We start from the raw sequence: 144,179 nt of genomic DNA, 5'->3' as shown, positions 1-144,179 counted from the left end.
GAAGTTACTTTCAGTAGCATTACGTTCTCTACTCATTGGAACTTTGGACTTTGCAGAATTAAACCAAGTCAATGGCTGTTCCACTGTAAATGGAACCAGGTAGGTTCCTGAATTCAACTTGCATTGGAGTATTCCATGCCACCTAGCACTCTACATGCAATATCTATACAGTTCCACATCAGTCTGAGTAGTTATGTACAGAAACTTATCACAAAATGCATTGAATGCAAAGTAATGCATTCAACTCAAAGGAGTCTACAGTTCAATTTTGCTGAGAACAACTATGTGCTAACATGATGTAAACATTGTTAGCACACTAACCATATGATTTAGAGTTGTCTGCAACCAATTTTATGAGTGTGCTACCTATGCTCCAGAAGTTACTTTCAGTAACGTTACCTTCTCTACACATTGGAACTTTAGTCTTTCTAGAATTAAACCAAGTCAATGGCTGTTCCACTGTAAATGGAACCAGGTAGGTTACGGAATTCAACTTGCATTGGAGTATTCCATGCAACCTAGCACTCTACATGCAATATCTATACAGTTCCACATCAGTCTGAGTAGTTATGTACAGAAACTTATCACAAAATGCATTGAATAGAAAGTAATGCATTCAACTCAAAGGAGTGTACAGTTCAATTTTGCTGAGAACTACTATGTGCTAACATGATGTAAACATTGTTAGCACACTAACCATATGATTTAGAGTTGTCTGCAACCAATTGTTTGAGTGTGCTACCTATGCTACTGAAGTTACTTTCAGCAGCATTACCTTATCTACTCATTGGAACTTTGGACTTTACAGAATTAAACCAAGTCAATGGCTGTTCCACTGTAAATGGTACCAGGTAGGTTACTGAATTAAGCTTGCATTGGAGTATTCCATGGCACCTAGCACTCCACATGCAATATCTATACAGTTCCACATCAGTCTGAGTAGTATGTACACAAACCTATCACAAAATGCGTTGAATAGAAAAGTAATGCATTCAACTCAAAGGAGTGTACAGTTCAATTTTGCTGAGAACAACTATGTGCTAACATGATGTAAACATTGCTAGCACACTAACCATATGATTTAGAGTTGTCTGCAACCAATTTTATGAGTGTGCTACCTATGCTCCAGAAGTTACTTCAGTAACGTTACCTTCTCTACAGATTGGAACTTTAGTCTTTCTAGAATTAAACCAAGTCAATGGATGTTCCACTGTAAATGGTACCTGGTAGGTTAGTGAATTCAACTTGCATTGGGGTATTCCATGCCACCTAGCACTCTACATGCAATATCTATACAGTTCCACATCAGTCTGAGTAGTTATGTACAGAAACTTATCACAAAATGCATTGAATAGAAAGTAATGCATTCAACTCAAAGGAGTCTACAGTTCAATTTTGCTGAGAACAACTATGTGCTAACATGATGTAAACATTGTTAGCACACTAACCATATGATTTAGAGTTGTCTGCAACCAATTTTATGAGTGTGCTACCTATGCTCCAGAAGTTACTTTCAGTAACGTTACCTTCTCTACACATTGGAACTTTAGTCTTTCTAGAATTAAACCAAGTCAATGGCTGTTCCACTGTAAATGGAACCAGGTAGGTTACGGAATTCAACTTGCATTGGAGTATTCCATGCAACCTAGCACTCTACATGCAATATCTATACAGTTCCACATCAGTCTGAGTAGTTATGTACAGAAACTTATCACAAAATGCATTGAATAGAAAGTAATGCATTCAACTCAAAGGAGTGTACAGTTCAATTTTGCTGAGAACTACTATGTGCTAACATGATGTAAACATTGTTAGCACACTAACCATATGATTTAGAGTTGTCTGCAACCAATTGTTTGAGTGTGCTACCTATGCTACTGAAGTTACTTTCAGCAGCATTACCTTATCTACTCATTGGAACTTTGGACTTTACAGAATTAAACCAAGTCAATGGCTGTTCCACTGTAAATGGTACCAGGTAGGTTACTGAATTCAACTTGCATTGGAGTATTCCATGCCACCTAGCACTCTACATGCAATATCTATACAGTTCCACATCAGTCTGAGTAGTTATGTACACAAACTTATCACAAAATTCATTGAATAGAAAGTAATGCATTGAACTCAAAGGAGTGTACAGTTCAATTTTGCTGATAAGTACTATGTGCTAACATGATGTAAACATTGTTAGCACACTAACCATATGATTTAGAGTTGTCTGCAACCATATTTATGAGTGTGCTACCTATGCTCCAGAAGTTACTTTCAGTAACGTTACCTTCTCTACACATTGGAACTTTAGTCTTTCTAGAATTAAACCAAGTCAATGGCTGTTCCACTGTAAATGGAACCAGGTAGGTTACGGAATTCAACTTGCATTGGAGTATTCCATGCAACCTAGCACTCTACATGCAATATCTATACAGTTCAACATCAGTCTTAGTTATGTACAGAAACTTATCACAAAATGCATTGAATAGAAAGTAATGCATTCAACTCAAAGGAGTGTACAGTTCAATTTTGCTGAGAACTACTATGTGCTAACATGATGTAAACATTGTTAGCACACTAACCATATGATATAGAGTTGTCTGCAACCAATTTTTTGAGTGTGCTACCTATGCTACTGAAGTTACTTTCAGTAGCATTACCTTCTCTACTCATTGGAATTTTAGACTTTACAGAATTAAACCAAGTCAATGGCTGTTCCACTGTAAATGGTACCAGGTATGTTACATAATTCAACTTGCATTGGAGTATTCCATGCCATCTAGCACTCTACATGCAATATCTATACAGTTCCACATCAGTCTGAGTAGTTATGTACAGAAACTTATCACAAAATGCATTGAATAGAAAGTAATGCATTCAACTCAAAGGAGTGTACAGTTCAATTTTCCTGAGAACTACTATGTGCTAACATGATGTAAACATTGTTAGCACACTAACCATATGATTTCGAGTTGTCTGCAACCAATTTTATGAGTGTGCTACCTATGCTCCAGAAGTTACTTCAGTAACGTTACCTTCTCTACACATTGGAACTTTAGTCTTTCTAGAATTAAACCAAGTCAATGGATGTTCCACTGTAAATGGTACCTGGTTGGTTAGTGAATTCAACTTGCATTGGGGTATTCCATGCCACCTAGCACTCTACATGCAATATCTATACAGTTCCACATCAGTCTGAGTAGTTATGTACAGAAACTTATCACAAAATGCATTGAATAGAAAGTAATGCATTCAACTCAAAGGAGTCTACAGTTCAATTTTGCTGAGAACAACTATGTGCTAACATGATGTAAACATTGTTAGCACACTAACCATATGATTTAGAGTTGTCTGCAACCAATTTTATGAGTGTGCTACCTATGCTCCAGAAGTTACTTTCAGTAACGTTACCTTCTCTACACATTGGAACTTTAGTCTTTCTAGAATTAAACCAAGTCAATGGCTGTTCCACTGTAAATGGAACCAGGTAGGTTACGGAATTCAACTTGCATTGGAGTATTCCATGCAACCTAGCACTCTACATGCAATATCTATACAGTTCCACATCAGTCTGAGTAGTTATGTACAGAAACTTATCACAAAATGCATTGAATAGAAAGTAATGCATTCAACTCAAAGGAGTGTACAGTTCAATTTTGCTGAGAACTACTATGTGCTAACATGATGTAAACATTGTTAGCACACTAACCATATGATTTAGAGTTGTCTGCAACCAATTGTTTGAGTGTGCTACCTATGCTACTGAAGTTACTTTCAGCAGCATTACCTTATCTACTCATTGGAACTTTGGACTTTACAGAATTAAACCAAGTCAATGGCTGTTCCACTGTAAATGGTACCAGGTAGGTTACTGAATTCAACTTGCATTGGAGTATTCCATGCCACCTAGCACTCTACATGCAATATCTATACAGTTCCACATCAGTCTGAGTAGTTATGTACACAAACTTATCACAAAATGCATTGAATAGAAAGTAATGCATTGAACTCAAAGGAGTGTACAGTTCAATTTTGCTGAGAACTACTATGTGCTAACATGATGTAAACATTGTTAGCACACTAACCATATGATTTAGAGTTGTCTGCAACCAATTTTATGAGTGTGCTACCTATGCTCCAGAAGTTACTTTCAGTAACGTTACCTTCTCTACACATTGGAACTTTAGTCTTTCTAGAATTAAACCAAGTCAATGGCTGTTCCTTTGTAAATGGTACCAGGTAGGTTACTGAATTCAACTTGCATTGGAGTATTCCATGCCACCTAGCACTCTACATGCAATATCTATACAGTTCAACATCAGTCTTAGTTATGTACAGAAACTTATCACAAAATGCATTGAATAGAAAGTAATGCATTCAACTCAAAGGAGTGTACAGTTCAATTTTGCTGAGAACTACTATGTGCTAACATGATGTAAACATTGTTAGCACACTAACCATATGATTTAGAGTTGTCTGCAACCAATTTTTTGAGTGTGCTACCTATGCTACTGAAGTTACTTTCAGTAGCATTACCTTCTCTACTCATTGGAATTTTAGACTTTACAGAATTAAACCAAGTCAATGGCTGTTCCACTGTAAATGGTACCAGGTATGTTACTGAATTCAACTTGCATTGGAGTATTCCATGCCATCTAGCACTCTACATGCAATATCTATACAGTTCCACATCAGTCTGAGTAGTTATGTACAGAAACTTATCACAAAATGCATTGATTACAAAGTAATGCATTCAACTCAAAGGAGTGTACAGTTCAATTTTGCTGAGAACTACTATGTGCTAACATGATGTAAACATTGTTAGCACACTAACCATATGATTTAGAGTTGTCTGCAACCAATTTTTTGAGTGTGCTACCTATGCTACTGAAGTTACTTTCAGTAGCATTACCTTCTCTACTCATTGGAATTTTAGAGTTTACAGAATTAAACCAAGTCAATGGCTGTTCCACTGTAAATGGTACGAGGTAGGATACTGAATTCAGCTTGCATTGGAGTATTCCATGGCACCTAGCACTCTACATGCAATATCTATACAGTTCCACATCAGTCTGAGTAGTTATGTACAGAAACTTATCACAAAATGCATTGAATAGAAAGTAATGCATTCAACTCAAAGGAGTGTACAGTTCAATTTTGCTGATAAGTACTATCTGCTAACATGATGTAAACATTGTTAGCACACTAAACATATGATTTAGAGTTGTCTGCAACCAATTTTATGAGTGTGCTACCTATGCTCCAGAAGTTACTTCAGTAACGTTACCTTCTCTACACATTGGAAATTTAGTCTTTCTAGAATTAAACCAAGTCAATGGCTGTTCCAAAGTAAAATGTACCAGGTAGGTTAGTGAATTCAACTTGCATTGGAGTATTCCATGCCACCTAGCACTCTACATGCAATATCTATACAGTTCCACATCAGTCTGAGTAGTTATGTACAGAAACTTATCACAAAATGCATTGAATAGAAAGTAATGCATTCAACTCAAAGGAGTGTACAGTTCAATTTTGCTGAGAACTACTATGTGCTAACATGATGTAAACATTGTTAGCACACTAACCATATGATTTAGAGTTGTCTGCAACCAATTTTATGAGTGTGCTACCTATGCTCCAGAAGTTACTTTCAGTAACGTTACCTTCTCTACACATTGGAACTTTAGTCTTTCTAGAATTAAACCAAGTCAATGGCTGTTCCTTTGTAAATGGTACCAGGTAGGTTACTGAATTCAACTTGCATTGGAGTATTCCATGCCACCTAGCACTCTACATGCAATATCTATACAGTTCAACATCAGTCTTAGTTATGTACAGAAACTTATCACAAAATGCATTGAATAGAAAGTAATGCATTCAACTCAAAGGAGTGTACAGTTCAATTTTGCTGAGAACTACTATGTGCTAACATGATGTAAACATTGTTAGCACACTAACCATATGATTTAGAGTTGTCTGCAACCAATTTTTTGAGTGTGCTACCTATGCTACTGAAGTTACTTTCAGTAGCATTACCTTCTCTACTCATTGGAATTTTAGACTTTACAGAATTAAACCAAGTCAATGGCTGTTCCACTGTAAATGGTACCAGGTATGTTACTGAATTCAACTTGCATTGGAGTATTCCATGCCATCTAGCACTCTACATGCAATATCTATACAGTTCCACATCAGTCTGAGTAGTTATGTACAGAAACTTATCACAAAATGCATTGAATAGAAAGTAATGCATTCAACTCAAAGGAGTGTACAGTTCAATTTTGCTGAGAACTACTATGTGCTAACATGATGTAAACATTGTTAGCACACTAACCATATGATTTAGAGTTGTCTGCAACCAATTTTTTGAGTGTGCTACCTATGCTACTGAAGTTACTTTCAGTAGCATTACCTTCTCTACTCATTGGAATTTTAGAGTTTACAGAATTAAACCAAGTCAATGGCTGTTCCACTGTAAATGGTACGAGGTAGGTTACTGAATTCAGCTTGCATTGGAGTATTCCATGGCACCTAGCACTCTACATGCAATATCTATACAGTTCCACATCAGTCTGAGTAGTTATGTACAGAAACTTATCACAAAATGCATTGAATAGAAAGTAATGCATTCAACTCAAAGGAGTGTACAGTTCAATTTTGCTGATAAGTACTATCTGCTAACATGATGTAAACATTGTTAGCACACTAAACATATGATTTAGAGTTGTCTGCAACCAATTTTATGAGTGTGCTACCTATGCTCCAGAAGTTACTTCAGTAACGTTACCTTCTCTACACATTGGAAATTTAGTCTTTCTAGAATTAAACCAAGTCAATGGCTGTTCCAAAGTAAAATGTACCAGGTAGGTTAGTGAATTCAACTTGCATTGGAGTATTCCATGCCACCTAGCACTCTACATGCAATATCTATACAGTTCCACATCAGTCTGAGCAGTTATGTACAGAAACTTATCACAAAATGCATTGAATAGAAAGTAATGCATTCAACTCAAAGGAGTGTACAGTTCAATTTTGCTGAGAACTACTATGTGCTAACATGATGTAAACATTGTTAGCACACTAACCATATGATTTAGAGTTGTCTGCAACCAATTTTTTGAGTGTGCTACCTATGCTACTGAAGTTACTTTCAGTAGCATTACGTTCTCTACTCATTGGAACTTTGGACTTTGCAGAATTAAACCAAGTCAATGGCTGTTCCACTGTAAATGGTACCAGGTATGTTACTGAATTCAACTTGCATTGGAGTATTCCATGCCATCTAGCACTCTACATGCAATATCTATACAGTTCCACATCAGTCTGAGTAGTTATGTACACAAACTTATCACAAAATGCATTGAAGAGAAAGTAATGCATTCAACTCAAAGGAGTCTACAGTTCAGTTTTGCTGAGAACAACTATGTGCTAACATGATGTAAACATTGTTAGCACACTAACCATATGATTTAGAGTTGTCTGCAACCAATTTTATGAGTGTGCTACCTATGCTCCAGAAGTTACTTTCAGTAACGTTACCTTCTCTACACATTGGAACTTTAGTCTTTCTAGAATTAAACCAAGTCAATGGCTGTTCCACTGTAAATGGAACCAGGTAGGTTCCTGAATTCAACTTGCATTGGAGTATTCCATGCCACCTAGCACTCTACATGCAATATCTATACAGTTCCACATCAGTCTGAGTAGTTATGTACAGAAACTTATCACAAAATGCATTGAATAGAAAGTAATGCATTCAACTCAAAGGAGTGTACAGTTCAATTTTGCTGATAAGTACTATGTGCTAACATGATGTAAACATTTTTAGCACACTAACCATATGATTTAGAGTTGTCTGCAAACAATTTTTTGAGTGTACTACCTATGCTACTGAAGTTACTTTCAGTAGCATTACCTTCTCTACTCATTGGAATTTTACACTTTACAGAATTAAACCAAGTCAATGGCTGTTCCACTGTAAATGGTACCAGGTAGGTTACTGAATTAAGCTTGCATTGGAGTATTCCATGGCACCTAGCACTCCACATGCAATATCTATACAGTTCCACATCAGTCTGAGTAGTTATGTACACAAACTTATCACAAAATGCGTTGAATAGAAAAGTAATGCATTCAACTCAAAGGAGTGTACAGTTCAATTTTGCTGAGAACAACTATGTGCTAACATGATGTAAACATTGTTAGCACACTAACCATATGATTTAGAGTTGTCTGCAACCAATTTTATGAGTGTGCTACCTATGCTCCAGAAGTTACTTCAGTAACATTACCTTCTCTACACATTGGAACTTTAGTCTTTCTAGAATTAAACCAAGTCAATGGATGTTCCACTGTAAATGGTACCTGGTAGGTTAGTGAATTCAACTTGCATTGGGGTATTCCATGCCACCTAGCACTCTACATGCAATATCTATACAGTTCCACATCAGTCTGAGTAGTTATGTACAGAAACTTATCACAAAATGCATTGAATACAAAGTAATGCATTCAACTCAAAGGAGTCTACAGTTCAATTTTGCTGAGAACAACTATGTGCTAACATGATGTAAACATTGTTAGCACACTAACCATATGATTTAGAGTTGTCTGCAACCAATTTTATGAGTGTGCTACCTATGCTCCAGAAGTTACTTTCAGTAACGTTACCTTCTCTACACATTGGAACTTTAGACTTTCTAGAATTAAACCAAGTCAATGGCTGTTCCACTGTAAATGGAACCAGGTAGGTTACGGAATTCAACTTGCATTGGAGTATTCCATGCAACCTAGCACTCTACATGCAATATCTATACAGTTCCACATCAGTCTGAGTAGTTATGTACAGAAACTTATCACAAAATGCATTGAATAGAAAGTAATGCATTCAACTCAAAGGAGTGTACTGTTCAATTTTGCTGAGAACTACTATGTGCTAACATGATGTAAACATTGTTAGCACACTAACCATATGATTTAGAGTTGTCTGCAACCAATTGTTTGAGTGTGCTACCTATGCTACTGAAGTTACTTTCAGCAGCATTACCTTATCTACTCATTGGAACTTTGGACTTTACAGAATTAAACCAAGTCAATGGCTGTTCCACTGTAAATGGTACCAGGTAGGTTCCTGAATTCAACTTGCATTGGAGTATTGCATGGCACCTAGCACTCTACATGCAATATCTATACAGTTCCACATCAGTCTGAGTAGTTATGTACAGAAACTTATCACAAAATGGATTGAATAGAAAGTAATGCATTCAACTCAAAGGAGTGTACAGTTCAATTTTGCTGATAAGTACTATGTGCTAACATGATGTAAACATTGTTAGCACACTAACCATATGATTTAGAGTTGACTGCAACCAATTTTATGAGTGTGCTACCTATGCTCCAGAAGTTACTTCAGTAACGTTACCTTCTCTACACATTGGAACTTTAGTCTTTCTAGAATTAAACCAAGTCAATGGCTGTTCCACTGTAAATGGTACCAGGTAGGTTCCTGAATTCAACTTGCATTGGAGTATTCCATGCCACCTAGCACTCTACATGCAAAATCTATACAGTTCCACATCAGTCTGAGTAGTTATGTACAGAAACTTATCACAAAATGCATTGAATAGAAAGTAATGCATTCAACTCAAAGGAGTGTACAGTTCAATTTTGCTGAGAACTACTATGTGCTAACATGATGTAAACGTTGTTAGCACACTAACCATATGATTTAGAGTTGTCTGCAACCAATTTTTCGAGTGTGCTACCTATGCTACTGAAGTTACTTTCAGTAGTATTACCTTCTCTACTCTTTGGAATTTTAGACTTTACAGAATTAAACCAAGTCAATGGCTGTTCCACTGTAAATGGTACCAGGTATGTTACTGAATTCAGCTTGCATTGGAGTATTCCATGGCACCTAGCACTCTACATGCAATATTTATACAGTTGCACATCAGTCTGAGTAGTTATGTACAGAAACTTATCACAAAATGCATTGAATAGAAAGTAATGCATTCAACTCAAAGGAGTCTACAGTTCAATTTTGCTGAGAACAACTATGTGCTAACATGATGTAAACATTGTTAGCACACTAACCATATGATTTAGAGTTGTCTGCAACCAATTTTTTGAGTGTGCTACCTATGCTACTGAAGTTACTTTCAGTAGCATTACCTTCTCTACTCATTGGAATTTTAGAATTTACAGAATTAAACCAAGTCAATGGCTGTTCCACTGTGAATGGTACCAGGTAGGTTACTGAATCAAGCTTGCATTGGAGTATTCCATGCCACCTAGCACTCTACATGCAATATCTATACAGTTCCACATCAGTCTGAGTAGTTATGTACAGAAACTTATCACAAAATGCATTGAATAGAAAGTAATGCATTCAACTCAAAGGAGTGTACAGTTCAATTTTGCTGATAAGTACTATCTGCTAACATGATGTAAACATTGTTAGCACACTAAACATATGATTTAGAGTTGTCTGCAACCAATTTTATGAGTGTGCTACCTATGCTCCAGAAGTTACTTCAGTAACGTTACCTTCTCTACACATTGGAAATTTAGTCTTTCTAGAATTAAACCAAGTCAATGGCTGTTCCAAAGTAAAATGTACCAGGTAGGTTAGTGAATTCAACTTGCATTGGAGTATTCCATGCCACCTAGCACTCTACATGCAATATCTATACAGTTCCACATCAGTCTGAGTAGTTATGTACAGAAACTTATCACAAAATGCATTGAATAGAAAGTAATGCATTCAACTCAAAGGAGTGTACAGTTCAATTTTGCTGAGAACTACTATGTGCTAACATGATGTAAACATTGTTAGCACACTAACCATATGATTTAGAGTTGTCTGCAACCAATTTTATGAGTGTGCTACCTATGCTCCAGAAGTTACTTTCAGTAACGTTACCTTCTCTACACATTGGAACTTTAGTCTTTCTAGAATTAAACCAAGTCAATGGCTGTTCCTTTGTAAATGGTACCAGGTAGGTTACTGAATTCAACTTGCATTGGAGTATTCCATGCCACCTAGCACTCTACATGCAATATCTATACAGTTCAACATCAGTCTTAGTTATGTACAGAAACTTATCACAAAATGCATTGAATAGAAAGTAATGCATTCAACTCAAAGGAGTGTACAGTTCAATTTTGCTGAGAACTACTATGTGCTAACATGATGTAAACATTGTTAGCACACTAACCATATGATTTAGAGTTGTCTGCAACCAATTTTTTGAGTGTGCTACCTATGCTACTGAAGTTACTTTCAGTAGCATTACCTTCTCTACTCATTGGAATTTTAGACTTTACAGAATTAAACCAAGTCAATGGCTGTTCCACTGTAAATGGTACCAGGTATGTTACTGAATTCAACTTGCATTGGAGTATTCCATGCCATCTAGCACTCTACATGCAATATCTATACAGTTCCACATCAGTCTGAGTAGTTATGTACAGAAACTTATCACAAAATGCATTGAATAGAAAGTAATGCATTCAACTCAAAGGAGTGTACAGTTCAATTTTGCTGAGAACTACTATGTGCTAACATGATGTAAACATTGTTAGCACACTAACCATATGATTTAGAGTTGTCTGCAACCAATTTTTTGAGTGTGCTACCTATGCTACTGAAGTTACTTTCAGTAGCATTACCTTCTCTACTCATTGGAATTTTAGAGTTTACAGAATTAAACCAAGTCAATGGCTGTTCCACTGTAAATGGTACGAGGTAGGTTACTGAATTCAGCTTGCATTGGAGTATTCCATGGCACCTAGCACTCTACATGCAATATCTATACAGTTCCACATCAGTCTGAGTAGTTATGTACAGAAACTTATCACAAAATGCATTGAATAGAAAGTAATGCATTCAACTCAAAGGAGTGTACAGTTCAATTTTGCTGATAAGTACTATCTGCTAACATGATGTAAACATTGTTAGCACACTAAACATATGATTTAGAGTTGTCTGCAACCAATTTTATGAGTGTGCTACCTATGCTCCAGAAGTTACTTCAGTAACGTTACCTTCTCTACACATTGGAAATTTAGTCTTTCTAGAATTAAACCAAGTCAATGGCTGTTCCAAAGTAAAATGTACCAGGTAGGTTAGTGAATTCAACTTGCATTGGAGTATTCCATGCCACCTAGCACTCTACATGCAATATCTATACAGTTCCACATCAGTCTGAGTAGTTATGTACAGAAACTTATCACAAAATGCATTGAATAGAAAGTAATGCATTCAACTCAAAGGAGTGTACAGTTCAATTTTGCTGAGAACTACTATGTGCTAACATGATGTAAACATTGTTAGCACACTAACCATATGATTTAGAGTTGTCTGCAACCAATTTTTTGAGTGTGCTACCTATGCTACTGAAGTTACTTTCAGTAGCATTACGTTCTCTACTCATTGGAACTTTGGACTTTGCAGAATTAAACCAAGTCAATGGCTGTTCCACTGTAAATGGTACCAGGTATGTTACTGAATTCAACTTGCATTGGAGTATTCCATGCCATCTAGCACTCTACATGCAATATCTATACAGTTCCACATCAGTCTGAGTAGTTATGTACACAAACTTATCACAAAATGCATTGAAGAGAAAGTAATGCATTCAACTCAAAGGAGTCTACAGTTCAGTTTTGCTGAGAACAACTATGTGCTAACATGATGTAAACATTGTTAGCACACTAACCATATGATTTAGAGTTGTCTGCAACCAATTTTATGAGTGTGCTACCTATGCTCCAGAAGTTACTTTCAGTAACGTTACCTTCTCTACACATTGGAACTTTAGTCTTTCTAGAATTAAACCAAGTCAATGGCTGTTCCACTGTAAATGGAACCAGGTAGGTTCCTGAATTCAACTTGCATTGGAGTATTCCATGCCACCTAGCACTCTACATGCAATATCTATACAGTTCCACATCAGTCTGAGTAGTTATGTACAGAAACTTATCACAAAATGCATTGAATAGAAAGTAATGCATTCAACTCAAAGGAGTGTACAGTTCAATTTTGCTGATAAGTACTATGTGCTAACATGATGTAAACATTTTTAGCACACTAACCATATGATTTAGAGTTGTCTGCAAACAATTTTTTGAGTGTACTACCTATGCTACTGAAGTTACTTTCAGTAGCATTACCTTCTCTACTCATTGGAATTTTACACTTTACAGAATTAAACCAAGTCAATGGCTGTTCCACTGTAAATGGTACCAGGTAGGTTACTGAATTAAGCTTGCATTGGAGTATTCCATGGCACCTAGCACTCCACATGCAATATCTATACAGTTCCACATCAGTCTGAGTAGTTATGTACACAAACTTATCACAAAATGCGTTGAATAGAAAAGTAATGCATTCAACTCAAAGGAGTGTACAGTTCAATTTTGCTGAGAACAACTATGTGCTAACATGATGTAAACATTGTTAGCACACTAACCATATGATTTAGAGTTGTCTGCAACCAATTTTATGAGTGTGCTACCTATGCTCCAGAAGTTACTTCAGTAACGTTACCTTCTCTACACATTGGAACTTTAGTCTTTCTAGAATTAAACCAAGTCAATGGATGTTCCACTGTAAATGGTACCTGGTAGGTTAGTGAATTCAACTTGCATTGGGGTATTCCATGCCACCTAGCACTCTACATGCAATATCTATACAGTTCCACATCAGTCTGAGTAGTTATGTACAGAAACTTATCACAAAATGCATTGAATACAAAGTAATGCATTCAACTCAAAGGAGTCTACAGTTCAATTTTGCTGAGAACAACTATGTGCTAACATGATGTAAACATTGTTAGCACACTAACCATATGATTTAGAGTTGTCTGCAACCAATTTTATGAGTGTGCTACCTATGCTCCAGAAGTTACTTTCAGTAACGTTACCTTCTCTACACATTGGAACTTTAGACTTTCTAGAATTAAACCAAGTCAATGGCTGTTCCACTGTAAATGGAACCAGGTAGGTTACGGAATTCAACTTGCATTGGAGTATTCCATGCAACCTAGCACTCTACATGCAATATCTATACAGTTCCACATCAGTCTGAGTAGTTATGTACAGAAACTTATCACAAAATGCATTGAATAGAAAGTAATGCATTCAACTCAAAGGAGTGTACTGTTCAATTTTGCTGAGAACTACTATGTGCTAACATGATGTAAACATTGTTAGCACACTAACCATATGATTTAGAGTTGTCTGCAACCAATTGTTTGAGTGTGCTACCTATGCTACTGAAGTTACTTTCAGCAGCATTACCTTATCTACTCATTGGAACTTTGGACTTTACAGAATTAAACCAAGTCAATGGCTGTTCCACTGTAAATGGTACCAGGTAGGTTCCTGAATTCAACTTGCATTGGAGTATTGCATGGCACCTAGCACTCTACATGCAATATCTATACAGTTCCACATCAGTCTGAGTAGTTATGTACAGAAACTTATCACAAAATGGATTGAATAGAAAGTAATGCATTCAACTCAAAGGAGTGTACAGTTCAATTTTGCTGATAAGTACTATGTGCTAACATGATGTAAACATTGTTAGCACACTAACCATATGATTTAGAGTTGACTGCAACCAATTTTATGAGTGTGCTACCTATGCTCCAGAAGTTACTTCAGTAACGTTACCTTCTCTACACATTGGAACTTTAGTCTTTCTAGAATTAAACCAAGTCAATGGCTGTTCCACTGTAAATGGTACCAGGTAGGTTCCTGAATTCAACTTGCATTGGAGTATTCCATGCCACCTAGCACTCTACATGCAAAATCTATACAGTTCCACATCAGTCTGAGTAGTTATGTACAGAAACTTATCACAAAATGCATTGAATAGAAAGTAATGCATTCAACTCAAAGGAGTGTACAGTTCAATTTTGCTGAGAACTACTATGTGCTAACATGATGTAAACGTTGTTAGCACACTAACCATATGATTTAGAGTTGTCTGCAACCAATTTTTCGAGTGTGCTACCTATGCTACTGAAGTTACTTTCAGTAGTATTACCTTCTCTACTCTTTGGAATTTTAGACTTTACAGAATTAAACCAAGTCAATGGCTGTTCCACTGTAAATGGTACCAGGTATGTTACTGAATTCAGCTTGCATTGGAGTATTCCATGGCACCTAGCACTCTACATGCAATATTTATACAGTTGCACATCAGTCTGAGTAGTTATGTACAGAAACTTATCACAAAATGCATTGAATAGAAAGTAATGCATTCAACTCAAAGGAGTCTACAGTTCAATTTTGCTGAGAACAACTATGTGCTAACATGATGTAAACATTGTTAGCACACTAACCATATGATTTAGAGTTGTCTGCAACCAATTTTATGAGTGTGCTACCTATGCTCCAGAAGTTACTTTCAGTAACGTTACCTTCTCTACACATTGGAACTTTAGTCTTTCTAGAATTAAACCAAGTCAATGGCTGTTCCACTGTAAATGGTACCAGGTAGGTTCCTGAATTCAACTTGCATTGGAGTATTCCATGCCACCTAGCACTCTACATGCAATATCTATACAGTTCCACATCAGTCTGAGTAGTTATGTACAGAAACTTTTCACAAAATGCATTGAATAGAAAGTAATGCATTCAACTCAAAGGAGTGTACAGTTCAATTTTGCTGATAAGTTCTATGTGCTAACATGATGTAAACATTGATAGCACACTAACCATATGATTTAGAGTTGTCTGCAACCAATTTTATGAGTGTGCTACCTATGCTCCAGAAGTTACTTCAGTAACGTTACCTTCTCTACACATTGGAAATTTAGTCTTTCTAGAATTAAACCAAGTCAATGGCTGTTCCACTGTAAAATGTACCAGGTAGGTTAGTGAATTCAACTTGCATTGGAGTATTCCATGCCACCTAGCACTCTACATGCAATATCTATACAGTTCCACATCAGTCTGAGTAGTTATGTACAGAAACTTATCACAAAATGCATTGAATAGAAAGTAATGCATTCAACTCAGTGTACAGTTCAATTTTGCTGATACGTGCTATGTGCTAACATGATGTAAACATTGTTAGCACACTAACCATATGATTTAGAGTTGTCTGCAACCAATTTTTTGAGTGTGCTACCTATGCTACTGAAGTTACTTTCAGTAGCATTACCTTCTCTACTCATTGGAATTTTAGACTTTACAGAATTAAACCAAGTCAATGGCTGTTCCACTGTAAATGGTACCAGGTATGTTACTGAATTCAACTTGCATTGGAGTATTCCATGCCATCTAGCACTCTACATGCAATATCTATACAGTTCCACATCAGTCTGAGTAGTTATGTACAGAAACTTATCACAAAATGCATTGAATAGAAAGTAATGCATTCAACTCAAAGGAGTGTACAGTTCAATTTTGCTGAGAACTACTATGTGCTAACATGATGTAAACATTGTTAGCACACTAACCATATGATTTAGAGTTGTCTGCAACCAATTTTTTGAGTGTGCTACCTATGCTCCAGAAGTTACTTTCAGTAACGTTACCTTCTCTACACATTGGAACTTTAGTCTTTCTAGAATTAAACCAAGTCAATGGCTGTTCCACTGTAAATGGTACCAGGTAGGTTACTGAATCAAGCTTGCATTGGAGTATTCCATGGCACCTAGCACTCTACATGCAATATCTATACAGTTCCACATCAGTCTGAGTAGTTATGTACAGAAACTTATCACAAAATGCATTGAATAGAAAGTAATGCATTCAACTCAAAGGAGTGTACAGTTCAATTTTGCTGATACGTGCTATGTGCTAACATGATGTAAACATTGTTAGCACACTAACCATATGATTTAGAGTTGTCTGCAACCAATTTTTTGAGTGTGCTACCTATGCTACTGAAGTTACTTTCAGTAGCATTACCTTCTCTACTCATTGGAATTTTAGACTTTACAGAATTAAACCAAGTCAATGGCTGTTCCACTGTAAATGGTACCAGGTATGTTACTGAATTCAACTTGCATTGGAGTATTCCATGCCATCTAGCACTCTACATGCAATATCTATACAGTTCCACATCAGTCTGAGTAGTTATGTACAGAAACTTATCACAAAATGCATTGAATAGAAAGTAATGCATTCAACTCAAAGGAGTGTACAGTTCAATTTTGCTGAGAACTACTATGTGCTAACATGATGTAAACATTGTTAGCACACTAACCATATGATTTAGAGTTGTCTGCAACCAATTTTTTGAGTGTGCTACCTATGCTCCAGAAGTTACTTTCAGTAACGTTACCTTCTCTACACATTGGAACTTTAGTCTTTCTAGAATTAAACCAAGTCAATGGCTGTTCCACTGTAAATGGTACCAGGTAGGTTACAGTATTCAGCTTGCATTGGAGTATTCCATGCCACCTAGCACTCTACATGCAATATCTATACAGTTCCACATCAGTCTGAGTAGTTATGTACAGAAACTTATCACAAAATGCATTGAATAGAAAGTAATGCATTCAACTCAAAGGAGTGTACAGTTCAATTTTGCTGAGAACTACTATGTGCTAACATGATGTAAACATTGTTAGCACACTAACCATATGATTTAGAGTTGTCTGCAACCAATTTTATGAGTGTGCTACCTATGCTCCAGAAGTTACTTTCAGTAACGTTACCTTCTCTACACATTGGAACTTTAGTCTTTCTAGAATTAAACCAAGTCAATGGCTGTTCCACTGTAAATGGAACCAGGTAGGTTCCTGAATTCAACTTGCATTGGAGTATTCCATGCCACCTAGCACTCTACATGCAATATCTATACAGTTCCACATCAGTCTGAGTAGTTATGTACAGAAACTTATCACAAAATGCATTGAATAGAAAGTAATGCATTCAACTCAAAGGAGTGTACAGTTCAATTTTGCTGATAAGTACTATGTGCTAACATGATGTAAACATTTTTAGCACACTAACCATATGATTTAGAGTTGTCTGCAAACAATTTTTTGAGTGTACTACCTATGCTTCTGAAGTTACTTTCAGTAGCATTACCTTCTCTACTCATTGGAATTTTACACTTTACAGAATTAAACCATGTCAATGGCTGTTCCACTGTAAATGGTACCAGGTAGGTTACTGAATTAAGCTTGCATTGGAGTATTCCATGGCACCTAGCACTCTACATGCAATATCTATACAGTTCCACATCAGTCTGAGTAGTTATGTACACAAACTTATCACAAAATGCGTTGAATAGAAAAGTAATGCATTCAACTCAAAGGAGTGTACAGTTCAATTTTGCTGAGCACAACTATGTGCTAACATGATGTAAACATTGTTAGCACACTAACCATATGATTTAGAGTTGTCTGCAACCAATTTTATGAGTGTGCTACCTATGCTCCAGAAGTTACTTCAGTAACGTTACCTTCTCTACACATTGGAACTTTAGTCTTTCTAGAATTAAACCAAGTCAATGGCTGTTCCACTGTAAATGGTACCTGGTAGGTTAGTGAATTCAACTTGCATTGGGGTATTCCATGCCACCTAGCACTCTACATGCAATATCTATACAGTTCCACATCAGTCTGAGTAGTTATGTACAGAAACTTATCACAAAATGCATTGAATAGAAAGTAATGCATTCAACTCAAAGGAGTGTACAGTTCAATTTTGCTGAGAACTACTATGTGCTAACATGATGTAAACATTGTTAGCGCACTAACCATATGATTTAGAGTTGTCTGCAACCAATTTTTTGAGTGTGCTACCTATGCTACTGAAGTTACTTTCAGTAGCATTACCTTCTCTACTCATTGGAACTTTGGACTTTACAGAATTAAACCAAGTCAATGGCTGTTCCACTGTAAATGGTACCAGGTATGTTACTGAATTCAACTTGCATTGGAGTATTCCATGCCATCTAGCACTCTACATGCAATATCTATACAGTTCCACATCAGTCTGAGTAGTTATGTACAGAAACTTATCACAAAATGCATTGAATAGAAAGTAATGCATTCAACTCAAAGGAGTCTACAGTTCAATTTTGCTGAGAACAACTATGTGCTAACATGATGTAAACATTGTTAGCACACTAACCATATGATTTAGAGTTGTCTGCAACCAATTTTATGAGTGTGCTACCTATGCTCCAGAAGTTACTTTCAGTAACGTTACCTTCTCTACACATTGGAACTTTAGTCTTTCTAGAATTAAACCAAGTCAATTGCTGTTCCACTGTAAATGGAACCAGGTAGGTTCCTGAATTCAACTTGCATTGGAGTATTCCATGCAACCTAGCACTCTACATGCAATATCTATACAGTTCCACATCAGTCTGAGTAGTTATGTACAGAAACTTATCACAAAATGCATTGAATAGAAAGTAATGCATTCAAATCAAAGGAGTATACAGTTCAATTTTGCTGATAAGTACTATGTGCTAACATGATGTAAACATTGTTAGCACACTAACCATATGATTTAGAGTTGTCTGCAACCATATTTATGAGTGTGCTACCTATGCTCCAGAAGTTACTTCAGTAACGTTACCTTCTCTACACATTGGAACTTTAGTCTTTCTAGAATTAAACCAAGTCAATGGCTGTTCCTTTGTAAATGGTACCAGGTAGGTTACTGAATTCAACTTGCATTGGAGTATTCCATGCCACCTAGCACTCTACATGCAATATCTATACAGTTCAACATCAGTCTTAGTTATGTACAGAAACTTATCACAAAATGCATTGAATAGAAAGTAATGCATTCAACTCAAAGGAGTGTACAGTTCAATTTTGCTGAGAACTACTATGTGCTAACATGATGTAAACATTGTTAGCACACTAACCATATGATTTAGAGTTGTCTGCAACCAATTGTTTGAGTGTGCTACCTATGCTACTGAAGTTACTTTCAGCAGCATTACCTTATCTACTCATTGGAACTTTGGACTTTACAGAATTAAACCAAGTCAATGGCTGTTCCACTGTAAATGGTACCAGGTAGGTTACTGAATTCAACTTGCATTGGAGTATTCCATGCCACCTAGCACTCTACATGCAATATCTATACAGTTCCACATCAGTCTGAGTAGTTATGTACACAAACGTATCACAAAATGCATTGAATAGAAAGTAATGCATTGAACTCAAAGGAGTGTACAGTTCAATTTTGCTGATAAGTACTATCTGTTAACATGATGTAAACATTGTTAGCACACTAACCATATGATTTAGAGTTGTCTGCAACCAATTTTATGAGTGTGCTACCTATGCTCCAGAAGTTACTTTCAGTAACGTTACCTTCTCTACACATTGGAACTTTAGTCTTTCTAGAATTAAACCAAGTCAATGGCTGTTCCACTGTAAATGGTACCAGGTTGGTTCCTGAATTCAACTTGCATTGGAGTATTGCATGCCACCTAGCACTCTACATGCAATATCTATACAGTTCCACATCAGTCTGAGTAGTTATGTACAGAAACTTATCACAAAATGGATTGAATAGAAAGTAATGCATTCAACTCAAAGGAGTGTACAGTTCAATTTTACTGATAAGTACTATGTGCTAACATGATGTAAACATTGTTAGCACACTAACCATATGATTTAGAGTTGACTGCAACCAATTTTATGAGTGTGCTACCTATGTTCCAGAAGTTACTTTCAATAACGTTACCTTCTCTACACATTGGAACTTTAGTCTTTCTAGATATAACCAAGTCAATGGCTGTTCCACTGTAAATGGTACCAGGTAGGTTACTGAATTCAACTTGCATTGGAGTATTCCATGCCACCTAGCACTCTACATGCAAAATCTATACAGTTCCACATCAGTCTGAGTAGTTATGTACAGAAAATTATCACAAAATGCATTGAATAGAAAGTAATGCATTCAACTCAAAGGAGTGTACAGTTCAATTTTGCTGATAAGTACTATGTGCTAACATGATGTAAACATTGTTAGCACACTAACCATATGATTTAGAGTTGACTGCAACCAATTTTATGAGTGTGCTACCTATGCTCCAGAAGTTACTTCAGTAACGTTACCTTCTCTACACATTGGAACTTTTGTCTTTCTAGAATTAAACCAAGTCAATGGCTGTTCCACTGTAAATGGTACCAGGTAGGTTACTGAATTCAACTTGCATTGGAGTATTCCATGCCACCTAGCACTCTACATGCAAAATCTATACAGTTCCACATCAGTCTGAGTAGTTATGTACAGAAACTTATCACAAAATGCATTGAATAGAAAGTAATGCATTCAACTCAAAGGAGTGTACAGTTCAATTTTGCTGAGAACTACTATGTGCTAACATGATGTAAACATTGTTAGTGCACTAACCATATGATTTAGAGTTGTCTGCAACCAATTTTTTGAGTGTGCTACCTATGCTACTGAAGTTACTTTCAGTAGCATTACCTTCTCTACTCATTGGAACTTTGGACTTTACAGAATTAAACCAAGTCAATGGCTGTTCCACTGTAAATGGTACCAGGTAGGTTACTGAATTCAACTTGCATTGGAGTATTCCATGCCACCTAGCACTCTACATGCAATATCTATACAGTTCCACATCAGTCTGAGTAGTTATGTACACAAACGTATCACAAAATGCATTGAATAGAAAGTAATGCATTGAACTCAAAGGAGTGTACAGTTCAATTTTGCTGATAAGTACTATGTGTTAACATGATGTAAACATTGTTAGCACACTAACCATATGATTTAGAGTTGTCTGCAACCAATTTTATGAGTGTGCTACCTATGCTCCAGAAGTTACTTTCAGTAACGTTACCTTCTCTACACATTGGAACTTTAGTCTTTCTAGAATTAAACCAAGTCAATGGCTGTTCCACTGTAAATGGTACCAGGTTGGTTCCTGAATTCAACTTGCATTGGAGTATTGCATGGCACCTAGCACTCTACATGCAATATCTATACAGTTCCACATCAGTCTGAGTAGTTATGTACAGAAACTTATCACAAAATGGATTGAATAGAAAGTAATGCATTCAACTCAAAGGAGTGTACAGTTCAATTTTACTGATAAGTACTATGTGCTAACATGATGTAAACATTGTTAGCACACTAACCATATGATTTAGAGTTGACTGCAACCAATTTTATGAGTGTGCTACCTATGTTCCAGAAGTTACTTTCAATAACGTTACCTTCTCTACACATTGGAACTTTAGTCTTTCTAGATATAACCAAGTCAATGGCTGTTCCACTGTAAATGGTACCAGGTAGGTTCCTGAATTCAACTTGCATTGGAGTATTCCATGCCACCTAGCACTCTATATGCAATATTTTTACAGTTCCACATCAGTCTGAGTAGTTATGTACACAAACTTATCACAAAATGCATTGAATAGAAAGTAATGCATTGAACTCAAAGGAGTGTACAGTTCAATTTTGCTGAGAACTACTATGTGCTAACATGATGTAAACATTGTTAGCACACTAACCATATGACTTAGAGTTGTCTGCAACCAATTGTTTGAGTGTGCTACCTATGCTACTGAAGTTACTTTCAGCAGCATTACCTTATCTACTCATTGGAACTTTGGACTTTACAGAATTAAACCAAGTCAATGGCTGTTCCACTGTAAATGGAACCAGGTAGGTTCCTGAATTCAACTTGCATTGGAGTATTCCATGCCACCTAGCACTCTACATGCAATATCTATACAGTTCCACATCAGTCTGAGTAGTTATGTACAGAAAATTATCACAAAATGCATTGAATAGAAAGTAATGCATTCAACTCAAAGGAGTGTACAGTTCAATTTTGCTGATAAGTACTATGTGCTAACATGATGTAAACATTGTTAGCACACTAACCATATGATTTAGAGTTGACTGCAACCAATTTTATGAGTGTGCTACCTATGCTCCAGAAGTTACTTCAGTAACGTTACCTTCTCTACACATTGGAACTTTAGTCTTTCTAGAATTAAACCAAGTCAATGGCTGTTCCACTGTAAATGGTACCAGGTAGGTTACTGAATTCAACTTGCATTGGAGTATTCGATGCCACCTAGCACTCTACATGCAAAATCTATACAGTTCCACATCAGTCTGAGTAGTTATGTACAGAAACTTATCACAAAATGCATTGAATACAAAGTAATGCATTCAACTCAAAGGAGTCTACAGTTCAATTTTGCTGAGAACAACTATGTGCTAACATGATGTAAACATTGTTAGCACACTAACCATATGATTTAGATTTGTCTGCAACCAATTTTATGAGTGTGCTACCTATGCTCCAGAAGTTACTTTCAGTAACGTTACCTTCTCTACACATTGGAACTTTAGTCTTTCTAGAATTAAACCAAGTCAATGGCTGTTCCACTGTAAATGGAACCAGGTAGGTTCCTGAATTCAACTTGCATTGGAGTATTCCATGCAACCTAGCACTCTACATGCAATATCTATACAGTTCCACATCAGTCTGAGTAGTTATGTACAGAAACTTATCACAAAATGCATTGAATAGAAAGTAATGCATTCAAATCAAAGGAGTATACAGTTCAATTTTGCTGATAAGTACTATGTGCTAACATGATGTAAACATTGTTAGCACACTAACCATATGATTTAGAGTTGTCTGCAACCATATTTATGAGTGTGCTACCTATGCTCCAGAAGTTACTTCAGTAACGTTACCTTCTCTACACATTGGAACTTTAGTCTTTCCAGAATTAAACCAAGTCAATGGCTGTTCCTTTGTAGATGGTACCAGGTAGGTTACTGAATTCAACTTGCATTGGAGTATTCCATGCCACCTAGCACTCTACATGCAATATCTATACAGTTCAACATCAGTCTTAGTTATGTACAGAAACTTATCACAAAATGCATTGAATAGAAAGTAATGCATTCAACTCAAAGGAGTGTACAGTTCAATTTTGCTGAGAACTACTATGTGCTAACATGATGTAAACATTGTTAGCACACTAACCATATGATTTAGAGTTGTCTGCAACCAATTGTTTGAGTGTGCTACCTATGCTACTGAAGTTACTTTCAGCAGCATTACCTTATCTACTCATTGGAACTTTGGACTTTACAGAATTAAACCAAGTCAATGGCTGTTCCACTGTAAATGGTACCAGGTAGGTTACTGAATTCAACTTGCATTGGAGTATTCCATGCCACCTAGCACTCTACATGCAATATCTATACAGTTCCACATCAGTCTGAGTAGTTATGTACACAAACTTATCACAAAATGCATTGAATAGAAAGTAATGCATTGAACTCAAAGGAGTGTACAGTTCAATTTTGCTGATAAGTACTATGTGCTAACATGATGTAAACATTGTTAGCACACTAACCATATGATTTAGAGTTGTCTGCAACCAATTTTATGAGTGTGCTACCTATGCTCCAGAAGTTACTTTCAGTAACGTTACCTTCTCTACACATTGGAACTTTAGTCTTTCTAGAATTAAACCAAGTCAATGGCTGTTCCACTGTAAATGGTACCAGGTAGGTTCCTGAATTCAACTTGCATTGGAGTATTGCATGGCACCTAGCACTCTACATGCAATATCTATACAGTTCCACATCAGTCTGAGTAGTTATGTACAGAAACTTATCACAAAATGGATTGAATAGAAAGTAATGCATTCAACTCAAAGGAGTGTACAGTTCAATTTTGCTGATAAGTACTATGTGCTAACATGATGTAAACATTGTTAGCACACTAACCATATGATTTAGAGTTGACTGCAACCAATTTTATGAGTGTGCTACCTATGCTCCAGAAGTTACTTCAGTAACGTTACCTTCTCTACACATTGGAACTTTAGTCTTTCTAGAATTAAACCAAGTCAATGGCTGTTCCACTGTAAATGGTACCAGGTAGGTTACTGAATTCAACTTGCATTGGAGTATTCCATGCCACCTAGCACTCTACATGCAAAATCTATACAGTTCCACATCAGTCTGAGTAGTTATGTACAGAAACTTATCACAAAATGCATTGAATAGAAAGTAATGCATTCAACTCAAAGGAGTGTACAGTTCAATTTTGCTGAGAACTACTATGTGCTAACATGATGTAAACATTGTAAGCACACTAACCATATGATTTAGAGTTGTCTGCAACCAATTTTTTGAGTGTGCTACCTATGCTACTGAAGTTACTTTCATTAGCATTACCTTCTCTACTCATTGGAACTTTGGACTTTACAGAATTAAACCAAGTCAATGGCTGTTCCACTGTAAATGGTACCAGGTATGTTACTGAATTCAACTTGCATTGGAGTATTCCATGCCATCTAGCACTCTACATGCAATATCTATACAGTTCCACATCAGTCTGAGTAGTTATGTACAGAAACTTATCACAAAATGCATTGAATAGAAAGTAATGCATTCAACTCAAAGGAGTGTACAGTTCAATTTTGCTGAGAACAACTATGTGCTAACATGATGTAAACATTGTTAGCACACTAACCATATGATTTAGAGTTGTCTGCAACCAACTTTATGAGTGTGCTACCTATGTTCCAGAAGTTACTTTCAATAACGTTACCTTCTCTACACATTGGAACTTTAGTCTTTCTAGATATAACCAAGTCAATGGCTGTTCCACTGTAAATGGTACCAGGTAGGTTCCTGAATTCAACTTGCATTGGAGTATTCCATGCCACCTAGCACTCTATATGCAATATCTATACAGATCCACATCAGTCTGAGTAGTTATGTACACAAACTTATCACAAAATGCATTGAATAGAAAGTAATGCATTGAACTCAAAGGAGTGTACAGTTCAATTTTGCTGAGAACTACTATGTGCTAACATGATGTAAACATTGTTAGCACACTAACCATATGACATAGAGTTGTCTGCAACCAATTGTTTGAGTGTGCTACCTATGCTACTGAAGTTACTTTCAGCAGCATTACCTTATCTACTCATTGGAACTTTGGACTTTACAGAATTATACCAAGTCAATGGCTGTTCCACTGTAAATGGAACCAGGTTGGTTCCTGAATTCAACTTGCATTGGAGTATTCCATGGCACCTAGCACTCTACATGCAATATCTATACAGTTCCACATCAGTCTGAGTAGTTATGTACAGAAACTTATCACAAAATGCATTGAATAGAAAGTAATGCATTCAACTCAAAGGAGTGTACAGTTCAATTTTCCTGATACGTGCTATGTGCTAACATGATGTAAACATTGTTAGCACACTAACCATATGATTTAGAGTTGTCTGCAACCAATTTTTTGAGTGTGCTACCTATGCTACTGAAGTTACTTTCAGTAGCATTACCTTCTCTACTCATTGGAATTTTAGACTTTACAGAATTAAACCAAGTCAATGGCTGTTCCACTGTAAATGGTACCAGGTATGTTACTGAATTCAACTTGCATTGGAGTATTGCATGGCACCTAGCACTCTACATGCAATATCTATACAGTTCCACATCAGTCTGAGTAGTTATGTACAGAAACTTATCACAAAATGGATTGAATAGAAAGTAATGCATTCAACTCAAAGGAGTGTACAGTTCAATTTTGCTGATAAGTACTATGTGCTAACATGATGTAAACATTGTTAGCACACTAACCATATGATTTAGAGTTGACTGCAACCAATTTTATGAGTGTGCTACCTATGCTCCAGAAGTTACTTCAGTAACGTTACCTTCTCTACACATTGGAACTTTAGTCTTTCTAGAATTAAACCAAGTCAATGGCTGTTCCACTGTAAATGGTACCAGGTAGGTTACTGAATTCAACTTGCATTGGAGTATTCCATGCCACCTAGCACTCTACATGCAAAATCTATACAGTTCCACATCAGTCTGAGTAGTTATGTACAGAAACTTATCACAAAATGCATTGAATAGAAAGTAATGCATTCAACTCAAAGGAGTGTACAGTTCAATTTTGCTGAGAACTACTATGTGCTAACATGATGTAAACATTGTAAGCACACTAACCATATGATTTAGAGTTGTCTGCAACCAATTTTTTGAGTGTGCTACCTATGCTACTGAAGTTACTTTCATTAGCATTACCTTCTCTACTCATTGGAACTTTGGACTTTACAGAATTAAACCAAGTCAATGGCTGTTCCACTGTAAATGGTACCAGGTATGTTACTGAATTCAACTTGCATTGGAGTATTCCATGCCATCTAGCACTCTACATGCAATATCTATACAGTTCCACATCAGTCTGAGTAGTTATGTACAGAAACTTATCACAAAATGCATTGAATAGAAAGTAATGCATTCAACTCAAAGGAGTGTACAGTTCAATTTTGCTGAGAACAACTATGTGCTAACATGATGTAAACATTGTTAGCACACTAACCATATGATTTAGAGTTGTCTGCAACCAACTTTATGAGTGTGCTACCTATGTTCCAGAAGTTACTTTCAATAACGTTACCTTCTCTACACATTGGAACTTTAGTCTTTCTAGATATAACCAAGTCAATGGCTGTTCCACTGTAAATGGTACCAGGTAGGTTCCTGAATTCAACTTGCATTGGAGTATTGCATGGCACCTAGCACTCTACATGCAATATCTATACAGTTCCACATCAGTCTGAGTAGTTATGTACAGAAACTTATCACAAAATGGATTGAATAGAAAGTAATGCATTCAACTCAAAGGAGTGTACAGTTCAATTTTGCTGATAAGTACTATGTGCTAACATGATGTAAACATTGTTAGCACACTAACCATATGATTTAGAGTTGACTGCAACCAATTTTATGAGTGTGCTACCTATGCTCCAGAAGTTACTTCAGTAACGTTACCTTCTCTACACATTGGAACTTTAGTCTTTCTAGAATTAAACCAAGTCAATGGCTGTTCCACTGTAAATGGTACCAGGTAGGTTACTGAATTCAACTTGCATTGGAGTATTCCATGCCACCTAGCACTCTACATGCAAAATCTATACAGTTCCACATCAGTCTGAGTAGTTATGTACAGAAACTTATCACAAAATGCATTGAATAGAAAGTAATGCATTCAACTCAAAGGAGTGTACAGTTCAATTTTGCTGAGAACTACTATGTGCTAACATGATGTAAACATTGTAAGCACACTAACCATATGATTTAGAGTTGTCTGCAACCAATTTTTTGAGTGTGCTACCTATGCTACTGAAGTTACTTTCATTAGCATTACCTTCTCTACTCATTGGAACTTTGGACTTTACAGAATTAAACCAAGTCAATGGCTGTTCCACTGTAAATGGTACCAGGTATGTTACTGAATTCAACTTGCATTGGAGTATTCCATGCCATCTAGCACTCTACATGCAATATCTATACAGTTCCACATCAGTCTGAGTAGTTATGTACAGAAACTTATCACAAAATGCATTGAATAGAAAGTAATGCATTCAACTCAAAGGAGTGTACAGTTCAATTTTGCTGAGAACAACTATGTGCTAACATGATGTAAACATTGTTAGCACACTAACCATATGATTTAGAGTTGTCTGCAACCAACTTTATGAGTGTGCTACCTATGTTCCAGAAGTTACTTTCAATAACGTTACCTTCTCTACACATTGGAACTTTAGTCTTTCTAGATATAACCAAGTCAATGGCTGTTCCACTGTAAATGGTACCAGGTAGGTTCCTGAATTCAACTTGCATTGGAGTATTCCATGCCACCTAGCACTCTATATGCAATATCTATACAGATCCACATCAGTCTGAGTAGTTATGTACACAAACTTATCACAAAATGCATTGAATAGAAAGTAATGCATTGAACTCAAAGGAGTGTACAGTTCAATTTTGCTGAGAACTACTATGTGCTAACATGATGTAAACATTGTTAGCACACTAACCATATGACATAGAGTTGTCTGCAACCAATTGTTTGAGTGTGCTACCTATGCTACTGAAGTTACTTTCAGCAGCATTACCTTATCTACTCATTGGAACTTTGGACTTTACAGAATTATACCAAGTCAATGGCTGTTCCACTGTAAATGGAACCAGGTTGGTTCCTGAATTCAACTTGCATTGGAGTATTCCATGGCACCTAGCACTCTACATGCAATATCTATACAGTTCCACATCAGTCTGAGTAGTTATGTACAGAAACTTATCACAAAATGCATTGAATAGAAAGTAATGCATTCAACTCAAAGGAGTGTACAGTTCAATTTTCCTGATACGTGCTATGTGCTAACATGATGTAAACATTGTTAGCACACTAACCATATGATTTAGAGTTGTCTGCAACCAATTTTTTGAGTGTGCTACCTATGCTACTGAAGTTACTTTCAGTAGCATTACCTTCTCTACTCATTGGAATTTTAGACTTTACAGAATTAAACCAAGTCAATGGCTGTTCCACTGTAAATGGTACCAGGTATGTTACTGAATTCAACTTGCATTGGAGTATTCCATGCCATCTAGCACTCTACATGCAATATCTATACAGTTCCACATCAGTCTGAGTAGTTATGTACAGAAACTTATCACAAAATGCATTGAATAGAAAGTAATGCATTCAACTCAAAGGAGTGTACAGTTCAATTTTGCTGAGAACTACTATGTGCTAACATGATGTAAACATTGTTAGCACACTAACCATATGATTTAGAGTTGTCTGCAACCAATTTTTTGAGTGTGCTACCTATGCTCCAGAAGTTACTTTCAGTAACGTTACCTTCTCTACACATTGGAACTTTAGTCTTTCTAGAATTAAACCAAGTCAATGGCTGTTCCACTGTAAATGGTACCAGGTAGGTTACAGTATTCAGCTTGCATTGGAGTATTCCATGCCACCTAGCACTCTACATGCAATATCTATACAGTTCCACATCAGTCTGAGTAGTTATGTACAGAAACTTATCACAAAATGCATTGAATAGAAAGTAATGCATTCAACTCAAAGGAGTGTACAGTTCAATTTTGCTGATAAGTACTATGTGCTAACATGATGTAAACATTGTTAGCACACTAAACATATGATTTAGAGTTGTCTGCAACCAATTTTATGAGTGTGCTACCTATGCTCCAGAAGTTACTTCAGTAACGTTACCTTCTCTACACATTGGAAATTTAGTCTTTCTAGAATTAAACCAAGTCAATGGCTGTTCCACTGTAAAATGTACCAGGTAGGTTAGTGAATTCAACTTGCATTGGAGTATTCCATGCCACCTAGCACTCTACATGCAATATCTATACAGTTCCACATCAGTCTGAGTAGTTATGTACAGAAACTTATCACAAAATGCATTGAATAGAAAGTAATGCATTCAACTCAAAGGAGTGTACAGTTCAATTTTGCTGAGAACTACTATGTGCTAACATGATGTAAACATTGTTAGCACACTAACCATATGATTTAGAGTTGTCTGCAACCAATTTTATGAGTGTGCTACCTATGCTCCAGAAGTTACTTTCAGTAACGTTACCTTCTCTACACATTGGAACTTTAGTCTTTCTAGAATTAAACCAAGTCAATGGCTGTTCCACTGTAAATGGAACCAGGTAGGTTCCTGAATTCAACTTGCATTGGAGTATTCCATGCCACCTAGCACTCTACATGCAATATCTATACAGTTCCACATCAGTCTGAGTAGTTATGTACAGAAACCTATCACAAAATGCATTGAATAGAAAGTAATGCATTCAACTCAAAGGAGTGTACAGTTCAATTTTGCTGATAAGTACTATGTGCTAACATGATGTAAACATTTTTAGCACACTAACCATATGATTTAGAGTTGTCTGCAAACAATTTTTTGAGTGTACTACCTATGCTTCTGAAGTTACTTTCAGTAGCATTACCTTCTCTACTCATTGGAATTTTACACTTTACAGAATTAAACCATGTCAATGGCTGTTCCACTGTAAATGGTACCAGGTAGGTTACTGAATTAAGCTTGCATTGGAGTATTCCATGGCACCTAGCACTCTACATGCAATATCTATACAGTTCCACATCAGTCTGAGTAGTTATGTACACAAACTTATCACAAAATGCGTTGAATAGAAAAGTAATGCATTCAACTCAAAGGAGTGTACAGTTCAATTTTGCTGAGCACAACTATGTGCTAACATGATGTAAACATTGTTAGCACACTAACCATATGATTTAGAGTTGTCTGCAACCAATTTTATGAGTGTGCTACCTATGCTCCAGAAGTTACTTCAGTAACGTTACCTTCTCTACACATTGGAACTTTAGTCTTTCTAGAATTAAACCAAGTCAATGGCTGTTCCACTGTAAATGGTACCTGGTAGGTTAGTGAATTCAACTTGCATTGGGGTATTCCATGCCACCTAGCACTCTACATGCAATATCTATACAGTTCCACATCAGTCTGAGTAGTTATGTACAGAAACTTATCACAAAATGCATTGAATAGAAAGTAATGCATTCAACTCAAAGGAGTGTACAGTTCAATTTTGCTGAGAACTACTATGTGCTAACATGATGTAAACATTGTTAGCGCACTAACCATATGATTTAGAGTTGTCTGCAACCAACTTTTTGAGTGTGCTACCTATGCTACTGAAGTTACTTTCAGTAGCATTACCTTCTCTACTCATTGGAACTTTGGACTTTACAGAATTAAACCAAGTCAATGGCTGTTCCACTGTAAATGGTACCAGGTATGTTACTGAATTCAACTTGCATTGGAGTATTCCATGCCATCTAGCACTCTACAAGCAATATCTATACAGTTCCACATCAGTCTGAGTAGTTATGTACAGAAACTTATCACAAAATGCATTGAATAGAAAGTAATGCATTCAACTCAAAGGAGTCTACAGTTCAATTTTGCTGAGAACAACTATGTGCTAACATGATGTAAACATTGTTAGCACACTAACCATATGATTTAGAGTTGTCTGCAACCAATTTTATGAGTGTGCTACCTATGCTCCAGAAGTTACTTTCAGTAACGTTACCTTCTCTACACATTGGAACTTTAGTCTTTCTAGAATTAAACCAAGTCAATTGCTGTTCCACTGTAAATGGAACCAGGGAGGTTCCTGAATTCAACTTGCATTGGAGTATTCCATGCAACCTAGCACTCTACATGCAATATCTATACAGTTCCACATCAGTCTGAGTAGTTATGTACAGAAACTTATCACAAAATGCATTGAATAGAAAGTAATGCATTCAAATCAAAGGAGTATACAGTTCAATTTTGCTGATAAGTACTATGTGCTAACATGATGTAAACATTGTTAGCACACTAACCATATGATTTAGAGTTGTCTGCAACCATATTTATGAGTGTGCTACCTATGCTCCAGAAGTTACTTCAGTAACGTTACCTTCTCTACACATTGGAACTTTAGTCTTTCTAGAATTAAACCAAGTCAATGGCTGTTCCTTTGTAAATGGTACCAGGTAGGTTACTGAATTCAACTTGCATTGGAGTATTCCATGCCACCTAGCACTCTACATGCAATATCTATACAGTTCAACATCAGTCTTAGTTATGTACAGAAACTTTTCACAAAATGCATTGAATAGAAAGTAATGCATTCAACTCAAAGGAGTGTACAGTTCAATTTTGCTGAGAACTACTATGTGCTAACATGATGTAAACATTGTTAGCACACTAACCATATGATTTAGAGTTGTCTGCAACCAATTGTTTGAGTGTGCTACCTATGCTACTGAAGTTACTTTCAGCAGCATTACCTTATCTACTCATTGGAACTTTGGACTTTACAGAATTAAACCAAGTCAATGGCTGTTCCACTGTAAATGGTACCAGGTAGGTTACTGAATTCAACTTGCATTGGAGTATTCCATGCCACCTAGCACTCTACATGCAATATCTATACAGTTCCACATCAGTCTGAGTAGTTATGTACACAAACGTATCACAAAATGCATTGAATAGAAAGTAATGCATTGAACTCAAAGGAGTGTACAGTTCAATTTTGCTGATAAGTACTATGTGTTAACATGATGTAAACATTGTTAGCACACTAACCATATGATTTAGAGTTGTCTGCAACCAATTTTATGAGTGTGCTACCTATGCTCCAGAAGTTACTTTCAGTAACGTTACCTTCTCTACACATTGGAACTTTAGTCTTTCTAGAATTAAACCAAGTCAATGGCTGTTCCACTGTAAATGGTACCAGGTTGGTTCCTGAATTCAACTTGCATTGGAGTATTGCATGGCACCTAGCACTCTACATGCAATATCTATACAGTTCCACATCAGTCTGAGTAGTTATGTACAGAAACTTATCACAAAATGGATTGAATAGAAAGTAATGCATTCAACTCAAAGGAGTGTACAGTTCAATTTTACTGATAAGTACTATGTGCTAACATGATGTAAACATTGTTAGCACACTAACCATATGATTTAGAGTTGACTGCAACCAATTTTATGAGTGTGCTACCTATGTTCCAGAAGTTACTTTCAATAACGTTACCTTCTCTACACATTGGAACTTTAGTCTTTCTAGATATAACCAAGTCAATGGCTGTTCCACTGTAAATGGTACCAGGTAGGTTCCTGAATTCAACTTGCATTGGAGTATTCCATGCCACCTAGCACTCTATATGCAATATCTATACAGTTCCACATCAGTCTGAGTAGTTATGTACACAAACTTATCACAAAATGCATTGAATAGAAAGTAATGCATTGAACTCAAAGGAGTGTACAGTTCAATTTTGCTGAGAACTACTATGTGCTAACATGATGTAAACATTGTTAGCACACTAACCATATGACTTAGAGTTGTCTGCAACCAATTGTTTGAGTGTGCTACCTATGCTACTGAAGTTACTTTCAGCAGCATTACCTTATCTACTCATTGGAACTTTGGACTTTACAGAATTAAACCAAGTCAATGGCTGTTCCACTGTAAATGGAACCAGGTAGGTTCCTGAATTCAACTTGCATTGGAGTATTCCATGCCACCTAGCACTCTACATGCAATATCTATACAGTTCCACATCAGTCTGAGTAGTTATGTACAGAAAATTATCACAAAATGCATTGAATAGAAAGTAATGCATTCAACTCAAAGGAGTGTACAGTTCAATTTTGCTGATAAGTACTATGTGCTAACATGATGTAAACATTGTTAGCACACTAACCATATGATTTAGAGTTGACTGCAACCAATTTTATGAGTGTGCTACCTATGCTCCAGAAGTTACTTCAGTAACGTTACCTTCTCTACACATTGGAACTTTAGTCTTTCTAGAATTAAACCAAGTCAATGGCTGTTCCACTGTAAATGGTACCAGGTAGGTTACTGAATTCAACTTGCATTGGAGTATTCGATGCCACCTAGCACTCTACATGCAAAATCTATACAGTTCCACATCAGTCTGAGTAGTTATGTACAGAAACTTATCACAAAATGCATTGAATAGAAAGTAATGCATTCAACTCAAAGGAGTGTACAGTTCAATTTTGCTGAGAACTACTATGTGCTAACATGATGTAAACATTGTTAGCGCACTAACCATATGATTTAGAGTTGTCTGCAACCAATTTTTTGAGTGTGCTACCTATGCTACTGAAGTTACTTTCAGTAGCATTACCTTCTCTACTCATTGGAACTTTGGACTTTACAGAATTAAACCAAGTCAATGGCTGTTCCACTGTAAATGGTATCAGGTATGTTACTGAATTCAACTTGCATTGGAGTATTCCATGCCATCTAGCACTCTACATGCAATATCTATACAGTTCCACATCAGTCTGAGTAGTTATGTACAGAAACTTATCACAAAATGCATTGAATACAAAGTAATGCATTCAACTCAAAGGAGTCTACAGTTCAATTTTGCTGAGAACAACTATGTGCTAACATGATGTAAACATTGTTAGCACACTAACCATATGATTTAGATTTGTCTGCAACCAATTTTATGAGTGTGCTACCTATGCTCCAGAAGTTACTTTCAGTAACGTTACCTTCTCTACACATTGGAACTTTAGTCTTTCTAGAATTAAACCAAGTCAATGGCTGTTCCACTGTAAATGGAACCAGGTAGGTTCCTGAATTCAACTTGCATTGGAGTATTCCATGCAACCTAGCACTCTACATGCAATATCTATACAGTTCCACATCAGTCTGAGTAGTTATGTACAGAAACTTATCACAAAATGCATTGAATAGAAAGTAATGCATTCAAATCAAAGGAGTATACAGTTCAATTTTGCTGATAAGTACTATGTGCTAACATGATGTAAACATTGTTAGCACACTAACCATATGATTTAGAGTTGTCTGCAACCATATTTATGAGTGTGCTACCTATGCTCCAGAAGTTACTTCAGTAACGTTACCTTCTCTACACATTGGAACTTTAGTCTTTCCAGAATTAAACCAAGTCAATGGCTGTTCCTTTGTAAATGGTACCAGGTAGGTTACTGAATTCAACTTGCATTGGAGTATTCCATGCCACCTAGCACTCTACATGCAATATCTATACAGTTCAACATCAGTCTTAGTTATGTACAGAAACTTATCACAAAATGCATTGAATAGAAAGTAATGCATTCAACTCAAAGGAGTGTACAGTTCAATTTTGCTGAGAACTACTATGTGCTAACATGATGTAAACATTGTTAGCACACTAACCATATGATTTAGAGTTGTCTGCAACCAATTGTTTGAGTGTGCTACCTATGCTACTGAAGTTACTTTCAGCAGCATTACCTTATCTACTCATTGGAACTTTGGACTTTACAGAATTAAACCAAGTCAATGGCTGTTCCACTGTAAATGGTACCAGGTAGGTTACTGAATTCAACTTGCATTGGAGTATTCCATGCCACCTAGCACTCTACATGCAATATCTATACAGTTCCACATCAGTCTGAGTAGTTATGTACACAAACTTATCACAAAATGCATTGAATAGAAAGTAATGCATTGAACTCAAAGGAGTGTACAGTTCAATTTTGCTGATAAGTACTATGTGCTAACATGATGTAAACATTGTTAGCACACTAACCATATGATTTAGAGTTGTCTGCAACCAATTTTATGAGTGTGCTACCTATGCTCCAGAAGTTACTTTCAGTAACGTTACCTTCTCTACACATTGGAACTTTAGTCTTTCTAGAATTAAACCAAGTCAATGGCTGTTCCACTGTAAATGGTACCAGGTAGGTTCCTGAATTCAACTTGCATTGGAGTATTGCATGGCACCTAGCACTCTACATGCAATATCTATACAGTTCCACATCAGTCTGAGTAGTTATGTACAGAAACTTATCACAAAATGGATTGAATAGAAAGTAATGCATTCAACTCAAAGGAGTGTACAGTTCAATTTTGCTGATAAGTACTATGTGCTAACATGATGTAAACATTGTTAGCACACTAACCATATGATTTAGAGTTGACTGCAACCAATTTTATGAGTGTGCTACCTATGCTCCAGAAGTTACTTCAGTAACGTTACCTTCTCTACACATTGGAACTTTAGTCTTTCTAGAATTAAACCAAGTCAATGGCTGTTCCACTGTAAATGGTACCAGGTAGGTTACTGAATTCAACTTGCATTGGAGTATTCCATGCCACCTAGCACTCTACATGCAAAATCTATACAGTTCCACATCAGTCTGAGTAGTTATGTACAGAAACTTATCACAAAATGCATTGAATAGAAAGTAATGCATTCAACTCAAAGGAGTGTACAGTTCAATTTTGCTGAGAACAACTATGTGCTAACATGATGTAAACATTGTAAGCACACTAACCATATGATTTAGAGTTGTCTGCAACCAATTTTTTGAGTGTGCTACCTATGCTACTGAAGTTACTTTCATTAGCATTACCTTCTCTACTCATTGGAACTTTGGACTTTACAGAATTAAACCAAGTCAATGGCTGTTCCACTGTAAATGGTACCAGGTATGTTACTGAATTCAACTTGCATTGGAGTATTCCATGCCATCTAGCACTCTACATGCAATATCTATACAGTTCCACATCAGTCTGAGTAGTTATGTACAGAAACTTATCACAAAATGCATTGAATAGAAAGTAATGCATTCAACTCAAAGGAGTGTACAGTTCAATTTTGCTGAGAACAACTATGTGCTAACATGATGTAAACATTGTTAGCACACTAACCATATGATTTAGAGTTGACTGCAACCAACTTTATGAGTGTGCTACCTATGTTCCAGAAGTTACTTTCAATAACGTTACCTTCTCTACACATTGGAACTTTAGTCTTTCTAGATATAACCAAGTCAATGGATGTTCCACTGTAAATGGTACCAGGTAGGTTCCTGAATTCAACTTGCATTGGAGTATTCCATGCCACCTAGCACTCTATATGCAATATCTATACAGATCCACATCAGTCTGAGTAGTTATGTACACAAACTTATCACAAAATGCATTGAATAGAAAGTAATGCATTGAACTCAAAGGAGTGTACAGTTCAATTTTGCTGAGAACTACTATGTGCTAACATGATGTAAACATTGTTAGCACACTAACCATATGACTTAGAGTTGTCTGCAACCAATTGTTTGAGTGTGCTACCTATGCTACTGAAGTTACTTTCAGCAGCATTACCTTATCTACTCATTGGAACTTTGGACTTTACAGAATTAAACCAAGTCAATGGCTGTTCCACTGTAAATGGAACCAGGTTGGTTCCTGAATTCAACTTGCATTGGAGTATTCCATGCCACCTAGCACTCTACATGCAATATCTATACAGTTCCACATCAGTCTGAGTAGTTATGTACAGAAACTTATCACAAAATGCATTGAATAGAAAGTAATGCATTGAACTCAAAGGAGTGTACAGTTCAATTTTGCTGATAAGTACTATGTGCTAACATGATGTAAACATTGTTAGCACACTAACCATATGATTTAGAGTTGTCTGCAACCAATTTTATGAGTGTGCTACCTATGCTCCAGAAGTTACTTTCAGTAACGTTACCTTCTCTACACATTGGAACTTTAGTCTTTCTAGAATTAAACCAAGTCAATGGCTGTTCCACTGTAAATGGTACCAGGTAGGTTCCTGAATTCAACTTGCATTGGAGTATTGCATGGCACCTAGCACTCTACATGCAATATCTATACAGTTCCACATCAGTCTGAGTAGTTATGTACAGAAACTTATCACAAAATGGATTGAATAGAAAGTAATGCATTCAACTCAAAGGAGTGTACAGTTCAATTTTGCTGATAAGTACTATGTGCTAACATGATGTAAACATTGTTAGCACACTAACCATATGATTTAGAGTTGACTGCAACCAATTTTATGAGTGTGCTACCTATGCTCCAGGAGTTACTTCAGTAACGTTACCTTCTCTACACATTGGAACTTTAGTCTTTCTAGAATTAAACCAAGTCAATGGCTGTTCCACTGTAAATGGTACCAGGTAGGTTACTGAATTCAACTTGCATTGGAGTATTCCATGCCACCTAGCACTCTACATGCAAAATCAATACAGTTCCACATCAGTCTGAGTAGTTATGTACAGAAACTTATCACAAAATGCATTGAATAGAAAGTAATGCATTCAACTCAAAGGAGTGTACAGTTCAATTTTGCTGAGAACTACTATGTGCTAACATGATGTAAACATTGTTAGCACAGTAACCATATGATTTAGAGTTGTCTGCAACCAATTTTTTGAGTGTGCTACCTATGCTACTGAAGTTACTTTCATTAGCATTACCTTCTCTACTGATTGGAACTTTGGACTTTACAGAATTAAACCAAGTCAATGGCTGTTCCACTGTAAATGGTACCAGGTATGTTACTGAATTCAACTTGCATTGGAGTATTCCATGCCATCTAGCACTCTACATGCAATATCTATACAGTTCCACATCAGTCTGAGTAGTTATGTACAGAAACTTATCACAAAATGCATTGAATAGAAAGTAATGCATTCAACTCAAAGGAGTGTACAGTTCAATTTTGCTGAGAACAACTATGTGCTAACATGATGTAAACATTGTTAGCACACTAACCATATGATTTAGAGTTGTCTGCAACCAACTTTATGAGTGTGCTACCTATCTTCCAGAAGTTACTTTCAATAACGTTACCTTCTCTACACATTGGAACTTTAGTCTTTATAGAATTAAACCAAGTCAATGGCTGTTCCACTGTAAATGGTACCAGGTAGGTTCCTGAATTCAACTTGCATTGGAGTATTCCATGGCACCTAGCACTCTACATGGAATATCTATACAGTTCCACATCAGTCTGAGTAGTTATGTACAGAAACTTATCACAAAATGAATTGAATAGAAAGTAATGCATTCAACTCAAAGGAGTGTACAGTTCAATTTTGCTGAGAACTACTATGTGCTAACATGATGTAAACATTGTTAGAACACTAACCATATGATTTAGAGTTGTCTGCAACCAATTTTTTGAGTGTGCTACCTATGCTACTGAAGTTACTTTCAGTAGCATTACCTTCTCTACTGATTGGAACTTTGGACTTTACAGAATTAAACCAAGTCAATGGCTGTTCCACTGTAAATGGTACCAGGTATGTTACTGAATTCAACTTGCATTGGAGTATTCCATGCCATCTAGCACTCTACATGCAATATCTATACAGTTCCACATCAGTCTGAGTAGTTATGTACAGAAACTTATCACAAAATGCATTGAATAGAAAGTACATTCAACTCAAAGGAGTGTACAGTTCAATTTTGCTGATAAGTACTATGTGCTAACATGATGTAAACATTGTTAGCACACTAACCATATGATTTAGAGTTGTCTGCAACCAATTTTTTGAGTGTGCTACCTATGCTACTGAAGTTACTTTCAGTAGCATTACCTTCTCTACTCATTGGAATTTTAGACTTTACAGAATTAAGCCAAGTCAATGGCTGTTCCACTGTAAATGGTACCAGGTAGGTTACTGAATTCAGCTTGCATTGGAGTATTCCATGGCACCTAGCACTCTACATGCAATATCTATACAGTTCCACATCAGTCTGAGTAGTTATGTACACAAACTTATCACAAAATGCATTGAACAGAAAGTAATGCATTCAACTCAAAGGAGTCTACAGTTCAATTTTGCTGAGAACAACTATGTGCTAACATGATGTAAACATTGTTAGCACACTATCCATATGATTTAGAGTTGTCTGCAACCAATTTTATGAGTGTGCTACCTATGCTCCAGAAGTTACTTTCAGTAACGTTACCTTCTCTACACATTGGAACTTTAGTCTTTCTAGATATAACCAAGTCAATGGCTGTTCCACTGTAAATGGTACCAGGTAGGTTCCTGAATTCAACTTGCATTGGAGTATTCCATGCCACCTAGCACTCTATATGCAATATCTATACAGTTCCACATCAGTCTGAGTAGTTATGTACACAAACTTATCACAAAATGCATTGAATAGAAAGTAATGCATTGAACTCAAAGGAGTGTACAGTTCAATTTTGCTGATAAGTACTATGTGCTAACATGATGTAAACATTTTTAGCACACTAACCATATGATTTAGAGTTGTCTGCAAACAATTTTTTGAGTGTACTACCTATGCTTCTGAAGTTACTTTCAGTAGCATTACCTTCTCTACTCATTGGAATTTTACACTTTACAGAATTAAACCATGTCAATGGCTGTTCCACTGTAAATGGTACCAGGTAGGTTACTGAATTAAGCTTGCATTGGAGTATTCCATGGCACCTAGCACTCTACATGCAATATCTATACAGTTCCACATCAGTCTGAGTAGTTATGTACACAAACTTATCACAAAATGCGTTGAATAGAAAAGTAATGCATTCAACTCAAAGGAGTGTACAGTTCAATTTTGCTGAGCACAACTATGTGCTAACATGATGTAAACATTGTTAGCACACTAACCATATGATTTAGAGTTGTCTGCAACCAATTTTATGAGTGTGCTACCTATGCTCCAGAAGTTACTTCAGTAACGTTACCTTCTCTACACATTGGAACTTTAGTCTTTCTAGAATTAAACCAAGTCAATGGCTGTTCCACTGTAAATGGTACCTGGTAGGTTAGTGAATTCAACTTGCATTGGGGTATTCCATGCCACCTAGCACTCTACATGCAATATCTATACAGTTCCACATCAGTCTGAGTAGTTATGTACAGAAACTTATCACAAAATGCATTGAATAGAAAGTAATGCATTCAACTCAAAGGAGTGTACAGTTCAATTTTGCTGAGAACTACTATGTGCTAACATGATGTAAACATTGTTAGCGCACTAACCATATGATTTAGAGTTGTCTGCAACCAATTTTTTGAGTGTGCTACCTATGCTACTGAAGTTACTTTCAGTAGCATTACCTTCTCTACTCATTGGAACTTTGGACTTTACAGAATTAAACCAAGTCAATGGCTGTTCCACTGTAAATGGTACCAGGTATGTTACTGAATTCAACTTGCATTGGAGTATTCCATGCCATCTAGCACTCTACAAGCAATATCTATACAGTTCCACATCAGTCTGAGTAGTTATGTACAGAAACTTATCACAAAATGCATTGAATAGAAAGTAATGCATTCAACTCAAAGGAGTCTACAGTTCAATTTTGCTGAGAACAACTATGTGCTAACATGATGTAAACATTGTTAGCACACTAACCATATGATTTAGAGTTGTCTGCAACCAATTTTATGAGTGTGCTACCTATGCTCCAGAAGTTACTTTCAGTAACGTTACCTTCTCTACACATTGGAACTTTAGTCTTTCTAGAATTAAACCAAGTCAATTGCTGTTCCACTGTAAATGGAACCAGGGAGGTTCCTGAATTCAACTTGCATTGGAGTATTCCATGCAACCTAGCACTCTACATGCAATATCTATACAGTTCCACATCAGTCTGAGTAGTTATGTACAGAAACTTATCACAAAATGCATTGAATAGAAAGTAATGCATTCAAATCAAAGGAGTATACATTTCAATTTTGCTGATAAGTACTATGTGCTAACATGATGTAAACATTGTTAGCACACTAACCATATGATTTAGAGTTGTCTGCAACCATATTTATGAGTGTGCTACCTATGCTCCAGAAGTTACTTCAGTAACGTTACCTTCTCTACACATTGGAACTTTAGTCTTTCTAGAATTAAACCAAGTCAATGGCTGTTCCTTTGTAAATGGTACCAGGTAGGTTACTGAATTCAACTTGCATTGGAGTATTCCATGCCACCTAGCACTCTACATGCAATATCTATACAGTTCAACATCAGTCTTAGTTATGTACAGAAACTTATCACAAAATGCATTGAATAGAAAGTAATGCATTCAACTCAAAGGAGTGTACAGTTCAATTTTGCTGAGAACTACTATGTGCTAACATGATGTAAACATTGTTAGCACACTAACCATATGATTTAGAGTTGTCTGCAACCAATTGTTTGAGTGTGCTACCTATGCTACTGAAGTTACTTTCAGCAGCATTACCTTATCTACTCATTGGAACTTTGGACTTTACAGAATTAAACCAAGTCAATGGCTGTTCCACTGTAAATGGTACCAGGTAGGTTACTGAATTCAACTTGCATTGGAGTATTCCATGCCACCTAGCACTCTACATGCAATGTCTATACAGTTCCACATCAGTCTGAGTAGTTATGTACACAAACGTATCACAAAATGCATTGAATAGAAAGTAATGCATTGAACTCAAAGGAGTGTACAGTTCAATTTTGCTGATAAGTACTATGTGTTAACATGATGTAAACATTGTTAGCACACTAACCATATGATTTAGAGTTGTCTGCAACCAATTTTATGAGTGTGCTACCTATGCTCCAGAAGTTACTTTCAGTAACGTTACCTTCTCTACACATTGGAACTTTAGTCTTTCTAGAATTAAACCAAGTCAATGGCTGTTCCACTGTAAATGGTACCAGGTTGGTTCCTGAATTCAACTTGCATTGGAGTATTGCATGGCACCTAGCACTCTACATGCAATATCTATACAGTTCCACATCAGTCTGAGTAGTTATGTACAGAAACTTATCACAAAATGGATTGAATAGAAAGTAATGCATTCAACTCAAAGGAGTGTACAGTTCAATTTTACTGATAAGTACTATGTGCTAACATGATGTAAACATTGTTAGCACACTAACCATATGATTTAGAGTTGACTGCAACCAATTTTATGAGTGTGCTACCTATGTTCCAGAAGTTACTTTCAATAACGTTACCTTCTCTACACATTGGAACTTTAGTCTTTCTAGATATAACCAAGTCAATGGCTGTTCCACTGTAAATGGTACCAGGTAGGTTCCTGAATTCAACTTGCATTGGAGTATTCCATGCCACCTAGCACTCTATATGCAATATCTATACAGTTCCACATCAGTCTGAGTAGTTATGTACACAAACTTATCACAAAATGCATTGAATAGAAAGTAATGCATTGAACTCAAAGGAGTGTACAGTTCAATTTTGCTGAGAACTACTATGTGCTAACATGATGTAAACATTGTTAGCACACTAACCATATGACTTAGAGTTGTCTGCAACCAATTGTTTGAGTGTGCTACCTATGCTACTGAAGTTACTTTCAGCAGCATTACCTTATCTACTCATTGGAACTTTGGACTTTACAGAATTAAACCAAGTCAATGGCTGTTCCACTGTAAATGGAACCAGGTAGGTTCCTGAATTCAACTTGCATTGGAGTATTCCATGCCACCTAGCACTCTACATGCAATATCTATACAGTTCCACATCAGTCTGAGTAGTTATGTACAGAAAATTATCACAAAATGCATTGAATAGAAAGTAATGCATTCAACTCAAAGGAGTGTACAGTTCAATTTTGCTGATAAGTACTATGTGCTAACATGATGTAAACATTGTTAGCACACTAACCATATGATTTAGAGTTGACTGCAACCAATTTTATGAGTGTGCTACCTATGCTCCAGAAGTTACTTCAGTAACGTTACCTTCTCTACACATTGGAACTTTAGTCTTTCTAGAATTAAACCAAGTCAATGGCTGTTCCACTGTAAATGGTACCAGGTAGGTTACTGAATTCAACTTGCATTGGAGTATTCCATGCCACCTAGCACTCTACATGCAAAATCTATACAGTTCCACATCAGTCTGAGTAGTTATGTACAGAAACTTATCACAAAATGCATTGAATAGAAAGTAATGCATTCAACTCAAAGGAGTGTACAGTTCAATTTTGCTGAGAACTACTATGTGCTAACATGATGTAAACATTGTTAGCGCACTAACCATATGATTTAGAGTTGTCTGCAACCAATTTTTTGAGTGTGCTACCTATGCTACTGAAGTTACTTTCAGTAGCATTACCTTCTCTACTCATTGGAACTTTGGACTTTACAGAATTAAACCAAGTCAATGGCTGTTCCACTGTAAATGGTATCAGGTATGTTACTGAATTCAACTTGCATTGGAGTATTCCATGCCATCTAGCACTCTACATGCAATATCTATACAGTTCCACATCAGTCTGAGTAGTTATGTACAGAAACTTATCACAAAATGCATTGAATACAAAGTAATGCATTCAACTCAAAGGAGTCTACAGTTCAATTTTGCTGAGAACAACTATGTGCTAACATGATGTAAACATTGTTAGCACACTAACCATATGATTTAGATTTGTCTGCAACCAATTTTATGAGTGTGCTACCTATGCTCCAGAAGTTACTTTCAGTAACGTTACCTTCTCTACACATTGGAACTTTAGTCTTTCTAGAATTAAACCAAGTCAATGGCTGTTCCACTGTAAATGGAACCAGGTAGGTTCCTGAATTCAACTTGCATTGGAGTATTCCATGCAACCTAGCACTCTACATGCAATATCTATACAGTTCCACATCAGTCTGAGTAGTTATGTACAGAAACTTATCACAAAATGCATTGAATAGAAAGTAATGCATTCAAATCAAAGGAGTATACAGTTCAATTTTGCTGATAAGTACTATGTGCTAACATGATGTAAACATTGTTAGCACACTAACCATATGATTTAGAGTTGTCTGCAACCATATTTATGAGTGTGCTACCTATGCTCCAGAAGTTACTTCAGTAACGTTACCTTCTCTACACATTGGAACTTTAGTCTTTCCAGAATTAAACCAAGTCAATGGCTGTTCCTTTGTAAATGGTACCAGGTAGGTTACTGAATTCAACTTGCATTGGAGTATTCCATGCCACCTAGCACTCTACATGCAATATCTATACAGTTCAACATCAGTCTTAGTTATGTACAGAAACTTATCACAAAATGCATTGAATAGAAAGTAATGCATTCAACTCAAAGGAGTGTACAGTTCAATTTTGCTGAGAACTACTATGTGCTAACATGATGTAAACATTGTTAGCACACTAACCATATGATTTAGAGTTGTCTGCAACCAATTGTTTGAGTGTGCTACCTATGCTACTGAAGTTACTTTCAGCAGCATTACCTTATCTACTCATTGGAACTTTGGACTTTACAGAATTAAACCAAGTCAATGGCTGTTCCACTGTAAATGGTACCAGGTAGGTTACTGAATTCAACTTGCATTGGAGTATTCCATGCCACCTAGCACTCTACATGCAATATCTATACAGTTCCACATCAGTCTGAGTAGTTATGTACACAAACTTATCACAAAATGCATTGAATAGAAAGTAATGCATTGAACTCAAAGGAGTGTACAGTTCAATTTTGCTGATAAGTACTATGTGCTAACATGATGTAAACATTGTTAGCACACTAACCATATGATTTAGAGTTGTCTGCAACCAATTTTATGAGTGTGCTACCTATGCTCCAGAAGTTACTTTCAGTAACGTTACCTTCTCTACACATTGGAACTTTAGTCTTTCTAGAATTAAACCAAGTCAATGGCTGTTCCACTGTAAATGGTACCAGGTAGGTTCCTGAATTCAACTTGCATTGGAGTATTGCATGGCACCTAGCACTCTACATGCAATATCTATACAGTTCCACATCAGTCTGAGTAGTTATGTACAGAAACTTATCACAAAATGGATTGAATAGAAAGTAATGCATTCAACTCAAAGGAGTGTACAGTTCAATTTTGCTGATAAGTACTATGTGCTAACATGATGTAAACATTGTTAGCACACTAACCATATGATTTAGAGTTGACTGCAACCAATTTTATGAGTGTGCTACCTATGCTCCAGAAGTTACTTCAGTAACGTTACCTTCACTACACATTGGAACTTTAGTCTTTCTAGAATTAAACCAAGTCAATGGCTGTTCCACTGTAAATGGTACCAGGTAGGTTACTGAATTCAACTTGCATTGGAGTATTCCATGCCACCTAGCACTCTACATGCAAAATCTATACAGTTCCACATCAGTCTGAGTAGTTATGTACAGAAACTTATCACAAAATGCATTGAATAGAAAGTAATGCATTCAACTCAAAGGAGTGTACAGTTCAATTTTGCTGAGAACAACTATGTGCTAACATGATGTAAACATTGTAAGCACACTAACCATATGATTTAGAGTTGTCTGCAACCAATTTTTTGAGTGTGCTACCTATGCTACTGAAGTTACTTTCATTAGCATTACCTTCTCTACTCATTGGAACTTTGGACTTTACAGAATTAAACCAAGTCAATGGCTGTTCCACTGTAAATGGTACCAGGTATGTTACTGAATTCAACTTGCATTGGAGTATTCCATGCCACCTAGCACTCTATATGCAATATCTATACAGATCCACATCAGTCTGAGTAGTTATGTACACAAACTTATCACAAAATGCATTGAATAGAAAGTAATGCATTGAACTCAAAGGAGTGTACAGTTCAATTTTGCTGAGAACTACTATGTGCTAACATGATGTAAACATTGTTAGCACACTAACCATATGACTTAGAGTTGTCTGCAACCAATTGTTTGAGTGTGCTACCTATGCTACTGAAGTTACTTTCAGCAGCATTACCTTATCTACTCATTGGAACTTTGGACTTTACAGAATTAAACCAAGTCAATGGCTGTTCCACTGTAAATGGAACCAGGTTGGTTCCTGAATTCAACTTGCATTGGAGTATTCCATGCCACCTAGCACTCTACATGCAATATCTATACAGTTCCACATCAGTCTGAGTAGTTATGTACAGAAACTTATCACAAAATGCATTGAATAGAAAGTAATGCATTGAACTCAAAGGAGTGTACAGTTCAATTTTGCTGATAAGTACTATGTGCTAACATGATGTAAACATTGTTAGCACACTAACCATATGATTTAGAGTTGTCTGCAACCAATTTTATGAGTGTGCTACCTATGCTCCAGAAGTTACTTTCAGTAACGTTACCTTCTCTACACATTGGAACTTTAGTCTTTCTAGAATTAAACCAAGTCAATGGCTGTTCCACTGTAAATGGTACCAGGTAGGTTCCTGAATTCAACTTGCATTGGAGTATTGCATGGCACCTAGCACTCTACATGCAATACCTATACAGTTCCACATCAGTCTGAGTAGTTATGTACAGAAACTTATCACAAAATGGATTGAATAGAAAGTAATGCATTCAACTCAAAGGAGTGTACAGTTCAATTTTGCTGATAAGTACTATGTGCTAACATGATGTAAACATTGTTAGCACACTAACCATATGATTTAGAGTTGACTGCAACCAATTTTATGAGTGTGCTACCTATGCTCCAGGAGTTACTTCAGTAACGTTACCTTCTCTACACATTGGAACTTTAGTCTTTCTAGAATTAAACCAAGTCAATGGCTGTTCCACTGTAAATGGTACCAGGTAGGTTACTGAATTCAACTTGCATTGGAGTATTCCATGCCACCTAGCACTCTACATGCAAAATCAATACAGTTCCACATCAGTCTGAGTAGTTATGTACAGAAACTTATCACAAAATGCATTGAATAGAAAGTAATGCATTCAACTCAAAGGAGTGTACAGTTCAATTTTGCTGAGAACTACTATGTGCTAACATGATGTAAACATTGTTAGCACAGTAACCATATGATTTAGAGTTGTCTGCAACCAATTTTTTGAGTGTGCTACCTATGCTACTGAAGTTACTTTCATTAGCATTACCTTCTCTACTGATTGGAACTTTGGACTTTACAGAATTAAACCAAGTCAATGGCTGTTCCACTGTAAATGGTACCAGGTATGTTACTGAATTCAACTTGCATTGGAGTATTCCATGCCATCTAGCACTCTACATGCAATATCTATACAGTTCCACATCAGTCTGAGTAGTTATGTACAGAAACTTATCACAAAATGCATTGAATATAAAGTAATGCATTCAACTCAAAGGAGTCTACAGTTCAATTTTGCTGAGAACAACTATGTGCTAACATGATGTAAACATTGTTAGCACACTAACCATATGATTTAGAGTTGTCTGCAACCAACTTTATGAGTGTGCTACCTATGTTCCAGAAGTTACTTTCAATAACGTTACCTTCTCTACACATTGGAACTTTAGTCTTTCTAGATATAACCAAGTCAATGGCTGTTCCACTGTAAATGGTACCAGGTAGGTTCCTGAATTCAACATGCATTGGAGTATTCCATGCCACCTAGCACTCTATATGCAATATCTATACAGTTCCACATCAGTCTGAGTAGTTATGTACACAAACTTATCACAAAATGCATTGAATAGAAAGTAATGCATTGAACTCAAAGGAGTGTACAGTTCAATTTTGCTGAGAACTACTATGTGCTAACATGATGTAAACATTGTTAGCACACTAACCATATGACTTAGAGTTGTCTGCAACCAATTGTTTGAGTGTGCTACCTATGCTACTGAAGTTACTTTCAGCAGCATTACCTTATCTACTCATTGGAACTTTGGACTTTACAGTATTAAACCAAGTCAATGGCTGTTCCACTGTAAATGGTACCAGGTAGGTTACTGAATTCAACTTGCATTGGAGTATTCCATGCCACCTAGCACTCTACATGCAATATCTATACAGTTCCACATCAGTCTGAGTAGTTATGTACACAAACTTATCACAAAATTCATTGAATAGAAAGTAATGCATTGAACTCAAAGGAGTGTACAGTTCAATTTTGCTGATAAGTACTATGTGCTAACATGATGTAAACATTGTTAGCACACTAACCATATGATTTAGAGTTGTCTGCAACCAATTTTATGAGTGTGCTACCTATGCTCCAGAAGTTACTTTCAGTAACGTTACCTTCTCTACACATTGGAACTTTAGTCTTTCTAGAATTAAACCAAGTCAATGGCTGTTCCACTGTAAATGGTACCAGGTAGGTTACTGAATTCAGCTTGCATTGGAGTATTCCATGGCACCTAGCACTCTACATGCAATATCTATACAGTTCCACATCAGTCTGAGTAGTTATGTACACAAACTTATCACAAAATGCATTGAACAGAAAGTAATGCATTCAACTCAAAGGAGTCTACAGTTCAATTTTGCTGAGAACAACTATGTGCTAACATGATGTAAACATTGTTAGCACACTATCCATATGATTTAGAGTTGTCTGCAACCAATTTTATGAGTGTGCTACCTATGCTCCAGAAGTTACTTTCAGTAACGTTACCTTCTCTACACATTGGAACTTTAGTCTTTCTAGATATAACCAAGTCAATGGCTGTTCCACTGTAAATGGTACCAGGTAGGTTCCTGAATTCAACTTGCATTGGAGTATTCAATGCCACCTAGCACTCTATATGCAATATCTATACAGTTCCACATCAGTCTGAGTAGTTATGTACACAAACTTATCACAAAATGCATTGAATAGAAAGTAATGCATTGAACTCAAAGGAGTGTACAGTTCAATTTTGCTGAGAACTACTATGTGCTAACATGATGTAAACATTGTTAGCACACTAACCATATGACTTAGAGTTGTCTGCAACCAATTGTTTGAGTGTGCTACCTATGCTACTGAAGTTACTTTCAGCAGCATTACCTTATCTACTCATTGGAACTTTGGACTTTACAGAATTAAACCAAGTCAATGGCTGTTCCACTGTAAATGGTACCAGGTATGTTACTGAATTCAACTTGCATTGGAGTATTCCATGCCATCTAGCACTCTACATGCAATATCTATACAGTTCCACATCAGTCTGAGTAGTTATGTACAGAAACTTATCACAAAATGCATTGAATAGAAAGTAATGCATTCAACTCAAAGGAGTGTACAGTTCAATTTTGCTGAGAACAACTATGTGCTAACATGATGTAAACATTGTTAGCACACTAACCATATGATTTAGAGTTGTCTGCAACCAACTTTATGAGTGTGCTACCTATGTTCCAGAAGTTACTTTCAATAACGTTACCTTCTCTACACATTGGAACTTTAGTCTTTCTAGATATAACCAAGTCAATGGCTGTTCCACTGTAAATGGTACCAGGTAGGTTCCTGAATTCAACTTGCATTGGAGTATTCCATGCCACCTAGCACTCTATATGCAATATCTATACAGTTCCACATCAGTCTGAGTAGTTATGTACACAAACTTATCACAAAATGCATTGAATAGAAAGTAATGCATTGAACTCAAAGGAGTGTACAGTTCAATTTTGCTGAGAACTACTATGTGCTAACATGATGTAAACATTGTTAGCACACTAACCATATGACTTAGAGTTGTCTGCAACCAATTGTTTGAGTGTGCTACCTATGCTACTGAAGTTACTTTCAGCAGCATTACCTTATCTACTCATTGGAACTTTGGACTTTACAGAATTAAACCAAGTCAATGGCTGTTCCACTGTAAATGGTACCAGGTAGGTTACTGAATTCAACTTGCATTGGAGTATTCCATGCCACCTAGCACTCTACATGCAATATCTATACAGTTCCACATCAGTCTGAGTAGTTATGTACACAAACTTATCACAAAATTCATTGAATAGAAAGTAATGCATTGAACTCAAAGGAGTGTACAGTTCAATTTTGCTGATAAGTACTATGTGCTAACATGATGTAAACATTGTTAGCACACTAACCATATGATTTAGAGTTGACTGCAACCAATTTTATGAGTGTGCTACCTATGCTCCAGAAGTTACTTCAGTAACGTTACCTTCTCTACACATTGGAACTTTAGTCTTTCTAGAATTAATCCAAGTCAATGGCTGTTCCACTGTAAATGGTACCAGGTAGGTTACTGAATTCAACTTGCATTGGAGTATTCCATGCCACCTAGCACTCTACATGCAAAATCTATACAGTTCCACATCAGTCTGAGTAGTTATGTACAGAAACTTATCACAAAATGCATTGAATAGAAAGTAATGCATTCAACTCAAAGGAGTGTACAGTTCAATTTTGCTGAGAACTACTATGTGCTAACATGATGTAAACATTGTTAGCACACTAACCATATGATTTAGAGTTGTCTGCAACCAATTTTTTGAGTGTGCTACCTATGCTACTGAAGTTACTTTCATTAGCATTACCTTCTCTACTGATTGGAACTTTGGACTTTACAGAATTAAACCAAGTCAATGGCTGTTCCACTGTAAATGGTACCAGGTATGTTACTGAATTCAACTTGCATTGGAGTATTCCATGCCATCTAGCACTCTACATGCAATATCTATACAGTTCCACATCAGTCTGAGTAGTTATGTACAGAAACTTATCACAAAATGCATTGAATAGAAAGTAATGCATTCAACTCAAAGGAGTGTACAGTTCAATTTTGCTGAGAACAACTATGTGCTAACATGATGTAAACATTGTTAGCACACTAACCATATGATTTAGAGTTGTCTGCAACCAACTTTATGAGTGTGCTACCTATGTTCCAGAAGTTACTTTCAATAACGTTACCTTCTCTACACATTGGAACTTTAGTCTTTCTAGATATAACCAAGTCAATGGCTGTTCCACTGTAAATGGTACCAGGTAGGTTCCTGAATTCAACTTGCATTGGAGTATTCCATGCCACCTAGCACTCTATATGCAATATCTATACAGTTCCACATCAGTCTGAGTAGTTATGTACAGAAACTTATCACAAAATGCATTGAATAGAAAGTACGTTCAACTCAAAGGAGTGTACAGTTCAATTTTGCTGATAAGTACTATGTGCTAACATGATGTAAACATTGTTAGCACACTAACCATATGATTTAGAGTTGTCTGCAACCAATTTTTTGAGTGTGCTACCTATGCTACTGAAGTTACTTTCAGTAGCATTACCTTCTCTACTCATTGGAATTTTAGACTTTACAGAATTAAGCCAAGTCAATGGCTGTTCCACTGTAAATGGTACCAGGTAGGTTACTGAATTCAGCTTGCATTGGAGTATTCCATGGCACCTAGCACTCTACATGCAATATCTATACAGTTCCACATCAGTCTGAGTAGTTATGTACAGAAACTTATCACAAAATGCATTGAATAGAAAGTAATGCATTCAACTCAAAGGAGTGTACAGTTCAATTTTGCTGAGAACAACTATGTGCTAACATGATGTAAACATTGTTAGCACACTAACCATATGATTTAGAGTTGTCTGCAACCAACTTTATGAGTGTGCTACCTATGTTCCAGAAGTTACTTTCAATAACGTTACCTTCTCTACACATTGGAACTTTAGTCTTTCTAGATATAACCAAGTCAATGGCTGTTCCACTGTAAATGGTACCAGGTAGGTTCCTGAATTCAACTTGCATTGGAGTATTCCATGCCACCTAGCACTCTATATGCAATATCTATACAGTTCCACATCAGTCTGAGTAGTTATGTACACAAACTTATCACAAAATGCATTGAATAGAAAGTAATGCATTGAACTCAAAGGAGTGTACAGTTCAATTTTGCTGAGAACTACTATGTGCTAACATGATGTAAACATTGTTAGCACACTAACCATATGACTTAGAGTTGTCTGCAACCAATTGTTTGAGTGTGCTACCTATGCTACTGAAGTTACTTTCAGCAGCATTACCTTATCTACTCATTGGAACTTTGGACTTTACAGAATTAAACCAAGTCAATGGCTGTTCCACTGTAAATGGTACCAGGTAGGTTACTGAATTCAACTTGCATTGGAGTATTCCATGCCACCTAGCACTCTACGTGCAATATCTATACAGTTCCACATCAGTCTGAGTAGTTATGTACACAAACTTATCACAAAATTCATTGAATAGAAAGTAATGCATTGAACTCAAAGGAGTGTACAGTTCAATTTTGCTGATAAGTACTATGTGCTAACATGATGTAAACATTGTTAGCACACTAACCATATGATTTAGAGTTGTCTGCAACCAATTTTATGAGTGTGCTACCTATGCTCCAGAAGTTACTTTCAGTAACGTTACCTTCTCTACACATTGGAACTTTAGTCTTTCTAGAATTAAACCAAGTCAATGGCTGTTCCACTGTAAATGGTACCAGGTAGCTTCCTGAATTCAACTTGCATTGGAGTATTCCATGGCACCTAGCAGTCTACATGGAATATCTATACAGTTCCACATCAGTCTGAGTAGTTATGTACAGAAACTTATCACAAAATGGATTGAATAGAAAGTAATGCATTCAACTCAAAGGAGTGTACAGTTCAATTTTGCTGATAAGTACTATGTGCTAACATGATGTAAACATTGTTAGCACACTAACCATATGATTTAGAGTTGACTGCAACCAATTTTATGAGTGTGCTACCTATGCTCCAGAAGTTACTTCAGTAACGTTACCTTCTCTACACATTGGAACTTTAGTCTTTCTAGAATTAATCCAAGTCAATGGCTGTTCCACTGTAAATGGTACCAGGTAGGTTACTGAATTCAACTTGCATTGGAGTATTCCATGCCACCTAGCACTCTACATGCAAAATCTATACAGTTCCACATCAGTCTGAGTAGTTATGTACAGAAACTTATCACAAAATGCATTGAATAGAAAGTAATGCATTCAACTCAAAGGAGTGTACAGTTCAATTTTGCTGAGAACTACTATGTGCTAACATGATGTAAACATTGTTAGCACACTAACCATATGATTTAGAGTTGTCTGCAACCAATTTTTTGAGTGTGCTACCTATGCTACTGAAGTTACTTTCATTAGCATTACCTTCTCTACTGATTGGAACTTTGGACTTTACAGAATTAAACCAAGTCAATGGCTGTTCCACTGTAAATGGTACCAGGTAGGTTCCTGAATTCAACTTGCATTGGAGTATTCCATGCCACCTAGCACTCTATATGCAATATCTATACAGTTCCACATCAGTCTGAGTAGTTATGTACAGAAACTTATCACAAAATGCATTGAATAGAAAGTACGTTCAACTCAAAGGAGTGTACAGTTCAATTTTGCTGATAAGTACTATGTGCTAACATGATGTAAACATTGTTAGCACACTAACCATATGATTTAGAGTTGTCTGCAACCAATTTTTTGAGTGTGCTACCTATGCTACTGAAGTTACTTTCAGTAGCATTACCTTCTCTACTCATTGGAATTTTAGACTTTACAGAATTAAGCCAAGTCAATGGCTGTTCCACTGTAAATGGTACCAGGTAGGTTACTGAATTCAGCTTGCATTGGAGTATTCCATGGCACCTAGCACTCTACATGCAATATCTATACAGTTCCACATCAGTCTGAGTAGTTATGTACAGAAACTTATCACAAAATGCATTGAATAGAAAGTAATGCATTCAACTCAAAGGAGTGTACAGTTCAATTTTGCTGAGAACAACTATGTGCTAACATGATGTAAACATTGTTAGCACACTAACCATATGATTTAGAGTTGTCTGCAACCAACTTTATGAGTGTGCTACCTATGTTCCAGAAGTTACTTTCAATAACGTTACCTTCTCTACACATTGGAACTTTAGTCTTTCTAGATATAACCAAGTCAATGGCTGTTCCACTGTAAATGGTACCAGGTAGGTTCCTGAATTCAACTTGCATTGGAGTATTCCATGCCACCTAGCACTCTATATGCAATATCTATACAGTTCCACATCAGTCTGAGTAGTTATGTACACAAACTTATCACAAAATGCATTGAATAGAAAGTAATGCATTGAACTCAAAGGAGTGTACAGTTCAATTTTGCTGAGAACTACTATGTGCTAACATGATGTAAACATTGTTAGCACACTAACCATATGACTTAGAGTTGTCTGCAACCAATTGTTTGAGTGTGCTACCTATGCTACTGAAGTTACTTTCAGCAGCATTACCTTATCTACTCATTGGAACTTTGGACTTTACAGAATTAAACCAAGTCAATGGCTGTTCCACTGTAAATGGTACCAGGTAGGTTACTGAATTCAACTTGCATTGGAGTATTCCATGCCACCTAGCACTCTACATGCAATATCTATACAGTTCCACATCAGTCTGAGTAGTTATGTACACAAACTTATCACAAAATTCATTGAATAGAAAGTAATGCATTGAACTCAAAGGAGTGTACAGTTCAATTTTGCTGATAAGTACTATGTGCTAACATGATGTAAACATTGTTAGCACACTAACCATATGATTTAGAGTTGTCTGCAACCAATTTTATGAGTGTGCTACCTATGCTCCAGAAGTTACTTTCAGTAACGTTACCTTCTCTACACATTGGAACTTTAGTCTTTCTAGAATTAAACCAAGTCAATGGCTGTTCCACTGTAAATGGTACCAGGTAGCTTCCTGAATTCAACTTGCATTGGAGTATTCCATGGCACCTAGCAGTCTACATGGAATATCTATACAGTTCCACATCAGTCTGAGTAGTTATGTACAGAAACTTATCACAAAATGGATTGAATAGAAAGTAATGCATTCAACTCAAAGGAGTGTACAGTTCAATTTTGCTGATAAGTACTATGTGCTAACATGATGTAAACATTGTTAGCACACTAACCATATGATTTAGAGTTGACTGCAACCAATTTTATGAGTGTGCTACCTATGCTCCAGAAGTTACTTCAGTAACGTTACCTTCTCTACACATTGGAACTTTAGTCTTTCTAGAATTAATCCAAGTCAATGGCTGTTCCACTGTAAATGGTACCAGGTAGGTTACTGAATTCAACTTGCATTGGAGTATTCCATGCCACCTAGCACTCTACATGCAAAATCTATACAGTTCCACATCAGTCTGAGTAGTTATGTACAGAAACTTATCACAAAATGCATTGAATAGAAAGTAATGCATTCAACTCAAAGGAGTGTACAGTTCAATTTTGCTGAGAACTACTATGTGCTAACATGATGTAAACATTGTTAGCACACTAACCATATGATTTAGAGTTGTCTGCAACCAATTTTTTGAGTGTGCTACCTATGCTACTGAAGTTACTTTCAGTAGCATTACCTTCTCTACTCATTGGAATTTTAGACTTTACAGAATTAAGCCAAGTCAATGGCTGTTCCACTGTAAATGGTACCAGGTAGGTTACTGAATTCAGCTTGCATTGGAGTATTCCATGGCACCTAGCACTCTACATGCAATATCTATACAGTTCCACATCAGTCTGAGTAGTTATGTACAGAAACTTATCACAAAATGCATTGAATAGAAAGTAATGCATTCAACTCAAAGGAGTGTACAGTTCAATTTTGCTGAGAACAACTATGTGCTAACATGATGTAAACATTGTTAGCACACTAACCATATGATTTAGAGTTGTCTGCAACCAACTTTATGAGTGTGCTACCTATGTTCCAGAAGTTACTTTCAATAACGTTACCTTCTCTACACATTGGAACTTTAGTCTTTCTAGATATAACCAAGTCAATGGCTGTTCCACTGTAAATGGTACCAGGTAGGTACCTGAATTCAACTTGCATTGGAGTATTCCATGCCACCTAGCACTCTATATGCAATATCTATACAGTTCCACATCAGTCTGAGTAGTTATGTACACAAACTTATCACAAAATGCATTGAATAGAAAGTAATGCATTGAACTCAAAGGAGTGTACAGTTCAATTTTGCTGAGAACTACTATGTGCTAACATGATGTAAACATTGTTAGCACACTAACCATATGACTTAGAGTTGTCTGCAACCAATTGTTTGAGTGTGCTACCTATGCTACTGAAGTTACTTTCAGCAGCATTACCTTATCTACTCATTGGAACTTTGGACTTTACAGAATTAAACCAAGTCAATGGCTGTTCCACTGTAAATGGTACCAGGTAGGTTACTGAATTCAACTTGCATTGGAGTATTCCATGCCACCTAGCACTCTACATGCAATATCTATACAGTTCCACATCAGTCTGAGTAGTTATGTACACAAACTTATCACAAAATTCATTGAATAGAAAGTAATGCATTGAACTCAAAGGAGTGTACAGTTCAATTTTGCTGATAAGTACTATGTGCTAACATGATGTAAACATTGTTAGCACACTAACCATATGATTTAGAGTTGACTGCAACCAATTTTATGAGTGTGCTACCTATGCTCCAGAAGTTACTTCAGTAACGTTACCTTCTCTACACATTGGAACTTTAGTCTTTCTAGAATTAATCCAAGTCAATGGCTGTTCCACTGTAAATGGTACCAGGTAGGTTACTGAATTCAACTTGCATTGGAGTATTCCATGCCACCTAGCACTCTACATGCAAAATCTATACAGTTCCACATCAGTCTGAGTAGTTATGTACAGAAACTTATCACAAAATGCATTGAATAGAAAGTAATGCATTCAACTCAAAGGAGTGTACAGTTCAATTTTGCTGAGAACTACTATGTGCTAACATGATGTAAACATTGTTAGCACACTAACCATATGATTTAGAGTTGTCTGCAACCAATTTTTTGAGTGTGCTACCTATGCTACTGAAGTTACTTTCATTAGCATTACCTTCTCTACTGATTGGAACTTTGGACTTTACAGAATTAAACCAAGTCAATGGCTGTTCCACTGTAAATGGTACCAGGTATGTTACTGAATTCAACTTGCATTGGAGTATTCCATGCCATCTAGCACTCTACATGCAATATCTATACAGTTCCACATCAGTCTGAGTAGTTATGTACAGAAACTTATCACAAAATGCATTGAATAGAAAGTAATGCATTCAACTCAAAGGAGTGTACAGTTCAATTTTGCTGAGAACAACTATGTGCTAACATGATGTAAACATTGTTAGCACACTAACCATATGATTTAGAGTTGTCTGCAACCAACTTTATGAGTGTGCTACCTATGTTCCAGAAGTTACTTTCAATAACGTTACCTTCTCTACACATTGGAACTTTAGTCTTTCTAGATATAACCAAGTCAATGGCTGTTCCACTGTAAATGGTACCAGGTAGGTTCCTGAATTCAACTTGCATTGGAGTATTCCATGCCACCTAGCACTCTATATGCAATATCTATACAGTTCCACATCAGTCTGAGTAGTTATGTACAGAAACTTATCACAAAATGCATTGAATAGAAAGTACGTTCAACTCAAAGGAGTGTACAGTTCAATTTTGCTGATAAGTACTATGTGCTAACATGATGTAAACATTGTTAGCACACTAACCATATGATTTAGAGTTGTCTGCAACCAATTTTTTGAGTGTGCTACCTATGCTACTGAAGTTACTTTCAGTAGCATTACCTTCTCTACTCATTGGAATTTTAGACTTTACAGAATTAAGCCAAGTCAATGGCTGTTCCACTGTAAATGGTACCAGGTAGGTTACTGAATTCAGCTTGCATTGGAGTATTCCATGGCACCTAGCACTCTACATGCAATATCTATACAGTTCCACATCAGTCTGAGTAGTTATGTACACAAACTTATCACAAAATGCATTGAATAGAAAGTAATGCATTCAACTCAAAGGAGTGTACAGTTCAATTTTGCTGAGAACAACTATGTGCTAACATGATGTAAACATTGTTAGCACACTAACCATATGATTTAGAGTTGTCTGCAACCAACTTTATGAGTGTGCTACCTATGTTCCAGAAGTTACTTTCAATAACGTTACCTTCTCTACACATTGGAACTTTAGTCTTTCTAGATATAACCAAGTCAATGGCTGTTCCACTGTAAATGGTACCAGGTAGGTTCCTGAATTCAACTTGCATTGGAGTATTCCATGCCACCTAGCACTCTATATGCAATATCTATACAGTTCCACATCAGTCTGAGTAGTTATGTACACAAACTTATCACAAAATGCATTGAATAGAAAGTAATGCATTGAACTCAAAGGAGTGTACAGTTCAATTTTGCTGAGAACTACTATGTGCTAACATGATGTAAACATTGTTAGCACACTAACCATATGACTTAGAGTTGTCTGCAACCAATTGTTTGAGTGTGCTACCTATGCTACTGAAGTTACTTTCAGCAGCATTACCTTATCTACTCATTGGAACTTTGGACTTTACAGAATTAAACCAAGTCAATGGCTGTTCCACTGTAAATGGTACCAGGTAGGTTACTGAATTCAACTTGCATTGGAGTATTCCATGCCACCTAGCACTCTACATGCAATATCTATACAGTTCCACATCAGTCTGAGTAGTTATGTACACAAACTTATCACAAAATTCATTGAATAGAAAGTAATGCATTGAACTCAAAGGAGTGTACAGTTCAATTTTGCTGATAAGTACTATGTGCTAACATGATGTAAACATTGTTAGCACACTAACCATATGATTTAGAGTTGTCTGCAACCAATTTTATGAGTGTGCTACCTATGCTCCAGAAGTTACTTTCAGTAACGTTACCTTCTCTACACATTGGAACTTTAGTCTTTCTAGAATTAAACCAAGTCAATGGCTGTTCCACTGTAAATGGTACCAGGTAGCTTCCTGAATTCAACTTGCATTGGAGTATTCCATGGCACCTAGCAGTCTACATGGAATATCTATACAGTTCCACATCAGTCTGAGTAGTTATGTACAGAAACTTATCACAAAATGGATTGAATAGAAAGTAATGCATTCAACTCAAAGGAGTGTACAGTTCAATTTTGCTGATAAGTACTATGTGCTAACATGATGTAAACATTGTTAGCACACTAACCATATGATTTAGAGTTGACTGCAACCAATTTTATGAGTGTGCTACCTATGCTCCAGAAGTTACTTCAGTAACGTTACCTTCTCTACACATTGGAACTTTAGTCTTTCTAGAATTAATCCAAGTCAATGGCTGTTCTACTGTAAATGGTACCAGGTAGGTTACTGAATTCAACTTGCATTGGAGTATTCCATGCCACCTAGCACTCTACATGCAAAATCTATACAGTTCCACATCAGTCTGAGTAGTTATGTACAGAAACTTATCACAAAATGCATTGAATAGAAAGTAATGCATTCAACTCAAAGGAGTGTACAGTTCAATTTTGCTGAGAACTACTATGTGCTAACATGATGTAAACATTGTTAGCACACTAACCATATGATTTAGAGTTGTCTGCAACCAATTGTTTGAGTGTGCTACCTATGCTACTGAAGTTACTTTCAGCAGCATTACCTTATCTACTCATTGGAACTTTGGACTTTACAGAATTAAACCAAGTCAATGGCTGTTCCACTGTAAATGGTACCAGGTAGGTTACTGAATTCAACTTGCATTGGAGTATTCCATGCCACCTAGCACTCTACATGCAATATCTATACAGTTCCACATCAGTCTGAGTAGTTATGTACACAAACTTATCACAAAATTCATTGAATAGAAAGTAATGCATTGAACTCAAAGGAGTGTACAGTTCAATTTTGCTGATAAGTACTATGTGCTAACATGATGTAAACATTGTTAGCACACTAACCATATGATTTAGAGTTGTCTGCAACCAATTTTATGAGTGTGCTACCTATGCTCCAGAAGTTACTTTCAGTAACGTTACCTTCTCTACACATTGGAACTTTAGTCTTTCTAGAATTAAACCAAGTCAATGGCTGTTCCACTGTAAATGGTACCAGGTAGCTTCCTGAATTCAACTTGCATTGGAGTATTCCATGGCACCTAGCAGTCTACATGGAATATCTATACAGTTCCACATCAGTCTGAGTAGTTATGTACAGAAACTTATCACAAAATGGATTGAATAGAAAGTAATGCATTCAACTCAAAGGAGTGTACAGTTCAATTTTGCTGATAAGTACTATGTGCTAACATGATGTAAACATTGTTAGCACACTAACCATATGATTTAGAGTTGACTGCAACCAATTTTATGAGTGTGCTACCTATGCTCCAGAAGTTACTTCAGTAACGTTACCTTCTCTACACATTGGAACTTTAGTCTTTCTAGAATTAATCCAAGTCAATGGCTGTTCCACTGTAAATGGTACCAGGTAGGTTACTGAATTCAACTTGCATTGGAGTATTCCATGCCACCTAGCACTCTACATGCAAAATCTATACAGTTCCACATCAGTCTGAGTAGTTATGTACAGAAACTTATCACAAAATGCATTGAATAGAAAGTAATGCATTCAACTCAAAGGAGTGTACAGTTCAATTTTGCTGAGAACTACTATGTGCTAACATGATGTAAACATTGTTAGCACACTAACCATATGATTTAGAGTTGTCTGCAACCAATTTTTTGAGTGTGCTACCTATGCTACTGAAGTTACTTTCAGTAGCATTACCTTCTCTACTCATTGGAATTTTAGACTTTACAGAATTAAGCCAAGTCAATGGCTGTTCCACTGTAAATGGTACCAGGTAGGTTACTGAATTCAGCTTGCATTGGAGTATTCCATGGCACCTAGCACTCTACATGCAATATCTATACAGTTCCACATCAGTCTGAGTAGTTATGTACAGAAACTTATCACAAAATGCATTGAATAGAAAGTAATGCATTCAACTCAAAGGAGTGTACAGTTCAATTTTGCTGAGAACAACTATGTGCTAACATGATGTAAACATTGTTAGCACACTAACCATATGATTTAGAGTTGTCTGCAACCAACTTTATGAGTGTGCTACCTATGTTCCAGAAGTTACTTTCAATAACGTTACCTTCTCTACACATTGGAACTTTAGTCTTTCTAGATATAACCAAGTCAATGGCTGTTCCACTGTAAATGGTACCAGGTAGGTACCTGAATTCAACTTGCATTGGAGTATTCCATGCCACCTAGCACTCTATATGCAATATCTATACAGTTCCACATCAGTCTGAGTAGTTATGTACACAAACTTATCACAAAATGCATTGAATAGAAAGTAATGCATTGAACTCAAAGGAGTGTACAGTTCAATTTTGCTGAGAACTACTATGTGCTAACATGATGTAAACATTGTTAGCACACTAACCATATGACTTAGAGTTGTCTGCAACCAATTGTTTGAGTGTGCTACCTATGCTACTGAAGTTACTTTCAGCAGCATTACCTTATCTACTCATTGGAACTTTGGACTTTACAGAATTAAACCAAGTCAATGGCTGTTCCACTGTAAATGGTACCAGGTAGGTTACTGAATTCAACTTGCATTGGAGTATTCCATGCCACCTAGCACTCTACATGCAATATCTATACAGTTCCACATCAGTCTGAGTAGTTATGTACACAAACTTATCACAAAATTCATTGAATAGAAAGTAATGCATTGAACTCAAAGGAGTGTACAGTTCAATTTTGCTGATAAGTACTATGTGCTAACATGATGTAAACATTGTTAGCACACTAACCATATGATTTAGAGTTGACTGCAACCAATTTTATGAGTGTGCTACCTATGCTCCAGAAGTTACTTCAGTAACGTTACCTTCTCTACACATTGGAACTTTAGTCTTTCTAGAATTAATCCAAGTCAATGGCTGTTCCACTGTAAATGGTACCAGGTAGGTTACTGAATTCAACTTGCATTGGAGTATTCCATGCCACCTAGCACTCTACATGCAAAATCTATACAGTTCCACATCAGTCTGAGTAGTTATGTACAGAAACTTATCACAAAATGCATTGAATAGAAAGTAATGCATTCAACTCAAAGGAGTGTACAGTTCAATTTTGCTGAGAACTACTATGTGCTAACATGATGTAAACATTGTTAGCACACTAACCATATGATTTAGAGTTGTCTGCAACCAATTTTTTGAGTGTGCTACCTATGCTACTGAAGTTACTTTCATTAGCATTACCTTCTCTACTGATTGGAACTTTGGACTTTACAGAATTAAACCAAGTCAATGGCTGTTCCACTGTAAATGGTACCAGGTATGTTACTGAATTCAACTTGCATTGGAGTATTCCATGCCATCTAGCACTCTACATGCAATATCTATACAGTTCCACATCAGTCTGAGTAGTTATGTACAGAAACTTATCACAAAATGCATTGAATAGAAAGTAATGCATTCAACTCAAAGGAGTGTACAGTTCAATTTTGCTGAGAACAACTATGTGCTAACATGATGTAAACATTGTTAGCACACTAACCATATGATTTAGAGTTGTCTGCAACCAACTTTATGAGTGTGCTACCTATGTTCCAGAAGTTACTTTCAATAACGTTACCTTCTCTACACATTGGAACTTTAGTCTTTCTAGATATAACCAAGTCAATGGCTGTTCCACTGTAAATGGTACCAGGTAGGTTCCTGAATTCAACTTGCATTGGAGTATTCCATGCCACCTAGCACTCTATATGCAATATCTATACAGTTCCACATCAGTCTGAGTAGTTATGTACAGAAACTTATCACAAAATGCATTGAATAGAAAGTACGTTCAACTCAAAGGAGTGTACAGTTCAATTTTGCTGATAAGTACTATGTGCTAACATGATGTAAACATTGTTAGCACACTAACCATATGATTTAGAGTTGTCTGCAACCAATTTTTTGAGTGTGCTACCTATGCTACTGAAGTTACTTTCAGTAGCATTACCTTCTCTACTCATTGGAATTTTAGACTTTACAGAATTAAGCCAAGTCAATGGCTGTTCCACTGTAAATGGTACCAGGTAGGTTACTGAATTCAGCTTGCATTGGAGTATTCCATGGCACCTAGCACTCTACATGCAATATCTATACAGTTCCACATCAGTCTGAGTAGTTATGTACACAAACTTATCACAAAATGCATTGAATAGAAAGTAATGCATTCAACTCAAAGGAGTGTACAGTTCAATTTTGCTGAGAACAACTATGTGCTAACATGATGTAAACATTGTTAGCACACTAACCATATGATTTAGAGTTGTCTGCAACCAACTTTATGAGTGTGCTACCTATGTTCCAGAAGTTACTTTCAATAACGTTACCTTCTCTACACATTGGAACTTTAGTCTTTCTAGATATAACCAAGTCAATGGCTGTTCCACTGTAAATGGTACCAGGTAGGTTCCTGAATTCAACTTGCATTGGAGTATTCCATGCCACCTAGCACTCTATATGCAATATCTATACAGTTCCACATCAGTCTGAGTAGTTATGTACACAAACTTATCACAAAATGCATTGAATAGAAAGTAATGCATTGAACTCAAAGGAGTGTACAGTTCAATTTTGCTGAGAACTACTATGTGCTAACATGATGTAAACATTGTTAGCACACTAACCATATGACTTAGAGTTGTCTGCAACCAATTGTTTGAGTGTGCTACCTATGCTACTGAAGTTACTTTCAGCAGCATTACCTTATCTACTCATTGGAACTTTGGACTTTACAGAATTAAACCAAGTCAATGGCTGTTCCACTGTAAATGGTACCAGGTAGCTTCCTGAATTCAACTTGCATTGGAGTATTCCATGGCACCTAGCAGTCTACATGGAATATCTATACAGTTCCACATCAGTCTGAGTAGTTATGTACAGAAACTTATCACAAAATGGATTGAATAGAAAGTAATGCATTCAACTCAAAGGAGTGTACAGTTCAATTTTGCTGATAAGTACTATGTGCTAACATGATGTAAACATTGTTAGCACACTAACCATATGATTTAGAGTTGACTGCAACCAATTTTATGAGTGTGCTACCTATGCTCCAGAAGTTACTTCAGTAACGTTACCTTCTCTACACATTGGAACTTTAGTCTTTCTAGAATTAATCCAAGTCAATGGCTGTTCTACTGTAAATGGTACCAGGTAGGTTACTGAATTCAACTTGCATTGGAGTATTCCATGCCACCTAGCACTCTACATGCAAAATCTATACAGTTCCACATCAGTCTGAGTAGTTATGTACAGAAACTTATCACAAAATGCATTGAATAGAAAGTAATGCATTCAACTCAAAGGAGTGTACAGTTCAATTTTGCTGAGAACTACTATGTGCTAACATGATGTAAACATTGTTAGCACACTAACCATATGATTTAGAGTTGTCTGCAACCAATTTTTTGAGTGTGCTACCTATGCTACTGAAGTTACTTTCATTAGCATTACCTTCTCTACTGATTGGAACTTTGGACTTTACAGAATTAAACCAAGTCAATGGCTGTTCCACTGTAAATGGTACCAGGTATGTTACTGAATTCAACTTGCATTGGAGTATTCCATGCCATCTAGCACTCTACATGCAATATCTATACAGTTCCACATCAGTCTGAGTAGTTATGTACAGAAACTTATCACAAAATGCATTGAATAGAAAGTAATGCATTCAACTCAAAGGAGTGTACAGTTCAATTTTGCTGAGAACAACTATGTGCTAACATGATGTAAACATTGTTAGCACACTAACCATATGATTTAGAGTTGTCTGCAACCAACTTTATGAGTGTGCTACCTATGTTCCAGAAGTTACTTTCAATAACGTTACCTTCTCTACACATTGGAACTTTAGTCTTTCTAGATATAACCAAGTCAATGGCTGTTCCACTGTAAATGGTACCAGGTAGGTTCCTGAATTCAACTTGCATTGGAGTATTCCATGCCACCTAGCACTCTATATGCAATATCTATACAGTTCCACATCAGTCTGAGTAGTTATGTACAGAAACTTATCACAAAATGCATTGAATAGAAAGTACGTTCAACTCAAAGGAGTGTACAGTTCAATTTTGCTGATAAGTACTATGTGCTAACATGATGTAAACATTGTTAGCACACTAACCATATGATTTAGAGTTGTCTGCAACCAATTTTTTGAGTGTGCTACCTATGCTACTGAAGTTACTTTCAGTAGCATTACCTTCTCTACTCATTGGAATTTTAGACTTTACAGAATTAAGCCAAGTCAATGGCTGTTCCACTGTAAATGGTACCAGGTAGGTTACTGAATTCAGCTTGCATTGGAGTATTCCATGGCACCTAGCACTCTACATGCAATATCTATACAGTTCCACATCAGTCTGAGTAGTTATGTACAGAAACTTATCACAAAATGGATTGAATAGAAAGTAATGCATTCAACTCAAAGGAGTGTACAGTTCAATTTTGCTGATAAGTACTATGTGCTAACATGATGTAAACATTGTTAGCACACTAACCATATGATTTAGAGTTGACTGCAACCAATTTTATGAGTGTGCTACCTATGCTCCAGAAGTTACTTCAGTAACGTTACCTTCTCTACACATTGGAACTTTAGTCTTTCTAGAATTAATCCAAGTCAATGGCTGTTCCACTGTAAATGGTACCAGGTAGGTTACTGAATTCAACTTGCATTGGAGTATTCCATGCCACCTAGCACTCTACATGCAATATCTATACAGTTCCACATCAGTCTGAGTAGTTATGTACACAAACTTATCACAAAATGCATTGAATAGAAAGTAATGCATTCAACTCAAAGGAGTCTACAGTTCAATTTTGCTGAGAACAACTATGTGCTAACATGATGTAAACATTGTTAGCACACTATCCATATGATTTAGAGTTGTCTGCAACCAATTTTATGAGTGTGCTACCTATGCTCCAGAAGTTACTTTCAGTAACGTTACCTTCTCTACACATTGGAACTTTAGTCTTTCTAGAATTAAACCAAGTCAATGGCTGTTCCACTGTAAATGGTACCAGGTAGGTTCCTGAATTCAACTTGCATTGGAGTATTCCATGCCACCTAGCACTCTACATGCAATATCTATACAGTTCCACATCAGTCTGAGTAGTCATGTACAGAAACTTATCACAAAATGCATTGAATAGAAAGTAATGCATTCAACTCAAAGGAGTGTACAGTTCAATTTTGCTGATAAGTACTATGTGCTAACATGATGTAAACATTGTTAGCACACTAACCATATGATTTAGAGTTGTCTGCAACCAATTTTATGAGTGTGCTACCTATGCTCCAGAAGTTACTTCAGTAACGTTACCTTCTCTGCACATTGGAACTTTAGTCTTTCTAGAATTAAACCAAGTCAATGGCTGTTCCACTGTAAATGGTACCAGGTAGGTTACTGAATTCAACTTGCATTGGAGTATTCCATGCCACCTAGCACTCTACATGCAATATCTATACAGTTCCACATCAGTCTGAGTAGTCATGTACAGAAACTTATCACAAATTCATTGAATAGAAAGTAATGCATTCAACTCAAAGGAGTGTACAGTTGAATTTTGCTGATAAGTACTATGTGCTAACATGATGTAAACATTGTTAGCACACTAACCATATGATTTAGAGTTGTCTGCAACCAATTTTATGAGTGTGCTACCTATGCTCCAGAAGTTACTTCAGTAACGTTACCTTCTCTACACATTGGAACTTTAGTCTTTCTAGAATTAAACCAAGTCAATGGCTGTTCCACTGTAAATGGTACCAGGTAGGTTACTGAATTCAACTTGCATTGGAGTATTCCATGCCACCTAGCACTCTACATGCAATATCTATACAGTTCCACATCAGTCTGAGTAGTTATGTACAGAAACTTATCACAAATTCATTGAATAGAAAGTAATGCATTCAACTCAAAGGAGTGTACAGTTCAGTTTTGCTGAGAACTACTATGTGCTAACATGATGTAAACGTTGTTAGCACACTAACCATATGATTTAGAGTTGTCTGCAACCAATTTTTTGAGTGTGCTACCTATGCTACTGAAGTTACTTTCATTAGCATTACCTTCTCTACTGATTGGAACTTTGGACTTTACAGAATTAAACCAAGTCAATGGCTGTTCCACTGTAAATGGTACCAGGTATGTTACTGAATTCAACTTGCATTGGAGTATTCCATGCCATCTAGCACTCTACATGCAATATCTATACAGTTCCACATCAGTCTGAGTAGTTATGTACAGAAACTTATCACAAAATGCATTGAATAGAAAGTAATGCATTCAACTCAAAGGAGTGTACAGTTCAATTTTGCTGGGAACAACTATGTGCTAACATGATGTAAACATTGTTAGCACACTAACCATATGATTTAGAGTTGTCTGCAACCAACTTTATGAGTGTGCTACCTATGTTCCAGAAGTTACTTTCAATAACGTTACCTTCTCTACACATTGGAACTTTAGTCTTTCTAGATATAACCAAGTCAATGGCTGTTCCACTGTAAATGGTACCAGGTAGGTTTCTGAATTCAACTTGCATTGGAGTATTCCATGCCACCTAGCACTCTATATGCAATATCTATACAGTTCCACATCAGTCTGAGTAGTTATGTACAGAAACTTATCACAAAATGCATTGAATAGAAAGTACATTCAACTCAAAGGAGTGTACCGTTCAATTTTGCTAATAAGTACTATGTGCTAACATGATGTAAACATTGTTAGCAAACTAACCATATGATTTAGAGTTGTCTGCAACCAATTTTTTGAGTGTGCTACCTATGCTACTGAAGTTACTTTCAGTAGCATTACCTTCTCTACTCATTGGAATTTTAGACTTTACAGAATTAAACCAAGTCAATGGCTGTTCCACTGTAAATGGTACCAGGTAGGTTACTGAATTCATCTTGCATTGGAGTATTCCATGGCACCTAGCACTCTACATGCAATATCTATACAGTTCCACATCAGTCTGAGTAGTTATGTACACAAACTTATCACAAAATGCATTGAATAGAAAGTAATGCATTCAACTCAAAGGAGTCTACAGTTCAATTTTGCTGAGAACAACTATGTGCTAACATGATGTAAACATTGTTAGCACACTAACCATATGATTTAGAGTTGTCTGCAACCAACTTTATGAGTGTGCTACCTATGCTCCAGAAGTTACTTTCAATAACGTTACCTTCTCTACACATTGGAACTTTAGTCTTTCTAGATATAACCAAGTCAATGGCTGTTCCACTGTAAATGGTACCAGGTAGGTTCCTGAATTCAACTTGCATTGGAGTATTTCATGCCACCTAGCACTCTACATGCAATATCTATACAGTTCCACATCAGTCTGAGTAGTTATGTACACAAACTTATCACAAAATGCATTGAATAGAAAGTAATGCATTCAACTCAAAGGAGTCTACAGTTCAATTTTGCTGAGAACAACTATGTGCTAACATGATGTAAACATTGTTAGCACACTATCCATATGATTTAGAGTTGTCTGCAACCAATTTTATGAGTGTGCTACCTATGCTCCAGAAGTTACTTTCAGTAACGTTACCTTCTCTACACATTGGAACTTTAGTCTTTCTAGATTTAAACCAAGTCAATGGCTGTTCCACTGTAAATGGTACCAGGTAGGTTCCTGAATTCAACTTGCATTGGAGTATTCCATGCCACCTAGCACTCTACATGCAATATCTATACAGTTCCACATCAGTCTGAGTAGTCATGTACAGAAACTTATCACAAAATGCATTGAATAGAAAGTAGCGCATTCAACTCAAAGGAGTGTACAGTTCAATTTTGCTGATAAGCACTATGTGCTAACATGATGTAAACATTGTTAGCACACTAACCATATGATTTAGAGTTGTCTGCAACCAATTTTTTGAGTGTGCTACCTATGCTACTGAAGTTACTTTCAGTAGCATTACCTTCTCTACTCATTGGAATTTTAGTCTTTCTAGAATTAAACCAAGTCAATGGCTGTTCCACTGTAAATGGTACCAGGTAGGTTCCTGAATTCAACTTGCATTGGAGTATTCCATGCCACCTAGCACTCTAGATGCAATATCTATACAGTTCCACATCAGTCTGAGTAGTTATGTACAGAAACTTATCACAAAATGCATTGAATAGAAAGTAATGCATTCAACTCAAAGGAGTGTACAGTTCAATTTTGCTGATAAGTACTATGTGCTAACATGAAGTAAACATTGTTAGCACACTAACCACATGATTTAGAGTTGTCTGCAACCAATTTTTTGAGTGTGCTACCTATGCTACTGAAGTTACTTTCAGTAGCATTACCTTCTCTACTCATTGGAACTTTAGACTTTACAGAATTAAACCAAGTCAATGGCTGTTCCACTGTAAATGGCACCAGGTAGGTTACTGAATTCAGCTTCCATTGGAGTATTCCATGGCACCTAGCACTCTACATGCAATATCTATACAGTTCCACATCAGTCTGAGTAGTTGTGTACAGAAACTTATCACAAAATGCATTGAATAGAAAGTAATGCATTCAACTCAAAGGACTCTACAGTTCAATTTTGCTGAGAACAACTATGTGCTAACATGATGTAAACATTGTTAGCACAATAACCATATGATTTAGAGTTGTCTGCAACCAACTTTATGAGTGTGCTACCTATGCTCCAGAAGTTACTTTCAATAACGTTACCTTCTCTACACATTGGAACTTTAGTCTTTCTAGAATTAAACCAAGTCAATGGCTGTTCCACTGTAAATGGTACCAGGTAGGTTACTGAATTCAACTTGCATTGGAGTATTCCATGCCACCTAGCACTCTACATGCAATATCTATACAGTTCCACATCAGTCTGAGTAGTTATGTACAGAAACTTATCACAAATTCATTGAATAGAAAGTAATGCATTCAACTCAAAGGAGTGTACAGTTCAGTTTTGCTGAGAACTACTATGTGCTAACATGATGTAAACGTTGTTAGCACACTAACCATATGATTTAGAGTTGTCTGCAACCAATTTTTTGAGTGTGCTACCTATGCTACTGAAGTTACTTTCATTAGCATTACCTTCTCTACTGATTGGAACTTTGGACTTTACAGAATTAAACCAAGTCAATGGCTGTTCCACTGTAAATGGTACCAGGTATGTTACTGAATTCAACTTGCATTGGAGTATTCCATGCCATCTAGCACTCTACATGCAATATCTATACAGTTCCACATCAGTCTGAGTAGTTATGTACAGAAACTTATCACAAAATGCATTGAATAGAAAGTAATGCATTCAACTCAAAGGAGTGTACAGTTCAATTTTGCTGGGAACAACTATGTGCTAACATGATGTAAACATTGTTAGCACACTAACCATATGATTTAGAGTTGTCTGCAACCAACTTTATGAGTGTGCTACCTATGTTCCAGAAGTTACTTTCAATAACGTTACCTTCTCTACACATTGGAACTTTAGTCTTTCTAGATATAACCAAGTCAATGGCTGTTCCACTGTAAATGGTACCAGGTAGGTTTCTGAATTCAACTTGCATTGGAGTATTCCATGCCACCTAGCACTCTATATGCAATATCTATACAGTTCCACATCAGTCTGAGTAGTTATGTACAGAAACTTATCACAAAATGCATTGAATAGAAAGTACATTCAACTCAAAGGAGTGTACCGTTCAATTTTGCTAATAAGTACTATGTGCTAACATGATGTAAACATTGTTAGCACACTAACCATATGATTTAGAGTTGTCTGCAACCAATTTTTTGAGTGTGCTACCTATGCTACTGAAGTTACTTTCAGTAGCATTACCTTCTCTACTCATTGGAATTTTAGACTTTACAGAATTAAACCAAGTCAATGGCTGTTCCACTGTAAATGGTACCAGGTAGGTTACTGAATTCATCTTGCATTGGAGTATTCCATGGCACCTAGCACTCTACATGCAATATCTATACAGTTCCACATCAGTCTGAGTAGTTATGTACACAAACTTATCACAAAATGCATTGAATAGAAAGTAATGCATTCAACTCAAAGGAGTCTACAGTTCAATTTTGCTGAGAACAACTATGTGCTAACATGATGTAAACATTGTTAGCACACTAACCATATGATTTAGAGTTGTCTGCAACCAACTTTATGAGTGTGCTACCTATGCTCCAGAAGTTACTTTCAATAACGTTACCTTCTCTACACATTGGAACTTTAGTCTTTCTAGATATAACCAAGTCAATGGCTGTTCCACTGTAAATGGTACCAGGTAGGTTCCTGAATTCAACTTGCATTGGAGTATTTCATGCCACCTAGCACTCTACATGCAATATCTATACAGTTCCACATCAGTCTGAGTAGTTATGTACACAAACTTATCACAAAATGCATTGAATAGAAAGTAATGCATTCAACTCAAAGGAGTCTACAGTTCAATTTTGCTGAGAACAACTATGTGCTAACATGATGTAAACATTGTTAGCACACTATCCATATGATTTAGAGTTGTCTGCAACCAATTTTTTGAGTGTGCTACCTATGCTACTGAAGTTACTTTCAGTAGCATTACCTTCTCTACTCATTGGAATTTTAGTCTTTCTAGAATTAAACCAAGTCAATGGCTGTTCCACTGTAAATGGTACCAGGTAGGTTCCTGAATTCAACTTGCATTGGAGTATTCCATGCCACCTAGCACTCTAGATGCAATATCTATACAGTTCCACATCAGTCTGAGTAGTTATGTACAGAAACTTATCACAAAATGCATTGAATAGAAAGTAATGCATTCAACTCAAAGGAGTGTACAGTTCAATTTTGCTGATAAGTACTATGTGCTAACATGAAGTAAACATTGTTAGCACACTAACCACATGATTTAGAGTTGTCTGCAACCAATTTTTTGAGTGTGCTACCTATGCTACTGAAGTTACTTTCAGTAGCATTACCTTCTCTACTCATTGGAACTTTAGACTTTACAGAATTAAACCAAGTCAATGGCTGTTCCACTGTAAATGGCACCAGGTAGGTTACTGAATTCAGCTTCCATTGGAGTATTCCATGGCACCTAGCACTCTACATGCAATATCTATACAGTTCCACATCAGTCTGAGTAGTTGTGTACAGAAACTTATCACAAAATGCATTGAATAGAAAGTAATGCATTCAACTCAAAGGACTCTACAGTTCAATTTTGCTGAGAACAACTATGTGCTAACATGATGTAAACATTGTTAGCACAATAACCATATGATTTAGAGTTGTCTGCAACCAACTTTATGAGTGTGCTACCTATGCTCCAGAAGTTACTTTCAATAACGTTACCTTCTCTACACATTGGAACTTTAGTCTTTCTAGATATAACCAAGTCAATGGCTGTTCCACTGTAAATGGTACCAGGTAGGTTCCTGAATTCAACTTGTATTGGAGTATTTCATGCCACCTAGCACTCTACATGCAATATCTATACAGTTCCACATCAGTCTGAGTAGTTATGTACAGAAACTTATCACAAAATGCATTGAATAGAAAGTAATGCATTCAACTCAAAGGAGTCTACAGTTCAATTTTGCTGAGAACAACTATGTGCTAATATAATGTAAACATTGTTAGCACACTATCCATATGATTTAGAGTTGTCTGCAACCAATTTTATGAGTGTGCTACCTATGCTCCAGAAGTTACTTTCAGTAACGTTACCTTCTCTACACATTGGAACTTTAGTCTTTCTAGAATTAAACCAAGTCAATGGCTGTTCCACTGTAAATGGTACCAGGTAGGTTCCTGAATTCAACTTGCATTGGAGTATTCCATGCCACCTAGCACTCTACATGCAATATCTATACAGTTCCACATCAGTCTGAGTAGTCATGTACAGAAACTTATCACAAAATGCATTGAATAGAAAGTAGCGCATTCAACTCAAAGGAGTGTACAGTTCAATTTTGCTGATAAGCACTATGTGCTAACATGATGTAAACATTGTTAGCACACTAACCATATGATTTACAGTTGTTTGCAACCAATTTTTTGAGTGTGCTACCTATGCTACTGAAGTTACTTTCAGTAGCATTACCTTTTCTACTCATTGGAATTTTAGTCTTTCTAGAATTAAACCAAGTCAATGGCTGTTCCACTGTAAATGGTACCAGGTAGGTTCCTGAATTCAACTTGCATTGGAGTATTCCATGCCACCTAGCTCTCTACATGCAATATCTATACAGTTCCACATCAGTCTGAGTAGTCATGTACAGAAACTTATCACAAATTGCATTGAATAGAAAGTAATGCATTCAACTCAAAGGAGTGTACAGTTCAATTTTGCTGATAAGTACTATGTGCTAACATGATGTAAACATTGTTAGCACACTAACCATATGATTTAGAGTTGTCTGCAACCAATTTTATGAGTGTGCTACCTATGCTCCAGAAGTTACTTCAGTAACGTTACCTTCTCTACACATTGGAACTTTAGTCTTTCTAGAATTAAACCAAGTCAATGGCTGTTCCACTGTAAATGGTACCAGGTAGGTTACTGAATTCAACTTGCATTGGAGTATTCCATGCCACCTAGCACTCTACATGCAATATCTATACAGTTCCACATCAGTCTGAGTAGTTATGTACAGAAACTTATCACAAATTCATTGAATAGAAAGTAATGCATTCAACTCAAAGGAGTGTACAGCTCAGGTTTGCTGAGAACTACTATGTGCTAACATGATGTAAACGTTGTTAGCACACTAACCATATGATTTAGAGTTGTCTGCAACCAATTTTTTGAGTGTGCTACCTATGCTACTGAAGTTACTTTCATTAGCATTACCTTCTCTACTCATTGGAACTTTGGACTTTACAGAATTAAACCAAGTCAATGGCTGTTCCACTGTAAATGGTACCAGGTATGTTACTGAATTCAACTTGCATTGGAGTATTCCATGCCATCTAGCACTCTACATGCAATATCTATACAGTTCCACATCAGTCTGAGTAGTTATGTACAGAAACTTATCACAAAATGCATTGAATAGAAAGTAATGCATTCAACTCAAAGGAGTGTACAGTTCAATTTTGCTGAGAACAACTATGTGCTAACATGATGTAAACATTGTTAGCACACTAACCATATGATTTAGAGTTGTCTGCAACCAACTTTATGAGTGTGCTACCTATGTTCCAGAAGTTACTTTCAATAACGTTACCTTCTCTACACATTGGAACTTTAGTCTTTCTAGATATAACCATGTCAATGGCTGTTCCACTGTAAATGGTACCAGGTAGGTTCCTGAATTCAACTTGCATTGGAGTATTCCATGCCACCTAGCACTCTATATGCAATATCTATACAGTTCCACATCAGTCTGAGTAGTTATGTACAGAAACTTATCACAAAATGCATTGAAAAGAAAGTACATTCAACTCAAAGGAGTGTACCGTTCAATTTTGCTAATAAGTACTATGTGCTAACATGATGTAAACATTGTTAGCACACTAACCATATGATTTAGAGTTGTCTGCAACCAATTTTCTGAGTGTGCTACCTATGCTACTGAAGTTACTTTCAGTAGCATTACCTTCTCTACTCATTGGAATTTTAGACTTTACAGAATTAAACCAAGTCAATGGCTGTTCCACTGTAAATGGTACCAGGTAGGTTACTGAATTCAGCTTGCATTGGAGTATTCCATGGCACCTAGCACTCTACATGCAATATCTATACAGTTCCACATCAGTCTGAGTAGTTATGTACACAAACTTATCACAAAATGCATTGAATAGAAAGTAATGCATTCAACTCAAAGGAGTCTACAGTTCAATTTTGCTGAGAACAACTATGTGCTAACATGATGTAAACATTGTTAGCACACTATCCATATGATTTAGAGTTGTCTGCAACCAATTTTATGAGTGTGCTACCTATGCTCCAGAAGTTACTTTCAGTAACGTTACCTTCTCTACACATTGGAACTTTAGTCTTTCTAGAATTAAACCAAGTCAATGGCTGTTCCACTGTAAATGGTACCAGGTAGGTTCCCGAATTCAACTTGCATTGGAGTATTCCATGCCACCTAGCACTCTACATGCAATATCTATACAGTTCCACATCAGTCTGAGTAGTTATGTACAGAAACTTATCACAAAATGCATTGAATAGAAAGTAATGCATTCAACTCAAAGGAGTGTACAGTTCAATTTTGCTGATAAGTACTATGTGCTAACATGAAGTAAACATTGTTAGCACACTAACCATATGATTTAGAGTTGTCTGCAACCAATTTTTTGAGTGTGCTACCTATGCTACTGAAGTTACTTTCAGTAGCATTACCTTCTCTACTCATTGGAACTTTAGACTTTACAGAATTAAACCAAGTCAATGGCTGTTCCACTGTAAATGGCACCAGGTAGGTTACTGAATTCAGCTTCCATTGGAGTATTCCATGGCACCTAGCACTCTACATGCAATATCTATACAGTTCCACATCAGTCTGAGTAGTTGTGTACAGAAACTTATCACAAAATGCATTGAATAGAAAGTAATGCATTCAACTCAAAGGAGTCTACAGTTCAATTTTGCTGAGAACAACTATGTGCTAACATGATGTAAACATTGTTAGCACACTAACCATATGATTTAGAGTTGTCTGCAACCAACTTTATGAGTGTGCTACCTATGCTCCAGAAGTTACTTTCAATAACGTTACCTTCTCTACACATTGGAACTTTAGTCTTTCTAGATATAACCAAGTCAATGGCTGTTCCACTGTAAATGGTACCAGGTAGGTTCCTGAATTCAACTTGCATTGGAGTATTCCATGCCACCTAGCACTCTACATGCAATATCTATACAGTTCCACATCAGTCTGAGTAGTTATGTACAGAAACTTATCACAAAATGCATTGAATAGAAAGTAATGCATTCAACTCAAAGGAGTGTACAGTTCAATGTTGCTGAGAACTACTATGTGCTAACATGATGTAAACATTGTTAGCACACTAACCATATGATTTAGAGTTGTCTGCAACCAACTTTATGAGTGTGCTACCTATGCTCCAGAAGTTACTTTCAATAACGTTACCTTCTCTACACATTGGAACTTTAGTCTTTCCTGATATAACCAAGTCAATGGCTGTTCCACTGTAAATGGTACCAGGTAGGTTCCTGAATTCAACTTGCATTGGAGTATTCCATGCCACCTAGCACTCTACATGCAATATCTATACAGTTCCACATCAGTCTGAGTAGTTATGTACAGGAACGTATCACAAAATGCATTGAATAGAAAGTAATGCATTCAACTCAAAGGAGTGTACAGTTCAATTTTGCTGATAAGTACTATGTGCTAACATGAAGTAAACATTGTTAGCACACTAACCATATGATTTAGAGTTGTCTGCAACCAATTTTTTGAGTGTGCTACCTATGCTACTGAAGTTACTTTCAGTAGCATTACCTTCTCTACTCATTGGAACTTTAGACTTTACAGAATTAAACCAAGTCAATGGCTGTTCCACTGTAAATGGCACCAGGTAGGTTGCTGAATTCAGCTTCCATTGGAGAATTCCATGGCACCTAGCACTCTACATGCAATATCTATACAGTTCCACATCAGTCTGAGTAGTTGTGTACAGAAACTTATCACAAAATGCATTCAATAGAAAGTAATGCATTCAACTCAAAGGAGTCTACAGTTCAATTTTGCTGAGAACAACTATGTGCTAACATGATGTAAACATTGTTAGCACACTAACCATATGATTTAGAGTTGTCTGCAACCAACTTTATGAGTGTGCTACCTATGCTCCAGAAGTTACTTTCAATAACGTTACCTTCTCTACACATTGGAACTTTAGTCTTTCTAGATATAACCAAGTCAATGGCTGTTCCACTGTAAATGGTACCAGGTAGGTTCCTGAATTCAACTTGCATTGGAGTATTCCATGCCACCTAGCACTCTACATGCAATATCTATACAGTTCCACATCAGTCTGAGTAGTTATGTACAGGAACGTATCACAAAATGCATTGAATAGAAAGTAATGCATTCAACTCAAAGGAGTGTACAGTTCAATTTTGCTGATAAGTACTATGTGCTAACATGAAGTAAACATTGTTAGCACACTAACCATATGATTTAGAGTTGTCTGCAACCAATTTTTTGAGTGTGCTACCTATGCTACTGAAGTTACTTTCAGTAGCATTACCTTCTCTACTCATTGGAACTTTAGACTTTACAGAATTAAACCAAGTCAATGGCTGTTCCACTGTAAATGGCACCAGGTAGGTTGCTGAATTCAGCTTCCATTGGAGAATTCCATGGCACCTAGCACTCTACATGCAATATCTATACAGTTCCACATCAGTCTGAGTAGTTGTGTACAGAAACTTATCACAAAATGCATTGAATAGAAAGTAATGCATTCAACTCAAAGGAGTCTACAGTTCAATTTTGCTGAGAACAACTATGTGCTAACATGATGTAAACATTGTTAGCACACTAACCATATGATTTAGAGTTGTCTGCAACCAACTTTATGAGTGTGCTACCTATGCTCCAGAAGTTACTTTCAATAACGTTACCTTCTCTACACATTGGAACTTTAGTCTTTCTAGATATAACCAAGTCAATGGCTGTTCCACTGTAAATGGTACCAGGTAGGTTCCTGAATTCAACTTGCATTGGAGTATTCCATGCCACCTAGCACTCTACATGCAATATCTATACAGTTCCACATCAGTCTGAGTAGTTATGTACAGAAACTTATCACAAAATGCATTGAATAGAAAGTAATGCATTCAACTCAAAGGAGTGTACAGTTCAATTTTGCTGAGAACTACTATGTGCTAACATGATGTAAACATTGTTAGCACACTAACCATATGATTTAGAGTTGTCTGCAACCAATTTTTTGAGTGTGCTACCTATGCTACTGAAGTTACTTTCAGTAGCATTACCTTCTCTACTCATTGGAAATTTAGACTTTACAGAATTAAACCAAGTCAATGGCTGTTCCACTGTAAATGGCACCAGGTAGGTTACTGAATTCAGATTGCATTGGAGTATTCCATGGCACCTAGTACTCTACATGCAATATCTATACAGTTCCACATCAGTCTGAGTAGTTATGTACAGAAACTTATCACAAAATGCATTGAATAGAAAGTAATGCATTCAACTCAAAGGAGTCTACAGTTCAATTTTGCTGAGAACAACTATGTGCTAACATGATGTAAACATTGTTAGCACACTAACCATATGATTTAGAGTTGTCTGCAACCAACTTTATGAGTGTGCTACCTATGCTCCAGAAGTTACTTTCAATAACGTTACCTTCTCTACACATTGGAACTTTAGTCTTTCTAGATATAACCAAGTCAATGGCTGTTCCACTGTAAATGGTACCAGGTAGGTTCCTGAATTCAACTTGCATTGGAGTATTCCATGCCACCTAGCACTCTACATGCAATATCTATACAGTTCCACATCAGTCTGAGTAGTCATGTACAGAAACTTATCACAAAATGCATTGAATAGAAAGTAGTGCATTCAACTCAAAGGAGTGTACAGTTCAATTTTGCTGATAAGCACTATGTGCTAACATGATGTAAACATTGTTAGCACACTAACCATATGATTTACAGTTGTCTGCAACCAATTTTTTGAGTGTGCTACCTATGCTACTGAAGTTACTTTCAGTAGCGTTACCTTCTCTACTCATTGGAATTTTAGTCTTTCTAGAATTAAACCAAGTCAATGGCTGTTCCACTGTAAATGGTACCAGGTAGGTTCCTGAATTCAACTTGCATTGGAGTATTCCATGCCACCTAGCACTCTACATGCAATATCCATACAGTTTCACATCAGTCTGAGTAGTCATGTACAGAAACTTATCACAAAATGCATTGAATAGAAAGTAGTGCATTCAACTCAACGGAGTGTACAGTTCAATTTTGCTGATAGGTACTATGTGCTAACATGATGTAAACATTGTTAGCACACGAACCATATCATTTAGAGTTGTCTGCAACCAATTTTTTGAGTGTGCTACCTATGCTACTGAAGTTACTTTCAGTAGCATTACCTTCTCTACTCATTGGAACTTTAGACTTTACAGAATTAAACCAAGTCAAAGGCTGTTCCACTGTAAATGGTACCAGGTACGTTTCTGAATTCAGCTTGCATTGGAGTATTCCATGGCACCTAGCACTCTACATGCAATATCTATACAGTTCCACATCAGTCTGAGTAGTTATGTACAGAAACTTATCACAAAATGCATTGAATACAAAGTAATGCATTCAACTCAAAGGAGTGTACAGTTCAATTTTGCTGATAGGTACTATGTGCTAACATGATGTAAACATTGTTAGCACACGAACCATATGATTTAGAGTTGTCTGCAACCAATTTTTTGAGTGTGCTACCTATGCTACTGAAGTTACTTTCAGTAACGTTACCTTCTCTACACATTGGAACTTTAGTATTTCTAGAATTAAACCAAGTCAATGGCTGTTCCACTGTAAATGGTACCAGGTATGTTACTGAATTCAACTTGCATTGGAGTATTCCATGCCATCTAGCACTCTACATGCAATATCTATACAGTTCCACATCAGTCTGAGTAGTTATGTACAGAAACGTATCACAAAATGCATTGAATGGAAAGTAATGCATTCAACTCAAAGGAGTGTACAGTTCAATTTTGCTGAGAACTACTATGTGCTAACATGATGTAAACATTGTTAGCACACTAACCATATGATTTAGAGTTGTCTGCAACCAATTGTTTGAGTGTGCTACCGATGCTACTGAAGTTACTTTCAGTAGCATTACCTTCTCTACTCATTGGAACTTTGGACTTTACAGAATTAAACCAAGTCAATGGCTGTTCCATTGTAAATGGTACCAGGTAGGTTACTGAATTCAACTTGCATTGGAGTATTCCATGCCACCTAGCACTCTACATGCAATATCTATACAGTTCCACATCAGTCTGAGTAGTTATGTACAGAAACTTATCACAAAATGCATTGAATAGAAAGTAATGCATTCAACTCAAAGGAGTCTACAGTTCAATTTTGCTGAGAACAACTATGTGCTAACATGATGTAAACATTGTTAGCACACTAACCATATGATTTAGAGTTGTCTGCAACCAACTTTATGAGTGTGCTACCTATTCTCCAGAAGTTACTTTCAATAACGTTACCTTCTCTACACATTGGAACTTTAGTCTTTCTAGATATAACCAAGTCAATGGCTGTTCCACTGTAAATGGTACCAGGTAGGTTCCTGAATTCAACTTGCATTGGAGTATTCCATGCCACCTAGCACTCTACATGCAATATCTATACAGTTCCACATCAGTCTGAGTAGTTATGTACAGAAACTTATCACAAAATGCATTGAATACAAAGTAATGCATTCAACTCAAAGGAGTCTACAGTTCAATTTTGCTGAGAACAACTATGTGCTAACATGATGTAAACATTGTTAGCACACTAACCATATGATTTAGAGTTGTCTGCAACCAACTTTATGAGTGTGCTACCTATGCTCCAGAAGTTACTTTCAATAACGTTACCTTCTCTACACATTGGAACTTTAGTCTTTCTAGATATAACCAAGTCAATGGCTGTTCCACTGTAAATGGTACCAGGTAGGTTCCTGAATTCAACTTGCATTGGAGTATTCCATGCCACCTAGCACTCTACATGCAATATCTATACAGTTCCACATCAGTCTGAGTAGTTATGTACAGAAACGTATCACAAAATGCATTGAATAGAAAGTAATGCATTCAACTCAAAGGAGTGTACAGTTCAATTTTGCTGAGAACTACTATGTGCTAACATGATGTAAACATTGTTAGCACACTAACGATATGATTTAGAGTTGTCTGCAACCAATTTTTTGAGTGTGCTACCTATGCTACTGAAGTTACTTTCAGTAGCATTACCTTCTCTACTCATTGGAACTTTAGACTTTACAGAATTAAACCAAGTCAATGGCTGTTCCACTGTAAATGGCACCAGGTAGGTTACTGAATTCAGATTGCATTGGAGTATTCCATGGCACCTAGCACTCTACATGCAATATCTATACAGTTCCACATCAGTCTGAGTAGTTATGTACAGAAACTTATCACAAAATGCATTGAATAGAAAGTAATGCATTCAACTCAAAGGAGTCTACAGTTCAATTTTGCTGAGAACAACTATGTGCTAACATGATGTAAACATTGTTAGCACACTAACCATATGATTTAGAGTTGTCTGCAACCAACTTTATGAGTGTGCTACCTATGCTCCAGAAGTTACTTTCAATAACGTTACCTTCTCTACACATTGGAACTTTAGTCTTTCTAGATATAACCAAGTCAATGGCTGTTCCACTGTAAATGGTACCAGGTAGGTTCCTGAATTCAACTTGCATTGGAGTATTCCATGCCACCTAGCCCTCTACATGCAATATCTATACAGTTCCACATCTGTCTGAGTAGTCATGTACAGAAACTTATCACAAAATGCATTGAATAGAAAGTAGTGCATTCAACTCAAAGGAGTGTACAGTTCAATTTTGCTGATAAGCACTATGTGCTAACATGATGTAAACATTGTTAGCACACTAACCATATGATTTACAGTTGTCTGCAACCAATTTTTTGCGTGTGCTACCTATGCTACTGAAGTTACTTTCAGTAGCATTACCTTCTCTACTCATTGGAATTTTAGTCTTTCTAGAATTAAACCAAGTCAATGGCTGTTCCACTGTAAATGGTACCAGGTAGGTTCCTGAATTCAACTTGCATTGGAGTATTCCATGCCACCTAGCACTCTACATGCAATATCTATACAGTTCCACATCAGTCTGAGTAGTTATGTACAGAAACGTATCACAAAATGCATTGAATGGAAAGTAATGCATTCAACTCAAAGGAGTGTACAGTTCAATTTTGCTGAGAACTACTATGTGCTAACATGATGTAAACATTGTTAGCACACTAACCATATGATTTAGAGTTGTCTGCAACCAATTGTTTGAGTGTGCTACCGATGCTACTGAAGTTACTTTCAGTAGCATTACCTTCTCTACTCATTGGAACTTTGGACTTTACAGAATTAAACCAAGTCAATGGCTGTTCCATTGTAAATGGTACCAGGTAGGTTACTGAATTCAACTTGCATTGGAGTATTCCATGCCACCTAGCACTCTACATGCAATATCTATACAGTTCCACATCAGTCTGAGTAGTTATGTACAGAAACTTATCACAAAATGCATTGAATAGAAAGTAATGCATTCAACTCAAAAGAGTCTACAGTTCAATTTTGCTGAGAACAACTATGTGCTAACATGATGTAAACATTGTTAGCACACTAACCATATGATTTAGAGTTGTCTGCAACCAACTTTATGAGTGTGCTACCTATGCTCCAGAAGTTACTTTCAATAACGTTACCTTCTCTACACATTGGAACTTTAGTCTTTCTAGATATAACCAAGTCAATGGCTGTTCCACTGTAAATGGTACCAGGTAGGTTCCTGAATTCAACTTGCATTGGAGTATTCCATGCCACCTAGCACTCTACATGCAATATCTATACAGTTCCACATCAGTCTGAGTAGTCATGTACAGAAACTTATCACAAAATGCATTGAATAGAAAGTAGTGCATTCAACTCAAAGGAGTGTCCAGTTCAATTTTGCTGATAAGCACTATGTGCTAACATGATGTAAACATTGTTAGCATACTAACCATATGATTTACAGTTGTCTGCAACCAATTTTTTGAGTGTGCTGCCTATGCTACTGAAGTTAATTTCAGTAGCATTACCTTCTCTACTCATTGGAATTTTAGTCTTTCTAGAATTAAACCAAGTCAATGGCTGTTCCACTGTAAATGGTACCAGGTAGGTTCCTGAATTCAACTTGCATTGGAGTATTCCATGCCACCTAGCACTCTACATGCAATATCTATACAGTTCCACATCAGTCTGAGTAGTCATGTACAGAAACTTATCACAAAATGCATTGAATAGAAAGTAGTGCATTCAACTCAAAGGAGTGTACAGTTCAATTTTGCTGATAGGTACTATGTGCTAACATGATGTAAACATTGTTAGCACACGAACCATATGATTTAGAGTTGTCTGCAACCAATTTTTTGAGTGTGCTACCTATGCTACTGAAGTTACTTTCAGTAGCATTACCTTCTCTACTCATTGGAACTTTAGACTTTACAGAATTAAACCAAGTCAATGGCTGTTCCACTGTAAATGGTACGAGGTAGGTTTCTGAATTCAGCTTGCTTTGGAGTATTCCATGGCACCTAGCACTCTACATGCAATATCTATACAGTTCCACATCAGTCTGAGTAGTTATGTACAGAAACGTATCACAAAATGCATTGAATGGAAAGTAATGCATTCAACTCAAAGGAGTGTACAGTTCAATTTTGCTGAGAACTACTATGTGCTAACATGATGTAAACATTGTTAGCACACTAACCATATGATTTAGAGTTGTCTGCAACCAATTGTTTGAGTGTGCTACCGATGCTACTGAGGTTACTTTCAGTAGCATTTCCTTCTCTACTCATTGGAACTTTGGACTTTACAGAATTAAACCAAGTCAATGGCTGTTCCATTGTAAATGGTACCAGGTAGGTTACTGAATTCAACTTGCATTGGAGTATTCCATGCCACCTAGCACTCTACATGCAATATCTATACAGTTCCAAATCACACAGAGTAGTTATGTACACAACCTTACCACAAAATGCATTGAATAGAAAGTAATGCATTCAACTCAAAGGAGTCTACAGTTCAATTTTGCTGAGAACAACTGTGCTAACATGATGTAAACATTGTTAGCACACTAACCATATGATTTAGAGTTGTCTGCAACCAACTTTATGAGTGTGCTTCCTATGCTCCAGAAGTTACTTTCAATAACGTTACCTTCTCTACACATTGGAACTTTAGTCTTTCTAGATATAACCAAGTCAATGGCTGTTCCACTGTAAATGGTACCAGGTAGGTTCCTGAATTCAACTTGCATTGGAGTATTCCATGCCACCTAGCACTCTACATGCAATATCTATACAGTTCCACATCAGTCTGAGCAGTCATGTACAGAAACTTATCACAAAATGCATTGAATAGAAAGTAGTGCATTCAACTCAAAGGAGTGTACAGTTCAATTTTGCTGATAAGCACTATGTGCTAACATGATGTAAACATTGTTAGCACACTAACCATATGATTTACAGTTGTCTGCAACCAATTTTTTGAGTGTGCTACCTATGCTACTGAAGTTACTTTCAGTAGCATTACCTTCTCTACTCATTGGAATTTTAGTCTTTCTAGAATTAAACCAAGTCAATGGCTGTTCCACTGTAAATGGAGCCAGGTAGGTTCCTGAATTCAACTTGCATTGGAGTATTCCATGCCACCTAGCACTCTACATGCAATATCCATACAGTTCCACATCAGTCTGAGTAGTCATGTACAGAAACTTATCACAAAATGCATTGAATAGAAAGTAGTGCATTCAACTCAACGGAGTGTACAGTTCAATTTTGCTGATAGGTACTATGTGCTAACATGATGTAAACATTGTTAGCACACGAACCATATCATTTAGAGTTGTCTGCAACCAATTTTTTGAGTGTGCTACCTATGCTACTGAAGTTACTTTCAGTAGCATTACCTTCTCTACTCATTGGAACTTTAGACTTTACAGAATTAAACCAAGTCAATGGCTGTTCCACTGTAAATGGTACCAGGTAGGTTCCTGAATTCAACTTGCATTGGAGTATTCCATGCCACCTAGCACTCTACATGCAATATCTATACAGTTCCACATCAGTCTGAGTAGTTATGTACAGAAACTTATCACAAAATGCATTGAATACAAAGTAATGCATTCAACTCAAAGGAGTCTACAGTTCAATTTTGCTGAGAACAACTATGTGCTAACATGATGTAAACATTGTTAGCACACTAACCATATGATTTAGAGTTGTCTGCAACCAACTTTATGAGTGTGCTACCTATGCTCCAGAAGTTACTTTCAATAACGTTACCTTCTCTACACATTGGAACTTTAGTCTTTCTAGATATAACCAAGTCAATGGCTGTTCCACTGTAAATGGTACCAGGTAGGTTCCTGAATTCAACTTGCATTGGAGTATTCCATGGCACCTAGCCCTCTACATGCAATATCTATACAGTTCCACATCAGTCTGAGTAGTCATGTACAGAAACTTATCACAAAATGCATTGAATAGAAAGTAGTGCATTCAACTCAAAGGAGTGTACAGTTCAATTTTGCTGATAAGCACTATGTGCTAACATGATGTAAACATTGTTAGCACACTAACCATATGATTTACAGTTGTCTGCAACCAATTTTTTGAGTGTGCTACCTATGCTACTGAAGTTACTTTCAGTAGCATTACCTTCTCTACTCATTGGAATTTTAGTCTTTCTAGAATTAAACCAAGTCAATGGCTGTTCCACTGTAAATGGTACCAGGTAGGTTCCTGAATTCAACTTGCATTGGAGTATTCCATGCCACCTAGCACTCTACATGCAATATCTATACAGTTCCACATCAGTCTGAGTAGTCATGTACAGAAACTTATCACAAAATGCATTGAATAGAAAGTAGTGCATTCAACTCAAAGGTGTGTACAGTTCAATTTTGCTGATAGGTACTATGTGCTAACATGATGTAAACATTGTTAGCACACGAACCATATCATTTAGAGTTGTCTGCAACCAATGTTTTGAGTGTGCTACCTATGCTACTGAAGTTACTTTCAGTAGCATTACCTTCTCTACTCATTGGAACTTTAGACATTACAGAATTAAACCAAGTCAATGGCTGTTCCACTGTAAATGGCACCAGGTAGGTTACTGAATTCAGATTGCATTGGAGTATTCCATAGCACCTAGCACTCTACATGCAATATCTATACAGTTCCACATCAGTCTGAGTAGTTATGTACAGAAACTTATCACAAAATGCATTGAATAGAAAGTAATGCATTCAACTCAAAGGTGTCTACAGTTCAATTTTGCTGAGAACAACTATGTGCTAACATGATGTAAACATTGTTAGCACACTAACCATATGATTTAGAGTTGTCTGCAACCAACTTTATGAGTGTGCTACCTATGCTCCAGAAGTTACTTTCAATAACGTTACCTTCTCTACACATTGGAACTTTAGTCTTTCTAGATATAACCAAGTCAATGGCTGTTCCACTGTAAATGGTACCAGGTAGGTTCCTGAATTCAACTTGCATTGGAGTATTCCATGCCACCTAGCACTCTACATGCAATATCTATACAGTTCCACATCAGTCTGAGTAGTCATGTACAGAAACTTATCACAAAATGCATTGAATAGAAAGTAGTGCATTCAACTCAAAGGAGTGTACAGTTCAATTTTGCTGATAGGTACTATGTGCTAACATGATGTAAACATTGTTAGCACACGAACCATATCATTTAGAGTTGTCTGCAACCAATTTTTTGAGTGTGCTACCTATGCTACTGAAGTTACTTTCAGTAGCATTACCTTCTCTACTCATTGGAACTTTAGACTTTACGGAATTAAACCAAGTGAATGGCTGTTCCACTGTAAATGGTACCAGGTACGTTTCTGAATTCAGCTTGCATTGGAGTATTCCATGGCACCTAGCACTCTACATGCAATATCTATACAGTTCCACATCAGTCTGAGTAGTTATGTACACAAACTTATCACAAAATGCATTGAATACAAAGTAATGCATTCAACTCAAAGGAGTGTACAGTTCAATTTTGCTGATAGGTACTATGTGCTAACATGATGTAAACATTGTTAGCACACGAACCATATGATTTAGAGTTGTCTGCAACCAATTTTTTGAGTGTGCTACCTATGCTACTGAAGTTACTTTCAGTAGCATTACCTTCTCTACTCATTGGAACTTTAGACTTTACAGAATTAAACCAAGTCAATGGCAGTTCCACTGTAAATGGTACGAGGTAGGTTTCTGAATTCAGCTTGCTTTGGAGTATTCCATGGCACCTAGCACTCTACATGCAATATCTATACAGTTCCACATCAGTCTGAGTAGTTATGTACAGAAACGTATCACAAAATGCATTGAATGGAAAGTAATGCATTCAACTCAAAGGAGTGTACAGTTCAATTTTGCTGAGAACTACTATGTGCTAACATGATGTAAACATTGTTAGCACACTAACCATATGATTTAGAGTTGTCTGCAACCAATTGTTTGAGTGTGCTACCGATGCTACTGAAGTTACTTTCAGTAGCATTACCTTCTCTACTCATTGGAACTTTGGACTTTACAGAATTAAACCAAGTCAATGGCTGTTCCATTGTAAATGGTACCAGGTAGGTTCCTGAATTCAACTTGCATTGGAGTATTCCATGCCACCTAGCACTCTACATGCAATATCTATACAGTTCCACATCAGTCTGAGTAGTCAAGTACAGAAACTTATCACAAAATGCATTGAATAGAAAGTAGTGCATTCAACTCAAAGGAGTGTACAGTTCAATTTTGCTGATAGGTACTATGTGCTAACATGATGTAAACATTGTTAGCACACGAACCATATCATTTAGAGTTGTCTGCAACCAATTTTTTGAGTGTGCTACCTATGCTACTGAAGTTACTTTCAGTAGCATTACCTTCTCTACTCATTGGAACTTTAGACTTTACGGAATTAAACCAAGTGAATGGCTGTTCCACTGTAAATGGTACCAGGTACGTTTCTGAATTCAGCTTGCATTGGAGTATTCCATGGCACCTAGCACTCTACATGCAATATCTATACAGTTCCACATCAGTCTGAGTAGTTATGTACACAAACTTATCACAAAATGCATTGAATACAAAGTAATGCATTCAACTCAAAGGAGTGTACAGTTCAATTTTGCTGATAGGTACTATGTGCTAACATGATGTAAACATTGTTAGCACACGAACCATATGATTTAGAGTTGTCTGCAACCAATTTTTTGAGTGTGCTACCTATGCTACTGAAGTTACTTTCAGTAGCATTACCTTCTCTACTCATTGGAACTTTAGACTTTACAGAATTAAACCAAGTCAATGGCTGTTCCACTGTAAATGGTACGAGGTAGGTTTCTGAATTCAGCTTGCTTTGGAGTATTCCATGGCACCTAGCACTCTACATGCAATATCTATACAGTTCCACATCAGTCTGAGTAGTTATGTACAGAAACGTATCACAAAATGCATTGAATGGAAAGTAATGCATTCAACTCAAAGGAGTGTACAGTTCAATTTTGCTCAGAACTACTATGTGCTAACATGATGTAAACATTGTTAGCACACGAACCATATGATTTAGAGTTGTCTGCAACCAATTTTTTGAGTGTGCTACCTATGCTACTGAAGTTACTTTCAGTAGCATTACCTTCTCTACTCATTGGAATTTTAGTCTTTCTAGAATTAAACCAAGTCAATGGCTGTTCCACTGTAAATGGTACCAGGTAGGTTCCTGAATTCAACTTGCATTGGAGTATTCCATGCCACCTAGCACTCTACATGCAATATCTATACAGTTCCACATCAGTCTGAGTAGTCATGTACAGAAACTTATCACAAAATGCATTGAATAGAAAGTAGTGCATTCAACTCAAAGGTGTGTACAGTTCAATTTTGCTGATAGGTACTATGTGCTAACATGATGTAAACATTGTTAGCACACGAACCATATCATTTAGAGTTGTCTGCAACCAATGTTTTGAGTGTGCTACCTATGCTACTGAAGTTACTTTCAGTAGCATTACCTTCTCTACTCATTGGAACTTTAGACATTACAGAATTAAACCAAGTCAATGGCTGTTCCACTGTAAATGGCACCAGGTAGGTTACTGAATTCAGATTGCATTGGAGTATTCCATAGCACCTAGCACTCTACATGCAATATCTATACAGTTCCACATCAGTCTGAGTAGTTATGTACAGAAACTTATCACAAAATGCATTGAATAGAAAGTAATGCATTCAACTCAAAGGTGTCTACAGTTCAATTTTGCTGAGAACAACTATGTGCTAACATGATGTAAACATTGTTAGCACACTAACCATATGATTTAGAGTTGTCTGCAACCAACTTTATGAGTGTGCTACCTATGCTCCAGAAGTTACTTTCAATAACGTTACCTTCTCTACACATTGGAACTTTAGTCTTTCTAGATATAACCAAGTCAATGGCTGTTCCACTGTAAATGGTACCAGGTAGGTTCCTGAATTCAACTTGCATTGGAGTATTCCATGCCACCTAGCACTCTACATGCAATATCTATACAGTTCCACATCAGTCTGAGTAGTCATGTACAGAAACTTATCACAAAATGCATTGAATAGAAAGTAGTGCATTCAACTCAAAGGAGTGTACAGTTCAATTTTGCTGATAGGTACTATGTGCTAACATGATGTAAACATTGTTAGCACACGAACCATATCATTTAGAGTTGTCTGCAACCAATTTTTTGAGTGTGCTACCTATGCTACTGAAGTTACTTTCAGTAGCATTACCTTCTCTACTCATTGGAACTTTAGACTTTACGGAATTAAACCAAGTGAATGGCTGTTCCACTGTAAATGGTACCAGGTACGTTTCTGAATTCAGCTTGCATTGGAGTATTCCATGGCACCTAGCACTCTACATGCAATATCTATACAGTTCCACATCAGTCTGAGTAGTTATGTACACAAACTTATCACAAAATGCATTGAATACAAAGTAATGCATTCAACTCAAAGGAGTGTACAGTTCAATTTTGCTGATAGGTACTATGTGCTAACATGATGTAAACATTGTTAGCACACGAACCATATGATTTAGAGTTGTCTGCAACCAATTTTTTGAGTGTGCTACCTATGCTACTGAAGTTACTTTCAGTAGCATTACCTTCTCTACTCATTGGAACTTTAGACTTTACAGAATTAAACCAAGTCAATGGCAGTTCCACTGTAAATGGTACGAGGTAGGTTTCTGAATTCAGCTTGCTTTGGAGTATTCCATGGCACCTAGCACTCTACATGCAATATCTATACAGTTCCACATCAGTCTGAGTAGTTATGTACAGAAACGTATCACAAAATGCATTGAATGGAAAGTAATGCATTCAACTCAAAGGAGTGTACAGTTCAATTTTGCTGAGAACTACTATGTGCTAACATGATGTAAACATTGTTAGCACACTAACCATATGATTTAGAGTTGTCTGCAACCAATTGTTTGAGTGTGCTACCGATGCTACTGAAGTTACTTTCAGTAGCATTACCTTCTCTACTCATTGGAACTTTGGACTTTACAGAATTAAACCAAGTCAATGGCTGTTCCATTGTAAATGGTACCAGGTAGGTTCCTGAATTCAACTTGCATTGGAGTATTCCATGCCACCTAGCACTCTACATGCAATATCTATACAGTTCCACATCAGTCTGAGTAGTCATGTACAGAAACTTATCACAAAATGCATTGAATAGAAAGTAGTGCATTCAACTCAAAGGAGTGTACAGTTCAATTTTGCTGATAGGTACTATGTGCTAACATGATGTAAACATTGTTAGCACACGAACCATATCATTTAGAGTTGTCTGCAACCAATTTTTTGAGTGTGCTACCTATGCTACTGAAGTTACTTTCAGTAGCATTACCTTCTCTACTCATTGGAACTTTAGACTTTACGGAATTAAACCAAGTGAATGGCTGTTCCACTGTAAATGGTACCAGGTACGTTTCTGAATTCAGCTTGCATTGGAGTATTCCATGGCACCTAGCACTCTACATGCAATATCTATACAGTTCCACATCAGTCTGAGTAGTTATGTACACAAACTTATCACAAAATGCATTGAATACAAAGTAATGCATTCAACTCAAAGGAGTGTACAGTTCAATTTTGCTGATAGGTACTATGTGCTAACATGATGTAAACATTGTTAGCACACGAACCATATGATTTAGAGTTGTCTGCAACCAATTTTTTGAGTGTGCTACCTATGCTACTGAAGTTACTTTCAGTAGCATTACCTTCTCTACTCATTGGAACTTTAGACTTTACAGAATTAAACCAAGTCAATGGCTGTTCCACTGTAAATGGTACGAGGTAGGTTTCTGAATTCAGCTTGCTATGGAGTATTCCATGGCACCTAGCACTCTACATGCAATATCTATACAGTTCCACATCAGTCTGAGTAGTTATGTACAGAAACGTATCACAAAATGCATTGAATGGAAAGTAATGCATTCAACTCAAAGGAGTGTACAGTTCAATTTTGCTCAGAACTACTATGTGCTAACATGATGTAAACATTGTTAGCACACGAACCATATGATTTAGAGTTGTCTGCAACCAACTTTATGAGTGTGCTACCTATGCTCCAGAAGTTACTTCAGTAACATTACCTTCTCTACCTTTTGGAACATTAGACTTTCTAGAATTAAACCAAGTCAATGGCTGTTCCACTGTAAATGGAACCAGGTAGGTTCCTGAATTCAACTTGCATTGGAGTATTCCATGCCACCTAGCACTCTACATGCAATATCTATACAGTTCCACATCAGTCTGAGTAGTTATGTACAGAAACCTATCACAAAATGCATTGAATAGAATGTAATGCATTCAACTCAAAGGAGTGTACAGTTCAATTTTGCTGATAAGTACTATGTGCTAACATGATGTAAACATTGTTAGCACACTAACCATATGATTTAGAGTTGTCTGCAACCAATTTTATGAGTGTGCTACCTATGCTCCAGAAGTTACTTCAGTAACATTACCTTCTCTACATATTGGAACTTTAGTCTTTCTAGAGTTAAACCAAGTCAATGGCTGTTCCACTGTAAATGGAACCAGGTAGGTTCCTGAATTCAACTTGCATTGGAGTATTCCATGCCACCTAGCACTCTACATGCAATATCTATACAGTTCCACATCAGTCTGCGTAGGTATGTACAGAAACTTATCACAAAATGCATTGAATAGAAAGTAATGCATTCAACTCAAAGGAGTGTACAGTTCAATTTTGCTGAGAACTACTATGTGCTAACATGATGTAAACATTGTTAGCACACTAACCATATGATTTAGAGTTGTCTGCAACCAATTTTTTGAGTGTGCTACCTATGCTACTGAAGTTACTTTCAGTAGCATTACCTTCTCTACTCATTGGAACTTTAGACTTTACAGAATTAAACCAAGTCAATGGCTGTTCCACTGTAAATGGCACCAGGTAGGTTACTGAATTCAGCTTGCATTGGAGTATTCCATGGCACCTAGCACTCTACATGCAATATCTATACAGTTCCACATCAGTCTGAGTAGTTATGTACAGAAACTTATCACAAAATGCATTGAATAGAAAGTAATGCATTCAACTCAAAGGAGTCTACAGTTCAATTTTGCTGAGAACAACTATGTGCTAACATGATGTAAACATTGTTAGCACACTAACCATATGATTTAGAGTTGTCTGCAACCAATTTTTTGAGTGTGCTACCTATGCTACTGAAGTTACTTTCAGTAGCATTACCTTCTCTACTCATTGGAATTTTAGTCTTTCTAGAATTAAACCAAGTCAATGGCTGTTCCACTGTAAATGGTACCAGGTAGGTTCCTGAATTCAACTTGCATTGGAGTATTCCATGCCACCTAGCACTCTACATGCAATATCTATACAGTTCCACATCAGTCTGAGTAGTCATGTACAGAAACTTATCACAAAATGCATTGAATAGAAAGTAGTGCATTCAACTCAAAGGAGTGTACAGTTCAATTTTGCTGACAGGTACTATGGGCTAACATGATGTAAACATTGTTAGCACACGAACCATATCATTTAGAGTTGTCTGCAACCAATTTTTTGAGTGTGCTACCTATGCTACTGAAGTTACTTTCAGTAGCATTACCTTCTCTACTCATTGGAACTTTAGACTTTACAGAATTAAACCAAGTCACTGGCTGTTCCACTGTAAATGGTACCAGGTAGGTTTCTGAATTCAGCTTGCATTGGAGTATTCCATGGCACCTAGCACTCTTCATGCAATATCTATACAGTTCCACATCAGTCTGAGTAGTTATGTACAGAAACTTATCACAAAATGCATTGAATACAAAGTAATGCATTCAACTCAAAGGAGTGTACAGTTCAATTTTGCTGATAGGTACTATGTGCTAACATGATGTAAACATTGTTAGCACACTAACCATATGATTTAGAGTTGTCTGCAACCAATTTTTTGAGTGTGCTACCTATGCTTCAGAAGTTACTTTCAGTAACGTTACCTTCTCTACACATTGGAACTTTAGTCTTTCTAGAATTAAACCAAGTCAATGGCTGCTCCACTGTAAATGGTACCAGGTAGGTTACTGAATTCAGCTTGCATTTGAGTATTCCATGCCACCTAGCACTCTACATGCAATATCTATACAGTTCCACATCAGTCTGAGTAGTTATGTACAGAAACCTATCACAAAATGCATTGAATAGAATGTAATGCATTCAACTCAAAGGAGTGTACAGTTCAATTTTGCTGATAAGTACTATGTGCTAACTTGATGTAAACATTGTTAGCACACTAACCATGTGATTTAGAGTTGTCTGCAACCAATTTTTTGAGTGTGCTACCTATGCTACTGAAGTTACTTTCAGTAGCATTACCTTCTCTACTCATTGGAACTTTAGTCTTTCTAGAATTAAACCAAGTCAATGGCTGTTCCACTGTAAATGGTACCAGGTAGGTTACTGAATTCAGCTTGCATTGGAGTATTCCATGCCACCTAGCACTCTTCATGCAATATCTATACAGTTCCACATCAGTCTGAGTAGTTATGTACAGAAACTTATCACAAAATGCATTGAATAGAAAGTAATGCATTCAACTCAAAGGAGTCTACAGTTCAATTTTGCTGAGAACAACTATGTGCTAACATGATGTAAACATTGTTAGCACACTAACCATATGATTTAGAGTTGTCTGCAACCAACTTTATGAGTGTGCTACCTATGCTCCAGAAGTTACTTTCAATAACGTTACCTTCTCTACACATTGGAACTTTAGTCTTTCTAGATATAACCAAGTCAATGGCTGTTCCACTGTAAATGGTACCAGGTAGGTTACTGAATTCAGCTTGCATTGGAGTATTCCATGCCACCTAGCACTCTTCATGCAATATCTATACAGTTCCACATCAGTCTGAGTAGTTATGTACAGAAACTTATCAGAAAATGCATTGAATAGAAAGTAATGCATTCAACTCAAAGGAGTCTACAATTCAATTTTGCTGAGAACAACTATGTGCTAACATGATGTAAACATTGTTAGCACACTAACCATATGATTTAGAGTTGTCTGCAACCAACTTTATGAGTGTGCTACCTATGCTCCAGAAGTTACTTTCAATAACGTTACCTTCTCTACACATTGGAACTTTAGTCTTTCTAGATATAACCAAGTCAATGGCTGTTCCACTGTAAATGGTACCAGGTAGGTTCCTGAATTCAACTTGCATTGGAGTATTCCATGCCACCTAGCACTCTATATGCAATATCTATACAGTTCCACATCAGTCTGAGTAGTTATGTACAGAAACTTATCACAAAATGCATTGAATAGAAAGTACATTCAACTCAAAGGAGTGTACAGTTCAATTTTGCTGATAAGTACTATGTGCTAACATGATGTAAACATTGTTAGCACACTAACCATATGATTTAGAGTTGTCTGCAAACAATTTTTTGAGTGTGCTACCTATGCTACTGAAGTTACTTTCAGTAGCATTACCTTCTCTACTCATTGGAATTTTAGACTTTACAGAATTAAACCAAGTCAATGGCTGTTCCACTGTAAATGGTACCAGGTAGGTTACTGAATTCAGCTTGTATTGGAGTATTCCATGGCACCTAGCACTCTACATGCAATATCTATACAGTTCCACATCAGTCTGAGTAGTTATGTACACAAACTTATCACAAAATGCATTGAATAGAAAGTAATGCATTCAACTCAAAGGAGTCTACAGTTCAATTTTGCTGAGAACAACTATGTGCTAACATGATGTAAACATTGTTAGCACACTATCCATATGATTTAGAGTTGTCTGCAACCAATTTTATGAGTGTGCTACCTATGCTACTGAAGTTACTTTCAGTAGCATTACCTTCTCTACTCATTGGAACTTTAGACTTTACAGAATTAAACCAAGTCAATGGCTGTTCCACTGTAAATGGTACCAGGTAGGTTTCTGAATTCAGCTTGCATTGGAGTATTCCATGCCACCTAGCACTCTACATGCAATATCTATACAGTTCCACATCAGTCTGAGTAGTTATGTACAGAAACTTATCACAAAATGCATTGAATAGAAAGTAATGCATTCAACTCAAAGGAGTCTACAGTTCAATTTTGCTGAGAACAACTATGTGCTCACATGATGTAAACATTGTTAGCACACTAACCATATGATTTAGAGTTGTCTGCAACCAACTTTATGAGTGTGCTACCTATGCTCCAGAAGTTACTTTCAATAACGTTACCTTCTCTACACATTGGAACTTTAGTCTTTCTAGATATAACCAAGTCAATGGCTGTTCCACTGTAAATGGTACCAGGTAGGTTCCTGAATTCAACTTGCATTGGAGTATTCCATGCCACCTAGCACTCTATATGCAATATCTATACAGTTCCACATCAGTCTGAGTAGTTATGTACACAAACTTATCACAAAATGCATTGAATAGAAAGTACATTCAACTCAAAGGAGTGTACAGTTCAATTTTGCTGATAAGTACTATGTGCTAACATGATGTAAACATTGTTAGCACACTAACCATGTGATTTAGAGTTGTCTGCAACCAATTTTTTGAGTGTGCTACCTATGCTACTGAAGTTACTTTCAGTAGCATTACCTTCTCTACTCATTGGAACTTTAGACTTTACAGAATTAAACCAAGTCAATGGCTGTTCCACTGTAAATGGTACCAGGTAGGTTTCTGAATTCAGCTTGCTTTGGAGTATTCCATGGCACCTAGCACTCTACATGCAATATCTATACAGTTCCACATCAGTCTGAGTAGTTATGTACAGAAACTTATCACAAAATGCATTGAATAGAAAGTAATGCATTCAACTCAAAGGAGTGTACAGTTCAATTTTGCTGAGAACTACTATGTGCTAACATGATGTAAACATTGTTAGCATACTAACCATATGATTTAGAGTTGTCTGCAACCAATTTTTTGAGTGTGCTACCTATGCTCCAGAAGTTACTTTCAGTAACGTTACCTTCTCTACACATTGGAACTTTAGTCTTTCTAGAATTAAACCAAGTCAATGGCTGTTCCACTGTAAATGGTACCAGGTAGGTTACTGAATTCAGCTTGCATTGGAGTATTCCATGCCACCTAGCACTCTACATGCAATATCTATACAGTTCCACATCAGTCTGAGTAGTTATGTACAGAAACTTATCACAAAATGCATTGAATAGAAAGTAATGCATTCAACTCAAAGGAGTCTACAGTTCAATTTTGCTGAGAACAACTATGTGCTAACATGATGTAAACATTGTTAGCACACTAACCATATGATTTAGAGTTGTCTGCAACCAACTTTATGAGTGTGCTACCTATGCTCCAGAAGTTACTTTCAATAACGTTACCTTCTCTACACATTGGAACTTTAGTCTTTCTAGATATAACCAAGTCAATGACTGTTCCACTGTAAATGGTACCAGGTAGGTTCCTGAATTCAACTTGCATTGGAGTATTCCATGCCACCTAGCTCTCTATATGCAATATCTATACAGTTCCACATCAGTCTGAGTAGTTATGTACAGAAACTTATCACAAAATGCATTGAATAGAAAGTACATTCAACTCAAAGGAGTGTACAGTTCAATTTTGCTGATAAGTACTATGTGCTAACATGATGTAAACATTGTTAGCACACTAACCATATGATTTAGAGTTGTCTGCAAACAATTTTTTGAGTGTGCTACCTATGCTACTGAAGTTACTTTCAGTAGCATTACCTTCTCTACTCATTGGAATTTTAGACTTTACAGAATTAAACCAAGTCAATGGCTGTTCCACTGTAAATGGTACCAGGTAGGTTACTGAATTCAGCTTGCATTGGAGTATTCCATGGCACCTAGCACTCTACATGCAATATCTATACAGTTCCACATCAGTCTGAGTAGTTATGTACACAAACTTATCACAAAATGCATTGAATAGAAAGTAATGCATTCAACTCAAAGGAGTCTACAGTTCAATTTTGCTGAGAACAACTATGTGCTAACATGATGTAAACATTGTTAGCACACTATCCATATGATTTAGAGTTGTCTGCAACCAATTTTATGAGTGTGCTACCTATGCTACTGAAGTTACTTTCAGTAGCATTACCTTCTCTACTCATTGGAACTTTAGACTTTACAGAATTAAACCAAGTCAATGGCTGTTCCACTGTAAATGGTACCAGGTAGGTTTCTGAATTCAGCTTGCATTGGAGTATTCCATGCCACCTAGCACTCTATATGCAATATCTATACAGTTCCACATCAGTCTGAGTAGTTATGTACAGAAACTTATCACAAAATGCATTGAATAGAAAGTAATGCATTCAACTCAAAGGAGTCTACAGTTCAATTTTGCTGAGAACAACTATGTGCTCACATGATGTAAACATTGTTAGCACACTAACCATATGATTTAGAGTTGTCTGCAACCAACTTTATGAGTGTGCTACCTATGCTCCAGAAGTTACTTTCAATAACGTTACCTTCTCTACACATTGGAACTTTAGTCTTTCTAGATATAACCAAGTCAATGGCTGTTCCACTGTAAATGGTACCAGGTAGGTTCCTGAATTCAACTTGCATTGGAGTATTCCATGCCACCTAGCACTCTATATGCAATATCTATACAGTTCCACATCAGTCTGAGTAGTTATGTACAGAAACTTATCACAAAATGCATTGAATAGAAAGTACATTCAACTCAAAGGAGTGTACAGTTCAATTTTGCTGATAAGTACTATGTGCTAACATGATGTAAACATTGTTAGCACACTAACCATGTGATTTAGAGTTGTCTGCAACCAATTTTTTGAGTGTGCTACCTATGCTACTGAAGTTACTTTCAGTAGCATTACCTTCTCTACTCATTGGAACTTTAGACTTTACAGAATTAAACCAAGTCAATGGCTGTTCCACTGTAAATGGTACCAGGTAGGTTTCTGAATTCAGCTTGCTTTGGAGTATTCCATGGCACCTAGCACTCTACATGCAATATCTATACAGTTCCACATCAGTCTGAGTAGTTATGTACAGAAACTTATCACAAAATGCATTGAATAGAAAGTAATGCATTCAACTCAAAGGAGTGTACAGTTCAATTTTGCTGAGAACTACTATGTGCTAACATGATGTAAACATTGTTAGCATACTAACCATATGATTTAGAGTTGTCTGCAACCAATTTTTTGAGTGTGCTACCTATGCTCCAGAAGTTACTTTCAGTAACGTTACCTTCTCTACACATTGGAACTTTAGTCTTTCTAGAATTAAACCAAGTCAATGGCTGTTCCACTGTAAATAGTACCAGGTAGGTTACTGAATTCAGCTTGCATTGGAGTATTCCATGCCACCTAGCACTCTACATGCAATATCTATACAGTTCCACATCAGTCTGAGTAGTTATGTACAGAAACTTATCACAAAATGCATTGAATAGAAAGTAATGCATTCAACTCAAAGGAGTCTACAGTTCAATTTTGCTGAGAACAACTATGTGCTAACATGATGTAAACATTGTTAGCACACTAACCATATGATTTAGAGTTGTCTGCAACCAACTTTATGAGTGTGCTACCTATGCTCCAGAAGTTACTTTCAATAACGTTACCTTCTCTACACATTGGAACTTTAGTCTTTCTAGATATAACCAAGTCAATGGCTGTTCCACTGTAAATGGTACCAGGTAGGTTCCTGAATTCAACTTGCATTGGAGTATTCCATGCCACCTAGCTCTCTATATGCAATATCTATACAGTTCCACATCAGTCTGAGTAGTTATGTACAGAAACTTATCACAAAATGCATTGAATAGAAAGTACATTCAACTCAAAGGAGTGTACAGTTCAATTTTGCTGATAAGTACTATGTGCTAACATGATGTAAACATTGTTAGCACACTAACCATGTGATTTAGAGTTGTCTGCAACCAATTTTTTGAGTGTGCTACCTATGCTACTGAAGTTACTTTCAGTAGCATTACCTTCTCTACACATTGGAACTTTAGTCTTTCTAGAATTAAACCAAGTCAATGGCTGTTCCACTGTAAATGGTACCAGGTAGGTTACTGAATTCAACTTGCATTGGAGTATTCCATGCCACCTAGCTCTCTATATGCAATATCTATACAGTTCCACATCAGTCTGAGTAGTTATGTACAGAAACTTATCACAAAATGCATTGAATAGAAAGTACATTCAACTCAAAGGAGTGTACAGTTCAATTTTGCTGATAAGTACTATGTGCTAACATGATGTAAACATTGTTAGCACACTAACCATATGATTTAGAGTTGTCTGCAAACAATTTTTTGAGTGTGCTACCTATGCTACTGAAGTTACTTTCAGTAGCATTACCTTCTCTACTCATTGGAATTTTAGACTTTACAGAATTAAACCAAGTCAATGGCTGTTCCACTGTAAATGGTACCAGGTAGGTTACTGAATTCAGCTTGCATTGGAGTATTCCATGGCACCTAGCACTCTACATGCAATATCTATACAGTTCCACATCAGTCTGAGTAGTTATGTACACAAACTTATCACAAAATGCATTGAATAGAAAGTAATGCATTCAACTCAAAGGAGTCTACAGTTCAATTTTGCTGAGAACAACTATGTGCTAACATGATGTAAACATTGTTAGCACACTATCCATATGATTTAGAGTTGTCTGCAACCAATTTTATGAGTGTGCTACCTATGCTACTGAAGTTACTTTCAGTAGCATTACCTTCTCTACTCATTGGAACTTTAGACTTTACAGAATTAAACCAAGTCAATGGCTGTTCCACTGTAAATGGTACCAGGTAGGTTTCTGAATTCAGCTTGCATTGGAGTATTCCATGCCACCTAGCACTCTATATGCAATATCTATACAGTTCCACATCAGTCTGAGTAGTTATGTACAGAAACTTATCACAAAATGCATTGAATAGAAAGTAATGCATTCAACTCAAAGGAGTCTACAGTTCAATTTTGCTGAGAACAACTATGTGCTCACATGATGTAAACATTGTTAGCACACTAACCATATGATTTAGAGTTGTCTGCAACCAACTTTATGAGTGTGCTACCTATGCTCCAGAAGTTACTTTCAATAACGTTACCTTCTCTACACATTGGAACTTTAGTCTTTCTAGATATAACCAAGTCAATGGCTGTTCCACTGTAAATGGTACCAGGTAGGTTCCTGAATTCAACTTGCATTGGAGTATTCCATGCCACCTAGCACTCTATATGCAATATCTATACAGTTCCACATCAGTCTGAGTAGTTATGTACAGAAACTTATCACAAAATGCATTGAATAGAAAGTACATTCAACTCAAAGGAGTGTACAGTTCAATTTTGCTGATAAGTACTATGTGCTAACATGATGTAAACATTGTTAGCACACTAACCATGTGATTTAGAGTTGTCTGCAACCAATTTTTTGAGTGTGCTACCTATGCTACTGAAGTTACTTTCAGTAGCATTACCTTCTCTACTCATTGGAACTTTAGACTTTACAGAATTAAACCAAGTCAATGGCTGTTCCACTGTAAATGGTACCAGGTAGGTTTCTGAATTCAGCTTGCTTTGGAGTATTCCATGGCACCTAGCACTCTACATGCAATATCTATACAGTTCCACATCAGTCTGAGTAGTTATGTACAGAAACTTATCACAAAATGCATTGAATAGAAAGTAATGCATTCAACTCAAAGGAGTGTACAGTTCAATTTTGCTGAGAACTACTATGTGCTAACATGATGTAAACATTGTTAGCATACTAACCATATGATTTAGAGTTGTCTGCAACCAATTTTTTGAGTGTGCTACCTATGCTCCAGAAGTTACTTTCAGTAACGTTACCTTCTCTACACATTGGAACTTTAGTCTTTCTAGAATTAAACCAAGTCAATGGCTGTTCCACTGTAAATAGTACCAGGTAGGTTACTGAATTCAGCTTGCATTGGAGTATTCCATGCCACCTAGCACTCTACATGCAATATCTATACAGTTCCACATCAGTCTGAGTAGTTATGTACAGAAACTTATCACAAAATGCATTGAATAGAAAGTAATGCATTCAACTCAAAGGAGTCTACAGTTCAATTTTGCTGAGAACAACTATGTGCTAACATGATGTAAACATTGTTAGCACACTAACCATATGATTTAGAGTTGTCTGCAACCAACTTTATGAGTGTGCTACCTATGCTCCAGAAGTTACTTTCAATAACGTTACCTTCTCTACACATTGGAACTTTAGTCTTTCTAGATATAACCAAGTCAATGGCTGTTCCACTGTAAATGGTACCAGGTAGGTTCCTGAATTCAACTTGCATTGGAGTATTCCATGCCACCTAGCTCTCTATATGCAATATCTATACAGTTCCACATCAGTCTGAGTAGTTATGTACAGAAACTTATCACAAAATGCATTGAATAGAAAGTACATTCAACTCAAAGGAGTGTACAGTTCAATTTTGCTGATAAGTACTATGTGCTAACATGATGTAAACATTGTTAGCACACTAACCATGTGATTTAGAGTTGTCTGCAACCAATTTTTTGAGTGTGCTACCTATGCTACTGAAGTTACTTTCAGTAGCATTACCTTCTCTACACATTGGAACTTTAGTCTTTCTAGAATTAAACCAAGTCAATGGCTGTTCCACTGTAAATGGTACCAGGTAGGTTACTGAATTCAACTTGCATTGGAGTATTCCATGCCACCTAGCACTCTATATGCAATATCTATACAGTTCCACATCAGTCTGAGTAGTTATGTACAGAAACTTATCACAAAATGCATTGAATAGAAAGTAATGCATTCAACTCAAAGGAGTCTACAGTTCAATTTTGCTGAGAACAACTATGTGCTAACATGATGTAAACATTGTTAGCACACTAACCATATGATTTAGAGTTGTCTGCAACCAACTTTATGAGTGTGCTACCTATGCTCCAGAAGTTACTTTCAATAACGTTACCTTCTCTACACATTGGAACTTTAGTCTTTCTAGATATAACCAAGTCAATGGCTGTTCCACTGTAAATGGTACCAGGTAGGTTCCTGAATTCAACTTGCATTGGAGTATTCCATGCCACCTAGCTCTCTATATGCAATATCTATACAGTTCCACATCAGTCTGAGTAGTTATGTACAGAAACTTATCACAAAATGCATTGAATAGAAAGTACATTCAACTCAAAGGAGTGTACAGTTCAATTTTGCTGATAAGTACTATGTGCTAACATGATGTAAACATTGTTAGCACACTAACCATGTGATTTAGAGTTGTCTGCAACCAATTTTTTGAGTGTGCTACCTATGCTACTGAAGTTACTTTCAGTAGCATTACCTTCTCTACACATTGGAACTTTAGTCTTTCTAGAATTAAACCAAGTCAATGGCTGTTCCACTGTAAATGGTACCAGGTAGGTTACTGAATTCAACTTGCATTGGAGTATTCCATGCCACCTAGCACTCTATATGCAATATCTATACAGTTCCACATCAGTCTGAGTAGTTATGTACAGAAACTTATCACAAAATGCATTGAATAGAAAGTAATGCATTCAACTCAAAGGAGTCTACAGTTCAATTTTGCTGAGAACAACTATGTGCTAACATGATGTAAACATTGTTAGCACACTAACCATATGATTTAGAGTTGTCTGCAACCAACTTTATGAGTGTGCTACCTATGCTCCAGAAGTTACTTTCAATAACGTTACCTTCTCTACACATTGGAACTTTAGTCTTTCTAGATATAACCAAGTCAATGGCTGTTCCACTGTAAATGGTACCAGGTAGGTTCCTGAATTCAACTTGCATTGGAGTATTCCATGCCACCTAGCTCTCTATATGCAATATCTATACAGTTCCACATCAGTCTGAGTAGTTATGTACAGAAACTTATCACAAAATGCATTGAATAGAAAGTACATTCAACTCAAAGGAGTGTACAGTTCAATTTTGCTGATAAGTACTATGTGCTAACATGATGTAAACATTGTTAGCACACTAACCATATGATTTAGAGTTGACTGCAACCAATTTTATGAGTGTGCTACCTATGCTCCAGAAGTTACTTCAGTAACGTTACCTTCTCTACACATTGGAACTTTAGTCTTTCTAGAATTAAACCAAGTCAATGGCTGTTCCACTGTAAATGGTACCAGGTAGGTTACTGAATTCAACTTGCATTGGAGTATTCCATGCCACCTAGCACTCTATATGCAATATCTATACAGTTCCACATCAGTCTGAGTAGTTATGTACAGAAACTTATCACAAAATGCATTGAATAGAAAGTACATTCAACTCAAAGGAGTGTACAGTTCAATTTTGCTGATAAGTACTATGTGCTAACATGATGTAAACATTGTTAGCACACTAACCATGTGATTTAGAGTTGTCTGCAACCAATTTTTTGAGTGTGCTACCTATGCTACTGAAGTTACTTTCAGTAGCATTACCTTCTCTACTCATTGGAACTTTAGACTTTACAGAATTAAACCAAGTCAATGGCTGTTCCACTGTAAATGGTACCAGGTAGGTTTCTGAATTCAGCTTGCTTTGGAGTATTCCATGGCACCTAGCACTCTACATGCAATATCTATACAGTTCCACATCAGTCTGAGTAGTTATGTACAGAAACTTATCACAAAATGCATTGAATAGAAAGTAATGCATTCAACTCAAAGGAGTGTACAGTTCAATTTTGCTGAGAACTACTATGTGCTAACATGATGTAAACATTGTTAGCATACTAACCATATGATTTAGAGTTGTCTGCAACCAATTTTTTGAGTGTGCTACCTATGCTCCAGAAGTTACTTTCAGTAACGTTACCTTCTCTACACATTGGAACTTTAGTCTTTCTAGAATTAAACCAAGTCAATGGCTGTTCCACTGTAAATAGTACCAGGTAGGTTACTGAATTCAGCTTGCATTGGAGTATTCCATGCCACCTAGCACTCTACATGCAATATCTATACAGTTCCACATCAGTCTGAGTAGTTATGTACAGAAACTTATCACAAAATGCATTGAATAGAAAGTAATGCATTCAACTCAAAGGAGTCTACAGTTCAATTTTGCTGAGAACAACTATGTGCTAACATGATGTAAACATTGTTAGCACACTAACCATATGATTTAGAGTTGTCTGCAACCAACTTTATGAGTGTGCTACCTATGCTCCAGAAGTTACTTTCAATAACGTTACCTTCTCTACACATTGGAACTTTAGTCTTTCTAGATATAACCAAGTCAATGGCTGTTCCACTGTAAATGGTACCAGGTAGGTTCCTGAATTCAACTTGCATTGGAGTATTCCATGCCACCTAGCTCTCTATATGCAATATCTATACAGTTCCACATCAGTCTGAGTAGTTATGTACAGAAACTTATCACAAAATGCATTGAATAGAAAGTACATTCAACTCAAAGGAGTGTACAGTTCAATTTTGCTGATAAGTACTATGTGCTAACATGATGTAAACATTGTTAGCACACTAACCATATGATTTAGAGTTGTCTGCAAACAATTTTTTGAGTGTGCTACCTATGCTACTGAAGTTACTTTCAGTAGCATTACCTTCTCTACTCATTGGAATTTTAGACATTACAGAATTAAACCAAGTCAATGGCTGTTCCACTGTAAATGGTACCAGGTAGGTTACTGAATTCAGCTTGCATTGGAGTATTCCATGGCACCTAGCACTCTACATGCAATATCTATACAGTTCCACATCAGTCTGAGTAGTTATGTACACAAACTTATCACAAAATGCATTGAATAGAAAGTAATGCATTCAACTCAAAGGAGTCTACAGTTCAATTTTGCTGAGAACAACTATGTGCTAACATGATGTAAACATTGTTAGCACAATATCCATATGATTTAGAGTTGTCTGCAACCAATTTTATGAGTGTGCTACCTATGCTCCAGAAGTTACTTTCAGTAACGTTACCTTCTCTACACATTGGAACTTTAGTCTTTCTAGAATTAAACCAAGTCAATGGCTGTTCCACTGTAAATGTTACCAGGTAGGTTCCTGAATTCAACTTGCATTGGAGTATTCCATGCCACCTAGCACTCTACATGCAATATCTATACAGTTCCACATCAGTCTGAGTAGTCATGTACAGAAACTTATCACAAAATGCATTGAATAGAAAGTAGTGCATTCAACTCAAAGGAGTGTACAGTTCAATTTTGCTGATAAGCACTATGTGCTAACATGATGTAAACATTGTTAGCACACGAACCATATCATTTTGACTTCTCTGCAACCAATTTTTTGAGTGTGCTACCTATGCTACTGAAGTTACTTTCAGTAGCATTACCTTCTCTACTCATTGGAACTTTAGACTTTACAGAATTAAACCAAGTCAATGGCTGTTCCACTGTAAATGGTACCAGGTAGGTTTCTGAATTCAGCTTGCATTGGAGTATTCCATGGCACCTAGCACTCTACATGCAATATCTATACAGTTCCACATCAGTCTGAGTAGTTATGTACAGAAACTTATCACAAAATGCATTGAATACAAAGTAATGCATTCAACTCAAAGGAGTGTACAGTTCAATTTTGCTGATAGGTACTATGTGCTAACATGATGTAAACATTGTTAGCACACGAACCATATGATTTAGAGTTGTCTGCAACCAATTTTTTGAGTGTGCTACCTACGCTACTGAAGTTACTTTCAGTAGCATTACCTTCTCTACTCATTGGAAGTTTAGACTTTACAGAATTAAACCAAGTCAATGGCTGTTCCACTGTAAATGGTACCAGGTAGGTTTCTGAATTCAGCTTGCTTTGGAGTATTCCATGGCACCTAGCACTCTACATGCAATATCTATACAGTTCCACATCAGTCTGAGTAGTTATGTACAGAACCTTATCACAAAATGCATTGAATAGAAAGTAATGCATTCAACTCAAAGGAGTGTACAGTTCAATTTTGCTGAGAACTACTATGTGCTAACATGATGTAAACATTGTTAGCACACTAACCATATGATTTAGAGTTGTCTGCAACCAATTTTATGAGTGTGCTACCTATGCTCCAGAAGTTACTTCAGTAACGTTACCTTCTCTACACATTGGAACTTTAGTCTTTCTAGAATTAAACCAAGTCAATGGCTGTTCCACTGTAAATGGTACCAGGTAGGTTACTGAATTCAACATGCATTGGAGTATTCCATGGCACCTAGCACTCTACATGCAATATCTATACAGTTCCACATCAGTCTGAGTAGTTATGTACAGAAACGTATCACAAAATGCATTGAATGGAAAGTAATGCATTCAACTCAAAGGAGTGTACAGTTCAATTTTGCTGCGAACTACTATGTGCTAACATGATGTAAACATTGTTAGCACACTAACCATATGATTTAGAGTTGTCTGCAACCAATTGTTTGAGTGTTCTACCGATGCTACTGAAGTTACTTTCAGTAGCATTACCTTCTCTACTCATTGGAACTTTGGACTTTACAGAATTAAACCAAGTCAATGGCTGTTCCACTGTCAATGGTACCAGGTAGGTTACTGAATTCAACTTGCATTGGAGTATTCCATGCCACCTAGCACTCTACATGCAATATCTATACAGTTCCAAATCACACAGAGTAGTTATGTACACAACCTTACCACAAAATGCATTGAATAGAAAGTAATGCATTCAACTCAAAGGAGTTTACAGTTCAATTTTGCTGAGAACTACTATGTGCTAACATGATGTAAACATTGTTAGCACACTAACCATATGATTTAGAGTTGTCTGCAACCAATTTTTTGAGTGTGCTACCTATGCTACTGAAGTTACTTTCAGTAGCATTACCTTCTCTACTCATTGGAACTTTGGACTTTACAGAATTAAACCAAGTCAATGGCTGTTCCACTGTAAATGGTACCAGGTATGTTACTGAATTCAACTTGCATTGGAGTATTCCATGCCATCTAGCACTCTACATGCAATATCTATACAGTTCCACATCAGTCTGAGTAGTTATGTACAGAAACTTATCACAAAATGCATTGAATAGAAAGTACATTCAACTCAAAGGAGTGTACAGTTCAATTTTGCTGATAAGTACTATGTGCTAACATGATGTAAACATTGTTAGCACACTAACCATGTGATTTAGAGTTGTCTGCAACCAATTTTTTGAGTGTGCTACCTATGCTACTGAAGTTACTTTCAGTAGCATTACCTTCTCTACTCATTGGAACTTTAGACTTTACAGAATTCAACCAAGTCAATGGCTGTTCCACTGTAAATGGTACCAGGTAGGTTTCTGAATTCAGCTTGCTTTGGAGTATTCCATGGCACCTAGCACTCTACATGCAATATCTATACAGTTCCACATCAGTCTGAGTAGTTATGTACAGAAACTTATCACAAAATGCATTGAATAGAAAGTAATGCATTCAACTCAAAGGAGTGTACAGTTCAATTTTGCTGAGAACTACTATGTGCTAACATGATGTAAACATTGTTAGCATACTAACCATATGATTTAGAGTTGTCTGCAACCAATTTTTTGAGTGTGCTACCTATGCTCCAGAAGTTACTTTCAGTAACGTTACCTTCTCTACACATTGGAACTTTAGTCTTTCTAGAATTAAACCAAGTCAATGGCTGTTCCACTGTAAATAGTACCAGGTAGGTTACTGAATTCAGCTTGCATTGGAGTATTCCATGCCACCTAGCACTCTACATGCAATATCTATACAGTTCCACATCAGTCTGAGTAGTTATGTACAGAAACTTATCACAAAATGCATTGAATAGAAAGTAATGCATTCAACTCAAAGGAGTCTACAGTTCAATTTTGCTGAGAACAACTATGTGCTAACATGATGTAAACATTGTTAGCACACTAACCATATGATTTAGAGTTGTCTGCAACCAACTTTATGAGTGTGCTACCTATGCTCCAGAAGTTACTTTCAATAACGTTACCTTCTCTACACATTGGAACTTTAGTCTTTCTAGATATAACCAAGTCAATGGCTGTTCCACTGTAAATGGTACCAGGTAGGTTCCTGAATTCAACTTGCATTGGAGTATTCCATGCCACCTAGCTCTCTATATGCAATATCTATACAGTTCCACATCAGTCTGAGTAGTTATGTACAGAAACTTATCACAAAATGCATTGAATAGAAAGTACATTCAACTCAAAGGAGTGTACAGTTCAATTTTGCTGATAAGTACTATGTGCTAACATGATGTAAACATTGTTAGCACACTAACCATGTGATTTAGAGTTGTCTGCAACCAATTTTTTGAGTGTGCTACCTATGCTACTGAAGTTACTTTCAGTAGCATTACCTTCTCTACACATTGGAACTTTAGTCTTTCTAGAATTAAACCAAGTCAATGGCTGTTCCACTGTAAATGGTACCAGGTAGGTTACTGAATTCAACTTGCATTGGAGTATTCCATGCGACCTAGCACTCTATATGCAATATCTATACAGTTCCACATCAGTCTGAGTAGTTATGTACAGAAACTTATCACAAAATGCATTGAATAGAAAGTACATTCAACTCAAAGGAGTGTACAGTTCAATTTTGCTGATAAGTACTATGTGCTAACATGATGTAAACATTGTTAGCACACTAACCATGTGATTTAGAGTTGTCTGCAACCAATTTTTTGAGTGTGCTACCTATGCTACTGAAGTTACTTTCAGTAGCATTACCTTCTCTACACATTGGAACTTTAGTCTTTCTAGAATTAAACCAAGTCAATGGCTGTTCCACTGTAAATGGTACCAGGTAGGTTACTGAATTCAACTTGCATTGGAGTATTCCATGCCACCTAGCACTCTATATGCAATATCTATACAGTTCCACATCAGTCTGAGTAGTTATGTACAGAAACTTATCACAAAATGCATTGAATAGAAAGTAATGCATTCAACTCAAAGGAGTCTACAGTTCAATTTTGCTGAGAACAACTATGTGCTAACATGATGTAAACATTGTTAGCACACTAACCATATGATTTAGAGTTGTCTGCAACCAACTTTATGAGTGTGCTACCTATGCTCCAGAAGTTACTTTCAATAACGTTACCTTCTCTACACATTGGAACTTTAGTCTTTCTAGATATAACCAAGTCAATGGCTGTTCCACTGTAAATGGTACCAGGTAGGTTCCTGAATTCAACTTGCATTGGAGTATTCCATGCCACCTAGCTCTCTATATGCAATATCTATACAGTTCCACATCAGTCTGAGTAGTTATGTACAGAAACTTATCACAAAATGCATTGAATAGAAAGTACATTCAACTCAAAGGAGTGTACAGTTCAATTTTGCTGATAAGTACTATGTGCTAACATGATGTAAACATTGTTAGCACACTAACCATATGATTTAGAGTTGACTGCAACCAATTTTATGAGTGTGCTACCTATGCTCCAGAAGTTACTTCAGTAACGTTACCTTCTCTACACATTGGAACTTTAGTCTTTCTAGAATTAAACCAAGTCAATGGCTGTTCCACTGTAAATGGTACCAGGTAGGTTACTGAATTCAACTTGCATTGGAGTATTCCATGCCACCTAGCACTCTATATGCAATATCTATACAGTTCCACATCAGTCTGAGTAGTTATGTACAGGAACTTATCACAAAATGCATTGAATAGAAAGTACATTCAACTCAAAGGAGTGTACAGTTCAATTTTGCTGATAAGTACTATGTGCTAACATGATGTAAACTTTGTTAGCACACTAACCATGTGATTTAGAGTTGTCTGCAACCAATTTTTTGAGTGTGCTACCTATGCTACTGAAGTTACTTTCAGTAGCATTACCTTCTCTACTCATTGGAACTTTAGACTTTACAGAATTAAACCAAGTCAATGGCTGTTCCACTGTAAATGGTACCAGGTAGGTTTCTGAATTCAGCTTGCTTTGGAGTATTCCATGGCACCTAGCACTCTACATGCAATATCTATACAGTTCCACATCAGTCTGAGTAGTTATGTACAGAAACTTATCACAAAATGCATTGAATAGAAAGTAATGCATTCAACTCAAAGGAGTGTACAGTTCAATTTTGCTGAGAACTACTATGTGCTAACATGATGTAAACATTGTTAGCATACTAACCATATGATTTAGAGTTGTCTGCAACCAATTTTTTGAGTGTGCTACCTATGCTCCAGAAGTTACTTTCAGTAACGTTACCTTCTCTACACATTGGAACTTTAGTCTTTCTAGAATTAAACCAAGTCAATGGCTGTTCCACTGTAAATAGTACCAGGTAGGTTACTGAATTCAGCTTGCATTGGAGTATTCCATGCCACCTAGCACTCTACATGCAATATCTATACAGTTCCACATCAGTCTGAGTAGTTATGTACAGAAACTTATCACAAAATGCATTGAATAGAAAGTAATGCATTCAACTCAAAGGAGTCTACAGTTCAATTTTGCTGAGAACAACTATGTGCTAACATGATGTAAACATTGTTAGCACACTAACCATATGATTTAGAGTTGTCTGCAACCAACTTTATGAGTGTGCTACCTATGCTCCAGAAGTTACTTTCAATAACGTTACCTTCTCTACACATTGGAACTTTAGTCTTTCTAGATATAACCAAGTCAATGGCTGTTCCACTGTAAATGGTACCAGGTAGGTTCCTGAATTCAACTTGCATTGGAGTATTCCATGCCACCTAGCTCTCTATATGCAATATCTATACAGTTCCACATCAGTCTGAGTAGTTATGTACAGAAACTTATCACAAAATGCATTGAATAGAAAGTACATTCAACTCAAAGGAGTGTACAGTTCAATTTTGCTGATAAGTACTATGTGCTAACATGATGTAAACATTGTTAGCACACTAACCATATGATTTAGAGTTGTCTGCAAACAATTTTTTGAGTGTGCTACCTATGCTACTGAAGTTACTTTCAGTAGCATTACCTTCTCTACTCATTGGAATTTTAGACATTACAGAATTAAACCAAGTCAATGGCTGTTCCACTGTAAATGGTACCAGGTAGGTTACTGAATTCAGCTTGCATTGGAGTATTCCATGGCACCTAGCACTCTACATGCAATATCTATACAGTTCCACATCAGTCTGAGTAGTTATGTACACAAACTTATCACAAAATGCATTGAATAGAAAGTAATGCATTCAACTCAAAGGAGTCTACAGTTCAATTTTGCTGAGAACAACTATGTGCTAACATGATGTAAACATTGTTAGCACACTATCCATATGATTTAGAGTTGTCTGCAACCAATTTTATGAGTGTGCTACCTATGCTCCAGAAGTTACTTTCAGTAACGTTACCTTCTCTACACATTGGAACTTTAGTCTTTCTAGAATTAAACCAAGTCAATGGCTGTTCCACTGTAAATGTTACCAGGTAGGTTCCTGAATTCAACTTGCATTGGAGTATTCCATGCCACCTAGCACTCTACATGCAATATCTATACAGTTCCACATCAGTCTGAGTAGTCATGTACAGAAACTTATCACAAAATGCATTGAATAGAAAGTAGTGCATTCAACTCAAAGGAGTGTACAGTTCAATTTTGCTGATAAGCACTATGTGCTAACATGATGTAAACATTGTTAGCACACGAACCATATCATTTTGACTTCTCTGCAACCAATTTTTTGAGTGTGCTACCTATGCTACTGAAGTTACTTTCAGTAGCATTACCTTCTCTACTCATTGGAACTTTAGACTTTACAGAATTAAACCAAGTCAATGGCTGTTCCACTGTAAATGGTACCAGGTAGGTTTCTGAATTCAGCTTGCATTGGAGTATTCCATGGCACCTAGCACTCTACATGCAATATCTATACAGTTCCACATCAGTCTGAGTAGTTATGTACAGAAACTTATCACAAAATGCATTGAATACAAAGTAATGCATTCAACTCAAAGGAGTGTACAGTTCAATTTTGCTGATAGGTACTATGTGCTAACATGATGTAAACATTGTTAGCACACGAACCATATGATTTAGAGTTGTCTGCAACCAATTTTTTGAGTGTGCTACCTACGCTACTGAAGTTACTTTCAGTAGCATTACCTTCTCTACTCATTGGAAGTTTAGACTTTACAGAATTAAACCAAGTCAATGGCTGTTCCACTGTAAATGGTACCAGGTAGGTTTCTGAATTCAGCTTGCTTTGGAGTATTCCATGGCACCTAGCACTCTACATGCAATATCTATACAGTTCCACATCAGTCTGAGTAGTTATGTACAGAACCTTATCACAAAATGCATTGAATAGAAAGTAATGCATTCAACTCAAAGGAGTGTACAGTTCAATTTTGCTGAGAACTACTATGTGCTAACATGATGTAAACATTGTTAGCACACTAACCATATGATTTAGAGTTGTCTGCAACCAATTTTATGAGTGTGCTACCTATGCTCCAGAAGTTACTTCAGTAACGTTACCTTCTCTACACATTGGAACTTTAGTCTTTCTAGAATTAAACCAAGTCAATGGCTGTTCCACTGTAAATGGTACCAGGTAGGTTACTGAATTCAACATGCATTGGAGTATTCCATGGCACCTAGCACTCTACATGCAATATCTATACAGTTCCACATCAGTCTGAGTAGTTATGTACAGAAACGTATCACAAAATGCATTGAATGGAAAGTAATGCATTCAACTCAAAGGAGTGTACAGTTCAATTTTGCTGCGAACTACTATGTGCTAACATGATGTAAACATTGTTAGCACACTAACCATATGATTTAGAGTTGTCTGCAACCAATTGTTTGAGTGTTCTACCGATGCTACTGAAGTTACTTTCAGTAGCATTACCTTCTCTACTCATTGGAACTTTGGACTTTACAGAATTAAACCAAGTCAATGGCTGTTCCACTGTAAATGGTACCAGGTAGGTTACTGAATTCAACTTGCATTGGAGTATTCCATGCCACCTAGCACTCTACATGCAATATCTATACAGTTCCAAATCACACAGAGTAGTTATGTACACAACCTTACCACAAAATGCATTGAATAGAAAGTAATGCATTCAACTCAAAGGAGTTTACAGTTCAATTTTGCTGAGAACTACTATGTGCTAACATGATGTAAACATTGTTAGCACACTAACCATATGATTTAGAGTTGTCTGCAACCAATTTTTTGAGTGTGCTACCTATGCTACTGAAGTTACTTTCAGTAGCATTACCTTCTCTACTCATTGGAACTTTGGACTTTACAGAATTAAACCAAGTCAATGGCTGTTCCACTGTAAATGGTACCAGGTATGTTACTGAATTCAACTTGCATTGGAGTATTCCATGCCATCTAGCACTCTACATGCAATATCTATACAGTTCCACATCAGTCTGAGTAGGTATGTACAGAAACGTATCACAAAATGCATTGAATGGAAAGTAATGCATTCAACTCAAAGGAGTGTACAGTTCAATTTTGCTGAGAACTACTATGTGCTAACATGATGTAAACATTATTAGCACACTAACCATATGATTTAGAGTTGTCTGCAACCAATTGTTTGAGTGTGCTACTGATGCTACTGAAGTTACTTTCAGTAGCATTACCTTCTCTACTCATTGGAACTTTGGACTTTACAGAATTAAACCAAGTCAATGGCTGTTCCACTGTAAATGGTACCAGGTAGGTTACTGAATTCAACTTGCATTGGAGTATTCCATGCCACCTAGCACTCTACAGGCAATATCTATACAGTTCCACATCAGTCTGAGTAGTTATGTACACAACCTTACCACAAAATGCATTGAATAGAAAGTAATGCATTCAACTCAAAGGAGTGTACAGTTCAATTTTGCTGATAAGTACTATGTGCTAACATGATGTAAACATTGTTAGCACACTAACCATATGATTTAGAGTTGTCTGCAACCAATTTTATGAGTGTGCTACCTATGCTACTGAAGTTACTTTCAGTAGCATTACCTTCTCTACTCATCGGAATTTTAGACTTTACAGAATTAAACCAAGTCAATGGATGTTCCACTGTAAATGGTACCAGGTAGGTTACTGAATTAAGCTTGCATTGGAGTATTCCATGGCACCTAGCACTCTACATGCAATATCTATACAGTTCCACATCAGTCTGAGTAGTTATGTACAGAAACTTATCACAAAATGCATTGAACAGAAAGTAATGCATTCAACTCAAAGGAGTGTACAGTTCAATTTTGCTGAGAACTACTATGTGCTAACATGATGTAAACATTGTTAGCACACTAACCATATGATTTAGAGTTGTCTGCAACCAATTTTATGAGTGTGCTACCTATGCTACTGAAGTTACTTTCAGTAGCATTACCTTCTCTACTCATTGGAACTTTGGACTTTACAGAATTAAACCAAGTCAATGGCTGTTCCACTGTAAATGGTACCAGGTATGTTACTGAATTCAACTTTCATTGGAGTATTCCATGCCATCTAGCACTCTACATGCAATATCTATACAGTTCCACATCAGTCTGAGTAGTTATGTACAGAAACTTATCACAAAATGCATTGAATAGAAAGTAATGCATTCAACTCAAAGGAGTGTACAGTTCAATTTTGCTGATAGGTACTATGTGCTAACATGATGTAAACATTGTTAGCACACGAACCATATCATTTAGAGTTGTCTGCAAACAATTTTTTGAGTGTGCTACCTATGCTACTGAAGTTACTTTCAGTAGCATTACCTTCTCTACTCATTGGAACTTTAGACTTTACAGAATTAAACCAAGTCAATGGCTGTTAAACTGTAAATGGTACCAGGTAGGTTTCTGAATTCAGCTTGCTTTGGAGTATTCCATGGCACCTAGCACTCTACATGCAATATCTATACAGTTCCACATCAGTCTGAGTAGTTATGTACAGAAACTTATCACAAAATGCATTGAATAGAAAGTAATGCATTCAACTCAATGGAGTGTACAGTTCAATTTTGCTGAGAACTACTATGTGCTAACATGATGTAAACATTGTTAGCACACTAACCATATGATTTAGAGTTGTCTGCAACCAATTTTTTAAGTGTGCTACCTATGCTCCAGAAGTTACTTTCAGTAACGTTACCTTCTCTACACATTGGAACTTTAGTCTTTCTAGAATTAAACCAAGTCAATGGCTGTTCCACTGTAAATGGTACCAGGTAGGTTACTGAATTCAGCTTGCATTGGAGTATTCCATGCCACCTAGCACTCTACATGCAATATCTATACAGTTCCACATCAGTCTGAGTAGTTATGTACAGAAACCTATCACAAAATGCATTGAATAGAAAGTAATGCATTCAACTCAAAGGAGTGTACAGTTCAATTTTGCTGATAAGTACTATGTGCTAACATGATGTAAACATTGTTAGCACACTAACCATATGATTTAGAGTTGTCTGCAACCAATTTTATGAGTGTGCTACCTATGCTACTGAAGTTACTTTCAGTAGCATTACCTTCTCTACTCATCGGAATTTTAGACTTTACAGAATTAAACCAAGTCAATGGATGTTCCACTGTAAATGGTACCAGGTAGGTTACTGAATTAAGCTTGCATTGGAGTATTCCATGGCACCTAGCACTCTACATGCAATATCTATACAGTTCCACATCAGTCTGAGTAGTTATGTACAGAAACTTATCACAAAATGCATTGAACAGAAAGTAATGCATTCAACTCAAAGGAGTGTACAGTTCAATTTTGCTGAGAACTACTATGTGCTAACATGATGTAAACATTGTTAGCACACTAACCATATGATTTAGAGTTGTCTGCAACCAATTTTATGAGTGTGCTACCTATGCTACTGAAGTTACTTTCAGTAGCATTACCTTCTCTACTCATTGGAACTTTGGACTTTACAGAATTAAACCAAGTCAATGGCTGTTCCACTGTAAATGGTACCAGGTAGGTTACTGAATTCAACTTGCATTGGAGTATTCCATGCCACCTAGCACTCTACATGCAATATCTATACAGTTCCACATCAGTCTGAGTAGTTATGTACACAACCTTACCACAAAATGCATTGAATAGAAAGTAATGCATTCAACTCAAAGGAGTGTACAGTTCAATTTTGCTGATAAGTACTATGTGCTAACATGATGTAAACATTGTTAGCACACTAACCATATGATTTAGAGTTGTCTGCAACCAATTTTATGAGTGTGCTACCTATGCTACTGAAGTTACTTTCAGTAGCATTACCTTCTCTACTCATCGGAATTTTAGACTTTACAGAATTAAACCAAGTCAATGGATGTTCCACTGTAAATGGTACCAGGTAGGTTACTGAATTAAGCTTGCATTGGAGTATTCCATGGCACCTAGCACTCTACATGCAATATCTATACAGTTCCACATCAGTCTGAGTAGTTATGTACAGAAACTTATCACAAAATGCATTGAACAGAAAGTAATGCATTCAACTCAAAGGAGTGTACAGTTCAATTTTGCTGAGAACTACTATGTGCTAACATGATGTAAACATTGTTAGCACACTAACCATATGATTTAGAGTTGTCTGCAACCAATTTTATGAGTGTGCTACCTATGCTACTGAAGTTACTTTCAGTAGCATTACCTTCTCTACTCATTGGAACTTTGGACTTTACAGAATTAAACCAAGTCAATGGCTGTTCCACTGTAAATGGTACCAGGTATGTTACTGAATTCAACTTTCATTGGAGTATTCCATGCCATCTAGCACTCTACATGCAATATCTATACAGTTCCACATCAGTCTGAGTAGTTATGTACAGAAACTTATCACAAAATGCATTGAATAGAAAGTAATGCATTCAACTCAAAGGAGTGTACAGTTCAATTTTGCTGATAGGTACTATGTGCTAACATGATGTAAACATTGTTAGCACACGAACCATATCATTTAGAGTTGTCTGCAAACAATTTTTTGAGTGTGCTACCTATGCTACTGAAGTTACTTTCAGTAGCATTACCTTCTCTACTCATTGGAACTTTAGACTTTACAGAATTAAACCAAGTCAATGGCTGTTAAACTGTAAATGGTACCAGGTAGGTTTCTGAATTCAGCTTGCTTTGGAGTATTCCATGGCACCTAGCACTCTACATGCAATATCTATACAGTTCCACATCAGTCTGAGTAGTTATGTACAGAAACTTATCACAAAATGCATTGAATAGAAAGTAATGCATTCAACTCAATGGAGTGTACAGTTCAATTTTGCTGAGAACTACTATGTGCTAACATGATGTAAACATTGTTAGCACACTAACCATATGATTTAGAGTTGTCTGCAACCAATTTTATGAGTGTGCTACCTATGCTACTGAAGTTACTTTCAGTAGCATTACCTTCTCTACTCATCGGAATTTTAGACTTTACAGAATTAAACCAAGTCAATGGATGTTCCACTGTAAATGGTACCAGGTAGGTTACTGAATTAAGCTTGCATTGGAGTATTCCATGGCACCTAGCACTCTACATGCAATATCTATACAGTTCCACATCAGTCTGAGTAGTTATGTACAGAAACTTATCACAAAATGCATTGAACAGAAAGTAATGCATTCAACTCAAAGGAGTGTACAGTTCAATTTTGCTGAGAACTACTATGTGCTAACATGATGTAAACATTGTTAGCACACTAACCATATGATTTAGAGTTGTCTGCAACCAATTTTATGAGTGTGCTACCTATGCTACTGAAGTTACTTTCAGTAGCATTACCTTCTCTACTCATTGGAACTTTGGACTTTACAGAATTAAACCAAGTCAATGGCTGTTCCACTGTAAATGGTACCAGGTATGTTACTGAATTCAACTTTCATTGGAGTATTCCATGCCATCTAGCACTCTACATGCAATATCTATACAGTTCCACATCAGTCTGAGTAGTTATGTACAGAAACTTATCACAAAATGCATTGAATAGAAAGTAATGCATTCAACTCAAAGGAGTGTACAGTTCAATTTTGCTGATAGGTACTATGTGCTAACATGATGTAAACATTGTTAGCACACGAACCATATCATTTAGAGTTGTCTGCAAACAATTTTTTGAGTGTGCTACCTATGCTACTGAAGTTACTTTCAGTAGCATTACCTTCTCTACTCATTGGAACTTTAGACTTTACAGAATTAAACCAAGTCAATGGCTGTTAAACTGTAAATGGTACCAGGTAGGTTTCTGAATTCAGCTTGCTTTGGAGTATTCCATGGCACCTAGCACTCTACATGCAATATCTATACAGTTCCACATCAGTCTGAGTAGTTATGTACAGAAACTTATCACAAAATGCATTGAATAGAAAGTAATGCATTCAACTCAATGGAGTGTACAGTTCAATTTTGCTGAGAACTACTATGTGCTAACATGATGTAAACATTGTTAGCACACTAACCATATGATTTAGAGTTGTCTGCAACCAATTTTTTAAGTGTGCTACCTATGCTCCAGAAGTTACTTTCAGTAACGTTACCTTCTCTACACATTGGAACTTTAGTCTTTCTAGAATTAAACCAAGTCAATGGCTGTTCCACTGTAAATGGTACCAGGTAGGTTACTGAATTCAGCTTGCATTGGAGTATTCCATGCCACCTAGCACTCTACATGCAATATCTATACAGTTCCACATCAGTCTGAGTAGTTATGTACAGAAACCTATCACAAAATGCATTGAATAGAAAGTAATGCATTCAACTCAAAGGAGTGTACAGTTCAATTTTGCTGATAAGTACTATGTGCTAACATGATGTAAACATTGTTAGCACACTAACCATATGATTTAGAGTTGTCTGCAACCAATTTTATGAGTGTGCTACCTATGCTACTGAAGTTACTTTCAGTAGCATTACCTTCTCTACTCATCGGAATTTTAGACTTTACAGAATTAAACCAAGTCAATGGATGTTCCACTGTAAATGGTACCAGGTAGGTTACTGAATTAAGCTTGCATTGGAGTATTCCATGGCACCTAGCACTCTACATGCAATATCTATACAGTTCCACATCAGTCTGAGTAGTTATGTACAGAAACTTATCACAAAATGCATTGAACAGAAAGTAATGCATTCAACTCAAAGGAGTGTACAGTTCAATTTTGCTGAGAACTACTATGTGCTAACATGATGTAAACATTGTTAGCACACTAACCATATGATTTAGAGTTGTCTGCAACCAATTTTATGAGTGTGCTACCTATGCTACTGAAGTTACTTTCAGTAGCATTACCTTCTCTACTCATTGGAACTTTGGACTTTACAGAATTAAACCAAGTCAATGGCTGTTCCACTGTAAATGGTACCAGGTAGGTTACTGAATTCAACTTGCATTGGAGTATTCCATGCCACCTAGCACTCTACATGCAATATCTATACAGTTCCACATCAGTCTGAGTAGTTATGTACACAACCTTACCACAAAATGCATTGAATAGAAAGTAATGCATTCAACTCAAAGGAGTGTACAGTTCAATTTTGCTGATAAGTACTATGTGCTAACATGATGTAAACATTGTTAGCACACTAACCATATGATTTAGAGTTGTCTGCAACCAATTTTATGAGTGTGCTACCTATGCTACTGAAGTTACTTTCAGTAGCATTACCTTCTCTACTCATCGGAATTTTAGACTTTACAGAATTAAACCAAGTCAATGGATGTTCCACTGTAAATGGTACCAGGTAGGTTACTGAATTAAGCTTGCATTGGAGTATTCCATGGCACCTAGCACTCTACATGCAATATCTATACAGTTCCACATCAGTCTGAGTAGTTATGTACAGAAACTTATCACAAAATGCATTGAACAGAAAGTAATGCATTCAACTCAAAGGAGTGTACAGTTCAATTTTGCTGAGAACTACTATGTGCTAACATGATGTAAACATTGTTAGCACACTAACCATATGATTTAGAGTTGTCTGCAACCAATTTTATGAGTGTGCTACCTATGCTACTGAAGTTACTTTCAGTAGCATTACCTTCTCTACTCATTGGAACTTTGGACTTTACAGAATTAAACCAAGTCAATGGCTGTTCCACTGTAAATGGTACCAGGTATGTTACTGAATTCAACTTTCATTGGAGTATTCCATGCCATCTAGCACTCTACATGCAATATCTATACAGTTCCACATCAGTCTGAGTAGTTATGTACAGAAACTTATCACAAAATGCATTGAATAGAAAGTAATGCATTCAACTCAAAGGAGTGTACAGTTCAATTTTGCTGATAGGTACTATGTGCTAACATGATGTAAACATTGTTAGCACACGAACCATATCATTTAGAGTTGTCTGCAAACAATTTTTTGAGTGTGCTACCTATGCTACTGAAGTTACTTTCAGTAGCATTACCTTCTCTACTCATTGGAACTTTAGACTTTACAGAATTAAACCAAGTCAATGGCTGTTAAACTGTAAATGGTACCAGGTAGGTTTCTGAATTCAGCTTGCTTTGGAGTATTCCATGGCACCTAGCACTCTACATGCAATATCTATACAGTTCCACATCAGTCTGAGTAGTTATGTACAGAAACTTATCACAAAATGCATTGAATAGAAAGTAATGCATTCAACTCAATGGAGTGTACAGTTCAATTTTGCTGAGAACTACTATGTGCTAACATGATGTAAACATTGTTAGCACACTAACCATATGATTTAGAGTTGTCTGCAACCAATTTTTTAAGTGTGCTACCTATGCTCCAGAAGTTACTTTCAGTAACGTTACCTTCTCTACACATTGGAACTTTAGTCTTTCTAGAATTAAACCAAGTCAATGGCTGTTCCACTGTAAATGGTACCAGGTAGGTTACTGAATTCAGCTTGCATTGGAGTATTCCATGCCACCTAGCACTCTACATGCAATATCTATACAGTTCCACATCAGTCTGAGTAGTTATGTACAGAAACCTATCACAAAATGCATTGAATAGAAAGTAATGCATTCAACTCAAAGGAGTGTACAGTTCAATTTTGCTGATAAGTACTATGTTCTAACATGATGTAAACATTGTTAGCACACTAACCATATGATTTAGAGTTGTCTGCAACCAATTTTATGAGTGTGCTACCTATGCTACTGAAGTTACTTTCAGTAGCATTACCTTCTCTACTCATCGGAATTTTAGACTTTACAGAATTAAACCAAGTCAATGGATGTTCCACTGTAAATGGTACCAGGTAGGTTACTGAATTAAGCTTGCATTGGAGTATTCCATGGCACCTAGCACTCTACATGCAATATCTATACAGTTCCACATCAGTCTGAGTAGTTATGTACAGAAACTTATCACAAAATGCATTGAACAGAAAGTAATGCATTCAACTCAAAGGAGTGTACAGTTCAATTTTGCTGAGAGCTACTATGTGCTAACATGATGTAAACATTGTTAGCACACTAACCATATGATTTAGAGTTGTCTGCAACCAATTTTATGAGTGTGCTACCTATGCTACTGAAGTTACTTTCAGTAGCATTACCTTCTCTACTCATTGGAACTTTAGAGTTTACAGAATTAAACCAAGTCAATGGCTGTTCCACTGTAAATGGCACCAGGTAGGTTTCTGAATTCAGCATGCATTGGAGTATTCCATGGCACCTAGCACTCTACATGCAATATCTATACAGTTCCACATCAGTCTGAGTAGTTATGTACAGAAACTTATCACAAAATGCATTGAATAGAAAGTAATGCATTCAACTCAAAGGAGTGTACAGTTCAATTTTGCTGAGAACTACTATGTGCTAACATGATGTAAACATTGTTAGCACACTAACCATATGATTTAGAGTTGTCTGCAACCAATTTTTTGAGTGTGCTACCTATGCTCCAGAAGTTACTTTCAGTAACGTTACCTTGTCTACACATTGGAAGTTTAGTCTTTCTAGAATTAAACCAAGTCAATGGCTGTTCCACTGTAAATGGTACCAGGTAGGTTACTGAATTCAGCTTGCATTGGAGTATTCCATGGCACCTAGCACTCTACATGCAATATCTATACAGTTCCAAATCACACAGAGTAGTTATGTACACAAACTTACCACAAAATGCATTGAATAGAAAGTAATGCATTCAACTCAAAGGAGTGTACAGTTCAATTTTGCTGAGAACTACTATGTGCTAACATGATGTAAACATTGTTAGCACACTAACCATATGATTTAGAGTTGTCTGCAACCAATTTTTTGAGTGTGCTACCTATGCTACTGAAGTTACTTTCATTAGCATTACCTTCTCTACTCATTGGAACTTTGGACTTTACAGAATTAAACCAAGTCAATGGCTGTTCCACTGTAAATGGTACCAGGTAGGTTACTGAATTCAGCTTGCATTGGAGTATTCCATGCCACCTAGCACTCCACATGCAATATCTATACAGTTCCACATCAGTCTGAGTAGTTATGTACAGAAACTTATCACAAAATGCATTGAATAGAAAGTAATGCATTCAACTCAAAGGAGTGTACAGTTCAATTTTGCTGAGAACTACTATGTGCTAACATGATGTAAACATTGTTAGCACACTAACCATATGATTTAGAGTTGCCTGCAAACAATTTTTTGAGTGTGCTACCTATGCTACTGAAGTTACTTTCAGTAGCATTACCTTCTCTACTCATTGGAACTTTAGACTTTACAGAATTAAACCAAGTCAATGGCTGTTCCACTGTAAATGGTACTAGGTAGGTTACAGAATTCAGCTTGCATTGGAGTATTCCATGCCACCTAGCACTCTACATGCAATATCTATACAGTTCCACATCAGTCTGAGTAGTTATGTACAGAAACCTATCACAAAATGCATTGAATAGAAAGTAATGCATTCAACTCAAAGGCTTGTATAGTTCAATTTTGCTGATAAGTACTATGTGCTAACATGATGTAAACATTGTTAGCACACTAACCATATGATTTAGAGTTGTCTGCAACCAATTTTATGAGTGTGCTACCTATGCTACTGAAGTTACTTTCAGTAGCATTACCTTCTCTACTCATTGGAACTTTAGACTTTACAGAATTAAACCAAGTCAATGGCTGTTCCACTGTAAATGGCACCAGGTAGGTTTCTGAATTCAGCTTGCATTGGAGTATTCCATGGCACCTAGCACTCTACATGCAATATCTATACAGTTCCACATCAGTCTGAGTAGTTATGTACAGAAACTTATCACAAAATGCATTGAATAGAAAGTAATGCATTCAACTCAAAGGAGTGTACAGTTCAATTTTGCTGAGAACTACTATGTGCTAACATGATGTAAACATTGTTAGCACACTAACCATATGATTTAGAGTTGTCTGCAACCAATTTTTTAAGTGTGCTACCTATGCTCCAGAAGTTACTTTCAGTAACGTTACCTTGTCTACACATTGGAACTTTAGTCTTTCTAGAATTAAACCAAGTCAATGGCTGTTCCACTGTAAATGGTACCAGGTAGGTTACTGAATTCAGCTTGCGTTGGAGTATTCCATGGCACCTAGCACTCTACATGCAATATCTATACAGTTCCAAATCACACAGAGTAGTTATGTACACAACCTTACCACAAAATGCATTGAATAGAAAGTAATGCATTCAACTCAAAGGAGTGTACAGTTCAATTTTGTGAGAACTACTATGTGCTAACATGATGTAAACATTGTTAGCACACTAACCATATGATTTAGAGTTGTCTGCAACCAATTTTTTGAGTGTGCTACCTATGCTACTGAAGTTACTTTCATTAGCATTACCTTCTCTACTCATTGGAACTTTGGACTTTACAGAATTAAACCAAGTCAATGGCTGTTAAACTGTAAATGGTACCAGGTAGGTTTCTGAATTCAGCTTGCTTTGGAGTATTCCATGGCACCTAGCACTCTACATGCAATATCTATACAGTTCCACATCAGTCTGAGTAGTTATGTACAGAAACTTATCACAAAATGCTTTGAATAGAAAGTAATGCATTCAACACAAAGGAGTGTACAGTTCAATTTTGCTGAGAACTACTATGTGCTAACATGATGTAAACATTGTTAGCACACTAACCATATGATTTAGAGTTGTCTGCAACCAATTTTTTAAGTGTGCTACCTATGCTCCAGAAGTTACTTTCAGTAACGTTACCTTCTCTACACATTGGAACTTTAGTCTTTCTAGAATTAAACCAAGTCAATGGCTGTTCCACTGTAAATGTTACCAGGTAGGTTACTGAATTCAGCTTGCATTGGAGTATTCCATGCCACCTAGCACTCTACATGCAATATCTATACAGTTCCACATCAGTCTGAGTAGTTATGTACAGAAACTTATCACAAAATGCATTGAATAGAAAGTAATGCATTCAACTCAAAGGAGTGTACAGTTCAATTTTGCTGAGAACTACTATGTGCTAACATGATGTAAACATTGTTAGCACACTAACCATATGATTTAGAGTTGTCTGCAACCAATTTTTTGAGTGTGCTACCTATGCTACTGAAGTTACTTTCATTAGCATTACCTTCTCTACTCATTGGAACTTTGGACTTTACAGAATTAAACCAAGTCAATGGCTGTTAAACTTTAAATGGTACCAGGTAGGTTTCTGAATTCAGCTTGCTTTGGAGTATTCCATGGCACCTAGCACTCTACATGCAATATCTATACAGTTCCACATCAGTCTGAGTAGTTATGTACAGAAACTTATCACAAAATGCATTGAATAGAAAGTAATGCATTCAACTCAAAGGAGTGTACAGTTCAATTTTGCTGAGAACTACTATGTGCTAACATGATGTAAACATTGTTAGCACACTAACCATATGATTTAGAGTTGTCTGCAACCAATTTTTTGAGTGTGCTACCTATGCTACTGAAGTTACTTTCATTAGCATTACCTTCTCTACTCATTGGAACTTTGGACTTTACAGAATTAAACCAAGTCAATGGCTGTTAAACTTTAAATGGTACCAGGTAGGTTTCTGAATTCAGCTTGCTTTGGAGTATTCCATGGCACCTAGCACTCTACATGCAATATCTATACAGTTCCACATCAGTCTGAGTAGTTATGTACAGAAACTTATCACAAAATGCTTTGAATAGAAAGTAATGCATTCAACACAAAGGAGTGTACAGTTCAATTTTGCTGAGAACTACTATGTGCTAACATGATGTAAACATTGTTAGCACACTAACCATATGATTTAGAGTTGTCTGCAACCAATTTTTTAAGTGTGCTACCTATGCTCCAGAAGTTACTTTCAGTAACGTTACCTTCTCTACACATTGGAACTTTAGTCTTTCTAGAATTAAACCAAGTCAATGGCTGTTCCACTGTAAATGTTACCAGGTAGGTTACTGAATTCAGCTTGCATTGGAGTATTCCATGCCACCTAGCACTCTACATGGAATATCTATACAGTTCCACATCAGTCTGAGTAGTTATGTACAGAAACTTATCACAAAATGCATTGAATAGAAAGTAATGCATTCAACTCAAAGGAGTGTACAGTTCAATTTTGCTGATAAGTACTATGTGCTAACATGATGTAAACATTGTTAGCACACTAACCATATGATTTAGAGTTGTCTGCAACCAATTTTATGAGTGTGCTACCTATGCTACTGAAGTTACTTTCAGTAGCATTACCTTCTCTACTCATCGGAATTTTAGACTTTACAGAATTAAACCAAGTCAATGGCTGTTCCACTGTAAATGGTACCAGGTAGGTTACTGAATTCAGCTTGCATTGGAGTATTCCATGGCACCTAGCACTCTACATGCAATATCTATACAGTTCCACATCAGTCTGAGTAGTTATGTACAGAAACTTATCACAAAATGCATTGAACAGAAAGTAATGCATTCAACTCAAAGGAGTGTACAGTTCAATTTTGCTGAGAACTACTATGTGCTAACATGATGTAAACATTGTTAGCACACTAACCATATGATTTAGAGTTGTCTGCAACCAATTTTATGAGTGTGCTACCTATGCTACTGAAGTTACTTTCAGTAGCATTACCTTCTCTACTCATTGGAACTTTAGACTTTACAGAATTAAACCAAGTCAATGGCTGTTCCACTGTAAATGGCACCAGGTAGGTTTCTGAATTCAGCTTGCATTGGAGTATTCCATGGCACCTAGCACTCTACATGCAATATCTATACAGTTCCACTTCAGTCTGAGTAGTTATGTACAGAAACTTATCACAAAATGCATTGAATAGAAAGTAATGCATTCAACTCAAAGGAGTGTACAGTTCAATTTTGCTGAGAACTACTATGTGCTAACATGATGTAAACATTGTTAGCACACTAACCATATGATTTAGAGTTGTCTGCAACCAATTTTTTGAGTGTGCTACCTATGCTCCAGAAGTTACTTTCAGTAACGTTACCTTGTCTACACATTGGAAGTTTAGTCTTTCTAGAATTAAACCAAGTCAATGGCTGTTCCACTGTAAATGGTACCAGGTAGGTTACTGAATTCAGCTTGCATTGGAGTATTCCATGGCACCTAGCACTCTACATGCAATATCTATACAGTTCCAAATCACACAGAGTAGTTATGTACACAACCTTACCACAAAATGCATTGAATAAAAAGTAATGCATTCAACTCAAAGGAGTGTACAGTTCAATTTTGCTGAGAACTACTATGTGCTAACATGATGTAAACATTGTTAGCACACGAACCATATGATTTAGAGTTGTCTGCAACCAATTTTTTGAGTGTGCTACCTATGCTACTGAAGTTACTTTCAGTAGCATTACCTTCTCTACTCATTGGAACTTTAGACTTTACAGAATTAAACCAAGTCAATGGCTGTTCCACTGTAAATGGTACCAGGTAGGTTTCTGAATTCAGCTTGCATTGGAGTATTCCATGGCACCTAGCACTCTACATGCAATATCTATACAGTTCCACATCAGTCTGAGTAGTTATGTACAGAAGCTTATCACAAAATGCATTGAATAGAAAGTAATGCATTCAACTCAAAGGAGTGTACAGTTCAATTTTGCTGATAGGTACTATGTGCTAACATGATGTAAACATTGTTAGCACACTAACCATATGATTTACAGTTGTCTGCAACCAATTTTATGAGTGTGCTACCTATGCTCCAGAAGTTACTTCAGTAACGTTACCTGCTCTACTCATTGGAACTTTAGACTTTACAGAATTAAACCAAGTCAATGGCTGTTCCACTGTAAATGGTACCAGGTAGGTTACTGAATTCAGCTTGCATTGGAGTATTCCATGGCACCTAGCACTCTACATGCAATATCTATACAGTTCCACATCAGTCTGAGTAGTTATGTACACAAACTTATCACAAAATGCATTGAATAGAAAGTAATGCATTCAACTCAAAGGAGTCTACAGTTCAATTTTGCTGAGAACAACTATGTGCTAACATGATGTAAACATTGTTAGCACACTAACCATATGATTTAGAGTTGTCTGCAACCAATTTTATGAGTGTGCTACCTATGCTCCAGAAGTTACTTTCAGTAACGTTACCTTCTCTACACATTGGAACTTTAGTCTTTCTAGAATTAAACCAAGTCAATGGCTGTTCCACTGTAAATGGAACCAGGTAGGTTCCTGAATTCAACTTGCATTGGAGTATTCCATGCCACCTAGCACTCTACATGCAATATCTATACAGTTCCACATCAGTCTGCGTAGGTATGTACAGAAACTTATCACAAAATGCATTGAATAGAAAGTAATGCATTCAACTCAAAGGAGTGTATAGTTCAATTTTGCTGATAAGTACTATGTGCTAACATGATGTAAACATTGTTAGCACACTAACCATATGATTTAGAGTTGTCTGCAACCAATTTTTTGAGTGTGCTACCTATGCTACTGAAGTTACTTTCAGTAGCATTACCTTCTCTACTCATTGGAATTTTAGACTTTACAGAATTAAACCAAGTCAATGGCTGTTCCACTGTAAATGGTACCAGGTAGGTTACTGAATTCAGCTTGCATTGGAGTATTCCATGTCACCTAGCACTCTACATGCAATATCTATACAGTTCCACATCAGTCTGAGTAGTTATGTACAGAAACTTATCACAAAATGCATTGAATAGAAAGTAATGCATTCAACTCAAAGGAGTGTACAGTTCAATTTTGCTGAGAACTACTATGTGCTAACATGATGTAAACATTGTTAGCACACTAACCATATGATTTAGAGTTGTCTGCAACCAATTTTTTGAGTGTGCTACCTATGCTACTGAAGTTACTTTCATTAGCATTACCTTCTCTACTCATTGGAACTTTGGACTTTACAGAATTAAACCAAGTCAATGGCTGTTCCACTGTAAATGGCACCAGGTAGGTTTCTGAATTCAGCTTGCATTGGAGTATTCCATGGCACCTAGCACTCTACATGCAATATCTATACAGTTCCACATCAGTCTGAGTAGTTATGTATAGAAACTTATCACAAAATGCATTGAATAGAAAGTAATGCATTCAACTCAAAGGAGTGTACAGTTCAATTTTGCTGAGAACTACTATGTGCTAACATGATGTAAACACTGTTAGCACACTAACCATATGATTTAGAGTTGTCTGCAACCAATTTTTTGAGTGTGCTACCTATGCTCCAGAAGTTACTTTCAGTAACGTTACCTTGTCTACACATTGGAAGTTTAGTCTTTCTAGAATTAAACCAAGTCAATGGCTGTTCCACTGTAAATGGTACCAGGTAGGTTACTGAATTCAGATTGCATTGGAGTATTCCATGGCACCTAGCACTCTACATGCAATATCTATACAGTTCCAAATCACACAGAGTAGTTATGTACACAACCTTACCACAAAATGCATTGAATAGAAAGTAATGCATTCAACTCAAAGGAGTGTACAGTTGAATTTTGCTGAGAACTACTATGTGCTAACATGATGTAAACATTGTTAGCAGACGAACCATATGATTTAGAGTTGTCTGCAACCAATTTTATGAGTGTGCTACCTATGCTCCAGAAGTTACTTCAGTAACGTTACCTGCTCTACTCATTGGAACTTTAGACTTTACAGAATTAAACCAAGTCAATGGCTGTTCCACTGTAAATGGTACCAGGTAGGTTACTGAATTCAGCTTGCATTGGAGTATTCCATGGCACCTAGCACTCTACATGCAATATCTATACAGTTCCACATCAGTCTGAGTAGTTATGTACACAAACTTATCACAAAATGCATTGAATAGAAAGTAATGCATTCAACTCAAAGGAGTCTACAGTTCAATTTTGCTGAGAACAACTATGTGCTAACATGATGTAAACATTGTTAGCACACTAACCATATGATTTAGAGTTGTCTGCAACCAATTTTATGAGTGTGCTACCTATGCTCCAGAAGTTACTTTCAGTAACGTTACCTTGTCTACACATTGGAACTTTAGTCGTTCTAGAATTAAACCAAGTCAATGGCTGTTCCACTGTAAATGGTACCAGGTAGGTTACTGAATTCAGCTTGCATTGGAGTATTCCATGGCACCTAGCACTCTACATGCAATATCTATACAGTTCCAAATCACACAGAGTAGTTATGTACACAACCTTACCACAAAATGCATTGAATAGAAAGTAATGCATTCAACTCAAAGGAGTGTACAGTTCAATTTTGCTGAGAACTACTATGTGCTAACATGATGTAAACATTGTTAGCACACGAACCATATGATTTACAGTTGTCTGCAACCAATTTTATGAGTGTGCTACCTATGCTCCAGAAGTTACTTCAGTAACGTTACCTGCTCTACTCATTGGAACTTTAGACTTTACAGAATTAAACCAAGTCAATGGCTGTTCCACTGTAAATGGTACCAGGTAGGTTACTGAATTCAGCTTGCATTGGAGTATTCCATGGCACCTAGCACTCTACATGCAATATCTATACAATTCCACATCAGTCTGAGTAGTTATGTACACAAACTTATCACAAAATGCATTGAATACAAAGTAATGCATTCAACTCAAAGGAGTCTACAGTTCAATTTTGCTGAGAACAACTATGTGCTAACATGATGTAAACATTGTTAGCACACTAACCATATGATTTAGAGTTGTCTGCAACCAATTTTATGAGTGTGCTACCTATGCTCCAGAAGTTACTTTCAGTAACGTTACCTTCTCTACACATTGGAACTTTAGTCTTTCTAGAATTAAACCAAGTCAATGGCTGTTCCACTGTAAATGGAACCAGGTAGGTTCCTGAATTCAACTTGCATTGGAGTATTCCATGCCACCTAGCACTCTACATGCAATATCTATACAGTTCCACATCAGTCTGCGTAGGTATGTACAGAAACTTATCACAAAATGCATTGAATAGAAAGTAATGCATTCAACTCAAAGGAGTGTATAGTTCAATTTTGCTGATAAGTACTATGTGCTAACATGATGTAAACATTGTTAGCACACTAACCATATGATTTAGAGTTGTCTGCAACCAATTTTTTGAGTGTGCTACCTATGCTACTGAAGTTACTTTCAGTAGCATTACCTTCTCTACTCATTGGAATTTTAGACTTTACAGAATTAAACCAAGTCAATGGCTGTTCCACTGTAAATGGTACCAGGTAGGTTACTGAATTCAGCTTGCATTGGAGTATTCCATGGCACCTAGCACTCTACATGCAATATCTATACAGTTCCACATCAGTCTGAGTAGTTATGTACACAAACTTATCACAAAATGCATTGAATAGAAAGTAATGCATTCAACTCAAAGGAGTCTACAGTTCAATTTTGCTGAGAACAACTATGTGCTAACATGATGTAAACATTGTTAGCACACTATCCATATGATTTAGAGTTGTCTGCAACCAATTTTATGAGTGTGCTACCTATGCTCCAGAAGTTACTTTCAGTAACGTTACCTTCTCTACACATTGGAACTTTAGTCTTTCTAGATTTAAACCAAGTCAATGGCTGTTCCACTGTAAATGGTACCAGGTAGGTTCCTGAATTCAACTTGCATTGGAGTATTCCATGCCACCTAGCACTCTACATGCAATATCTATACAGTTCCACATCAGTCTGAGTAGTCATGTACAGAAACTTATCACAAAATGCATTGAATAGAAAGTAGTGCATTCAACTCAAAGGAGTGTACAGTTCAATTTTGCTGATAAGCACTATGTGCTAACATGATGTAAACATTGTTAGCACACTAACCATATGATTTACAGTTGTCTGTAACCAATTTTTTGAGTGTGCTACCTATGCTACTGAAGTTACTTTCAGTAGCATTACCTTCTCTACTCATTGGAACTTTAGACTTTACAGAATTAAACCAAGGCAATGGCTGTTCCACTGTAAATGGCACCAGGTAGGTTACTGAATTCAGCTTGCATTGGAGTATTCCATGGCACCTAGCACTCTACATGCAATATCTATACAGTTCCACATCAGTCTGAGTAGTTATGTACAGAAACTTATCACAAAATGCATTGAATAGAAAGTAATGCATTCAACTCAAAGGAGTCTACAGTTCAATTTTGCTGAGAACAACTATGTGCTAACATGATGTAAACATTGTTAGCACACTAACCATATGATTTAGAGTTGTCTGCAACCAATTTTATGTGTGTGCTACCTATGCTCCAGAAGTTACTTTCAGTCGCATTACCTTCTCTACTCATTGGAATTTTAGACTTTACAGAATTAAACCAAGTCAATGGCTGTTCCACTGTAAATGGTACCAGGTAGGTTACTGAATTCAGCTTGCATTGGAGTATTCCATGGCACCTAGCACTCTACATGCAATATCTATACAGTTCCACATCAGTCTGAGTAGTTATGTACACAAACTTATCACAAAATGCATTGAATAGAAAGTAATGCATTCAACTCAAAGGAGTGTACAGTTCAATTTTGCTGAGAACTACTATGTGCTAACATGATGGAAACATTGTTAGCACACTAACCATATGATTTAGAGTTGTCTGCAACCAATTTTTTGAGTGTGCTACCTATGCTCCAGAAGTTACTTTCAGTAACGTTACCTTGTCTACACATTGGAAGTTTAGTCTTTCTAGAATTAAACCAAGTCAATGGCTGTTCCACTGTAAATGGTACCAGGTAGGTTACTGAATTCAGCTTGCATTGGAGTATTCCATGGCACCTAGCACTCTACATGCAATATCTATACAGTTCCAAATCACACAGAGTAGTTATGTACACAACCTTACCACAAAATGCATTGAATAGAAAGTAATGCATTCAACTCAAAGGAGTGTACAGTTCAATTTTGCTGAGAACTACTATGTGCTAACATGATGTAAACATTGTTAGCACACTAACCATATGATTTAGAGTTGTCTGCAACCAATTTTTTGAGTGTGCTACCTATGCTACTGAAGTTACTTTCATTAGCATTACCTTCTCTACTCATTGGAACTTTGGACTTTACAGAATTAAACCAAGTCAATGGCTGTTCCACTGTAAATGGCACCAGGTAGGTTTCTGAATTCAGCTTGCATTGGAGTATTCCATGGCACCTAGCACTCTACATGCAATATCTATACAGTTCCACATCAGTCTGAGTAGTTATGTACAGAAACTTATCACAAAATGCATTGAATAGAAAGTAATGCATTCAACTCAAAGGAGTGTACAGTTCAATTTTGCTGAGAACTACTATGTGCTAACATGATGTAAACATTGTTAGCACACTAACCATATGACTTAGAGTTGTCTGCAACCAATTTTTTGAGTGTGCTACCTATGCTCCAGAAGTTACTTTCAGTAACGTTACCTTGTCTACACATTGGAAGTTTAGTCTTTCTAGAATTAAACCAAGTCAATGGCTGTTCCACTGTAAATGGTACCAGGTAGGTTACTGAATTCAGCTTGCATTGGAGTATTCCATGGCACCTAGCACTCTACATGCAATATCTATACAGTTCCAAATCACACAGAGTAGTTATGTACACAACCTTACCACAAAATGCATTGAATAGAAAGTAATGCATTCAACTCAAAGGAGTCTACAGTTCAATTTTGCTGAGAACAACTATGTGCTAACATGATGTAAACATTGTTAGCACACTATCCATATGATTTAGAGTTGTCTGCAACCAATTTTATGAGTGTGCTACCTATGCTCCAGAAGTTACTTTCAGTAACGTTACCTTCTCTACACATTGGAACTTTAGTCTTTCTAGATTTAAACCAAGTCAATGGCTGTTCCACTGTAAATGGTACCAGGTAGGTTCCTGAATTCAACTTGCATTGGAGTATTCCATGCCACCTAGCACTCTACATGCAATATCTATACAGTTCCACATCAGTCTGAGTAGTCATGTACAGAAACTTATCACAAAATGCATTGAATAGAAAGTAGTGCATTCAACTCAAAGGAGTGTACAGTTCAATTTTGCTGATAAGCACTATGTGCTAACATGATGTAAACATTGTTAGCACACTAACCATATGATTTACAGTTGTCTGTAACCAATTTTTTGAGTGTGCTACCTATGCTACTGAAGTTACTTTCAGTAGCATTACCTTCTCTACTCATTGGAACTTTAGACTTTACAGAATTAAACCAAGGCAATGGCTGTTCCACTGTAAATGGCACCAGGTAGGTTACTGAATTCAGCTTGCATTGGAGTATTCCATGGCACCTAGCACTCTACATGCAATATCTATACAGTTCCACATCAGTCTGAGTAGTTATGTACAGAAACTTATCACAAAATGCATTGAATAGAAAGTAATGCATTCAACTCAAAGGAGTCTACAGTTCAATTTTGCTGAGAACAACTATGTGCTAACATGATGTAAACATTGTTAGCACACTAACCATATGATTTAGAGTTGTCTGCAACCAATTTTATGTGTGTGCTACCTATGCTCCAGAAGTTACTTTCAGTCGCATTACCTTCTCTACTCATTGGAATTTTAGACTTTACAGAATTAAACCAAGTCAATGGCTGTTCCACTGTAAATGGTACCAGGTAGGTTACTGAATTCAGCTTGCATTGGAGTATTCCATGGCACCTAGCACTCTACATGCAATATCTATACAGTTCCACATCAGTCTGAGTAGTTATGTACACAAACTTATCACAAAATGCATTGAATAGAAAGTAATGCATTCAACTCAAAGGAGTGTACAGTTCAATTTTGCTGAGAACTACTATGTGCTAACATGATGGAAACATTGTTAGCACACTAACCATATGATTTAGAGTTGTCTGCAACCAATTTTTTGAGTGTGCTACCTATGCTCCAGAAGTTACTTTCAGTAACGTTACCTTGTCTACACATTGGAAGTTTAGTCTTTCTAGAATTAAACCAAGTCAATGGCTGTTCCACTGTAAATGGTACCAGGTAGGTTACTGAATTCAGCTTGCATTGGAGTATTCCATGGCACCTAGCACTCTACATGCAATATCTATACAGTTCCAAATCACACAGAGTAGTTATGTACACAACCTTACCACAAAATGCATTGAATAGAAAGTAATGCATTCAACTCAAAGGAGTGTACAGTTCAATTTTGCTGAGAACTACTATGTGCTAACATGATGTAAACATTGTTAGCACACTAACCATATGATTTAGAGTTGTCTGCAACCAATTTTTTGAGTGTGCTACCTATGCTACTGAAGTTACTTTCATTAGCATTACCTTCTCTACTCATTGGAACTTTGGACTTTACAGAATTAAACCAAGTCAATGGCTGTTCCACTGTAAATGGCACCAGGTAGGTTTCTGAATTCAGCTTGCATTGGAGTATTCCATGGCACCTAGCACTCTACATGCAATATCTATACAGTTCCACATCAGTCTGAGTAGTTATGTACAGAAACTTATCACAAAATGCATTGAATAGAAAGTAATGCATTCAACTCAAAGGAGTGTACAGTTCAATTTTGCTGAGAACTACTATGTGCTAACATGATGTAAACATTGTTAGCACACTAACCATATGACTTAGAGTTGTCTGCAACCAATTTTTTGAGTGTGCTACCTATGCTCCAGAAGTTACTTTCAGTAACGTTACCTTGTCTACACATTGGAAATTTAGTCTTTCTAGAATTAAACCAAGTCAATGGCTGTTCCACTGTAAATGGTACCAGGTAGGTTACTGAATTCAGCTTGCATTGGAGTATTCCATGGCACCTAGCACTCTACATGCAATATCTATACAGTTCCAAATCACACAGAGTAGTTATGTACACAACCTTACCACAAAATGCATTGAATAGAAAGTAATGCATTCAACTCAAAGGAGTGTACAGTTCAATTTTGCTGAGAACTACTATGTGCTAACATGATGTAAACATTGTTAGCACACGAACCATATGATTTAGAGTTGTCTGCAACCAATTTTTTGAGTGTGCTACCTATGCTACTGAAGTTACTTTCAGTAGCATTACCTTCTCTACTCATTGGAACTTTAGACTTTACAGAATTAAACCAAGTCAATGGCTGTTCCACTGTAAATGGTACCAGGTAGGTTTCTGAATTCAGCTTGCATTGGAGTATTCCATGGCACCTAGCACACTACATGCAATATCTATACAGTTCCACATCAGTCTGAGTAGTTATGTACAGAAGCTTATCACAAAATGCATTGAATAGAAAGTAATGCATTCAACTCAAAGGAGTGTACAGTTCAATTTTGCTGATAGGTACTATGTGCTAACATGATGTAAACATTGTTAGCACACTAACCATATGATTTACAGTTGTCTGCAACCAATTTTATGAGTGTGCTACCTTTGCTCCAGAAGTTACTTCAGTAACGTTACCTGCTCTACTCATTGGAACTTTAGACTTTACAGAATTAAACCAAGTCAATGGCTGTTCCACTGTAAATGGTACCAGGTAGGTTACTGAATTCAGCTTGCATTGGAGTATTCTATGGCACCTAGCACTCTACATGCAATATCTATACAGTTCCACATCAGTCTGAGTAGTTATGTACACAAACTTATCACAAAATGCATTGAATAGAAAGTAATGCATTCAACTCAAAGGAGTCTACAGTTCAATTTTGCTGAGAACAACTATGTGCTAACATGATGTAAACATTGTTAGCACACTAACCATATGATTTAGAGTTGTCTGCAACCAATTTTATGAGTGTGCTACCTATGCTCCAGAAGTTAATTTCAGTAACGTTACCTTCTCTACACATTGGAACTTTAGTCTTTCTAGAATTAAACCAAGTCAATGGCTGTTCCACTGTAAATGGAACCAGGTAGGTTCCTGAATTCAACTTGCATTGGAGTATTCCATGCCAACTAGCACTCTACATGCAATATCTATATAGTTCCACATCAGTCTGCGTAGGTATGTACAGAAACTTATCACAAAATGCATTGAATAGAAAGTAATGCATTCAACTCAAAGGAGTGTATAGTTCAATTTTGCTGATAAGTACTATGTGCTAACATGATGTAAACATTGTTAGCACACTAACCATATGATTTAGAGTTGTCTGCAACCAATTTTTTGAGTGTGCTACCTATGCTACTGAAGTTACTTTCAGTAGCATTACCTTCTCTACTCATTGGAATTTTAGACTTTACAGAATTAAACCAAGTCAATGGCTGTTCCACTGTAAATGGTACCAGGTAGGTTACTGAATTCAGCTTGCATTGGAGTATTCCATGGCACCTAGCACTCTACATGCAATATCTATACAGTTCCACATCAGTCTGAGTAGTTATGTACAGAAACTTATCACAAAATGCATTGAATAGAAAGTAATGCATTCAACTCAAAGGAGTGTACAGTTCAATTTTGCAGAGAACTACTATGTGCTAACATGATGTAAACATTGTTAGCACACTAACCATATGATTTAGAGTTGTCTGCAACCAATTTTTTGAGTGTGCTACCTATGCTACTGAAGTTACTTTCATTAGCATTACCTTCACTACTCATTGGAACTTTGGACTTTACAGAATTAAACCAAGTCAATGGCTGTTCCACTGTAAATGGCACCAGGTAGGTTTCTGAATTCAGCTTGCATTGGAGTATTCCATGGCACCTAGCACTCTACATGCAATATCTATACAGTTCCACATCAGTCTGAGTAGTTATATACAGAAACTTATCACAAAATGCATTGATTAGAAAGTAATGCATTCAACTCAAAGGAGTGTACAGTTCAATTTTGCTGAGAACTACTATGTGCTAACATGATGTAAACATTGTTAGCACACTAACCATATGATTTAGAGTTGTCTGCAACCAATTTTTTGAGTGTGCTACCTATGCTCCAGAAGTTACTTTCAGTAACGTTACCTTGTCTACACATTGGAAGTTTAGTCTTTCTAGAATTAAACCAAGTCAATGGCTGTTCCACTGTAAATGGTACCAGGTAGGTTACTGAATTCAGCTTGCATTGGAGTATTCCATGGCACCTAGCACTCTACATGCAATATCTATACAGTTCCAAATCACACAGAGTAGTTATATACACAACCTTACCACAAAATGCATTGAATAGAAAGTAATGCATTCAACTCAAAGGAGTGTACAGTTCAATTTTGCTGAGAACTACTATGTGCTAACATGATGTAAACATTGTTAGCACACTAACCATATGATTTAGAGTTGTCTGCAACCAATTTTTTGAGTGTGCTACCTATGCTCCAGAAGTTACTTTCAGTAACGTTACCTTCTCTACTCATTGGAACTTTAGACTTTACAGAATTAAACCAAGTCAATGGCTGTTCCACTGTAAACGGTACCAGGTAGGTTTCTGAATTCAGCTTGCATTGGAGTATTCCATGGCACCTAGCACTCTACATGCAATATCTATACAGTTCCACATCAGTCTGCGTAGGTATGTACAGAAACTTATCACAAAATGCATTGAATAGAAAGTAATGCATTCAACTCAAAGGAGTGTATAGTTCAATTTTGGTGATAAGTACTATGTGCTAACATGATGTAAACATTGTTAGCACACTAACCATATGATTTAGAGTTGTCTGCAACCAATTTGTTGAGTGTGCTACCTATGCTACTGAAGTTACTTTCAGTAGCATTACCTTCTCTACTCATTGGAATTTTAGACTTTACAGAATTAAACCAAGTCAATGGCTGTTCCACTGTAAATGGTACCAGGTAGGTTACTGAATTCAGCTTGCATTGGAGTCTTCCATGGCACCTAGCACTCTACATGCAATATCTATACAGTTCCACATCAGTCTGAGTAGTTATGTACACAAACTTATCACAAAATGCATTGAATAGAAAGTAATGCATTCAACTCAAAGGAGTCTACAGTTCAATTTTGCTGAGAACAACTATGTGCTAACATGATGTAAACATTGTTACCACACTATCCATATGATTTAGAGTTGTCTGCAACCAATTTTATGAGTGTGCTACCTATGCTCCAGAAGTTACTTTCAGTAACGTTACCTTCTCTACACATTGGAACTTTAGTCTTTCTAGAATTAAACCAAGTCAATGGCTGTTCCACTGTAAATGCTGCCAGGTAGGTTCCTGAATTCAACTTGCATTGGAGTATTCCATGCCACCTAGCACTCTACATGCAATATCTATACAGTTCCACATCAGTCTGAGTAGTCATGTACAGAAACTTATCACAAAATGCATTGAATAGAAAGTAGTGCATTCAACTCAAAGGAGTGTACAGTTCAATTTTGCTGATAAGCACTATGTGCTAACATGATGTAAACATTGTTAGCACACTAACCATATGATTTACAGTTGTCTGCAACCAATTTTTTGAGTGTGCTACCTATGCTCCAGAAGTTACTTTCAGTAGCATTACCTACTCTACTCATTGGAATTTTAGTCTTTCTAGAATTAAACCAAGTCAATGGCTGTTCCACTGTAAATGGTACCAGGTAGGTTCCTGAATTCAACTTGCATTGGAGTATTCCATGCCACCTAGCACTCTACATGCAATATCTATACAGTTCCACATCAGTCTGAGTAGTCATGTACAGAAACTTATCACAAAATGCATTGAATAGAAAGTAATGCATTCAACTCAAAGGAGTGTACAGTTCAATTTTGCTGATAAGTACTATGTGCTAACATGATGTAAACATTGTTAGCACACTAACCATATGATTTAGAGTTGTCTGCAACCAATTTTTTGAGTGTGCTACCTATGCTACTGAAGTTACTTTCAGTAGCATTACCTTCTCTACTCATTGGAATTTTAGACTTTACAGAATTAAACCAAGTCAATGGCTGTTCCACTGTAAATGGTACCAGGTAGGTTACTGAATTCAGCTTGCATTGGAGTATTCCATGGCACCTAGCACTCTACATGCAATATCTATACAGTTCCACATCAGTCTGAGTAGTTATGTACACAAACTTATCACAAAATGCATTGAATAGAAAGTAATGCAGTCAACTCAAAGGAGTCTACAGTTCAATTTTGCTGAGAACAACTATGTGCTAACATGATGTAGACATTGTTACCGCACTATCCATATGATTTAGAGTTGTCTGCAACCAATTTTTTGAGTGTGCTACCTATGCTCCAGAAGTTACTTTCAGTAACGTTACCTTCTCTACACATTGGAACTTTAGTCTTTCTAGAATTAAACCAAGTCAATGGCTGTTCCACTGTAAATGGTACCAGGTAGGTTCCTGAATTCAACTTGCATTGGAGTATTCCATGCCACCTAGCACTCTACATGCAATATCTATACAGTTCCACATCAGTCTGAGTAGTCATGTACACAAACTTATCACAAAATGCATTGAATAGAAAGTAATGCATTCAACTCAAAGGAGTGTACAGTTCAATTTTGCTGAGAACAACTATGTGCTAACATGATGTAAACATTGTTAGCACACTATCCATATGATTTAGAGTTGTCTGCAACCAATTTTATGAGTGTGCTACCTATGCTCCAGAAGTTACTTCAGTAACGTTACCTGCTCTACTCATTGGAACTTTAGACTTTACAGAATTAAACCAAGTCAATGGCTGTTCCACTGTAAATGGTACCAGGTAGGTTACTGAATTCAGCTTGCATTGGAGTATTCCATGGCACCTAGCACTCTACATGCAATATCTATACAGTTCCACATCAGTCTGAGTAGTTATGTACACAAACTTATCACAAAATGCATTGAATAGAAAGTAATGCATTCAACTCAAAGGAGTCTACAGTTCAATTTTGCTGAGAACAACTATGTGCTAACATGATGTAAACATTGTTAGCACACTAACCATATGATTTAGAGTTGTCTGCAACCAATTTTATGAGTGTGCTACCTATGCTCCAGAAGTTACTTTCAGTAACGTTACCTTCTCTACACATTGGAACTTTAGTCTTTCTAGAATTAAACCAAGTCAATGGCTGTTCCACTGTAAATGGAACCAGGTAGGTTCCTGAATTCAACTTGCATTGGAGTATTCCATGCCACCTAGCACTCTACATGCAATATCTATACAGTTCCACATCAGTCTGCGTAGGTATGTACAGAAACTTATCACAAAATGCATTGAATAGAAAGTAATGCATTCAACTCAAAGGAGTGTATAGTTCAATTTTGCTGATAAGTACTATGTGCTAACATGATGTAAACATTGTTAGCACACTAACCATATGATTTAGACTTGTCTGCAACCAATTTTTTGAGTGTGCTACCTATGCTACTGAAGTTACTTTCAGTAGCATTACCTTCTCTACTCATTGGAATTTTAGACTTTACAGAATTAAACCAAGTCAATGGCTGTTCCACTGTAAATGGTACCAGGTAGGTTACTGAATTCAGCTTGCATTGGAGTATTCCATGGCACCTAGCACTCTACATGCAATATCTATACAGTTCCACATCAGTCTGAGTAGTTATGTACACAAACTTATCACAAAATGCATTGAATAGAAAGTAATGCATTCAACTCAAAGGAGTCTACAGTTCAATTTTGCTGAGAACAACTATGAGCTAACATGATGTAAACATTGTTAGCACACTATCCATATGATTTAGAGTTGTCTGCAACCAATTTTATGAGTGTGCTACCTATGCTCCAGAAGTTACTTTCAGTAACGTTACCTTCTCTACACATTGGAACTTTAGTCTTTCTAGAATTAAACCAAGTCAATGGCTGTTCCACTGTAAATGGTACCAGGTAGTTTCCTGAATTCAACTTGCATTGGAGTATTCCATGCCACCTAGCACTCTACATGCAATATCTATACAGTTCCACATCAGTCTGAGTAGTCATGTACAGAAACTTATCACAAAATGCATTGATTAGAAAGTAGTGCATTCAACTCAAAGGAGTGTACAGTTCAATTTTGCTGATAAGCACTATGTGCTAACATGATGTAAACATTGTTAGCACACTAACCATATGATTTACAGTTGTCTGTAAACAATTTTTTGAGTGTGCTACCTATGCTACTGAAGTTACTTTCAGTAGCATTACCTTCTCTACTCATTGGAACTTTAGACTTTACAGAATTAAACCAAGGCAATGGCTGTTCCACTGTAAATGGCACCAGGTAGGTTACTGAATTCAGCTTGCATTGGAGTATTCCATGGCACCTAGCACTCTACATGCAATATCTATACAGTTCCACATCAGTCTGAGTAGTTATGTACAGAAACTTATCACAAAATGCATTGAATAGAAAGTAATGCATTCAACTCAAAGGAGTGTACAGTTCAATTTTGCTGATAAGTACTATGTGCTAACATGATGTAAACATTGTTAGCACACTAACCATATGATTTAGAGTTGTCTGCAACCAATTTTATGAGTGTGCTACCTATGCTCCAGAAGTTACTTTCAGTAGCATTACCTTCTCTACTCATTGGAATTTTAGACTTTACAGAATTAAACCAAGTCAATGGCTGTTCCACTGTAAATGGTACCAGGTAGGTTACTGAATTCAGCTTGCATTGGAGTATTCCATGGCACCTAGCACTCTACATGCAATATCTATACAGTTCCACATCAGTCTGAGTAGTTATGTACACAACCTTATCACAAAATGCATTGAATAGAAAGTAATGCATTCAACTCAAAGGAGTCTACAGTTCAATTTTGCTGAGAACAACTATGTGCTAACATGATGTAAACATTGTTAGCACACTATCCATATGATTTAGAGTTGTCTGCAACCAATTTTATGAGTGTGCTACCTATGCTCCAGAAGTTACTTTCAGTAACGTTACCTTCTCTACACATTGGAACTTTAGTCTTTCTAGAATTAAACCAAGTCAATGGCTGTTCCACTGTAAATGGTACCAGGTAGGTTCCTGAATTCAACTTGCATTGGAGTATTCCATGCCACCTAGCACTCTACATGCAATATCTATACAGTTCCACATCAGTCTGAGTAGTCATGTACAGAAACTTATCACAAAATGCATTGAATAGAAAGTAGTGCATTCAACTCAAAGGAGTGTACAGTTCAATTTTGCTGATAAGCACTATGTGCTAACATGATGTAAACATTGTTAGCACACTAACCATATGATTTACAGTTGTCTGTAACCAATTTTTTGAGTGTGCTACCTATGCTACTGAAGTTACTTTCAGTAGCATTACCTTCTCTACTCATTGGAACTTTAGACTTTACAGAATTAAACCAAGGCAATGGCTGTTCCACTGTAAATGGCACCAGGTAGGTTACTGAATTCAGCTTGCATTGGAGTATTCCATGGCACTTAGCACTCTACATGCAATATCTATACAGTTCCACATCAGTCTGAGTAGTTATGTACAGAAACTTATCACAAAATGCATTGAATAGAAAGTAATGCATTCAACTCAAAGGAGTCTACAGTTCAATTTTGCTGAGAACAACTATGTGCTAACATGATGTAAACATTGTTAGCACACTAACCATATGATTTAGAGTTGTCTGCAACCAATTTTATGAGTGTGCTACCTATGCTCCAGAAGTTACTTTCAGTAGCATTAC

This window comes from Hypanus sabinus, unplaced genomic scaffold, assembly GCF_030144855.1.
Source record: "Hypanus sabinus isolate sHypSab1 unplaced genomic scaffold, sHypSab1.hap1 H_3, whole genome shotgun sequence".
Lineage (NCBI taxonomy): Eukaryota > Metazoa > Chordata > Chondrichthyes > Myliobatiformes > Dasyatidae > Hypanus > Hypanus sabinus.
Note: the sequence above shows the minus strand (reverse complement) of the source record.